We start from the raw sequence: 106,205 nt of genomic DNA, 5'->3' as shown, positions 1-106,205 counted from the left end.
AGGTGTGGAGATGGAGGAGGTAAAAGGGAGAAGGTGCTAAGAGGAGATGGACAGGCTGAGGAGCTGAGGTGTAATTTTGTTGGACCCCTGGTGCAGAGGAGTTAGAGGGCAGAGGTGCTGGGGCCTGAGGGGGGCAAAGAGAGGCAGGAGGCCTCTGAATGCAGAAGGGGAAGGGATGAGTGGGCCGTGAGCGAAGCGCTTGTTGGGGAGAAATGGGTTGGAGCCCTGCTGGCTGCACTTGGAGAGCACAGCACAGAGCTTGGCTGCTCTCTGGGGAAGTCCTGGGTTTTAAACCTGGAGTTATGCTGCAAGTAGCTTGGCACAGGGAACTTGGTTTTAGAGGACGGTGTTAATTACCCACTCAGTCATTTGTACACGCAGGGAACGGTGACTGAGCCTGCTTGCTTGGGTGAAGCTGTTCCCAGCAGCCTGCTACCGTTCCTGACTCAAGCCAGATGAGGCGCAGCACAGAAAATTTTCTCATTACACTTTGTACTCAAAAGTGCACAGATCCAAAAATACTTCAGCTCTTTTGAAGAAAACAAGTTGCTTAATGGTTACCTCCGTGCTGACTCAAGTGAAATGTGCTACGGTTGCGGCGTTGTCAGCTGTTGCTGGCTTGAAGCGCTGGTCCTTCAGGTGTTGGAGGAATTAGGTGGAAAAGGGTGGCAAGGGGGTGCCTGATCAGTTAGTGTTAGTGTTTGTGAAGGAAGGGCTAGATTCGGGGGATTCCTATAGTTTGCATAGGCTTGAAAACGAAATGTCCGTCTAGTTAGGACGCGTGTTGATGGCACGTTGCACAGCAGGCCCGATTTTGAGGGTTTAGTGGAGGACTGTTAGCGTTAGGTCAGAGGTTGGACTCGATGATCTTGAGGTCTCTTCCAACCTAGAAATTCTGTGATTCTGTGAAATAACCTGCTGCCACGCCACCAGCTGGAGTGAAGCGCGGCGTGAAGGACGGGCACCAAGGCAGCCCCCACACGGAGCCAGCCCCTCGCCATTACCGGGTTGACCTTGGGGACACCGGGGAGGGTGCCAGCAGCCCCCCAGCGGCCGAGGAGCGGCCCCAAAGCCACTGAGGGACGGGCGGCCCCCGCCGGGCGCCTCTCCCCCTCAGGCGGCCCCGGCTCCCCGGGGCGGAGCGCGGCTCTCGCCCCGCCTGGCCCGGCCCGGCCCGGCCCCGCCGCCGAGCGGCCGCAGGCTCCTTGCTGCCGCCTGCCCGCCTCCGCCATGGCTTTCGCCACCCGACGCTTCGTGCGAGCCGCCTCCTCCTCCTCCTCGTCCTCCGCCGCTGCTGCTGCTGCTGCCGCCGCCGCCGCCACGGCGGCCGCCAAGAAGCTGCTGGTCAAACATGTCACCGTCATCGGCGGCGGGCTCATGGGCGCCGGCATCGCCCAGGTGAGCGCGGCCGGGGCGGGAGCCGAGCGGCAGCGGGGGCGGCGCCGCCGCCATGACGGGGGGGGGGGGCGCCATGTTGGGGAGCTGATGGCCCCGCGGGGGTTCTCTCGGGGCTGGTCGAGAATCAAAGAATCATTAAGGTTGGGAAGGGTCTCCAGTGTCAGATGGTCCAAACGTCCCCTACCACCAGTGTCACCCGCTAACCGTGTCCCCAAGCACCACGTCCAGCCTTGCCTTGAGCACCCCCAGGGACGGGGACTCTGCCACCTCCCTGGGCAACCCGTCCCAGCGCCTGACTGCTCTTTCTGAGAGGAAATGTCTCCTAATTTTCCACCTAAACCTCCCCTGGCCATTCCCTCTGGTCCTATCAGTAGTTATCTGTGAGCAGAGGCCGACCCCCAGCTCCCCACCCCTTCCCTTCAGGCAGTTGCAGAGAGCAATGAGGTCTCCCCTGAGCCTCCCCTTCCCCAGCCCAAACCCCCCCAGCTCCCTCAGCCGCCCCTCACAGGATTTGTGCTCCAGGCACCTCACTAGCTTCATAGCCCTGCTCTGGACACGCTCCAGGGCCTGGAATCACTTGTCTGAATATACCACAGTTTGCAGTCAAACGATTTAATGCGATGCCTATTTCAGCATGTAGCATACAAGGCACACAGGCGACCTAGGGTGGGCAGCACACAGGTATCTTACCCTCAGGACGAGGATTTGGGGCTGCCAGTGAAGGGGCACACCTGAGCTGCTGTGTTAGCAGACTTCTGCAATCTTCGGTTTTATTGTTTCAGAGTAGAAAGCACTGCCGCGCCGCTGCTGTCCAGTTGCTCAACTTTAAAACTTTTCTCTTAAGCCACAGATCTTCAGGTCAGACAGGTAGGCAAGAGGAACTGAGGTTAACGTCCTAAATTATTTAGGATGGTTCTTATGACTGTGTGGGCTATTTATAAAACCAGGCAGTGTGTAATAAATATTTGGAAAATGTAGGGCTAAGAAAGAAGCTTCTTCTATCTTGCCAAGGGAGCGGATCAAGTGACATTATTACCAGTTATTTAAATACCGTATAGCAGCTAAAACGAACATTAGGCTGTCAGTCATCTATAGAGTTATGGAGCGGTTAATATTTAAATAGCACTTATTTTCCCAGTGTTTAATCTCTGGCCTTTGGCTTTCAAGTTCATCTTTAACCCGATTGCTTTGTGACTGAACAGTCTTGCCAGTGATTTAAGATTTAGTTATTTACCTCATTCACAGACAGAGCTTGTTGCCAAAGTACTGGGTGCTTCACAAACAGTAACTGGAGCATCCAGCATCCTCCAGGTTGGCACTGCTTTTCCCCAGGTGGAAGCCAGCAGGGAGTTGGAGTACACAAATAGCAATGTTCCTTTTTTTTTTTTCTTTTTTTTTTAATTAATGGATGACCTTCTCAGAAGTGAAGATTTTTCACATTCTTGGCAAATTGCAAATTTCTAGTAGGAGGCATACAGGGGCTGTGTGGTTTTTGGCTTTTTTTTTTTTTTTTTGTAAGGAATAAAGTAGTTGTTTATTAACTTGTCTGGTAGCAAACACCTTTCTGCACCTTGATACTAGAATTTGAGATTTCCACTGAAGGAATCTTCAAATAACAACTTTGGAGCAAGCTGTTAGCATGCTCAAGGAGCATGCACACTATGCAAAGGTTGTAATTCTGTAGAGTAAGTGCCTTAATATGCATATTCTGTTAGATTGCATGTTTTAGGGAGAAGTTTACCAAGAGAAACAGGTGTGGTATTTGGCAGTAACAGCAGTTGTAGTGTTCTACCAATGTTAAGGACCTAGGAGTGTTTTGCTGACCATCTGCCTCCGATTTATCAATCCAGAATTATCCCAAAGCAGAGATGATTGTGACAGAGCAAGGTCTCCTCTGCACCCTGGTAGTAAAGATTTTCCTCCTGCTTTGAACACTTCAGAAATCATCTTCCTTCTTTCTCATACAGTCAGGAGAAGCTAATCAGTGCATGGCTGAAAGCCAGGAAATTACAATTTCTCATTCAGCCACATGAACAGTGTGAGAGAAGCATTAACTGACTCCCCAGCACTGTTGTGTTTCATATGTAATATTCATAAAGACACTGGAGAGAAGAGTTTGTACAAGCGTGTGTTTGAATTGCAAGGCGATGATGTGATTTCTTGACATTTTTCTTCTTTCCTATAAACACACATATGTTAAGAATGAACTGGAAAAAGGGAGCTCTTAGCTTCTCTATGATTCTTTGCCAAGTGCTCAGTGATGTTCTGGTACAATTGTAAATGGATAATCGCTGAAGCATGTCTTATGAATGTGCTTGGTAATGAATTTTCTTCTGAAGAGTAGAGGACCTTGCTTTGCCGTTGCAAATGATAGCAGCAGATGAAATTAGAAGAAATGGAAGTCCAATCTTAATTTAAACATTTCTTATGATACAACTGATTTTATGAAATGGCCATAATGAAAATAATAAAAAAAAATGGATGAAGAAATGTCCAGCTGCAGGCTGACACCTTGTTAATTCTGCAGTGCTTCTGTCTGGAACCAGCCTGGCATTTCTTTATTTGCTGGATTTGTGAGGAATCTTGAATGAGAATAGTGCCACGCTTTTCTTCAGGTCTGTGTTTCTCATTTCAGCTAGCTTTGTTGGGGTAGGTCCTGTGGGCACAGGAGGTTCTTTAAACTCCAGGTGCGAGTTAGGTGTAAAGGGAAAGTTTGCAGAAGGTTAACTCCTAAGGTGTCACTCACAAAAAAGAAAAAAAAAAAAAGTGGAAACATGTTTCAATGTCTGTTATTTTCTGTAGTTATTATATTGCAACTTTGTTCAGGAGTTCTGAAAATGAAGATAGACTGTTGCTAGCTAACAAGAGAAATGTAAATTAATGAATAGCAAAGTAACAGATAATGGCAAGCTGGGTTTTAAGAGGCTGAGCCAGCGTTTGTACCGAGTACGTAGGAAGGAGAGTTTGCTAGCAGTTTGGATCTGCACAGAGCCCTGCTGGGGCAAAAGCCTCATTTCTGCTCCCAGTTCCACTGTCACCTTCCCGTTGTTCCAGGCACACGCTCATGGTCAAACAGCAGCGTTGTGTTACGTTACGCCCCAGGATCACAGGGCCAGCCATCCCTTACGGCACCTCTTCACCCTGCCAGCCTTCCACTTTTGGTCTCCACAGCCCTTTTTGCTTCAAAGATCCGAGGCTCACAGCTAAGCCGCTTCCTCTTTTCAAGACAGATTTCTTTCACTTGTCAGAGCTGCAGAATCCAGCTGCCTCCAAGTGCAGTTCTGCAGACAGCTCGGGGGAAAAAGGGATTTCTCTTTCCTTTTCTCTCAAGTTGAGTCCTTTCTCCCTTCTCCTCCACCCCAAATATTTGAGCATTTTAATGATTTTTTTTCTATTAAAGTGCATGATTCTTGATTCTAGGTCCTTTAGCAGTCTTTTGCCTAATTCTGGTCAGTTGTCTGCCCCAACCCACATCAGTCTGGTTGTTCATGATCTTGATGTTGAATCATATTTTAACTTTCAGATTGCAGCAGCCAGTGGTCACACGGTGGTGTTGGTAGACCAGTCAGATGAAATCCTTAAGAAGTCTACAAAGGGAATTGAAGAGAGCTTGAAGAGAGTGACAAAGAAGAAGTTTGCGGATAAGCCTGAGGTTGGCATCTTTTTATTTGTACCATTAGGAGAACCTAGGATAATAAAATTCCTGTACTGGAGTTCTGATGTTGTTTTGCAGTTATGCGTTACAGAGCATACTAATATGCTGGCTTAAAAAATAGATTTTTTTTTTCAGTACGATGAAGAGCTTGGATTTTCTTTTTGCAATTCAGGGAGGCTGAAAGATGGATGCCTTCCCTGATTTTTGTTCCTTCAGCCTCTAGATAAAGATTTAAATAGCTTGGTGACTTTTTGAAACAAATGTTAAATGCAAAATGGTGCCAAATAATTAATCCTGAGGTTTGGGGGGCTCAAAAATACATTACAGCGCTTATGTGGGTTTTCATGTAAAAAGAAATGAAATCATTGTTGCAAATTCTTGTGATGTTTCAGGCTGGTGCAGAATTTATTGAGAAGACCTTAAAGAACCTTACAACAAGCACAGATGCAGTAGCAGTGGTCCACAGCACGGATCTGGTGATAGAAGCCATCGTGGAGAACCAGGAAATTAAAAATGAACTCTTCAAGAGGCTGGATAAATTTGCTCCAGAGTATGTGTATTTCTTCTCTTTCGTTTTGAAACTTGCACCTTTTATTTTTTTTTTTCTCTTGCACCATTAATTCTGCATTTTCTTAGCTGTTTTTCTTAAAAACAGGAGGTTTTCTCCTTAGACTTACTCCAGACTGTCACATGTAACATGTACCTGCCAGGTACATGTTTTGCAAACACATTCAGGTACATTCATCTGCTTTATTTACTTGTTGCATTGCATTATTGGATGTGCTTCATGGTATGATTAGACAAGAGGAGGTTTGTCCATCTACTCAGCAAGTTCAAAGCCTGCTTTATCCAAGTCAGATCTAAATGCAAATGTGCAGCTGTAGCATAACCATATCCTGGTACAGATCGGGTATGGTTAACATGCATTCCCATAGTTAAATAGGGAATTGGAATGGTGAAATATTTGGTTTTAGTGTGCCTCGCACGAATAAATTTTCAGAAGTTTCAGCTTCTAAGCTGCAAGTCATAGCTTAAGCGAGATAAACTTGTATATTGCAAGGTTTTGGACATAGATCATTGTCAGTTATGATGTTTGCGGTAGCAGTTTCTGTCTTTTCTTACCACACGCTCAGTTACAGTCTGTGGAGCTTGCCTTGACCTATATTTGATAACTGTTCGAAGTTACTGTTCAATTCTATCCAAAACTCAAAATGCTGTTAAGCTGAGCATGCAGTCTCGGGAGCCTGATCCTTGTAACGGATGACTCAGAATCATGAGACCTTGACTGCTCACAGATTGAACTTCTAACTGGTGCAGCTGAATCTGGGGGTATTGGCTAAGAGGTCTTCCAGATTGTTTAACTAAGAGCTAAGCAGGCTGCAGCTTGAATATAATGTCAAGGGAGGAAAGATGTTATCATTAATTGACTTCAGCCTGGGGAGGTTTTCAGGCTGCCTCATACGGTTAGTGTTCAGAATTGCCTGGCGTTTCTGAGAATGATAAATGGTCGCAAGAAGCCTTGCATTGAGGACAGGGTAACTTGCTCTTAGCCGCAGTCTCACAGGCAAAGAAAATTAAGTAGCTGCCTTTGGCAATTACCAGGAAACCTCATCATGGTTAGGTTATCCTAATTTTGTGAAAACAGACCACTGGCTGCTTCTGTTAAAAGCAGAGAAAGACTCAGGCAACCGGTCTCTGTTTTTAACAGAGAAAGCTGATGAGCAAACTAGAGTGTACGAAATGGCAAACCATCTAGAACCAGCCAGCAAGGGAAACTTCGGAAAAGGCACAAGGAAAAGTAGGGACCCGGAGCCTCATGTAATACTACACGCATTTGGAACACTTGAGGCTGTTTTTGCTAAGACTGAGTGGTTTATACATAAAGCTGCCTTGAAACAACAAGTTTTGCATTACGGAGTGTTAAAGGTAGGGGTAGGTAAAGGTTCAGGTATGCTCCTTTGTGCTGCCTAAAGCGTGACTCTGCAGGGCTGGGAAAAATGCCATTAGACAATACAGAATCACAGAATTTCTAGGTTGGAAGAGACCTCAAGATCATCGAGTCCAACCTCTGACCTAAGACAAGAAGCCTTCCTTTTTAAGAGGACAATTGGAGATGGTGATAAAGATGTAGAGGTTGAAGAAAAGGGTAGTGAATGGTGAAGAATACCAGTTGCAGTATGGAAGGTTAGGTGAAAAGAAAGAAAAGCTAGTGAAACAGTGAAGCTTAGTAGCTGAGTGCTTAAACTACCGGCTATTAGATGCAAACGGTGGTTTGTAACTATTTTTTGGGAATATCCATGATTTGCCTATCATGTGGGTGTTGTGGGGAAAGGCAGAACCGTCTAGTTGGTGGGTTTTTGTGCTTGAATGGAGCAGGAGGCTTTACTTCCCCTGTGTGGCGCTGTGATGGGAGGGAAGGCTGTGCCTGTCAGCACAGGTGCCGTGCAGCCTTCGCTAGATCAGATGTTTCAAAATGCAGTAGAATTACTTCTTGAGCCACCTCACTGTTGCATCAGTTCAGCGTGGGTCTTGCAGCTGTAACAAAGGCAAGATTTGTTTAGAGAGAGCTCGAGGCCTGGGAGAAGTTTTAATTCTGTGGGGCCTGGGGCTTCGGTGGCACTTTGTGTTACAGGCAGTGAGTATGAAAGGCCAGCCTTCTGAGAAGGAAGGGCTTTTGCTAATGCAAATCTTCGGTCTTACCCTGATAACTTACCCAGTGAGCTGATAGCTGACTGAAATGTAAGGGGCTGTGTGTTACAGTTGATCAGACAAGATGATTAATCCTGGTTTTGAAACATAAACTGTACATATGCCTATTTCTTCGTTTATGTTGTATCCTGGGTTTCGTTTGTTTCCTCAGGTGCAACATTACATGCCCCTCTCACGTATTTGTTCTGTGATGACCTCTCCAATGAATATAAACCTGGTGACAGAACAAAGCCAAAGTATCTCATGAAAAAATAGCACACATTCTTTCCTCTTCCTTTTTTTTTTTTTTTTCTATGTAGGAACCATCATTCCTCTGAGAGGGAATCCATAAATGGAGGGGGATGAGAAAGCTGTTCTTTACTGAGACAGGTTTTATTTGGTGGTTGGGTGGAGAGCAAATTGCTCTTAAGTTTTCAGAGAAAATGCAATGAATGAGGAGAGGTTGGCAGCCCCAGAGGGCACTGAGAACTTGGGATATTCCTCACCTGGGTAACTGAGCAGGTAAAAAGGTAAAACAGTGAGGGCCATTGCTTGGTCTTAGGACATCAGTCTGAACGCATCCTGGTTTTTGTTCTTAGCAGCGCTTTGCAAAAGTGCAAAGTGTAGTATATATATGACACACCTCCAGGTGTGTTACCTCTCTCATATAGTAACTGTTGTATAGTTATCATCTTCAGAATGGGTGATAAAGCATTGCTACCCACTTCTGTTTTCCTTTTCCTCTGTTGAATCAGCCCTCGTGCTCCTGTTCTGAAAAAAGTCAGGCTATTTTTTTTTTTAAATAATACTTCTGCATTTTTCATGATCTTTGGGTCGTTTATACAATGCAGCACTTTCCAAGAAGGATGGTAATGATGTCAAAAGAATTTTGGAGTGTCTACTGTCCTAAGAACTCTTGCCTTCTATTAACCTCTGGCTGGTGGGAATGCCTATCAGCATCTCTTGGTTTAGGATCGGTCTTTAGAAATGGAAACTCAGCCGGGAACAGGCCAGTGTTTTGGGACAGGTCAGGGTGTTCAGAAGCAGTGCGTTATAAAAGTGCTGTGAAAGAGGTTTTTTCCCTGCTTAAAGAGCTGGACTGTAAAAGTAAGTTACCGAAACGGTGTGTTTCTGTTGTGTTTGACTTTGCTTTTAATTTGCTTTTAATTTCTTCCTATGGCCCACTAGATGGCACCAAGTGAAAGCACACTGCTGGCTGGAAAATCATCCTTGGGGCTTCACTCCTATCGCTGCTTTTAAAAGCCTTCAGACCGTGCTGTCACCTGAAACACAGATAATGTACTCTGTGTCACAGAGGCATCTCAGTTCTATTTTAACCTCAGTTTAAGTCAATTTGTTGGTCAGAGCAGAAAGTGTAAATAAAATGCCCCTGTACACAGCACCAATGTAATGCCTTTTTTTTTTTTTTAACCAAAGCTTTACATTGTGAGAGTTTATAGGATTTACCTGCAGAAGGGATGCTGAATTCAAACCTCTTGCTCTAAGACCATTATTCTGTGAGATGTAATTGTTACTGTTTTACACGTGGGTTTACGAAGCTTTTTTTAAATGATTATTTGAATTATTTCTATACAGTGACAGATTTTGGGGGAAGATAAGTGTCTGTTGGATTCATTGACCTTACAAGATCAAAATGATGAAGTGTGAAATACTGTTTTTACTACCCTAAGAACAATGGAAGGCCCATTTCATGGTGGGGGAAAAACAAAAGAATATTTATGAGAAATATAAGCAGGAATTCTCAGGATATTTGGTTTCCTTCTCCCTTAACAAGTTTTCAAAACTCAGAAAACATAAAAACAGAAAAAAAAAATTTTTTTTTCTGTTTTTTTTTTCTTTTTTTTTTTTTTTTTAAGTGTTTTCTTCTAATGCAGCTATAAGATGTCCCCATGACATAGACGTAACTTCTGAAAGCTGTGTTTGGAAGCTCAATTATATCTCAGTGAAATATAAGCAAACTACCAATCTAGATTAACATTTGACGAGTCCAGGAGGGTAACTTCTTGAAAGGTAGATTGAGGCAGTCCAGAATGGAAGGTAGGGTTTCAGTTCTAATTTTAGTTTTTGATTCTGTGGTTTGAAGAAAAAGCCATTTAAGTTTTCTGTGTGATGTCAATATGGCAGGGCTGCTGAGGCTCTGAGATGTCTCTGAAAAAAATCATCACAAATTGGAATTAGTAAATGTGTTTTATGTCTCTGACAAGATCTTTGAAATATGCCTTGAAAATTGTGTAATTTTGTGTAACCTTTGCAGTGTCCCTTCTTCTTTTTCTCATCACCTCTTTGCTCTGGTACAAAGTTTACTTACCGTGTCTGCCACTGATCATTATAAAAAAAAAAATTACTGTTTTTTTTGAGCTCCAAAATACATACTTGATATGTCATGTGATTGGCTTTCCATAGATGTGTAAAAAAAATTCTATTTGATTTTCAGGATTGCTGAAGGAATTACTTGGAATAGATTTGGGGCTGTAACAAAAATGTTCTGCTTAGAGAATCTTTCTTCTTTGACCTGACACAGTATTCAACATGCAATCTCGGGAGTCAGAAGCTCACACAACTCTTCCTCTGGTTATTCCTTCGTTGCTCTATTTATACCTCAGCAAAAGGAAGGTGATAATCTGCAGGGGTATTTTTAGGAGTTGTGTGGATGGCTAGCCAGTGGATGTCTGTTTCTGCGTGGTGCACCAGCCTCCTGCTGTCAGGAGGATAGCACAGCCCATGTGTTTTTTTTTTCCAGGCATACAATATTTGCAAGCAACACCTCGTCCCTGCAGATCACGCAGTTGGCCAACTCCACCACCAGGCAGGACCGATTCGGTGGCCTCCATTTCTTCAATCCCGTGCCGATGATGAAGCTCGTGGAGGTAAGGCTCTTACACCATCTTAATTACAACCACGTAGTAATCACAGCAGCGTGGTTGTTATCACTGGGAATTCAGTCTGGTGAAAGGGTCAGTGTGGGTTTGCAGCTCCTCTGATGCAGAACGAGCCATCTCTGGTGACGGTCTGTCAAGGGGCAGGTTGACCACGGAGGTTACTCCTGCCTCCAGGCTCCAAAGTTCCCTGGTGAGCTGCCAGCCGACGTGCCCTTTACAGTGACTGTTTCAGTCCCGCAGGCTAGCTGATTAATAAGAACTATTGGCAGCCGAAACAAAACCATCCAATGACTGACAGAGGGATTTGATTATTAACAGTCTGGGCTTGATAGGAGGTGATGTGCAGAGGAACTCGTACTGCCTTGTGACTTTTGAGACGCAAAGTAAGTTGTGTTTATTCAGTCTTCCAGATGATTTGTCTGGAAGGTTGAAGCTGCGTGTCTTAACATTAACATTAGAGGTCCTTAAAGGTTGGGAAATATGTGAAGAGCAGCCTTTACTAAGTCTTCAGAAGTTTTTCTAAGTATACTCTCCTTGGCTACATCTTGCACCTTCTAATAATATTGAATCACAGAATCACAGAATTTCTAGGTTGGAAGAGACCTCAAGATCATCAAGTCCAACCTCTAACCTAACACTAACAGTCCCCACTAAACCATATCCCTAAGCTCTACATCTAAACGTCTTTTAAAGACTTCCAGGGATGGAAATGCAGAGCAGAATAAGAAACAATCTGATATAAGGGTCTGAGTCTCCAAAGTAAAGACATCATTGCAGTACAACTGCCAGGGCTTTCTTCCTCTGCCTGTTCTCCTCCCACTCCCCCCCCAAAAAATAAGAAAAAAAAAAGAAAAAGGGCACCTTAAGGTGGCTGTGCAATAGCACAGGAGATGAGCTAAACTACAAAAGAATGTGCATGTCTGGAGATCGTGTGATTGTTACAGCTCATCTTGGTTGGCTACAGTTTACAAGACCTTAAGTGAAGATGAACGTTGTGTCTTGGCCAGCTTGCCACAAAATTTCACGTACTTCTTGCACTTAAATGCTGTAAATCTTTTTCCTCTGTCCCGTAAGTGATTAATTCTAGTAGTGCTTTGGTGACAAACACTCTGAATAAGTTGTGCCTTGCTTTGCAACTCCTGAATTTCACTTGTTTCACATTAAAATACATGCCATGCACTTCCTTGCTCTGTGTCTTTGACTGCATCCCCCCCAAAAAAAAAATGTTTGAACCTTTTAGCTGAAACGGACAAATGTGATTCAGAGTACAGTCATCTGGCAAGGACTCAACCACTTGCAAATTCCCTTTCCCGAACTTCTGTACCCATGTGAAATGTTTTAGTTTAATCTCTGTATTGTGATTAAATGGTCTGGGGAAATGTAAGGAGGAAAGGGAGAAATTTTATAGGTGGTGTCAGAGATGACAGAAATCTTAGCGTAGTTCCTTAGGCTGGCACGGGCTGTACTGGTTTCTGTACTAAGAACTACTTGTCTCCAGTAATTTATTTGTGAGGTTGAAATGTCCAGTGCCTTGTCTTGAGCCTAAAACGAATGATAGACTTTAGATATCTGAACTAAACTTCTGCGAGGTTTGAAAACTACTGAGGATTATCTATCAGTATTCATAAAAAAGACAAAACAGAGCAACCCCTTTATGACTGCTGTGGGCAACATTGTAATTGGTGTTTTTTTCACCAGATTTATGAATGCCCTTGCCCAAAGTCACTCCGCTTTGAAGGTCTTTAGAACACAAAAGCTGTGCTTATTATTAATTAATAAATAAATATGCTTTTTAAAGGGTTTGCTTTTGTTTCAGATCTGCTGCTCTAAATCAGGACTGGCATTGAAGAACACTGTATAACATCTTCTATGCAAAACAGTTGTTTCCATTTGAAATAAAGGGGTAAAAAATTAAGGGAATTGCCCTAACTGTAAAAGATATTACTGAAATTGTCAGGCATCTGTCATGGAAGCTGTCTTCCATACCTGTCACAACTCTGCAGTAGCTTTGCATCTTATCTGCGATTTCCATAGATTGTTGATCTTGTGCTCAGAAGAGCATAGCTATGAGAGGACTTCTTTCTCTAATAATTCAAAAGACTGGTGATAATGTTTAAAAACTCTCAAGTGTGTACTAAAAACTCGTTCTTGAAACTGTCACAGTCTTACATAAATATTTTGGAGATTTTTATCTAATAATGAAGTTAAAAAAACACTCTTTTTTCTGCCAAAAAATAAGCCTTCTCCTCAGTCCTAACAATGTTGTTTTTTTGTGTGTTGGCCTTATCATCAGTTATTAGGGTGTCTGGGGCATGGAAATCTGAGTGGCTTAAGATCGTATGAATAAAGAGGTCAGCATTAACCGCTTACACGTAGCAGCTTTCAGTTACCACCCATGAAGGCCAGTTTCAACACAAATATTGCAACCAGTTCAGCTTCTGCAAGTCATTCTGTGTGTGGTGGGGGGTAGGTCGCTAATAAAGAACAAATACAGTGTAATAAATAACACACTGCATCCCAACTCCAGGGGAGTCGAGAAAATACTACATGTGACAAAAGAAGAAGACTCATTTGTGAAGAAAATCAACATGGGAATATACTAAAAAGCTAAGAGGCAGTTGCATATCTGAAAGATTTTAAATTTTCTTTAGAATTACATGTCTGTCTCACGTTTACCATGGGCACAGAATAGATGTTTCATCGTTTATATCAGGTTTAATATGGTTTATTAATTTTATAATATGGTTTTCTAGAGTAGTGCCAGTGTGTTTCCCAAGACAGCAGAGACTACGTGGCTTTTAAAGCGGGTCTGTTATACTATTACCTCTACACAGGATTCTAAAAAGATAGACCTTTTTACCTATCTCAAGGAAACATAACTTGAGAACATGTAAAACACAATATACTTGTCTTTAAAATAGACTTCTGTGTCTGTTATATATATATCTACTACTTTTTTCTTTTTTTCAAAACAAATGTCATATGAATTTCTGTAAGTGTTCTGAAATTTGGTTTAATCATCTCTGTGTTGGGAAATTCTGCTCAGAAATGTGCTTATCTCTCCCTTCCTTCCTGTTTTCCAGGTCATCAAGACTCCAATGACTAGCCAAAAGACTTTTGAGTCACTTATGGACTTCAGCAAAGCGGTAGGAAAAAGTCCTGTCAGTTGTAAGGTGAGTACAGTTTGGATTGTACAACATCCAGAAAACTTGTTTTCCTTGAAAACTTAATATTAAGAAAGTGGTTTTCAGGAGGTTAGAAGAGCATTTCTGGAATTTCCAGGCAATTTTTTTTCCAGATTCACTTCCATATTAAAAACATTTTGACAAAGAAAATACCCACATTTACCACAAATTCCTCAAAGTATAGGGACTCTAGATATCTTCTGAAAAGCAGCAAAACTTACAAGGTCAGAGCATACCCCTCTGTTTTGCTTTTTCCAGTCCTGGGCTGAAAAGCTTGCACAGGAGCTTATCTTTAGCTATGTTAAAGGCAAGACTGCTACCTCTTGTACCGTGAAGCTGTTGGATGCGTCCTCCATGGTGTGTGCTCATCACAAGATTTTCTTAAGTCTGCAGTAACTACGCCCATATTAATCTTCATGGTTTCGCAGTTGTTTTTTTTTTTTCCAGAGGAACGCCCCGCGTCCTAAGCACACTTTTTCCAAATCCATTAAGCTGTGGTCTGGGAAGCTTTGTGCAAGCTATTGCCTAAAGTTTCACAACCCTCAGGAGACTTTTGGTCATAAAAAGAAGGGCCTGCGATCTGGTGGTTACCAGTAATTCAGCATCTGAATGCTGCACTCAGATTTTGGCTGTGCTGCTACATTGCTGTGTGGCCTTAGGTGACTTCTTTTTCCTGTTTCTGTCACAGTTTTCCAGGGTGGAATGTGGCAAATATACGATTCGATATTGTTGATAAATCAGCTTGGTTAGAGGGTAACGCAGAAATAATGGTCAGTCTCCATGTTTGATTTTTTTTTTCCTGTTTGCAGAAGAAATTGCAATTGTTTGCTTGAAATTCTCTGGTTTAAATACTGAGATGAAATGGAACAGATCAATAAAGACCTGAAACAGTTGTAGTAATATTTGAAATAATACTGTATTTGCAAAGCTCTTTCTCTTTTCTTTATATTTTTGACTTTGATTAAAGCTTGGTTTAGCAGTGAGCAGTGGGGGAGAGGTAGAACGTTGAGCCAGGAACTCCAGTAGTGAACAACACACACACAGAGAAACTCTTCATATCCTTCAGGAAATTGTGTCAGCAGAATTTTGCTAAAGAGAAGGCATTTTCCAATGGGTCACATTACATCGTTTTAAGATTGATGAGTTGGACTTGTAGTAGTCTTAATTGCTTTTAATCATGATGAATGTTTGTGTGCCATGCCTGGTTTGTGAAACTCATCTTTTGTGTTTGAATAGCGAGCAGATAAATCAGATGAAAATACAGTTCAGAGCACACCAGAAGTTGATGATTCAATAAGTGTCTTCATCCACTTGTTTAATTTATGTGTTGTCTGAGTGTAGTAGTTATGAATGTTTATTTAGAATCCCTTTTTGTTTCTTTTGTTATTTTTCATAGGACACTCCTGGCTTCATTGTAAACCGTCTCTTGGTGCCGTATATGATGGAAGCTGTTCGACTTTTTGAGAGAGGTACTTGCTGGGTTATTGACTTCAGGGGATGCTGGCATCATACTGTGCTGCGAAGTGTTAAATCCATTCAGAAAGGTGTTGTGATTCCCTTAAAACCTTCACGCCTTAAAGGCTGGAGGTGGGTCATGCACATCAGGCACGAACCAGTTTGTGTAGCTGGAAAGCACTTGTCTTCCCTTTGAAACGCCAGGGCATGCAGAGTGGGAAGTTACTGATTACCTGTATGGGAAACTCCTGCTGGTGGAAAATGTTTCTGGTTTGGAAAGGTGAGTGTGGTACCGCTGTAAAAATAGCCTCTGCCAGCTGAGCCGGAACCCTCTTCTCTGCAGCCCAAGAGGCCGTTATGAAAATTCCTAAAAATCCCATTGTGGGAGACCATTAGGAAAGTTCTTCTGAGGTTCCATACTGTGGGTTTCTACCTGAAAACACCAATATTCAGATAGAATAAGCAACAGTACTCAGTATCATACTACAGTACTGGCATACAAGTGATTTGGGCTCAACCTTTGCTCTGTAAAACCTCCTGCTCCTCTTCTAGGTCCTTTTTAAAGCATACCTTCCTTAGGACCTCCCATCTTAGTTTTGGTCTTTTTGACATTGATGCTGAGGGCAGGTGGAAGTAATCAGGAGTTCCTAAAGAGCCATACAACTTTGAAAGCATTGCTAATTGTTTTGAAAAGGAAACAAGCCAATAACGTGAGTGGTTAAAGAGGAAATTTTGAGTATAATTGCTTTTATTTCAAGTGTTCTGCTTGTAGCTGCGTGCTACTGAAAAATGTCATTTGAAACATTTTGTTTTTGAAAGCACCCCTTTTTACAGATGAAAGCATCGCATTATCAGGATTCCACCAAATATGCTTTAAATATTAAAAATCTGTTTTATAGCACACGGAAGGGATGGTTTGATCTCCAGAAACAAATATAAACCAGCACTGCTTGTTTATCTATCAACAGATGTACCTAATTACATCTCAAACAGAGAGAAGAGCAGATTTTAGTGACTGGAAAAACAAAGGCTTGAATGCAAAGGGACATTATTCTTTTAGAAAAAGTCACAGTTTTAAATAGTGCATGGGTATTGTAATGGGTGTAAAAGGGGCGCCTTTGGTGAGTGGCATCTGTCATTATGTATATTTCAGGAGATGAGGGAACTTTTAATTAAATGTAGAAGAAAACAGTCACTGAGATTGTGCGTTAAAATTGAGGGCTCTCTGCCTAGGCAAAACAGTATTTTGATTTCATCTTTATTCTGTTTGTGTTTTGTTCAACAGCATGATATTTCCAAACTTCTTAAAGTCCACTTATGAATTTTTAACTCTGAAGGCATTGATGTAAAAACCTGATTAATGTTTTGAAATGCCTGATGCTTGTCTTCTGATTCATACTTCTTACTGAATCGTGTTAAATTTTTATCACACCTTTTGCATTAATTCTTAGAGCAGACACTTGAACCAGATTGTCAGCCACAGTCGTAAGGAATTTGGGTCTCTTCCCTGGCAACCACAGGCACTGAAATACCATTTTATTGGTCAGTCCTTCATTCTTTACTTATGCAAAGTCTCTGTGGGTTAAGTGGGGAAGGACTTCCATACTTTTACACAGCCAAAATCCCTGTAGTGTATCAACAGTAATTTAAACAGAGGCGCGTTGGAAATATTAGCAAGTGATGGTCTGTATTGCCTGGTCTGTGCTGTCAGGTAGCAAAGTGCCAATTCTGACAAAGTGGATTTAATCTGTCGATAGGAGAAGTAAGTACACCTGCATCAGCTTCAAATGAGCTGAAGGCTTCTGTGTATTTGAATCTGGGGAACTTATCTTGGAATTAAGTAAGGCTAATTTCCCAGCTGCTCAAAAATAAAAAGTTTAAAAAAAATAAAGAAAGAAAAATAAAAGAGTTGTTAGCCTTAAAGAACAAAAAGAGATACATGACATGAGCCAGCAGTGTGCACTTGCAGCCCAGAAGGCCAGCTGTGGATGCCCCATACACAGAGGGGTCCAAGAGATCCCTTCTGACCCAAGCCATTCCATAATATAAAAAAAGTGTTACCTGTGGATGTGGCAGTAAGGGACATCACTTAGTGATGGGACTTGCTGGGTGAGTTTGATGGTTGGACTTGATCTCTTAAGGGTTTTTTCCAACCTAAATGATTCTATGATTTCGTACAAGACAATTTTATTCAAGTTGTTGCCTTTATGGGAAATTGCTGAAAAATCATTTCTAAGATTGTCTTATTCTGGGCGCATAAATTGCATTGGCTATGATCCTCTAAGATTCTGGATAGCCTGAACTGAGCATGGAGCATGCTTAAAAAAAACAACAACAGGTACCTGTTATCTTCATCTTTTCTTTTTTTTTTTTTTCCTTATAAGATCTGCAAAGAAGTACACTGCCTTTATCAAAAGACGTGGTAAAAATAAGCAGTAAAGGTGCATCTGCTTTCATGACAGTATAAACAAACATTCACAGCGAAAGAACAAGGTGAAGATTAACTGTGACAATTGAAAATCTGGATTCCTGTTTTTGTAGGCACAGACTGAAGTAGATGTTACAAATCATTTTGATTTTCTTTAATAATCTTGGAAATCAATAATCTTACTACAGCTGCGCAGTCTCTTCAGGTCATCGCTCCTCTCTGCCATCTCTGATAGCTATCCTCTGGTGAAAGTTGTTGAAATTGAGCACGTGAATCAGCTGCAGCCACTCCCCCCGTTCCTGCCTTGTCCACCTGCAGGAGAAGCAGGTGGGAATGGGCACCTCCAGGTGCACAAGGCTGGCGTCTCAACAGAAAGCTGCATTTGCTAAAGCATGAACTGATGCAGCACGATGGAGCGTGCTGCCTGCCAGCTCACCTGGCTGTATCCCTGACCTCAGGAGCTGCTGTCAAAAGCAGTCGTTGTGTCCAGTATTAGACCTTGCCTTCTGACTGCATTAGAGGAAGGGCAGCTCTGTCCTGTGCCAGATCCCAAAGGTGTTGCTGACACCACAAAATTGAAATTGAGCCCTCTCCTTACAACATTCAGCTGCCTCTAAAAGAAGCTCTTGATTCTTCATGACTGATTCTTCCTCTAGTCTTTCTGTTAGGTTGAGCACAGTAGCTGCGGTTCCACCAAAAACATGGTAATCTATATTGAAATGCAAGAGGAAGATGAGAAAATAGAAAGCAGGCCTGCAGGTTTTTTTTTTTTTTTTTTTTTTGTGTGTGTGTGTGTGAGGGATTTAACTTTGTATTCCAGCGTGTATTTTTGTGTATGCTGACTCCAGGTTTTGTGGTTCTGAAACGTGCAGAGATTTTTGTGAAGAGCTGCACCAGTGCGAAATAACACCCTGTTAATTATTTATAGGTGGTGCCAAGCAGATGCAGAATCCTCTCTGTTCATCAAACTGTCAATCTTTTCTCTAGGAGACGCATCAAAGGAAGATATTGATGTTGCTATGAAGCTCGGGGCTGGCTATCCCATGGGGCCATTTGAACTCCTGGACTACGTTGGGTTGGATACCAGTAAATACATTATAGATGGTACTGCATGCTTATTTTCTTTTTCTTTTTTGCCCTTTTTAGATAAATTGTAGATGAATGTTGTAAGGAAAATCTGATTCCTAATTAGCTTAAGCTGCATGTTTAAGCTAATTAGGAGTCATTATGGCCCAAGCCTTTTAACTGTAGAGGAGAAGGGGATGAGAATGCAGCTCAGCGTGCTACCTGAGCACAGCATTTGTACCGCACCCCAACTTATTGATGGGGACCTGACAGTGGTGGTTGTGCTTACTGCATCAAGTTCCTGTGGAAAATATTAATAATGTCAATGGGACTTTGTATAATTAAACAAGAGTCAGTGGGAAGAGTAACAGAGGTAAGATATTTTTATAAATAGCAACAAAAGCTGAGGCTCCCTACTGTTTTTTTGCCTGCCATGTTTTCATCCTCAGTTAATAGGGAACCAGTAAATAGTTTAAAGGGTGCAGGTGTCCCGTCTCCCTTTCACTTCAGTCAGTAAGTGGGTAAATGTCGGTATGACAGCAAAAGGAGGTGCAGTTGGTAACAGCTTGTTGATGGTCGTTGTCTTATTTTGAATGAGCAGCGTAAATTCTCTAGGCAAAATATCACTTTCAAAACCAGATCTTCAGTGAAGTCCCTTCTGCTTTTAGGCAGCACTGTTGGGCAGTGCTACTTTGTTCTAGCTGACCGTGCCTTTCACAGGTAGAAGTGAAACTTGGAAGTTCTTTCTCCTTGAATTTCTTTTCAGTCTAGCCTTTCTTTTATTTCCTTGTACTTCGCCTTTTGTTTTCTACTATTTTAAAAGTTCTCCTTAATGTTTTTGTAGGTATTAATAATCATCAGTTATGAAGATCAAGGGATTATAAAGTGTTCTGAGCAAACCACTCCTACGGAGTAACTGCTAGACTTGCATATAACTGACAAGGCCTGTGCTTTGGGAAGGGTGTACTGGAGGGTCCTGGAGAATCTAGAATAAGTTTCAAACCTTCTTCAGTTTGCTAAGCTCTTAATATTTGTCTAAAGAGATAGAGATCTCAGTTATCTTGACATGTAAACAGGAATATTTTTCATTCATCCTCTTCTTTTCTCCCACCAGGATGGCATGTGCTAGAGCCCAACAATCCTCTTTTTGCACCCAGCCCCCTTCTGGATAAACTGGTGGCAGAGAAGAAGCTGGGTAAGAAGACTGGAGAAGGATTCTACAAATACAAATGAACTCCAAACCTCGAGAGGTGTTAAACTATCTTTGTATTCAGCATTGCCAAACTACAGGTGAATTCTGTTTAGACCTTCCCAAGGACGGCACGAGCTGCGTTTAGAACATAACCCACCTCTGAAGAGTGATTGCACTAGTTACCTATTTCTCTGCTGAAAGCTTGATTTGGTAGATTATTTTTTCTTGTAATTCCGAAAAGCTTTATATGTACAGTGCCTTCATGCAGACGTTGATTTTTCAGGTGCAAGACAGAATGACAAGTGAATTTATGTATTCAAAGACGTTATATTAATGGGAAAAAAAATCCAAAAAATAACCACACTTTCTTAAAAATAAAATTTTCAACAATTCTTTATTGAACGCTGTGGCTTGCAGTTGATGTACGTGGTTGTAGCCCACTGGGTGGCAGTCTCTTTTCACTCTGGCAATGTAGTGGTGGAAAGGCAGCAAGCTGTTTCGTTAGGGTTTTCCTTAAGTGCAGTGCTAATCTGTAGGTATAAACAGTGCCTTGAACAGGCTTTTTGAATGTCGTATCGTTTAAAATAAAAATAAAATCCTGCAGTGGCAGGCTGTCACTTGCACCAAATGGTCCCAATGCCAGCGTTTAAAAGCAGAAATCATGATTTGTGTTGGGATTTTTTGGCATTTACAATTCCTGGTCAAGGGCCTCCTTTTGCTAGATGCTGTAGAAACATACCGAAGAGGTGGCTCCTATTCTGAATAGCTTAGTAAATAGAGTTGTTTTGTTCTGTTTAGGCTAGGAAGCTTGTGAAAGCTTCCGGATACTTTCTAGAGTCCTATAAATTGGCTTTACTTACTGGCACTTTATTTTAAGTGTCATTTTTCATGCACTACACTACTACTGTAGTTGAGTACTTTGGGGGATTGAAATTGGAGGCTGTGTTGTGTAAACAGATCGGTGTGGCAGCCACCTTCTGCTTTGCAGCTTTTTCCTTGGGGCTTAGCAAAGCCTGGATTTGTTCTTGGTAGGAGTGCTGGGAAGCGTGCCTTTTCTGTAGAGCCAGGTGGGCACGAAGGTTGGAGTTCCAGTTCAGCTGGGTCGTAGCCTTCTTTTACTCTGTCTTTTGGACCTGTAAACTGAGTGCATGTATGTATGATGATCTCCTGGGTGGGCAGTACATAGACTAGAACATGGGAGTTTATTTCTGCTCTCACCACTCAGCTCTTCCTGATTTTTTGTATTAATAGGGGAAAACCAGATTGTGGAAAAAAAATGAGGATAAAAAAAGAAGGAAACGGGTGTTTGGTTTCCCTCACGGCCTGCTTTTAAAACCTTTAGTCTTCCTTATCCTTTTTGTCAGCAGGCCTCACAGATTTAGAGCATTTGCCCCACTTCCATCAAAGCTTTGAGATGGATGCCTGGCACAGCTTGGGAGCAGCTTGACAGGCAACAGCTGAGGAGTCGGATGTGAGCCCAGCTACTGCAGCTGGGAAGATGGCTCCAGATTCAGCATCTGGGTCACGTCAGCTGCCAAACGTGCTCCATCTATGGTCATCCTTGCTGCTGGCACAGTTGGGGAGAAAATGGGAGCACAGCAAACTTTACAGAAAGGGCTGAAAGCGGAATCCTAGTTGGACTGGAGGAGAATGCTCTGCTTGAGGGACTTACGGAGTATAAAGTGCAAGAGGCAGCAGTAAAGTTGGATCCAAAGAGGAATTAAGCGTGGTTTAGAAGTTCAAATTTGGCTATGGTCTAAAAAATGAAATACTCTGCATTGATGGCACTGAGCACAGTACTACTTGTGCATGGGACAGCAGTGACAGATGCCTATTTGCTGAGTGCAGACGCCCTGAAGTCTTAAATCCGAGTCTGTTTGCAAAAATCATTGAGCCCCTTCTCTTGCTGTAGAAGACTACTTCTATTAGAAGACACAAATATCAACTTTCAGTATGGATGTGAATGTGGAATAGACATGTGGATGCCTGATGAGCTGGGTGGATCGCAGTAGAAATGATCACAGGTTGTTGCTTCCTCCATCCTCTGCTGGGGGGACTTGCAGAGAACATCACCTGGGTAAGAATTTAGTTGGGCAAACAGCACTGCCCAAGCATTTATTGTATGATAACTGTTTCCTGATATAGTTTAGCCCCCAGAAATGAGTAGCTGCCTTGAAGTGAGTCGCCCAGCTCTGTCCACGTGGGAGCTCTGTGAGCCGATGCCTCATTTTACACAGTAGGAAGAAGTGCTGACAGCAACTAGAGGAAACGACGTGGAAAGGTATCCTTTTTCCTTCCTAGACAAGTGGGATTTTTTCCCGGACCATCTGACCCAAGGGTTTTGGAGTGTCAATGCAAATGTCCTTCAGAAACGAGCTGTTACAAATGGCAGGCTGTTGACAGGCCTGGAGTTAACTCCAGCACCTAGCAGCGGATCTTCACCTCTGCCAGAGTCCGGAGTTCCAACAGTGAATCAGGCCTCTGCAAAACACGGGTAGTGGCTTGAAATCGAGATTCAGAGTTCTTGTTTTGTTTTCACTTATTTCTCAATGCCCTGTTTGGTTCTTCTCGCAATGTTTGTTCTGTGGTTAAGGCTCTTTTCCCACTTTCAGGTACCTCTGAAAGCTTGAGGTTTGTCAATCAACCTCTTCAGGAGCTATAAATTACTAGATGTTTATCAGGCTGGAGAAGAACAGGCAAAAATCTTTGCATGCAGCTAAGCGTAGAGATATAATTGTCAGGTTAAATCTGTACTTGCTGTTAGAATTAGAAGGGAATTTGAAAACTAAACGTTTTAAGTGCTCCTGCCCAGGAATTTTCAAAAGAGGGAGAGGGGCAGTAGTCTTCTTGCCCCTGTGGCTATGGTACAGGTGGCTTTACTTTTCTAACGAGTACCACAACAGCGACTCACAACTCAGTACTTTTATTCACTACAGTTTGCGACCACGTGAGCAATTATGAAATTGATCTGAATGATTCCTGTTTCTCTGTGCTTTTTGGAAGAGTTGAGAACAGCAACAAAAGCAGATGCTGTGAGTGCTTTTGAGAGCTAGATCTCTTCTGTTGTGTGTTCTTCTGTAGCTTTTCCTGTTGCTCATAGCCAGAGGGAAGTGGCATTTAGCCTTCTGCTGAATTTTGTTAGAGAAGGGTTAAGCGGAGGCACAATCTGGTAATTTAAAAAAATCATCAAAGATAATTTGTAGAAAGATCTCTGTTGATTTTGATGATATGCTCAAAAGTTCATGATAAAACTGAAATTCCCTTTTATGTACCATTTTCTTACCCACCATATTTCCCCATTTATAAATGCAGTGCTATGCAGAGTATGAAATTAAACGTACGTGTTCACAGAATCTCAGGACGGTATGTAATGAGGTCTGGGGTTGTTCCTGATATTATATTAATCAGATTTAGGTTTTTATGCCCACAGAGCAGCTTTGCACTTGTTCAGTTTCTGCTTCTGTTTTACTCCCTTAGAGTTTTTCTGTTTTATTTTCTGTAGATTGCAAGTAACTCACAGCAATGCATTCTTTGCACAGAAGCCAGCACCATAAAGCTGTGGAAGCAGGCTGGATTTTTTTTCTTTTTTGGTTGCTTCTAGGGTAGGAACAATACAAAGCCCCAAACCTAGTTATTAAAGGAGCCGTTTCTTTGGCCGTGCGGGTGCCTTTTTGCACAAGGCATCGAAATGAGGCATGATGCCAGGTTTTGTTTCCAGCCTTGGTCAGATGCTGTAGGTTGGCCAGGGCACAGGAGGATATTTTAGCATGAGGCTTTTGCTTGGCGGGCACTAAGGAACTTGTCGCTTACTTTGGCTGTTTCAGGCTGCCAGATAACAGGATTTTTTCCGAGCCTGTTGTTCACTGCTGCTTTGTTTGGTGCATCTCTGTCCTGCCTGGTAACAGCTTCTGCTATTCTGGTCCCGTTTTCCTGCCAGCAACCACTTCTAGGGTGGTTTTCTGTAAATGCACAAACCCTTACAGTATTTGCTAGTTAAAGAATGCAACATTTTTTGTCATTAGTAACCTAAACCCCCCATTTGGAGTCTTGGCTTCGGCAACAAAAATCTTGTGGATTAACCACTTTCACCAGCAAGAGGCTTTCTGATGAGCTGTGGGAAGATGTGTATGCTTGGCGGTAGGTCCCCAGTAAACAGCTGGAATTTGCATGTGGCGAATTAGCACCAAGTAAACCCCCCCTCTTTTTTTTTTTTTGCTTAATTATTCTTGCATCCTCAAATAAATCTATTAAATGTTTGTGCAACAGAAATTGGTAAAACCACACATTTACAATAAGTGGGTTCCTGATTGCGCGCAGACTGAGATTTGTCTGCTCTGCTGCTGGCAGGGTCTGTGCAAGTAACGTAAGGATCTGCGACCTGAGGAAGGGAGTGCTCTGCTCCCTGACTCCTCCTCCCCATGCAGCGATGCCCAGAGCTGGATTGAAGCACTCCAGCCACTGGAAACACTTGCTTCTACTCTGAATCTTCAACTACTTTACATTAATTTTGCGACCTGCTGTTTTGAATCCTACAAAGCCGCAAACATAAGCAGGTGTAAGATATACTGCACTTGTATTTCACAGGCCTTTCTAATCGTTGGTTTTCTCTAAAGAGCTTGTAAAAGGTAAAATGTTTCTGACACGTATTTCTCTGAAGATAACAGGAGGACTAATGGGTTCCTTTCAGCTGATGTTGCAGGTTTTTTGTCTTTGCAATTTAGGGTGAGATTTCTGAAAGCCTTTTGTGTCAGTTGGAAGCCCAGCGATGTTTTCGAGAATGTCTAAGCAGGTGAGGCATCCAGTTTCCAGTGATTTTTCTTTTGAGCACTGAAATGTCTCTCAGAACTTCAAGAAGTATTTATTTAAGAGTCTGATTTTGGGGGTCTTGGTTTTATTTAAATCTTGATCTTAATCCTCAAAAGAATGTGGAATCCTAGAACTGGCATGGATTTCTATGATGTTTGCCCACCCCACCCCTGCCCTAGTTGTTGAGAGAATGTAAAAGAAACCAGCAATTTTCAGCCTTTTCCTCCTCTGTTTGCTGCTTATCTACTTTCTTGAACAGTCAGTTACAGGAACAGAACTCCTCTCAGGCTTCTAATTAATAATTTCAGACAGTAGCAATCAGAACTTGCATCTAACAGTCAGAAAAAATGCTTCCTCCTGATTTCTTCACTTTCTTTTAAGCCAAAGAAACTCCTAATGGATTAAGTTCAGGATGCTATTATGAAGCATCAGAGGGAAAGCAGCGAAAGTTTAGCACACAAATAATGTTTTAAGTGCCTAAAAAAGTTTGTGTAGGTATTATTTGAAGAAAGAGTGTGGTAAAGTAAGCTACAAAGGGGTAGATGCTTCGCTGAGAGCTGATTTGCATGAGGCTGTTGGTTCTGAATCACAGTCTGGGTGCTTTTGGGGAAATGGCAGTGTCTGTGAAGAGAGATCTGTGATAAGCATTTAAACAGCTTACTTTAGGAGACAAGATACCGAAGTTAATTCCTTCAGCACTAGAGGTGAGGTTTTTTAAAGTGGTAAAAGTTCCTTTTAAAAATGAGAGATAATACGAGAATGGGGAAAAAGATGCTGTTACTTTCACAGAAGTGGTTTTCCTGATACCATCTCCTTTTTTTTTTATTATTATTTTTTTAAAACAAAAACATTAATTGGGACTGAGGAGGAAGTGTTTGTCTTTCTTAGAGACATTGCGTTTTATTTTTGGCTAAGGCTAAAAGCTATTGTTGCCTAAGTTGACACTGAACTGGCAAATCTATGAACTGAAGCCAGTATTGTTACTTGGATCTAAATTTGTAAGGAGGTTCAGTTGTCTTAAAATAAAAATTTGAATGTGTAATTTACCTCAAGACCGGTGTTACGCTCCACAAAATTATTTGACAGATTTGTAGCTGAAAAAAATTGTTCAGCTTATTGGCATGTGGCCTTTGAAGTAGCATGGTGGTGGAAGGGAAGAGTAACAGTAAGTAGTGAGAAACAGAGAATGACAGAATATCCTGAGTTGGAAGGGACCCAGAAGGATCATCAGGTCCAACTCCTGGCTCCACACAGGACCACCCCAAAATCAGACCCTGTGTCTGAGAGCTTTGTCCAAACACTTCTTGAACTCCATCAGGCTCAGTGCCGTGACCACATCCCTGGGGAGCCTGTCCCAGTGCCCGACCACCTCTGGGTGCAGCCCCTTTCCCTAACCCCCATCCTGACCCTCCCCTGTCGCAGCTCCATGCCGTCCCCTCGTGTCCTGTCACTGTCCCCAGAGAGCAGAGCTCAGCGCCTGCCCCTCTGCTCCCCTCGTGAGGGAGCTGCAGGCCGCCATGAGGCCTCCCCTCGGCCTGCTCTGCTTGGGGCTGAACAGACCACGTCACCTCAGCCGCTCCTCACACACCTTCCCTTCTAGGCCCTTCAACATCTTTGTAGCCTTCCTTTGGACACATTCTGGTAGTTTTACATCCTTCTTGCACTGTGGCACCCCAAACCTCACACAGTGCTGGAGGTGAGGCCACCCAGCACAGAGCAGAGCGGGTCAATCCCTCCCCTCACCCGGCTGGCAGCGCTGGGCAGAACCCCAGATCCCTCTCTGTGGGGCTGCTCTCCAGCCTCCTGTCCCCCAGTCTGTACATGAGGATGGGGTTGCCCTGTCCCGGGTGCAGAATTCATCACGGCCTCTCTGCAAGGTCTGTCTACCCTCAAGAGAGCCAACAGCTCCTCCCGATTTAGTGTTGTCCCCAAACTTGCTCAGCATACCTTCAAGTCCTGCATCCAAGTCATTTCTGAAAGCATTAATGAGAACTGGTCCTAAAATACATCAAATGATCATATAATAGACATGATCTTCACCTGCAGGTTCAGTGCTTTTTGGCAAAGGACAGAGGTTTTCTTCAGTGGCAGCTAACTTTTGTGCAGGGGAGGAAGCTATTCTGGAGATGCTGCTGGATCTGCTGGCGGGTACAGAAAGAGGTAACAAAATTTGAACTTTGACAGGGCAGCTGGAAATCTAACATGTGTTAAAGGATTTTAGATACCTTCAGCTAGAACTGATTTCAAGGTGTGAATTAACAAGGATGTCAGTCAGCCCCAACTGTGTACGGTCCAAAGACCTTTGTGGGTTTTCCTGTCCTGTTTAAGATTTGTCACATATATAAACTAGACAAATTAGCCAAATACTGGCAGTAGTGCCTACCAAAAATTGTATTAATACAGTAAAGGTGCAGGTGAAAACGTGCTGCCTGGTCCTTCATGTTCAGCAGTCATAGTAGGAACAGGTAGCAGTCACTGATGGTACATTTATCCCATTCTTCTTTTCTGCTGGATGTTATTTCTGCTTAGTTACAACCCGCAACCAAAGTATGTCTCTTCACACTTCCCTGGGTTCATGGAAGAGTAATGCTACAACAGAAAATGCATTAGGGGAAACACTGAAATCCACAGCCATAGTCTCACTCTGTTCTCTTACCATTCCCTGAGTTGCCACTGTTGCCTCTAAAAGTGAGGTAACTCCCAAACAAAAACAATGGCAGGTTAAGCTAGCAAGACAGCTGTTGAAGTTGGGTGATCTGAAGAATTCTTTGAATGCAGGGTGATTAATATAATATATTCCATGTTTATGTGTGTGGTAGCAGTTATAACTACCTCTTTAGTGCATCTCATTTATGATATTCTGTAATTCTTCCATCTGCAGTTAGTTATATATAATCATATCTGATCCTCACAACGTATCTGTGAGCTAAGGGAGTACCATTCCTAGAATGAATTTGAGGAACAGATATGCAAGGAGTTTTTTCTTAAACTGACTTGAAAATAAAATAGCATTTTTATCTATTCTGTCATCAAATGGTATTTATTTCCAAACTGGACTGGATGAAGATACAGAATAGGTGTTAGACCTGTGCTAGATTTGAAGTCCATCTCTTTATGCTCATAGGAAACAGAGCGTCAGGTCACTGGAAAGGAAAGACTGCTTCCCAGTGGAAGAAGCACTCAGCGGTGTGTTCTGTCAGCAGAGAAGTCCCCGTGAAGATAGGGCAGGAGCAGAGCAAAAGGTGAGAGAAAAGTAGGAGGATAGAGAAACCCTAGAGCAGGAGGGAAATGGAGTGGACCAGAAGAAAGAGAGAATCAAGTGCTTGGATATTGAGACATCTATTTGCCGTTCTATTTCAGTAAGTAATTTCAGCAAATTTACACTTAAAAAAAAAAAAATCACAGAGTAACTGCCTGAGAGTACCAGCACAGGCAGAATGAGAAAGCTTAGTGGTTAACTGAATGGTGTGAGTGGTGTTAGCTCTGAGTCATGCAGTTACACCAGGCTCACACAAATGGAAACTTTTAAGCCATATGTCAAAATGTGCCTTACAAAATCTGAACTTTCATACGGTGACTGCAAACACTGATTGTTGACTCTGCTGAGGGACCTTGGGTTAAGATGTTTTCACTACGAATTCTTTCAGGATATTGTGCTAAAAAGTTGGGTAGAGTTTGAGCTAGCAGGTTTCCTACAGGCCTGAAAAAAGCAGTGGGCAGTCTGTGATTCCTCAGGCGCGGTTTGTTTGCAAATACAATTACTACCTGTGTCATTTAGGATTGAGGGGGAGAGGAAGAAGTTACCCCTGGTGATTTTACTCATGGCAAAACAAATCAGGTGTCACAGGAGGAGAAAATAAGGAAACATATTTCATGGTAGCAAAAGAAGCAACTGGATTTTAAGAATTTTGTCCATCTCAGGCTTTGAAACTTTGTATGAATCAAGCATTGTAGCGACTGTCATGCTCTGGCGCATGCTGTGTCCTCGTTTGTTACCCAGCACCTCACCTTGGTATTCCAAAGCTGAGAGGGACGAACAAACCTGTCACTCGTTTGGGTATGGTGGGTTTCCTTGAAGCAGGACCAGCGAGTTTATCATATTGTGTTTTAGAGCATGTCGTTCACAGTAAGAAAACTCAGTATTCCAGGTCAGGTAAGCAGTGGCTGTTATCTCCTCCTCATTTCTGTGGCTCAGTGAAGTTACGGTTGCTGCAGGAGGAGCCAGAGAGAAGATGGCATCTAAAGCCCGTGGAGTCAAGGTAGGAGTATTTACCTGGGAGGATGGAGAGCAGAATTTTAGTTCTTTCTTTGACCTGGCTGAAAGCTGCTGCTTAAGAGGTTCACTTCCCAAATTTGTGGCAGATACATCTCCATTACCGGGGCTGCAGGCTCTTTCTTTCTAAGAATGATTTTTGTATCTGCGAGCAGACTCAGGCGTAAATTCGTACTTTGATGCAGAGACTCTCTTCCTGGCCTGTCACGTAGAGAAATGAGCGTGCACTTTCTAGCTTGCTGGCTTCCTCTCAGGATGTCTGCTTACAGTTTCCCTGTTAGAGCTGCTCTTCTTCTGGCCACCTCCCTCGTTAGCCCAGCAGTGCCACTGACCTGACCGAGGAGGGATGTGCTCAGAGCTGGCGGCCTGCTGCCGATCTGTTTGCGGAGCTGCTGCTTCCCCTCGTAATCTTCTTCTCGGCGCCGTGCAGTTGGCTGGAGGGGAGGCTGCCTGACCCCTCGCCCCCCCCTGTGAGTGCCAGGGAGCAAACTGCAATTACGTGATTAGAGGGGCTGCCGGGCACTTCCCCGTCCCCGCAGTGTCCCTTATTTTCTGCCTGTCTTGCTTTAGCGCAATTAGCTGCTGCGTGGATCAGAGGGGGAGGCATCAAAAACCAGGGGCTGCTTGCTTCAAAGCCTCGTGTGCTGCAGAGCTTTCGGAGGCGTGCAGATGGCTGATGCTCTGGATTCTGCTCTCGTACAGCCTCGAACAATCCTCCAGCTCCCAGACTCACTGAGATTCCCCTAACCAGCCATGTTAGCTAACTAACCTACTGCCTCTGCTATTTATTAGCACCAAGCAGGAGCTCTAACAGCAGATAATTCTCTAGAGCTGCAGAGTCCCCATAAGCCTACCTAGTGAATCTGTCACCACTTGCTGTGTAAGAAGCCGAAGTTAGCCCGGGGCATTGTTCTTTTATATAACAAAGGGGAAATGGCTCTGGTCCAGGTGATCCAGGAGCCCGAGGAGCCACCTCATCCGGTGGGGTTGGCCATAAATAATTCTGGCCCTGCTGCCCTCTTCTGGGTCTTTCCCCTTTGCTGTTTTCTTCAGTGAGGAGAGGAGGGGACGCGTGTTCCCCAGCTAGCAGGGCATCTTCTGTGTTTATATGCACAGAACCTGTAGCAGGACCTGTGCAGAGCTTTTTGGGGTGTGCCAGGCATGCAATGCATGGCACAGAGCATGCAGGGAGAGACTGGGCATATAGCCACCTCTACAGAAGCATTTGTACAGTTAGGTTGGCCATTTGACAGGAACGTTTAAATCCTTAAAGGTGATTTCTGTGCAAAACGAGTGGGTTTTGTCTCCGTAGGCACCCAAAAGAGAAATGGTGAATTGCTAAATTGCTCCTCAGGAACTCAGCTGTCGGGTTTGGGTCTCACCTGGAGTAACTTACTCAGTCCGTCATGGGTTTAGGCCTGGTTTTACTGCCAGTGTCACACCATCAGCACTGGGCTGTCTTTACCAGCTCCCGTGCCTTGTGGTGCAGTGCAGGGAGGGCTTAGGGCTGCTGGATTTTGGTACGGCGGGGCAGGAGCAGACCCTGACCCGAACCACAGAGGCTGTTCCAGGACAGCGGCATTGGCCTCTCGCAGGTGCTCTCAGGGCAGCATCTGAAGCCTTGTCTATCAGTTAACCTTTTCCACAGCTGCTCTTACGTGAAAGGTCTTTGATCTGTGAACGAGTCCAACACATGGCGCTTGCTCATTGCACGGGAACAGCAGAGGTGTTATTTTTAGCTCCCGAATTCTTTTTCCCCTTTGCTATTACTGCTGAAGGACCTCTCAACCCTGGGACAGGCAACCTGACTACGGAGTGTGCTTGGGATACCTTGCTACCTAAGGCTAATGCTTCTGTTGGAAACTCTTTTTTTTTCCCTAAAACGAATAAGTGGCTTTTTAAATAGCCTTAAAAAAAAAAAAAAAGTTCCAAACAATGAAAGTAGCTGTGTTTTCAAAGAGGACTGTTATCTTTGGAGCATGTCATCTACAGACCTCGCTGCAGTAATCCCTGATTTAAAACAATTCCTGCACTGAAGCGTTTGCTTTTCCCCCTTTATTTATGTATTTATTTATTTCTTTTCTAAAAGGTCACAAAAACAGCCCTCGAAACAAAACCCAAACAGGTTTCCAGCAAAAGCTGGGCTAACTGACAAGAATGGAAATAAAGCCAGGTCTTGCAAAACTCCAGCATGTAGCTGCTGCTCTTTGAGAGGGCTTTCCTCCTGCTGGCTGAAAGCATTCCTTTGCTGGGTCACTTTTTAGAATTTTTTTTTTTTAAGTAATCACCAGTTGCTAGAAATAAACATGGCAGGGACTGACAGGCTGGCCACATTCTTACAATTGTGTTTGTGTGCAGTGTGCGCTGGTTTGAAAGGAAGCTGTGATATAACATTTTTAAATATGAAATTTCTTCTTATGCAACCGAGTTTCAGGGTCAGCTGCAAGCAGCCTAAGCATAGAGCTTCCTTCGGGACTAAGGCACCTGTGCCACTTCTGGTGGCTTGAGCTTGACTCAAGCCAGTCCCACACCACACAAGGCTCAAGACACAAGGTATGCTCATTCAGTTTATAGTCCATAATGTCTTTTGCAGTGGTGCTCACAAGCCATTGGAATAATTTACCCATGGCTACAGTGGCTTTTTTTCCTTTTCCCCCACGTGAAGTCTTGTCGTAGAAGTCAGGCAGCTGTACCTGTTTGTCAGAGCTGTGAAACACCAGTCCCTGAACAAAAGGGGAAAGGTAGCAGTGCAGTTGCTGGTAGGGTTTGGGGCTGGACAGACTCAAACGCTTTCAGGTTTGGAGAGTGCAGAGGAGCTGCTTGCTCTCGCAGGAATGCCTTGTGGGCACCACCAGCAGCAGGCAGGCCGTGCTGCTGCTCTGGGTCTGGCAGCATGAAACCAGGCCCTCAGCAGCTGATCGTGCAGCTGGCTCCAGTCCCTGATTGCTGGAGAATTTATAGGGCCATAAGAAACGCAAGTGGAGGCTCCTGCTCCTTATGTGGGCATGGATGGCATCCAGAAGGAAGGGAATCGATCACGGGCTTAAAACCCATGAGATTTCAGTAGGAAACTGAACGTAGAGCTGGGCCAGTTCTATCTGAGAAGCATAAGGGAGCACTGGGCCTGCTGATTCCTCTCTCCTGGGATGAAAATAAAACATTTCTGCTCCCTTTAGGAAGAAAAAAGTTCCACATCTTCCAAATTGACTCGGCTTCAGGTGAGCAAGCAGCCAAACGCATTGCGTTTCCTCCAAGGGGCCCCTCAGCCAAATGCCTGCAGCCTTCGAGGTACCTGCACCTTTGGGGGCTCGCAGCTACTTTCTAGGGATTCAGCTCCCTCAAGTGTGAGTAGTTTTTGTTATTTTTTTCTGAAGCCAGACAATTGACTTTAGTTTTATTACAAAGCTTTTATTAAAAAACAAATGCTCAGCACATTAACTCAAACTGGAATGACAAAAAAAAAAAATAAAATTGGTTGACAGTATTTTTGGCAAAGGCTGTGCCTTACTATTTTAAAAAATGGGTACATCAATGCTCATTTCAACAACTGGCATAAAATCCCACTAACAGGCTAACAAAAACAGATACAAATACAGAACAATTGAAGTAATAATTCAAGTGCTGGGCTTTTTACAAGGAGAAGGGGAATGGGTGAGAAGGAGAACTCACTGCAGTCAGATTTGCTGGATGTATTGCTTATGTTTACAGAGTAGGTGATGCAAGACTGACGTGTCTACTGACCAGCTGACTGTTGTTACATTTATTTAGTTCTATATGACACCGTACTATATAGACTGAGAGGCCACTATTTGTTACAAATAGTTTAACAAAAAAGCCACCTTTTTTTTTTTCCATACAGGCTTTTCCTCTGGCAGGAAAAAAAAAAAAAAAGAAAAAAAAAAGAAAAAACCCTTTTATTTAAAAAGTAGTTCAGATTTTTGACACTTGTTTAAAAGCTCATACCTAGTAAAATATACACCAAGGAAATTACAAACTAAAAGTTAAAATATAAAAGCATTCAAGTTTCTTAAAAAAGCTAAAACCGAAATTGATCCTGTCGCACCGTTAAATAAAAAGAAGTTTTGAGTGTGTCGTCCTGGTCCAGGCAGACTCCGTTCCTCGACGTGCTGTATGGGGCAGCGGTGGTCTAGGTGACTCTGTTGGCTGAAGCAGGCAGAGCCAGCCATGCTACTTTGTTTGCTGACTCGACATGGACACAGATGAGACGAGGGCTTAAGAGTGCAAGGCAGAGGTGGAGTGGAGACAAAAGCTGCTCTGCTTGACCCAGGAGCTCGTTTGCTCGATTTCTATCGGGGCTGGACCTTGTGATAGTGAAGGATTTTGGCAGTGATTGTCTTTATGATTCAGTGTCTCTAGCAGTGACATCAGGGTGAATGACATCCTAGACAGACTCCTTGGGGGTGGTCTGTGTGGATGAAGGACACACCTAGGGTTTAACAAGCTTCCATCTCCAGCAGGGGTCCTGGTGTCGCCGCCTTTGCTTTGCAAGTTGAGAAAGCGTTTCTTTTCCCACCTACAGGGACGGGAGAGAGACAGAGACAGATATAAAGATGATTTGAAACCTGTGTTGTTTTTTTTTTTTTTTTTTTTTTTCTTTTTAAATTAAGCCATTCAAAGAAGCTGTCCTCTGGGAAATGTGGTGATGGGTCCCCGTAACTCTGACAGCAGGGAGTGGAAGACGGGCTTGCAATGGCTGAGTTAAGTGTGGTGCATCATTATTTGCTCTCACCTGAAGTTTGCAAGAATATTCATGGCTTTGTTTCACACTGGAGTGCTTTGGATTGTAAATAGATGTCCACAACAACTAAAAAGTGCTTTTAAAGCTACTTAGACCTTCAGCATATTACAGAAGTAATTCCTTTTCGTAGTGGATTTAAGTTGTCTATCTACACCATTTGACCCATCTACCTGATGCAAAATTAGACATCCTCGGGCTTTTTCACTGCAGCTATTAAGGTCAATTAAACCTCCAGCTCAGCGCCTCCAGCTCCGCACTGTGGAAACGCAGAAATGCTGTCTTCTGCAAGCAGCTGGGCAGAGGAATCTGGTAGGAGAGGTTTTTGTGATCACGGACCCTACCCCGCGACTGAGCAGGAGTCAGCCTGCTCTGGTACGGCCCCTCTTCCAGAAGCAGGGCTCTTCCCCCAGCTCACTGGGATCTCAGGAGGATTTATGTTCTTACAGCACGCGGAAAGGCCAACGGTGCAAGCCTACAGCTACTGAGCTTCCTCTCCCCAGGGGGAACAGCTCCTCAGGTGCCTTCACCAAACGCTGACCGGGCTGTAGCTGGGGCTGCTCCCCACCACTGCCCCACGAGTCGGGCTTTTTGCACAGCTGGACACTGGTCTCCAGTGCTGGGCTCAGGATTAGTGGAAGCCCCAAAACCCTATGCTAACCTCCAGGTACTGCTCAACTGCCCAACAAGCAGAGAGAGGCTTCGAGGAGCAGAGCTTGGAGGAATGACCGCGATCAGCAGGTGAATGCAATTTGGTGGTGAAGGTGAGAGAACTTTTCACCAGAGGAAACACAAACTATTGGACACAGCTACACTGTTGACACTTTGAATCCTGTAAAGCAAGACAGAACGAGTTTCTGAAGAAGCTGGCTTGTTTTGACCATAACTCAAACTCCTGTTACCCGAATTTCCCAACTGCATGCATCCTGTTAGGATGGTTGTAGTAGGTTGACTGCTTGAGCCTGTACGAGCCACGAGCAGAAATAACCAGCGAGTATTACAGCTGCAGTGCTTAAACAAGGGCCACTTGTAACCGAGTCCTGTCCCCTGCCCCCAACCCCTGCAGCTTCAGTGTAAGCCCTGCACCACGAAGCGCTCTGCCCGTGCTGCTGGAGCACAGGGGTTGCAGGGGCTGGTGTGCACAAGGCAGAAAGCCTCCGAGACTGATTTGGGACCGCTTGCTCTTGGGGAGCACGAGATCTGAGCGCCCACACTGCTCCCAACCGCTCCAAGGACACGCTCCCTGCCCCAGCCACCACCGTCCCCTGGCACATCACAAATGATTTTCACCTGCTGCCCGTAGCCACAAAAGGACATTTAAAGCCACTGCGGCCTCGCAGCTGAAAGTCCACTGGAAACGCAGCGGTTTCAACAGAGGTGGTCTGTATTGACTAATTCAGTTCCTATTTCCTCATAAAACCAGCCCAAGTCCCAACTAAAAAAAGCCTTCTTAGCTTCCTGCTTCTTTTTTTTTTTGGGAAAAAAAAAAAAAAGCCCAGTGCTCCGTAACACATGCGGATCAAAGCGCCACGAAGGGCTCTACCTTTCCAAGGAGCACGAAAAGAGAGGCCAAGAAAACAGCAGAGGAACACTGGGGAGAGCACCCTGCAGCTTTATATTTATTTTGTGCCTTTTCATCCTGGCTTTTCAAAGGTTTGGTCCAGGTTGCTCTTCCTGGGAAGGTTTTCCTCTCAGCCTTACATGAAAACATTCAGCTTCCTGTTGAGGAATGGCCTTGAGGCGCCAGGCCAGTAGTTCACAGCCGCCCGATACAAGCGCCGTGATTCAGAGCTACTCCCCATTAGCAGCCAGGAATGTCTCCTGCACCCAAGGAAATGAAATGCTCTTCTGTTGAGATGGTTCCCTGCCTCCTCCCCCCTTCCCCTACCAGCGAGCTGCCTTTGAAGTCAGGAGGTTAAAATAACCACCGCGGCCTTGCTCTGGCCCTCAGCTTTTTCGGACAGGGGCCAGAGCAGCGCTTGCAGCAGCTGCCTGCTCTCCACAAGCTCTCCCTGAAAGCGAGGCTGCAGATTCTGCTCTAATTCTGCGAGGGATCAGGCACAGCAAAGCCCCCCCCCCATATATATATTTTTTTCCAAGAGGATAGTGCAGCACAGAAAATTACACGGTGGCTGTCCCGAAACCAGCACCTAGAACCCAGCCTTTCCCCAGCCTCACGACTTGCTCCCGCTGCTGATAAACCCAATAATACCTAAAAAAAATAAGGCTGACGGTAGTGTTGCCTTACAGATATAAAACAGGTCAAATCAGGATTCTTTTCAAGAAACCACAGGCATGAGCGAAGGAGACTGAAGACTTCCCACATCTAAGGCTTCACTGGGGGGCTGTAGCTGAAGTCTGGCCAAGCAAGGCATGCCCTAGCAAAGCCCAATCCACAAGTGAAGTCGGCGCAATCAAAGACTGCAATTACAGCTCCCTGGCTGTGGTTAGGCTTCAAAGAAAGTGCTGCAAGTCACATTTTACATATGTGAAGTCTTGAGCCTGAGCCACAATAGGAGGCACTGTCTGTGCCATTTGCAGCGTGCATCTGACTGCAGGAGGAAAGGGGGAAAAAAAAAAAAAGGGGGAAAAAAAACTACCTCGAGTAAGGAACAGAAATAAAATTCAACAATAAGTCGGAGTAACAAGGGAAGCATTACTCCTGAAATGGTAAAACTGCACTTTAGGAATCTCCACCATAAAAATAAAGCCTTCGAAAAAGCCTGGGCTCTGTGGCTGAGGGCAAGGGCACTGGAGGGAGATCAAAATTCCTCCCCGCTCTTGGGAAGGCGACGGACCGGAGGGTGGGTCTGCGAGCGCCTCGTGCTACCCGTGCTTCTCCTGGAGCCCTTGGCTCATCTCTGTCCTGCTCCAACAAGGGAGAGGGGATTAGGCAGCCTCGTCCACGTCACGCTGATCAGGAGAGGTTATGGGGGAAGGCCGAGGGCCTGGGTCACTCCAGGAGTAAGGGCTGGGAAAGGGAATCTCTGACTCTTCACAGAAGGCAAGAGAAAGTTAAAAATGTAAGCCAGGCACTTCTTCTCTACACCTTCCCTCACCGCAGGTTGTTTATATTTATACAGTCGTAAAAAGATGCAAGATGACAGCAGTTACGTGTATTTAAAATAAAATAATAAATTTTAAAACAGGCACCGGTCTCCAGCCCTGGGTTTGAATCCAGCGCTTTAAACAACGGGGCCAACTCAGCGACCCGACGGCAGAAGCTGTCCTTTCTCTTTTGAAGTCCCAAACGAACACGTTCGACCTTTTGCCAGCGTTCATCCAATGCTCTGGAAAGGTGAGGACGCAAAACCAGGTGATGATTTACCAGCGAGGCTCCCTCTGGGCGCACAGAGGCTCTTTAGCAGCGGGGCTGAAGCCCGAGCGGAGCGATGCCGGCGCTGCCGTCTGCTCCTCTTCCTGCCCAGCTGTGCCACGGCGTGTGGGGTGAGCCCAAACCAGATCCCGGGATCGTGCTGGGCAAACACAAACACCCGCTCCGCAACCTTTGTTGTTTCTAAACAAAGAGCCACCTCCCAGCAAAACCCCGGCGGGCTCAGTAAGCCGATTTGCTGCAGGGTCCCGCAAGCTGTTCCGGGCACAGGGCTGGAGAGACCCTACAGGAGACAGCAACAAGCCCTCACTGCGAGAGCTGGAGCCCAGCATAGGAAACCTTTTAAGCTGCCTTTGTTGCCAAAGAAATTACTGAAAATTGCACCCTCAAACCGTAACAGATACCGCCGTGTTGGGGCTACGTCAGCGGGGAGAGGGGTTTTCCCCCAGCCGTGCTGCTGGGGGCTGTGAGCGGAGCCTCCAGCACCAAAAACACCCCCGAGCCTTGGGTGCAGGGTGGTGAGGAGCTGCTCACACCATCGCCACCCTCCTGCAGGGAGCCAGGGCAGGCCGGGAGCCGCGCTGGGAACGCCCCGGTGTTTTCGGGCTCCCACTTTGCTGAGCGCCAGCCGGCGGTGCCAAAGCAGGTGTGGCTCTTATCAAAAGCCCCCGGGGTGGGCAGCGTGAGCCTCGTGCCCCGCGCCGCGATCTGGAAGGCTGGAAGGCCCACGACATGTTTTTCCTGTTGGGGGGGAGGCTCCGTGTTTGTAATAAAAACCAGATTACCTCTAGACAGCGATCTCCAGCAGCTTCTTAAAGGAGAAAAATGTGCTAAGAGCGATCTGCAAGGGAAGAAAAAATAGGCTTGTGCCCCTTTATTGCCTACAGTAAATACTGGGAAGACCAAGACAAAGTCTCTCTGCTTTCTGAAATAATTCAATGAACCCGTCATGTCCCATTCCTCTTAAAAATAATGACAAAATCATAAGTGTTAAAGCACTAAGGAAGGGGACAGACGTTTAGCCAGGACTCCATGCCTGTGACTTACTTTATTTTTTTTTAATTTAAGAACAACAACAAAACTCCACGCCCTGTTTGTTTCATAGACTGAGAGATTGGCAGAGAGATCTGGCTGTTCCTGGGGGCACCGGGATTGCTGCTGCAGTTTTAACCTCCGGTAACAGAAAAAATGCGAGGGACCGGTAAAGGAGTAAGTGGAAATTTTCGAAAAGAAGTAACATACGTAAAGTTTTCTTTGTAGATCACCTTTTCTGCCACAATTAAACAAAAGCTAGTGTTTTTCCTGCGCTTGGAAAGATAGACTGAGTGTTTCCATCTGCTAATATATGGGTAGAGTCATTGAAATGAGTGATTTTCTGCACCTGAAGGTGAGAGGTGTAAGCAGAGCGTGTCCGAGAGCTCTTCCAACTCTCCTACCGTCGCACACCCATCGAGCAGCACTGGCAGTGTGGGAGCTCACAAACACCGCGTTTGTTTGATGCAATTTGGGCTTAAAGCTGGTGTTGTAGAAGATTGGCTCTACCTGCAGGGACTTTTGCAACATCCAAACCAGCGAGTCGTTGGTTTCGGCTTGTTTTTGGTTTTTGGTTTTGTCATCAGGATGGCTGGCTTTGCATTCATGTGCCAGAAGACCTCTGAAATTCAGTCACAACCTCTGAAAGCGACAGAAACTAAACAGTGCTGGTTTGCTGGGCGAGCTGTGACAGAACTGCCCTTACATGCAACACTGTTGGCCTTAGAGGACAGACTTCACCCAAGCTTGGGCTCCACAAACAAGTGGGAGGACTTGTGACAATGTCACAACCACAGGTCAGCCTCCCACTTTGAACTTTTTGCCACTACAAAAAGAAAACGCAACGCAGACATGAGATGAGCGCTGAAACGCTCAGGTTTTGTCCCAGTTTGGAGTGAAACCACACTCAGAAGTCTCACGGTTTTCCTTCTGAAACCGTTTGTTTCCACAGTTTCCTCATGACCTCCGAGTCCCCAGTCTGGTGCTAAGTTTACTAAACCCACCGACACACACAGCCCTCAGCCAGAAGAGAATGGTGCCGCGGCAGCCTGCTCCCTGTCCCCACCCTGTCCCACAGGAAGGGTGGCAGAACAATGCTGCTCCTTCTCTCTGGCCCAAACCTCCTGCTGCTAACACCTTAGAAGTGATCCGACGCCGCTTTTAATTTCTGCAGCAGCATCTACAGCTCAAGCATCACAGGTTGTAGGTGTCCTCCTGCCGAGTTACCGAGTTTTGTCCTTTGCCACTGAAGTCTGGAAGTGCTGCCTTCGTTGCTGACCTTCTCAAGCCCTTTGGTTGCCAAACCCAACATTTTGTAAACACCGGCAGTCTCCTTGTTTTGTCCCTCCCGTGCCTATGCTGACTGCCTGGCTCAGAGCGTTCTGCTTCTTATTTAGCAAACCTGTGCTCGGCCCCTACCTTGCCTTGCCCTTATGCCTCCCATAGTCGCTGACTGCACCCAAAATTGCTTCCGTGCCTCCTTCCCACCCGCACGTCGCGGGCTGGAACAGGGAAATGGGGATCTCCACATGCTCTGCTGCATCTCTCCCAGCAGGTGTCAGTGCCCTTCTGTACCTGCCGCCTAAACAGGAGCCGGCTTCCCTTCACGTTTGCTCCTTTGATGTTTTCCTTGATGTCGGAGAGCCCGACAGAATGCAGCTTCCCCATCTGCCGCCCCGAAGGCTCAGCGTTGGGTTAGGGCTGGCTGCAGGAGGGGGTCTGCGTGAGGGCTACACCCCTCCTCTGTGCAAGTTCCTGTGCCTGTCTGAAAAAGGTTGAGGCTAACTGAAGTCAGTGACTATTTGGATCACAGAAATACTTCAATCCATCAAATGCTCCTCATTTTTTACTTCATTTTTTACTCAGGCAGGAGAGGGAACGGGGAAACACGGGGCACAGAGGAAGTATTTCTCTTCAGTCAGGACACGTCCCTACACCACCGTCATCCCCTTTGCATCTCCTTTCTAGGACACTGGCCAGAAAGCCAGGGTCAGCTATGAGCGAGGTCATCAGCTGGTTCTTTTCCACCCACTTCATATTCTGCTTTCACAGCCTAACTCCATTTTCTGTCTAAGTAATGAGCAGAAGATAATCCAGGCACAGATTTCTTGTTGCAGCGCTATCCAAAGTTTCTTCTTCGCCGAATTTCCATCTAGGGGTTTTGAAACATTACAGATTATTCCTTGCTTAAAGTCAAGCAGTCTTAATGTGATCCCTTTAAGTGCTTCTGATTGTAAATCAGTATTAGTCAAGTTTCCTTAGTTTTGAAAACTCTGCTAATCTGGATGCTAATTGTCACGGAGTATTTGCAAGCCACAAATTCACTTCTCACAGGTTTTCAAATGTCTATAACACTTCTCTATCACTCTTTTTAGCCCTTGAAGACATGCCAAAACACAATGTTAAATTATGTAGCTTGTGAGGACTTCCCAATTGCTTCCTGCCGTATGTCAAACGATGTGCCTTTTGCAATTGCCACACGTAGCAAGGCACAAAAAGTTAACTATTTCCGTGTTGCGGAATGATCGGGGCACTTTTGGTAGCACCCTTCTACTACCTCAATGATTTAAAAATACTCGTGAGATGCTAAAATATTGTTTTTTCCTCCCAGAAGTCAAATCGGGTAGGAAATTAGTAATCACCACTTCGGTCATAGAACTGCTCCCATTTAGAAATCTTCAGGAAGAAGACTTTCTGAAAAAAAGTCTTTCTGAAAGGTATTCAACAGGCAGTCTTTGCGTTGTCCTTGATCTTAGCTCTCCTCATTTCCCCTTCCTCCTGGCTTTTTCCAAACCCATTTTTTGGCATTATCTGGTCTTGCACCGCTCTCAGTTGATTTCAAAGGAGAGAATAACAAACAGGAGTTACTTCTTCAGCAAATGCAAGCTAATTGAAGCACGGTGTTGGGCCATAGGAACCGAAGACAAAATCCCACCTGGAGGCCGTTCTGCAGCTCTTCAAGAGTATCCCTGGGTAATTTATCAAGGACTGGAGTAGCGGGTCACAGCATTCCTAAAACTAATATTAAAGTGTTTTTACAAATTGGCAGCTCAGCAGGCTGGAGGGCTTAGAGGAACTCAGCTACATTCTAAGCAGGGAAGCCATGAGGAGCGTCCTGGTGTGTACAGTGCTGGGAAGAGGAGCACCTTCATGCTACCGTCTTGATTTCACCGCTCAAATGAAGAGCAAGCCAAGAACCTGGCCAGAAGTCTGTCTTAAAGATCAGTTATGTTCTGAAGTGTTCATGGAGAAAGAAAAAAAAACACTTTCACAGTCTCTTAAATCATTTCTGTTTGCATGTCTCCATATCTCTTCCGTTACTTTCCTCTGAACATCCTACCACGCAACCCTCCCACCATTTCATCCTTCTCACTTACATCACCCTAATTACATCCCTGGCTGATCGCCTTTGTGCTGATCTCGAGATTCTTTCTTTGGTCTTGCCACCTACTCGTTTCTGATTCCTCTCAGATAACAGAATGCCTGTCTCCTTCCCAGACCTCCCACCCTCCTTCCCCCTCTGCCTCACACCAGCCATGCGAGCAGGGAAGCCAGTGTTTTCCTGTCTTCACGAGCTCACCGAAAGGCATTCCCAAACTTGTCATCTCCATCCAGTAAAGACTGCAACAGCTCTGCTGCGGGCCTGCTAAAATATTACGCTCGTGGGCAAAACATTCCTTGGAGTAGGCTTGCAAAGGGCAGGAGTCTTAACCTTCAGAAGTTTACTTTGAAGTCTGGCTGATTCGGGTTCCCTAAATCATCCAGTGCCTTTACTTCCAGCTAGGGCACATCTGTATGGCTCAGAGGAGAGCACTCACTCGGCACACAGCACCCGGTGAAGCTGCCGACGTGGGCCCACGTGGAGCCAGCAGCACACGTCCCCTTCAGAGGAAGGCGATGCCTCCCTTTCTCACCCTTCGTGGTATAAATTGCACGAGGACAGAGACGAGGATATTACAACAGTTTCCACACTGTTACGGACCTTAAGAGAAGGGGAGAAGGGATCTAGAGGTAGAAGAGAAAGAGAAAACCCACAGCTTCATCATCTATTTCAACTGATTCTCTGCTATGGGAAATGCAAACAGAAACTCCAACGAAAGCACTGGGGTGTAGGCAAGGCAGCCATCCTCGGAGCGTAACGCATCCAAGAGACCAAACATTCCCCAGCTTTTAACTGTCACATGAACCCTAATCGTACCCCATTCCTAATTGAGTTCTGTGCACTAACTTAGATATGCCAAAAGATATGCCAGAGCACAATGTTAAATCATGTAGCTCCTGTATCAGCCGCATGTTGTTTGCTGGTGCTGTGTTAACATCAAAGGGAAAAGTACGCACAGCAATCGTGGGCCTGGGCAGCGAAGTATCAGTTAGAAAAGTCAAGGTTAAAGCACTTGCCCTTTTTTGTTGCTTTATAGGTATAACACCTGGGACAGTCGCTGGAGCCACGCTTCACAGCTACATTTGTAGTATCACCTACAGAACTCAAATGCTGCAATCCACACCCCAAACCAGCACGAGTCTGGCATATCGCAAAGAGCAAGGCTGTCCACGTGCATTTTGCCTTTTCCCTTCTTTTCAGCTTTACAAAAGCAAACCAAAACAGCAAACTCTTAAACCTAGGCAAGTTCAGCTTAACTGGCCTGCTGGTTTAGGTAGAGGAGAGGCATGGGCCATGCTGGCCAGCTGACGACAAGGAGCAAACTCCACTTGGCTCCCTCCAGCTGCAAGTCGGAGCAGAGGGGACAGCCCAGAGGAGGTCGCTTCGCTGCCTACCGAGTGCCAAGGGGCTTGTGTGGCCGAACGAGTCAGGGGGAGAGGGGAGAAAGCAATGAGAAGGGAGGATCTGACAGCCTGGCGGGGTGGTGCTGCTGGGTGTGTGCGATAGCCGGTGTGGGTCCACCTCCTGGAGGTGGTGTGGAGAGAGAAAACACAGGCTGGAACTGCAACAAAGAAAACCCCACGCCGCACACAACACCACACCACCGTACAGCCGAGGGGAGCAACTCTGATACAGCTGAAATACAGTCCCGTTTTCTCAGCAGATGGTTTGTTAGTATACAGGTGAATAAACAATTTTTTTAACTAAAGTGTACCCCGCCAGCCAGTGTCGGCACATAAAATGTGCTCCAAAGCCAGCTTCTAGCCTGCTCTTTCTGAGCCGTGGCGTTTTGCTGGCTGGGAGGGCTTGCACTGCTTAACATAAACCCGTCCTTGTGCTTCACAGGCAGACTTGCAGCGAGTCAGTGAGGTATGGTCAGTTTGGAGGTATTAAGGTTAAGAAGTGAAATGGTGGACGCCTAGGAGATAGCCGGTATAAAAACCATCAGTAGTCAAAGCAACATTCACTTTGGGATATGAAACTTCTGCAATTTTTGCTAAATTCATATTATGGCATAAAATTTATAAGAAAGCTTAGCTTACAATTCAGTTTTATCAGGAAAGCTTTAGAGATGTTCTTACCATGCTTCAGATGTAGGCAGCTGTCATTCTGGGGCCTGTACCTGTAGAAAATTGTTTTCCTTTAACAAATTTCTGTTACAGAGTTTTTGCACATTCCAAGTAAGTCTGTTTGCTACAGCATTACATGGATTTTTATTTTTATTTTTTTTTTGTGGTTTTGGTTTTGGGTTTTAATCCTTATGGTTCTTATACCAGCCATTCGTGTTGGGGAAAACAGTGTTTCTTTTTATGTGTTTTAAAGGCAAAGAGGAGACCTCACTGATGCTTTTAGCCAGCCTACTGGCAGCTGTTAGTGTAGATGGAAACGTAAAATACGGTGCTAAAAACTAAAGTGGCTACAAAAAAGGTCAGTGTAAACTTTCCAGTGTCCAATGGTCCCACACAGCACTTGAGATGAAGTCTAAGGATGATACAACTGGCGGGGAAGAAAAGCAAAGGTAAAGCAGGAGAGTGAGCGCAGCAAGGCGTCAGTTCAGCCAAAGATGTTGATGCGGTCAGGAGAGTTATAGGGAGAGGGGTGAGGGAGAGGAAACAAGTCTTGTGTGCGTTTTTACAAGCTTGCATTCAGCGTGAAGTATCTTAAAACATCAGTCAGCAGCAAATTGTTAGAGCACAGCATGTAAAAATTAATAGCACAAGCCCTGGTTTCTGAAACACACCTGAAGTGAGTGCTAAGGAAGAGTCAGTCATGGCCTACCTGATGCTGATTCCTGCAACTTTTCTCTCTTCCTCTTCTTTTTCTTCCCCTGCAAAACAGGCAACTTTACCATCCCATTGCACACACACAACGTCTTTTATCCCTCCCTGCCTCACAACAGAGAAATGAAAGCCAGCTGGACACCGAGAAAGCGGTTAGGAAAAAAAAACCAACAAAAAACACATCTTTTTCGGAGCAGTTAAAGCCCTTTCTAACCCACTTCCAGCTCTTTCAGTGCTAACAAGGTTTGCCCTCAGCATCTATAGAGAACCATGCACATGAGCAATACAGATTTTTGTATCCAAATTGAAATACAATTTCTGGCAGTTCCTCAGCGAACGCTCGCAGCCACGAGCACCCGGAAGACTTCTCGAGCTTCATAACCCGATGACACAAACGTTGATATCCGAATTTATGGCTCTTACAAGAGCCCTTCACACATTGGGATACTGACGGCAGCAGCAGACAGGGTGTTGAAAGTACCTAGGACAACCACGGCTTGGCCCCAGGGTGCCAGCCAGCTAAAACTGTGCTGATAACGCCCGTGGCTGAGCAAAGGCCGCGTGGCCGTGCCTGGAGAGCTCTCAGTGCGGTGTGGTGCCCTTGGTGTGACCGAGGGGCTGGCCAGAAAGGGCCCTGGGGCAGCTGTCTGTGCTGGACACCACACTGGCACCAGCGTGGCAGCACGAGCTCGCCGTGCCAACCCACAGTCAGCCTCCTCCCGTGCCCCCTGCCGTGGGGAAGGCCCGAGCTCGGAAAGCAAAGGCTCGCTTTAGACCCACAATTTTCAGCAATTTTTATTCTCTGAGTCTGGCTGGCTTCAGCTGGAACATACTGATCTGAGATCCACCTGTGGGTACCAGAAGTGGAAGAAAAGAAGGAAAAAGCTGGGCTGAAACTAGCTTCTGGCAACACCACCACGGTATGGAAACACTGCTCTCATGCCTGTCACACACCTCTGAAGGACTTCTCTGGGTGTCAGTAATAAAAAACACAAAGTGCCCAGATATTGTCAGCAGTTTAACAACAACGCTAAACGTTTTCCTGGAACTTCTGCACTCCTGAGTAACGGGGCAAACCAAAGCAGAAGAATTAAAACCAAGCAGTAAATTTCTTAAAAGTCACTGTTTTGTCAGATCAGCTGCAGGAAACAGGGCCTCTCTAATTCACTTCCAACCCCAAAATATTGCAGCAATCCCTTCGCTAAATGCATAGTTTCATTTTTGATGGCCAGTTAGCAAAAATGAAGGAAAAAAAAGGACGACTTGGACCTGAAAAGGTTTCAGTGATAACCTGTGGTCTCCTATGACCGCCTTCTCAGCAGTGCTGTGCTCAGGAGGATCCTCTGGTGCAACACAGGGCTGGAGCACATCAAAGCTTCACAGGATGTTAGTGGGAAGCAGGTCTGAGAGAGAGGTCTCACGTGCCACCTGATGCAGGCAACGTCTTATCGAGGCATTTAGGAAACCACAGGTCTGCTGCTTGTGCTGTATGGCAGCAGGCTGTGGCAAAACACATCAGGTTCACGAAGTCAACACGTCTGAGTGTCACCAGGCAGTGCCCCAAGGTGAAGTAAGCTGCTGAAGGACACCTCTCCTGCTACTTTAAAAGCCAGCCACAACATGCAAGGCTGGTGCTGGTAAGCCTGAGCTAACACAGTCTGATTTTCCAGCAAGTTCACAATAACTGAAGACCCCTTACTTCCAGGGAACGCGCCTCCAAGGCCCTGCTTGTTCCCAGGTGTGTTTCAAGACAGCTCTGTTGACACCGTCTGGTTACTGGAAATAAACCCTACCTGCATAAGGTCACCACAGCCCATCTGCTAGGGAAGACGGCCGTGTAAAACAGGCAGCAACAGGCTAAAACAGGCTGCCAGGGCTTCCAGTAGTATTTGTGCTTACACAACCGGGCACGGATGTCAGCAAGACCAAGGCATTTGCTTCGGAGATGATCACATGGTTTCTGTGTCAACACCTCCCGTGCCAAAAATCTCCCTCGGAGACTCTGGCTTACAACAAAAAAATGTGTTTGAACTGAACGGGAGCTGTGCTGGGCTGGAAATGCTGAGTGCTTCTGCAGGCTCTGTTAACACCGCGTTCAGGCGCTCCCCAATCCTCAGTGTCCACGAGACACGACTCGAGAAATGCCACAGTCAGCCTAATGCAGATGGGAAACCGAGCCAGACGTGGCATGCACACTTCAAAACACAGTGAATAATGTTACACCTGATGGGGGACAGAAAGGTTTTGGGCTTCATTACCTAACATACAGCTACACCGACTGCTCGGAGCGAGCACGCTACTACAACTGTGCAGTGCAAGCTGTGCAACACGGGAATGGGGTTTGATATTTAATTATAAAATATGAGCCATTGTAAAAAAAAAATCTTAGCTAAATTTCTCAGCCTCGCCAAACTATAAAAGCAGAATCTATCATAAGGTTTATCCGTACACGTTTTGCAGGCTTTATTTCAGGGGTGGAGCATCCAGAATTACCTCCAACTGAAGTTCAGCTTCCACCACTACCCCGGGCTTTAGGTTCTCCTGCAAGGGAGGCACCCCTTTTATTTTTTGCTCAGGTCTATACAAGATTTCTGGAGAGCAGGTGATCAAATAGAAATAATGGAAAATTCACAGCTGTGCAGTAGGACATAAGCTTTCAGACAGTGCTGATGTCTGACTATGAAAAAGTTTCTGTGCTATTTATTTTCCCTCGAAAACTGTGACCTTCGTAAGATGCATCTCAACATCAACAAAATGTTAAATTTTCTGGATGTTTGAAGTACAAACAAATATAAGGCTTATGTTGTATATTTGTTCACCATCCCTCCTACCAGGTATTTCCACAAGCTAGAAGCAAAAAAAAAATAAAGAAAAAAAAACCTGTTAGGTGAAGGAACCTTCAACTGAGCGACTTACATAGTTGTCTCTTGCAGACCAGCCTGGATAAAGCTGCATGTGTAGCTGCCTTTCTTTACGAGCTAGTTCATAATATTTCGCTTGTTCTTCACGGGAGAGAGCGTGCCACTGCAAACAAAATAAACATCGCATTAGACCTGGAAATAACTCATACCTAGGCAACAGATGACATGAGCAAGTGTTTTTGTGACTTTGATTCAGTCCTCCATTGCAAAAATGAAATTCATTAGCAGTTACAAGCACCCGTGTTTATTAAACAACTTTCAGGCATTTGTCAGCTCTGTAACTGCCAAGTGCCTTGAGCAAGACAAAAATCATTTATGGAAACAGGGCTCACCATATAATCCGCTCACAGAACCGCGCTTTCCCAACATGACATAAAAAAAAAAGCTTAAAAAGAAGCACTCCAGCTCCTGACAAAACGGAATGGTTTGTGCTGCCTTTGAAGGGCGGAGAGCTGCCCACCACAGAAGGGATTGCTGTCTTGCTTTTGAGCAGCAGCTACACACAGGGTTGCAGTGCCAACACGGAGGGCTCTCAGGCTCCTGTTCCAAAATCCTGCTCTCTGGCAGGCTCCTGTTCCAAGATCAACCTCTACGTATCGAGCTCCAAGGCACCCGCCTTCTGAGTTCTTGTTGTAACAAAGGAAAAGAAAATGGCAACTGCAGAAAGTTTCTAAGGTACAAAACCCACAGCACTGCAGTCTTCCAAATTACAGGAGCTGACCTGGGTGGCCAAGGAAGGATAAATTTCCTGCTTTCTTTATCTCATTTAAACACCAAACGAAACCAAAGACGTGCAGAGATGAAAAGGCACCATCTACCTCGGTATCTAATAATTCTGTAGTTGGGGGAACATCTACTAGACCTGAACCAGGAAGAGAAAAGGAGTTTTATTTAGAATTGGGTCCACTGCTGCGGCTTTAGATGTGCCTTCTTGTTTGACCACGTGCACTGGGGGAGAGAGGGATGACGACGACAGGGGGGCCACGACAAAAGGAAGGAAGATGTTAGAAACACAGAACCATGAAATCAGTGAGAAGCTCATGCACGAATAATTCACAGAACTAGGCTTTCAGGTCAAATCACATCTGATTTAATACGTTGTTTTGTTACATGGTGGAAGATGTGAACTTGTCTGCCTCGACAAGTTGGATGTGTTAGTGAGCGCACAGCAGCTCCCAGCCTGTTTGCAGCTCTCGGGTTCCACGCACGCATTCCAGGACTGGAAGGTCCCGAGCATCCAAGGAATGAGCATTTTTCATTTGCAACAGCAAGTAAGCTGATAAAGGCAAAGTTACAACTGTGGACAAAAAAAATTCCACATGAGCAACTGAGGCAGCCAAATTTCAGTACAGCAAGAGGCAGGACAGGAAGGGTCAGGCCGCCTCAGTGACAGGTGGAACATTTCTGGTTCAGTGCAAATGGAGTGAGAAACCTTAAGAAAATACGATAAGGGGACGGCCCATTTCTCTGCAGACATTATTTGCTGCTAACAGGAGGACAGACGGAGAACAGCTGCCTTACCAGAAATATGAAGGTAAAAAATCTAAGAATTGAAAGTTATTTTTCCACTCAGAACTTTATTAGATTTTTTTTTTTTTTTTTTTTTTTTTACAAATGATATAGAGCTTTCCTGTAGCTGACACTTTCTGCCTCATTTTCTAGTGTCACCTGGACTCAGAGTTATAAAACTGGTCCTTGTGTGGCGGTGCCACTGGACTTGCATTTCTCGCTGGCTTCAGTGCCCGCATTTAAAACTCTCTGAGCTCGAAAAGAGCAAAACTGGGACTCCAAACCATGCAGAGAAAGCTCTGGATTAGAAGTTTTTTTTTTTTTTTCCTTAGAAGTTGGCATCCTTCCCTGCTGCAGACCTGGAAGGTCCCTAAGGCTGCCGGTTCCCTGAGAGGTGTTTTTATGCTTTGACCCTTGCTTGCTGGGTGTGAAGAAGCGATGATTTAAACCTAGAGCCCACGGAGGCACAAGGGTGGGTGGGAAGGAGAGGAAAAAGCTCTCCTTAGTTAAAGCAGAGGATTTCCAGCCTTGGGCTTCCGGATTAAGCGGTAGCATCAGAGAGCCCAGCAGCATGCAGAGCGTCAGCTCTCGGGAACAGAGGCTCCTGTTCCAAAGTGGCAGAGAGCATAGCAAATAGTGGCCAGGATGGCTGAACACAAAACGTTTGATAATAATTAATCTCCCTGCAATTATATGGGATAACTCATGCGTTGTTTGTACCACAGGAAAGAGGAACCTGAGGTACTTTTGCTTGGAAATAGAAGTCAGAGCAGTGGAAAAAGCATGGAGCAGAGCACTGATTCATTAGCAAAATGGAGTTAAACGAGCCACTGCCATCATTCAAGCCAAGAAAACAAGACTGATGTACTCAGCAACTAAGACGAATTACTGGGGGGGTGAGAATGTAAAACATGATCACAGAGACCTGCATGCAAGGACAGAAAAGCTGCAAGGTGTCCTTTAAGAGCAAGCAACAGGAACATCAGAGAGAAAGAAGAGGGCTAAAGGAACCGGGACAAGCAACAGGAGATTCCTGCACTGTTTGAGGGGGTAAAATAGGTCTTCAGACGAGAAGCAGCTAAAGTTGTGCACTGACTTCCCACGTAGAAGCACATTTTTTTCAGAGAGCTGTAGTGCTTCCTCATACTGACTTAGCCAGGAGTCAAAAATGGGGTTCACTGGGTAAGGGGATTGCAAGAATCCATACTCCACGTGCTACAAATATCATCCCTTTTTTAATTTGTGGGACAATCAAATTCAAAATGGGTACATATCTCTGCTGCATTCCCTGGAGGAACAATGCTGACAGTGAGCACGAGGTTTGTAACTGTGGGTTGGCCTGCGATTTTTGAGAGCATGGAAAGAAAAGAACATGCCTGCGATGCCACAGAACCAAACAACTCTCAGCAATTGAGAGGCTCTGGGATGTGTCTGGGATCACCAGTACTCAGCTGATTCCTTGAGAGGTACTCAAACCTTGACAGGTCCCTGAGCAAGCTGAGGTCACTGGACCCGCTTTGAGCAGGTGTTGGGCTGAACCACCTGCACAGGTCCCTGCCAGTCTACGTGATTTTACAATCAGACCCTGGTTGTATTCACTTCTCAGTTCCATCTCCGTTGACGTCCAGAGTTCATCTTTGACTGGATCTCAGCCTAAGGGAGGACATCGAGGGTGATTTGAATGCTCCTTCCACGTGTGGATGAGAATATTTCCTGCCTCAGGCGCTGACATGAACGGAACAGACGCCAGTTTGATGGGGAGGAAAAAAAAATCAAGACCTTGCTTTTATTTTTAGTCGCATGTTTTATCTTCTATAGCTAATTCGATAGTTGCACATTAGTTAGCACCTCAAGCAGAAAGTGAGCCATCACACCCACTAAAGGGAAACACACAAATTAGCAGCACACGTGAGCACACACACACACACACCCTTCTGTACATACCCTTCTGCCAAGAATCTGGTTGATAGCTGCGCTTTCTTTCAGAGTACACTCTGCTACAACGTTCGCTCTCATTTCTTTCATGTACAACATGAAAGCATTCAGAGGTTTCTTAATATGAGGTCTTTTTGGCTCTTGTTCTTTTCTCTGTTCGTGCTGAGGCTTCCTAAAACGTGGTGGGGGAAGGGGGAAGGAGGAAAGAAAAGCATCCATTTACCTTCAGCCTAAAAAAACCCCACCCAAATGAGAATTTCCAATCAGTGGTTACAGTGAAATAGCTCCTGAGGACGTGAATTTCAGTGGTTATGTCCCATCCCCTTTCACAGCTTTTCAGAGAACTGACTTAATGCAAGGTGTCTGGGTGATGGGCACATAACATTTGATCTGTGGCTCTGCTCCAGATTCATCCCTATCTCACCTATTCTCTTTCTGAATGGTTATCTGCAGTGCCCTGCTACAGGCAGGAGGATAGCCCCTCATCTACTTCTTTCTTGGGCCTTTTGCCTCCAAGCACTAAGCAGCAACGTTGCTTTCTACTGGTAGGTTTTGCAGCTAAGACTTTTTCCAGTAGAAGCTCATGAGTTCACCCTCAAGCAGCATCCTCGGGTAGACCGGTCCATGGTTATGTCGGAATTGAGATGTTTGCTGCTGATAGCTAAAAAGTGCTGGACTGGAATGAGCAAGGGCTTCATGTTTCATTACTCTTCTAAAAAGTCGCCCTTATCTCCTTTTTTAGTTACATAAGGGGTCAAAATTCAGAGAGGTCAACGAGAGGTATTTCTTTTTTTTTGTTCGTTTTAGACCTTGCCATGTCTTCAGACAGCATTAGTTCTCAAACATTTACTGAGAGGGGGCTCGGTGCGGAAAGGCAGACTCACACATGCATTAGCTCACTGTCGTTGTGCGGATGTTCTTGTTTTACTTGAGGTGTTACAATAGCTGGGTGAGGGATTCCAGTTGTGTGAGGGCCTGGAGGACCAGGAATCATGTGATGTGAAAACCTAAAAGAAAAAAAACAAAGGAAGGTCTATAACCCTACCGAAGGCAGGCATCAAACAAATATGACAGCAGCAGGACGCCCCAAGAAGGCAAATACCATGGAGCTTGCAAGGGAAAGGCAATTCTTCAAGAGTGCATGAAAAATATTTGGCTAAGATTCGTGCATTGTAGCCGGTTTTATTCAAGAAAAACAAAAATCGGTCAATGTTTTGGTTTTGAAGAAGTTATTTTATTACCTTTCAGGCAAATAGTTTTATCAATGCACAGGAGAAACATTTAGTGGTCGTACTGTTGCACTGACTAGCAATAGAAATACACATTTCTTAACCAAAAACTGTATTTCCACACCAAGATATAAACATTCTTAAAATATCCACCACCAGCCAATGCGAAGGAGGGAACTGCCATGCAGAAACAAATAAAATAAAAGAAGAAGTCTCTTCAAGAAGTCCCTGAGAGCTCTGTATGGAATCTCTTACTTTTCGAGGTACTTAAATGAAAAGATTTTAGCATCACCTAAGCTCACTATCTTCCCCTCAAATGCTTACACTAATTACGATGAAAAATTCCTGCATCTTGGAAGAAGGAATTAAAAAAAGAAAGACTTGCCCTAGGTAAAACTTCCTTCCATCTGTACGAGAAGGAAAATAGAAAACAAAACAGCACCACTAACTCCACCATCCCCCCCTGCTAACCCAGCTCATCCTCGAGGACAGCTGAGAGGGACCTTCGGGGTGCTGAGCGCTGCGAGCCCAGGTGCTCAGGAGATCCTGCACGCTTTGCTTTGAGCTGGTGGAATCCCCCAGTAACACCACCAGCAAGCTGAAGGTTTGCTGAATGAGCGCTGGTTAAGGAACTGCATTCAGCCTCTCCTTCTCCATTCCCTAGACCCTTTGGCCTGCTCCTCCACTCCATCAAAATAAAGCAAACACGAAGCCCTGTAACCAGCTGGGTGATTTAATTGTACAGAAAGCACGGTTTCTCTTCCCAGTCACCCTGCCAGGCACATGCTTGTCATTCCCCTGCAAAGAAGTGAAGGGATAGCGATAACCCAAAGGCACCCACGCAAACAGAGGCAAGAGGACCTACCACTTAGCAAGTGGCCTGTCTTAATTCCCCGTGCAAGAGGATGTGTCTTCTACAGATCACACACACACACAAAAAAAAACAAAAAAAAAAACAAGAACGGTACATTGCAACCTTGTGTACACCAAGCACAGGATGCAGAAGCTGTCTTTAGAGTGCAGAAGCAGAGGAGAGGAGTCTGGAGTGTGTCACGGCCAAGTCTCAGTTAGCATCGCTCGCTTGCACTTAGACATAAAGACAGTGCCTGAGTCACACACCAGTGCGGATACGCCGTGTTGGCATCCCTCGCCATTAGTGGCCTGGGGCTGTGAAATATCTACCTGCGAGCAAGTTTCTACATGGAGTGATACCTAAATGATTCGAGCCTAATTACCAGCAACTTGGAAATTAAAACTACAGAGCGCAGACGAGAGTGACAATCCACCTGGTTTCATACTCGTGTAAGTAAAAACAAAGTATGCATGTTAGCCGTTGCACCGAGGAAGGAACTAGTGACTCATTTCAGATGAAACAGATCAATTAGCTGCTGACAATTTGCCGGTGCTCCTAATTGCGATGCTTCAGAGACTGCCAAGAAAATGCTGAGTGAAACCAGTGTGGGATCCAGGCAAACTGTATATACACATATACGTTAAATAAAAAATGTACGCATAAAGTTTTAGCTGACTGAAAAGCAAGCAAAGGCAGACCAAGATGCAAGCAGAAGAGCAACTTGCCCTCTAGTGCCAGCAGTTACTCCCCAGTCAGTCATTCACCTCCTACACCTACCTGGACATGGAAGGGTCGACTGAGAGTGAGGATGGGTAGGGCTGCCTGAATCCACTCGAGATGGGATATACAGGCTGACCTTGCCTGAGGTCACAGAAGAAAGGAACCCATCAATCACATGATACGGTATTAAATAGTTACTCTAGAGCTGTAAGCACTTGATGGGAGCTCAGGGTGAAACAAAAATAGTAATAGGTAAAATTTTCGAGAGTTTGGCTGTATTCAAAGCTAACAAATGCTTGAGCACTTAGGAACTTCCTCCCTCGCTATTGAGAGATTCCCAAATCTAGGTTGCCACTGGGGAGGAAAGAAAAACAACCAGCCTTCCTCCTGTACAGCACACGTGCGTGTACACACACTCCCTCACCTAGATATAAATGCACTGAAATAAGATTTGGTTAACTAGCTCTTACAAAAGAGGCATTTTATTCCACTGTAGCTCAGTGCAAGAACACCACAGCGTGAATTACCAAGCTAGAAAACCTCTTGAACAGTTTTATTCAGTCTGTGAAGACTTAGGGCTCTCTTCATTTGTACCTTCTCCAGTGTGGAATGAGTGGCCAGCTTTTCTAAGAAACTCAAATTTTCTTTGATAAAAAAAAACACAAGCAAACAACAACCTAAAAGCCCACAACAACACAAGTATGTCTTAGTGCATCTTTACTTAAAAGTTCAACCTTTGCAAATTCAGCCCAAATACCTGAACCAGTCCAGCAAGGCCACCACACACATCAATTTGGTTCCAAGAATTACTTATTGAAGGGCAGAGCAGCTTTTCAGGGCTGGGGGAAAAAGGGAGAGTGGCTTTTGTAGGGTTCAGGATACCGGTTTCACACTTGGAGTAAATGATTGGCAACGAGTAATGCTTAAAGGGAAGAGGAACAAAAAAAAAAGAGGGAGGAGGAAGTCTCAGTAGCACTACCACACAGGAGGCTGCCTACATCCAGTTGTCAATGAGCAGCACCGAACACACTCCCAAACCTTGTAAAATCTCAGCTCATCTCTCCTCTTTCTCATGCTGGTTAAGCCTCCTTCCCAGTCCCCTCCCCGCCAGCCTCTGCATTGAGAAACCATTCAAAAGAAACGATTGACCACATCTGGAAAATGAATGCCAGGAACTGCCTGGTGGTGGTGGAGGTGGTGAGTCAGCCTAGCAGCAATGAGGGGGGAAGGGGGGGAAGTCAGATGCTTCCATATTTTAGCTTTGTATCTGATAATAATTTGCTACAAAAAGGCATGTGGCCCTTCCTGAAAGATTTGCCAGCAATGGAGCATTTCACCATCTTCTGGGCTCTACTTTCTCTCTGCCTGTTGTCATCTGGATTATGTTTTCCTCCCATACACAGACACATGAAAAAAATCTACATCTCTCGTTGTGTGGGCACAGATTAGTCAAGACACAGCTTCTAAAGCACCGAAACTGTTGCTGAGTTTACTTGCTCCCTGCTCTGACAGAACCGGGGGCTAGTACCTATCTACCCCTAGCAGACGTGAGGCACCTGGTCACATTCATTGCATTCTGAAAGTACCACGTTTCCTCCAAAAGGAAGACGACACCTTCAATGGCAGAGAAAGATCCTTCGAGTGCTAATGTTAGCAAGAAGAGCAAAATCTCCCAGTAACTGAGGCATCTCTCCATACAGAAACTGTAAAAAGCTGCAAAAGTTTGTTCTCCATTCTGGTGCAGTTTCAAGCCTTCCCCCCCCCCACACACTTCAAAGTTCTTTCTTACCTCCCCTCCCCTCAGTAATTGCAATTTTGTTTATTAAAAATTTACATTTAATTCCTTGAGAACTGTTTTGTGCTATCTTTCCAAATGCCAAGAGCCACAAATCTGAGCCATAAGAAATATATAGACTTCAAAGTGAAATCTACACACTTCAATTTCTGTACGCGTTCAAAAACCAGATTCAATTCATTTCAAAGATCAACATTTTTTGATCTTTTAAACTTAAATAACATAGTCATTTCTTACTGCAGCGACATTCTTATTTTGTCAATGCTGCGACTGATTCAACAACAGCGGAGGGTACAAACATGCACCTTGTCTGAAAAGAAGCTAAAAGATCTTACCAGCCGAGAGGTGGTGTTATCTGTCCAACCCCCCCTGGAGACAAGGGATAGAAGGTAGGGATATCAGGAGCTGGAGGATGTCTGGACATGCCTGTTAAAGAGTACAGAAGAATGAATGACTTTCCCCTCAAAATATTGCAAATGCGAGCTACAGTTCAGAGCTAACGCAGCCAGCACTATGATGGAATTAGTGCCCTGGAATTAACCACCTTTATGGCCAGTACTGAAGCAAAAGGCCACCCATGCCCCCTTCCAAATAATAAATACCTTGCGTACGGTGTTGTGATTCAAATGGAAACACAGGGGGGAAAGGTGCAATAAACATCTCAGTTAAGGACCTGCACAAGTTCAGATTTCCTGTCAGGTGCTTTAGGCAATACCATCCTCTAAGTGTTGTCACCAAACCCAACCGAATCCCAAGGAACTGCTCTAACACACAGCGCGAAGCAAGAGGAAAATAAAGCATTGCCAAAGAGGCAGCACAGCCCAGCTCTTAGATGAGGTAAATTGCTACTTGTATGTTCTCACTGGCTCCCTTATGGATTCACAGATTTTGGAAACTTGCTACCACAGAGGATCAGTGGTTAATTAAGAATCATTTTCAGGCCTGTAATGGTCACACTTGATATGATTCATTTGGCTTCCAATTGTCACTCCAGCTCCAACTAAGCTCTTCATCAAGTTGACTCCTGTGGGCTCCAAGGTCAATCTGTTTTGCATTGGTAGTGTTTCATGGAAAAATAAAGAGTCCCATCAGAAACGATCCATCAGCCCTCGTTCCCCAGAACACAGAGTCCTACAATTGTAAGAATCACCTCAAGATTAAAGCTAATCCCAGCCCCAAAGGGCCCCTGGTCTCCATTCTTCACCTCAAACTCGCTCCCCCAAGGGACGTGGAATTACAGTTGCAGAGGCCACAAAGACATCGGTTTATTTAAATGTGTTTGGGGAAGAGGAGGCTGAAGCAGAAGGAATTGTTAAGTCTACTTCACATGTTAAATCAGCTGCTTTAAAAGGGTATTAAATATTTATGTAGTGACACTCCAAAGGTCCAAGACTGAGTGCGCTACCTTGAGACTTGGTTTTATAGATTGACGCTACTGATTCCTCCCCACCCCACCCCACAGTTTGCATTTAAATCTTCTGAATTTAATTATAAGATTTGAGGAATATCTTTCGGGATTGTGCGGAGGAAAGGATGGAAAACGGGTGGCGGTACTGCTAACTCTGTCTCTTTTGGTGCCTCAGAAAAGCTCAGTTCTCAGACCTTGCACCACAGCCCGAGGATCGGATCTCTGGCCAGTTGTCTCTTCAGAGGCGGAAAAACAGCTGGCGGCTGACAGGAGAGAGAACATTTTGTGTATCCCAGGGTTTTTAACAGTGAGGGAAGGCTCTTTCAGTGCGGTTATAAAAGGGTGAAAAACAAGCCCGGCCTCTCCTCTCTGGTGACAGCTGATCCTCCCGGGGAGCCATGACACCACCTCACCCCTGCCAGGCCGAGCTGCGTGTGAGGAGCCGGCCTGTTCTGACCCACGGGGAGGCCAGCTTGTGCTCATGGGAGGGTTAAAAACAACATGAATTAAAGGGAAGGATGAGCTGACTGCCTGGAGGAAGGCGCTGGCCATGTGGCCATCCTGAGGTGCCCGGGGTGCGGGAGGGGATGCTGGGGGCAAGCCACCCTGGGACCCCTCGGCGCCTTCCTGCTGAAGGGTTTCGGAGGAGGAGGGCACCCCGGCGCTCCAGCCCCACGCTGGGAGGCGAGGACAGAAACAATGGTCGGAGGCATTTGGCAGAGGACCTGAGGGAAAATTTTCCCTTAGCAGCAACTGCACGGGCCACTTCACTGGGGCTGCTCTGACACGCTCGCGGCGCTGGAATGGGGAGCATGGGAAGACCACACACATCAAGGAGACCGTCACAGAAAAAAAAAAAAAAAAAAAAAAAAGAAGCCTCCAGCCCACATTGTCCGTCGGCATCTTCGCCAGACGCTGAGTGCAGGAGTCAGGAGCCCGCTCAGAAATATCAGAGCTCTGCGTGAGGGACGGGCTGCGCAGGGAAGAGACAGAAACGAGGCGGGGAGGGAGGACGGGCAGCAAACACAAACAAGGTGTCCTGGCTGGGTCTGCAGGAGATGAGGAGAAAAATAACTTGCCATCACGGAAAGCCAAAGCCTTCTGAGCTCAGGGCTGTGGCATTGGGATGTGCCCCGCCAGCCGCAGCTGGCTTTGGCAAGGGGTGCAAATCCCCACTCCAACACGCACGGCACCCCTGGGGCTTCAAGGAATGAGCAGAAATATCCTCCTCCTGGGCACTCGTGCAACGAAGGAAGACAAATGAGGACAAGGGGGCTGTGTTTGCTTCCGCTGCTCTGAAAAAAAATATATTCTACATGCACTTACAGGCCAGAGTAAATTAAAAAACAAGCAAACACCACATGGCCACAAGGCCATGGCATTCTCTGGATGTAGCCCATGTTATTATCGGCATAGCAAGGCCAATGTAAAAATAAAGCATTCAGGGAAAGTCAGAACTCAAAAAGTCTCTCTCCTTGGGTGATGGTGGCCAAACGCTGCTCCAAATAAACAGGACAATTCTGTGTGAGGACGCGTGTCCAGGTAAGGCAGAGCTTCACCAACTTTTCAGCCAGCTGTTGTGGGACACGTGCATGCAGAAGAAACCCTGCCAGGACCAGCCAAAACCCCTCATACCATCAACTACATCCTGACTACAGCGAACAGCTTCATCCGCCCTCTGTTCCCCTCCTTCCCTCCTTACCATCAGCTCTCCCACAGAGGCTTCTCCTTGGGCTGCTCACCCAAACCCATGTTGGATGGGGTCAGTCCTCCCCCTGCAGCCCCCGAACCACCACATCTCCCCTCAGCCCAGCCTTTCCAGCTCATTTATCTCAACCCAGCGCAAACAAAGGCAGCACCAAACCCCTGGGATAACCCAGAGGGAGCACTGGGTGCAAGTCCCAGGCTTGGTGCTTCCTCAGGAAGCCCAGCCTGCCCCCAGCAGCAAGGCAGCCCTAAGGACACCAGACGGGGATCTGGGCTTGTTTGTTTGTTTGTTGTTGGTTTTGAGAAGTCCCAGGGGCATGCAGAAAATGGACACCCGTGACTCGGACATGTAAAATGATGCTTTCTGCAGAAGGCAGCAGGTGCAAGAAGGTTAAAAAAAATAAGTCACGTTTGCAAAGCCTTAACTTGTGCAGGCGCTAGACTGTCCCCCTGTATTTTAGGGACTATGCTCCAGTTATGCCAACTACTGTGTGGAGGAATTCAGACAGAATTCAGAATATGAGAATTCAGCTTTGATTAAAAGGGAAACACAGCAGTACTTTGATAACCGCAGCACTGAAGTGCTCTTCCCTGGTTTTTGGGAAAGTGAGGGATGATTGCTGTTTCTGTGTCTGTGCGTTGCAAGCCTCAGGCACAACAGGGGGCGGTGAGGGCTGGCTGCTGCTTATTGAGATTTTAAAAGGCTCTGATGAGTAAAACAAGCCAGAATTATCACATTAGGAAGAGCACAAAGATTTAAAAAGCCAAGTTAAATACCAGCATCACGGCAGAACAGCTGTCTCTGGAAGCAGGCATGCACGGCCAGAGCTCTCCCCCCAAAATATGACAAGCAAAGCCATCAGCAGCATGGGGGGCACTGGGACGGGCTCACCTTGCTTGGAGCTGACGTCGGAGGGGATGTGAGACGGGTGTGACCCCGGGGAAAAGTGCTCATCGCTGTAGGTGATAAGAGGGGTGAGGGGGTGAACCGCATGAGAAGGCTGTACCACTGGCACCTTGTTGGACTGCAAGAGATGGGGAAAAAAATAGCATTAGTGAAATGTAGCTTCTGCATTTAAAAATTTAATAATAATAAAAACGCAATAACAAAATATGGTTTTAATATATTCATGTTACTGAAGGCAAAAGGTTTAAAGTGAAGATTTGTCACATCTCCGGCTCACGCAGCAACATCAGCTTTATCAACTATCAACTTTGCTCCTCCTCTCCATCACGTTGCTGCTTTTCTGCAGGACCGCAGCGCAGCAAAGACAAGTGCCCGACAAAGCTCGCTTGTGCATCGGGCTTTTCCCCTTGCAATTTTATAAACTCGGGTTGAAATCTCTCAGTCTGTGCAGCAGCTATCTACAAAGTCACCCTTAAGAGCCTGACTTCACATGTTGGCAGTGGCATTTTTGGAGGGGCCAGCTGGGAAGGAGACGCGGAGATGGCTGGGAGCTTTGCCATGTCACCCCAGGGAGGAATCAAAGTGCTGAAAACACCCAACAGGGTCCCGAAAGGGGTGCTGTCAAGCGATGTTCCCACAAACCACGCTCTTGAATGAAGGCTGCAAGGCAATGGGACTCGTCCATGCCAATGCAACACTTCCATGCTCACACTGCTTGAAACAAATGTCACTTTTCCCATGGTGGGAAGAACCGCAGCGACCATCCCAGCATGTAAGAGGCGCTCTGAGCTTCTACCCCACCACCCTGCACCCTGCCCTGAGGCAAAAATAATTATGCAACCAGCAGATTTTTAATAAAATAAAAAAGAAAAGGAGGAAAAAAAAAAGCAATAGGCCTTCAGACAAAAATGCTGATAAATCGCAGCAAGAACAGCCTGTCAAATGCCAGGAATTAAGAGAAGTAAAAAATCATTTAGGAACCCAATGAAATTAATTTTGAGTCTCACTATTCAAGCCTTGGCACAAATAGACATTACGACAATACTCCAAGTACAAATCAAGGATTTCTCTGGACTTCTAGAACCAGGAGGGCTATCAAATGGACAACTCAATTTATTGTTAAGGCTGGTGGGAGCAGAGGAAAAAGGAGCAAATGGGAACCAGTGCAGCGTTTTCTGCTTTCCTTGTTTTCAGAGCACCACCTTAAGGAACTTGCATTAGCAGGCAGTATCTTCTTAATGTCTGACCTATCCCTCCAGTCATATAGCTCAGAATCTGGTGCCATGAATTTTTGCTAAATTATGCTATCCTTGCTCTCCTCTTAATTTTACGGTTTTCAACACAGATTTGCTTTCCTGTGGGAAAGAGATAAGAACCTGAGGATTTTAATTTAAGCTTTGGCCTTGTCTTATATTTTGCAAGATGGAGAGAGAAAGCAGCACTAGTAGGTGTTTTAAAGCCAACAAGCATTAGGTCCATTTTTGTGACCAAATAATAAAAGCAATATGAATTCTCAAGAATATGTATGAGTTGAGTTGTAAAGGCGATAGCACAGGCTGCTATTCATCTTCCCAATCTGTATATATTCAACAAAAACAGATGCCAACAAATTTCAGATGATTTACAAATCAGGCCTCAGTCTTTAGCTACAAGACGCGCGGGCCAGCCCACCATTCAGCAATTACTTTATCAACAATAAACTGTACATTATGAATAAAGATCAAGGAATAGATGTATTTAGGTCACACACGCAGCTGCTAATCAGCATTAATTTCTCAAAATTCAGTAATTAACATTTTGTATTATACTGGATGCAATTGTCATGCACGCCTGTGGTATCAGGGCTGCTTGCTTTTAGAAATCATCCATTCCTACTTTCAGTCAGCCAATCCATGTACCCCCTCGCTCCTCAGCATCCTGCAGATTCGATTTTATTTTCTAATTCTCAGCACCTTATCCCCTAAGCCCATGGCAGTGGTTTTCAACGGGTGAAGGAACTGTGAGAAGTGAGGAGAAAAGCAAACCGCTTGTCAGCGGGCTTAAAATTAACATATAAACAGGGTGGATCTCCATTAACAGCATTTGGAGGTCCTTCTGCAGAGCCTGAACTGGCAAAATAAATTAATAACGACGATAATAATAATGATGATGATGATGATGATGATGATGATGATGATGATGATAATAGAGGTGCTCTGGCCTGTCTCACAGTGCTTTGGGCACCCACATCCACCGCCAGACACGGGCTTGGTGGTCAGGCTGAGCACCGTGTTCCCTGCTGGTCCCACCATGACAGTCACCGTGTGTGATGGCCAGAAAACACATGATTTCTCTTTCTGCAGTAAGATTTCTCTTACTGCAGTCCATCAAGTCATATTTTCTTTATCAATGGGCTTCCTCCTCCTCCCACAAGCATGCTGCCCATGCAACATGGGCTGTGTGCATTTGTTTCCCCAAATTCTCCCCAAATTTGTCTCTGAACACGGTACTTTAGGAAAGCTCAGGCTGTTTGTCAGGCCCAAAGCAGGGGCTGCTGACCTTGACCACACTGAGCTCCACACGAGGGGAACGTGGTCCCTCAGTCCCTGTCACATTGACAAGATATACATCTTATATAGGCGTGATGCACTGAGCACGCTTTTCCCTTAATACAATGCTAAAATCTCCTGCAAATCCCTATCAGACCCTACGCCTTCAATGAGAAAGGCGTATTACAGGATTACTTATTGTCCTACGTGAGGATCTTAAACTAACAGCTAGCAAAAAGCTTCGGCCTGCACCTGTAAGGTGTCCTATATGCAACAAGTGTGCAAAAACTATAAAAATCCCAAGCCAGCCATAGCAAAAATGCCTGTGGGTCAGCACTGGGCAGGCAGGCTGGAGCTGGAGGGGGGCATTTGTCCCAGAGAAAGACATTAAAGGGGCACGGAGCAGGGAGGTGGCCTTGTGAGCAGCAGGCTGCAGGGCCTGGGCCTGAGGCCTGTCATGGCTCCACACCACGAGGTCACACAAATGAAGAAATATTTTGTCCTCCAGCCAGATCCTGGAGCCAAAAGCTAAAAGCAACACCCAAAACAGTGCTCTGATTTCTCCCCCCCCCCCCCCTTTAAACATTTGTCTGCTTCTAGAAGAAATGCTACAGCCTCCTTACTTCTCTCCTGTCAATAAGTTGTACCTTGGGTACAAGCACTAGCAGACAGTCTTCTCAATCAAAACGAAAATAAACAGATTTACAAAACAAACCAGCAAACACCTTAAGGAAAGAGAAAACCAGACCTGTGTGGCCAAATGCAAGTGTTCCCTCTGTTCCTGAGGGGAAGAGTCGTTTTGGGAAGCATGGCTTCAAGTTTTTGACAGCAAATGTTAAATTGAGAGGGGAAAACACAACAGCAGACAGCTCCTCCAAATGTACACCACCAAAAAAACCCAACCCCGTCCACTACTGCTGTGGGTCTACCTCAAAAAAAAAAATAAAAAAAAAAGGACAAAGACCAATGACTTGTTGAAGGACTTCAGGATACCTTGGCCTGCAAAGATGAGGGAAATCTGTCCGTTCTTTAGCCTTTTTAACTCCTAGTTTAGAGGGCCCTGAAATCGTTCTTAGGCAGAAGGACTTGGCAAACGGAGGAGACCGACATTTCAGTTGCCATCTCAAAATAGCGATAGCATTTTAATGGCTAACCCAACTCTGGATTTATGCCTTTGATGACCAGCTGTTGCAATAGGAATGCAAGGGCCAGGAGAGCATAGTTTTGGAGCAATGTGAAAACCAGGCCTGTGTATGAAGGCCCGCTGTCACACAAGCTTTAGCACAGGGGGCTGGAGGTGGAAGGAGCGGTAAGTAAAGTAAGGTGTCTCGTTACCAGTAGATGAAACAGGTAATCAACTCTAACAATAATTGCAATTACAATTTTCTATCTTCCAGGGAGCCGTCATACCATCCCTTTCCATAGGCAGATCTGCAGAGGTGCACAACCTTATTTATAGCAAATGGTTTTTATGTATAAAGCCAACCTCCTTACAAGCTCTTGACGGCAGAGATCACTTTATGTTTAACTTTCAAAATCTTCTCCAATCGCTAGGCAGTGCAGCTGAGAAAATGACATAGCAGGTACGGAGGTGGTGGGTTTGAAGCCTTACTTTTGACCTCACCTTGAAAGCACGCCCACAGGGACCACCCCACTCACCAACTCAGAAACAGGGGTGCAGCAATATTTTGAATTATAAAAGACAAAAAGAGTCACATTCTTTGTACACTGCTTCCCAGCATGGCAGCACAGGGCTGTTTATGTTGCTGACCCTTCTTGTTTGGAAACGCCAGGGGTGACACCCATGGGACTTGCCACAGTAAGATGGCAAAGCCAAGCCCTGTGTCCCTTCTGACATCACATTTTGAAGCTTTGCAACTGGTAACACTTATTCAGAACAAAACTATCCTCAAAACTGCATGCTTCAGGGAGTAAACCGGTCGCTAGCAAAGAAGAAAACTGCACCCAGTCCCCCCTTCCCTCAAGCCCTTTGTTTCAGTGCATAGCCAGATAATTAAGTTGGATTCAGTGCTGGGAGCCAGGGAAGGGGAGAACAAGAAAATTACTGTAAGTCATTGTATGCTTCCCCCTTCCCTGGGACACCTTGTGCCAGTGGATGTGGAGATGCAGCAGCCCAGGAGACCCCCAGGAGTTCTGGAGAAGCCACCAGAGTGCAAAGGATGCACCCTTGAGATCCTTGCCAGAGCCTCACGTGGTTATTTGGGAGCAGCAGAAGTTTGTGCCCATTTTTGAGCCGCCAAGACCCCCTTCCTTTTCAGACAGCCTGGCAGCAGTGCTGCAATGCATGGGAGAGATGGGAGAGGCAGTTTCTCAGGTGCTCAGCCTCCTCTCTGAGAGCTCAAGCCATGTAGCAACAATGCCGGGCTCTTTTTTGGACCAGATCTTGCAACACTTCTTCCACAGGGTGTTAAGCCTGGCAACACAGACAGCGTACAGGGATGCCAGCAGAGGAAGGGCAAACTGCTCTGCTTGAAGCCTGAAGCATCAGTGCACAATAAAAACCCGAGTGCAGCAGCCAGGGGAGCACTGCACAGAAAAGAGTGAATGGGATTTGATAAAGCCTGGGATAAGCATCTATCTAGACGGATTACAAGGAGTAACTGGATTCAGGTTAATTGCGACGTTAGTGAGAAAACACTGTCCTAATGGCGGGTCTACCTTGTTCTTTTTGCAACTTTTTTTTTTTCTTTCCTTCCTTCAATCTTGGAAATTAATATAGCACAACTGTGACTGCTTTTTTTTTTTTTTTGCTGAAAAGTTGTAATAAACATTTGAGTTCCCTCAAGACAGCTTTAAAAACATGGCTGTTGAATCTCCGACAGAAACAGGCTTTATTTCAAGTGTTCATTAAGCACCGCCATTAAGCGAGTGATTAAAGCACACCCCGTATTAAAATAGCTTGATTAGAAATCCCCTGCTATCTGAGTTTTCTACTCTCTCGTGACTCCTTAATTTGTTTGTTCTCGCTTTCTCGGGAAGGCTGTCGGGAGACCCGAGATGCTGCGGCACCGCGCGGGGAGTCGGGCAGCTCTTTCAAGGCTGCTATCGGGGAGAGGACAAGCCCGCTGCTATTTACGTGCTGCCAGAGCACGTGTGTGCAGATTACATTTAATGTCACACAGCCCATTAGTTTTAGAAATACGCACTGATGACTGATAGGGCATTAAATCACCAGCAAAGCCGCACACCCGCACGGAAAGCCTTTTCTCTTAAAGTATTTTGCAATGTTTTATGTCGCTCTCCCAACACAGCACCGGGTCCTCCTGACGGCCATCAGTTCCTAGGAAATGCTCCACATTTTAACAGCTGGCGCTCATTTGAAGCTCCGTTTAAGTTGAAGGTCCTTTAACTTTGTCCGTCCTGAACGGTTCATCCAGCACTGGGAATACGCAGCTCTGTGGGGTTAAGCAAAGGCTCTTCTGCCCACGCAGCCTGCCGTTCCCTCACCATACACCAGCCACAAACGTGTTTTCCCCCTGTTTTTTCCCACCTGCCCGCAGCCCTTCCTGTTCCTGGGGGAACACAAGAGCCACGGTTTTCACAAGCCCGAGCTGGTGCCACGCTCCTGCAGAAGGGGATGTGCTTTGGTCCAACACTCAGCCCAGGGAGTTTCCAAACCAAGCCTGGGAACTGTTCAGGCAAACGAGAGGCCATCGGGTGGATAAATACCGAAATGTGGTACAGGAGCGAGCAGCCTGAGGGCATCCCCTGAAGGCCGGTGCTCCTGCGTGTGCCTGGTGCTCCGGCGTGTTCCTGTTTGGGCCGCCGCCGTGCGTCACAGGATGAGGCGACTCTTCCTCGTCGGCCTCCTCGCGTCCCACAGGATGCAGGCCGAGGATCCTGGGGCGAACCCAGAAAGCCCCATCCCGTGCAGCGGCGGTGCCTGGCAGCGTGATGAAAGCACTTAAAATAGGACCGCTCCCAAGTATATATCTACGTGGTGTCCGTGCCACACTGCCTGCTCGCTGTCACGTGCCATAACAGAGGCCAGCTGGGAGCAAGAAGGCTGAAAACTGTCAGCTTCTCGCTGAGCAGGGATTTTTTGAGGAGATGTTCTTGGTTCAGGGAACACACACGGTTTTGGTTCAGATGTTCAAGTTCAGCACACATGCACGGGGAGCACACCTTAGCTCTGTCCCATCAAGGCAAGGACTCCAGCCCCAAATGCTGCCATGGGGAAAGCTTTGCCTGGCACCAAAGTCATGGGAAGGGCCATCCGTGCACTGTCCAGGAGTTTTGAGCCATGGAGTTAAGAGCCTGGGGGCTGGCAGCACGCGGTGGGATTAACACAGAGGTCACCCAGCACACGTAGGGCAGCCAGCAGGGCGTAGAGCAAGCACTTGAGGGGTCGCTTCCTCGAAATCCAAGGCTCCCAGGCACTGCTGACCCCGCATACCCACTGGAAAAAGTTTTCGAGTAACTTCTCTGAGTCCAGCTAAACCGTATTAGCAGATTTATCCAATAACATGCAAATTCGGGTTTTAATGAAAAGTCTTAAGTCACAGCTCTAAGTGATTTGGACTTTTCTGCTAATGGCATCTGCTAATGACCAAAGATTTAATGCACCAAGTCTTAGCATACATCAGTGCAAACAATATAACCATTTAGCGGAGGTAAAAAGTCATCTCATTAGACATCCATCACTGGATGTGGGCAAGATGGTCCGAAGGCTTAAAATAAAATATTCATTTTTCAACTCAGAAAAAAAAAAATCCCTAAAAACGTACAAATGATTAGGCCAAAAGCAGCAGTCTGCTAAAGCTTTGCCGGGATTGAAAATGCAAACTGCAACATATATCTGGAGGTAAAACGCATTTGCAAGTACTTAATTTCTGCAGCACTGTTCCACAGAAGGCAAAACCAATTTTAATAGGAATTAAAGCAATAGGGCCCTCCAGAAACAGGATGTCTCTTAGACAGGTTATTTGAACCATCCGTAGAAGGTCATAACAGGAATTATTTCTCCGCCACATTGTGCAAGATGACTTCAGTACAAACAAAAGTGATGAAAAGCTGCTAGCTTAATGTCATGGATCAGCCCCATGAGGGGTTGTAACAGTCGTGAGACACAAAATCACGCCCCGAAATGACACTTACATGTAGCTAAAGGTACAGCTGTCACAGCACACAGCTCAGCACAAGCAGAGAGTGAACTGGGCTCAAAGAAGCCGGGCTTCAAACACTTTTTCTGGCCCACACCGCGGATGCCAGCATCCCCAGCTGCCCAATCTCACTGTCTCAGAAGACGTAAAAAAGGAGGTGGCTCAGGTCAGGGAGCTGTCAAAATTAAACCTCACACTCGTGCCCCTCCTACGGACCAGGCACGGATGCTCAGCACCAGGTACCAGACCCAGAGCATCACGAGGAGCCAACAAGGGAGTCTTTTGGGGATGCTCCTGCATCGGCTTTGGTGCTAGGTCAGTCTCTGAGAGCTGCCCTGTGCCTGCCAAAACGCAGCCTCATCATGCAGGGGGTACCCAAAATGTGACTTTCCCACCAGTGGTGGCACCAGATCTGCTCTGGCTTTGTTCCAGCCTCTGCGCTCGCCCCAGGAAGGTGCCAGAGGGCTTAAATAAAACGCTGTCGGTATGCACGGCGCACGTGATGCCCTTTAAATCCTGCGTGGGATATTCCTGCCTGCTGCTAGACTTGATTTTTCTTTTTTTTTTTTTTTTTAATTCAAGAGCTGCCCTTTAAAATCACTCTTAAAAGAAAAAACAACACCCAGCCCACAGCCTGAGTTTTGTGCAGCAGGCACCTCCGTCCTCGTAAAAAGCCTGGACTGCGCTTTATAACGTGGGTAAAAGCCTAAACATCATAAAAAGAGAGCCTGAAGTGCCGGAGCCCCTGGTAAATCACCCCTCCAGATGGTCCTGGGGCTGCACGCAGCGCCCTGCCCGTGGCACGGGGTCGCCCTGCAGTCACACCTCAACCCAACCAAACCCCAAACCAGTTATGCCTTCCTTGGGTCAAGAGGCACTTCTGAACTTCTCCAGCGCCCCGTCATTAGGGCCGGCTTGATTTTCCAGGCAATTACCGCTCCCCTGCACAATTACCTCCTCCCACAGCACGGCAGAGGTGTGGGCAATTTCTGACCACAGCCACGCTCCTCCTCGGCGCTTCTCGGCGCAGAAACAGGCCCCAGGAGAGCAACGAATTGCCAGTCTAGCAAAGCAACGAGACAACAGCGCTGGAAGGCGCCGCGGATGGCTTCTCGGGTGCGGGAAATTTGGCAACTCACCGTGTGCATCACTTGGGCTCGAGCTGGGAGCCGACGCTGCGAGAGGGGCAGCTCCGTCAGAGGTGCGCCCTGCTCTCAGCATCGAGCTGCCTGGCGCTCAGCGAGAGGAAGGAAACGCTGCCTCCCCCACGAGACAAAAAAACAAAACAGAACGTCAAGACAAAAAAAGACAAAAAAAAAAAAAAGCACCCTCTCCTCTTCAGAAAACCAAGGCCAGGTGTTGGGTGCTCTCGCCATCAAGCTGGCTAATCTGGAGGCCGGCTCGTTTAGGGAGATAAAGGATTTGGGGAGGTGCCGTGGGTTGGGGGAGCGCTGGCTGAGCGTGGCTCCTGCAGGAATGCCTGACCTTTCCCGGGGCTTTGATCATGCTGGCTCGCGGCGTGAGATAACGAGCCCTCTGCAGAATCCGGAGGTAATAAAAAAAAAAGGCAGCTTTGAGGCCTCGTGTTTTGGCAGTGAAACGCTTACCTGTGCTGCCAGATCCCCCCTGCCCTGCCGGGGAACCACTGGGGGAATTTGGGCCAGAGGCTTGGGCTCCGTTTCCCCTCGTTGTGGAGGCACGCACGGAGAGGCTCTGAAATACTCAGAGCCACAGAGGCACGGCCTCCAATTAATCCGCAATTAAGCTGCAGGTAGGATAATGGGAGGAGAAAGCGTGTACCTGACACAAACCAAACTGTAAAACCAAGAGCAGAAGGGGATGAAGCTTTTTTTTCCCCCTCCCGTTCCCCCCGAGTGCCTAACCTGTACTGAAAGGACTGTTTTTGCTGATTTTTTTTTTGGTTTTAATAATTTTGAAGGAGGGGGGGGGGTGTCTTTCTCCGAGCAGCCCAGGACGGGCGACTGGAAGGAGGCAGCGAGGTGCAGGGGCAGCAAAGCATGAAACACCTGGGCTGAGTCGGCGGGCGCTAATTAGCCGAGTCTCCAGCACTTCCCCTAATGAACCGCATCCACCCGGCTGCTTTGGGCCCGGGGAGGTTCTCCTGGCCCTGGGGGTGGCCGTGGCGGGGTCCCTGCAGCCACCCCACGCAGGTTCCCCCAGCTGCGGCCAAACCCAGCCCGAGCTGGCCACGTTTCTCCCCGCTGGGGGGGAAAAGGCGGCGTGCTCGGCGGTGCCGCCTTCCTCGCGGGGCTTGGCTATGTAGATTTCAGATGCAAATTTGACTTTAGGGCAGGCTTTATGGTATTAGGAGTCTCTTTTTTAGCCTCCTGAAATTTCATATGTATACACGCTGGAGCTCTCTCATCTCTCTTAATTGGGTTTTGTGGAATTTCGAGGCCCGGGGGCCAAGGGGAGGGGGGGGAGGGCTGCTGATTAAAGCAGCCGTGGATGCAGCGGCGTGGCACGATGGCAGGAGCCAGGCTCCGTTCCCCCGAGCTGCCTTCCCGCAGCCACCCGGCAATTTGGAGGAGCCCCTTCTTCTGCCTTGGCACCCCACGAGGAGGGGCAGGGTGCCCCAAAAAGCAGGGCGCAGCGAGCTCCCCTCCCTCCCCGCGTTTGGCCCAGCTGCACACGCGAGGATCCAGCCCAGGAGCTGGCTGGCTGGAGCTAAATCCAGAGCTTCACACACCCATGATAAATGCAGTCTAGTTTCATTTTTAACCCACAGGAGGGTGTGGAGGGAGAAGACATCAAAGCATGGACACAGGCTACCCTGGCATTCGGGGCGTGCAATTTTATCTTCCCCTCATTTCCCTCCTCTCCAAGCCAGCTGCTGCAACTATCAGGATGCTTGCCCTCCGGCCGGCGCGCTGGAAAACTGGCTTGCAAGGCAGTCATTAATCTCTCCCCGTTTACCCAGCTGGCATGGGAGCTCGCTGAGACGGGAGAGCCGGCTCCGTGCCCTCCCCACCAGCAGCTCCCGCAGCCTCCCGTGTGGCCACCGGCGAGGGGACACCCGGGGGGACACGGCTGGGTGCCACCAGGCGCCCTAAGGACATCTCCGAGGCGTGGTGTGCATCTTCAGGGGAGGATGCAGGGATGGCTGAGCACCTCCGCCAAAACGAAAATAACTTCTTCAGAGAAAGCTTTTTCGGTGCGCCCGTGTGGTGATTCACGCCGAAGCTGTCACATCCTCCTGGCAGCCGTGCTCAGCTGCTGCTTTGCTTCGGCGGCGCCCCGAAGGTGCCCACCTCGCCCCGCGTTTGATCTGGCGCTCGGGCCACCAGTTCTCCCGGGGAGAAGAACCACGCAGGCGAGTTTTTGATCTCCCTTAAAAGCAGGGCTTATCTCCCTTTCTGTTTGTTTTCTGTTTCGGGGGGAGTGGGGCAGCTGTCTGATGGGAGTGCCACCCACCGCATCTTATCTCAGCACCCACTGCAAGCCACCGGGGGAACCGAAATAGTAGCACCTTCCTCTCGAGCAGCCGCGGGGGTGTTCGGCTCGGGAAACGAGGGGTCCTTCGTTAAGGCTGTGGAGATAACAGGCAGGATGGCCCAGGAAGCCTCCACGGTACAACCAGGTTGAGCATCCACATGAAATACAGGGCACAGCACGGACCACGCCTGGAGATCCCAGACATGGACAGGCAGCCCGTGCCCCAGCCAGCTCCCTGTCGACCCAAACTGACCCAAACTGACCCAAATCGCTCCCCTTGAGCCCCTGTCCCCCGCTGTGGGTGAGACGTGCACAGGGAAGGGCAAGACCCCAGCGAGGTCGTGAGAAAGCGCGACTTCCACCGCCTCCGAGTGCCGCCAGCGCCTCCAGCTGCTCGCCCCCTTCCTGGCTCTCTGCAGCCGCTTTCCGGCCCGCGGGACGAGGCGCCGGGTCGCGAGAACAGCCCTACCAAATCCTAAAGCCCTTGGGGGGACGTGGCCTGAACGGGATCAGCACCAAGCCAGCCTTCGCCCACACGGACGACCCCGTCCCCCCGGCCACCCTCAGCCCCACCTTGCTGGGGGCAGAGGCCTCCGAGGGCCGTGTTCCCACGAGCTTTCAGAAAAAAATAGAATAAAAAAATTAAAAAGCTACGAGCGGGCAGAGGAAGGAGCTCTTAGCGAGCCAGGGAGGAGGCAGCAGTCAGCTGTCGCACCGCCTGTTTCGCGGCAGCCCCACGCGAGCTTTCCGTCCCCGGCACATCCTTCCTGGCCAGGGAAGGGCACGAGCCCTCAGGAAGCCGAGCGGCGGCTGCAGCTCCTCTCCTCTCCTCTCCTCTCCTCTCCTCTCCTCTCCTCCTGGCTTCTCCTGGCTCCTCCTGGCTTCTCCTGCAGGGTTTTGCCCCCGGAGTCCTGCAGGGCTCGCAGTGAGGCACCTGCTTTAAATGGGGTGCCCGAAATAGAGCCTGGGTAGGCACTATATTTAGTGGGAGGCAGAGGGAAGGGCCTCGGGATGTCCCGCCTGCAGGGGTGAAGGTGGTTTTGTTGGGAGCAGGGGAAGGCAGGCTGCGGGGGGTGGCATCCAGCAGGAGCCCCCCCCGGGGTGGCCAGGCAGGGCCGGGGTGTCCCACCTCCGGGAGGAGCCGAGCTTCTAATTAAGAGCAACCGGCTCCGCTTAATTGAGCCCAATTCACCTGTGACATGAAGAGCCACAATCCCATCAACAATAATGGGACTGCATCGGCTTACACCAGTAATGACTTCGGCTCAGCGGCATAATAAAGCTAATTCGAGACTTCTCCAGGTCCAGCTGCTCGGGCTGCCGGGAGGAGAGCAGAAGACACCCAAAAAGCATCGCCACGTGGTTGGGGGGGGACAGCAGGGTGCCACCAGAGCTGCTCCGGGCTGGCAGACATGCAAATCAGCAGCTGCACAACCCCATCCTTGCTGCTCCGTCCCCTGTGGGGCCGGGGACAGCGGGGCCTTTGGGGTGGCACGTCTACAGAGGGCTGGGGAAGGAGAGGCGCAACCCCATGCGCCTCCGCTCCCTCCTCTGTGTCCATTCAACACAAAAAACAAACAAAACACGCCGCGAGGTCAGCCGAGGCACTTTCTGCTTCAGCTTCGGTTGTTCAAGGCCCATGCTTGGCAGAAAGCCTCCCGGCTCATCCTGCTTCACACCAAAGTATTTTGGAGCTCGCGCCTGGCACCCTTCAGGAAGGAAGCAGCGGAGATCAGAAGGCACCAGGTGCCCTCTTACAGAAGTTATTTTACAGTGACCTCCTGCCGGCTCCTGCAAAACCCAAAATATTTCTTCAGAGAGGCCGGGGGCTGCTGCTGAGGAGATGTCACCTCCAGGTGGGATGAGAGGAACCCTGTATGCAGCAGGGCAGCTCCAGCCCCAGCTCGACCCCGCGGCCAGCAGCCCTGGGGAGAGCAACCAAAAATTGCGCCTTTAAGGTGCCGTCCGCCCAGGGATGAATGGCAATAGTTATCACGCTGCAGTTTTTTTGTTTTGCGGTGGCGGTTTTTCTTTTTCCTTTGAAGGCTGAGCATTTCTCCTGAGCAGGGTTACCGACGGTGACTTCCAGCTCCCCGAAACGCGAGACCGAAGGTGCCGTTTTGTTCGCACCGTGGGGCACGTCCCCCACACCCTATCTGGCAGTCACATCTCCGCTCATTAACCCTTTTCCTGTTCAGCTTGCAATCCCATAAACATCTTTGTAGCGGCTGATGTCTTTGTTGACAAGAGAAAAGGGTGATTTATGTTTTTCTCAGAGCAGGGAAGGCAGCGGTTAGGCAGCCCGAAGTGAGAAGAACCAGCACCAGGCTGCCTGAAATCCCCTCCTCAGACCTCAGCGACGAGCAACACCCAGCGCCAGCACCCTCGCCCTGCTTTATGCTCACCTGCAGATCCCCAACCTTTTGCTTAGGGACACCACACGTCCCTTTCTGCTCTGTAGTCCCAGCCGTGGACGTGGTGGGCACCAGCTAAACTTCACCTCCTCTCCAAACCAGGAGGAGTTCAGGGGCGCACCGTGGCCGCGGGGCGCAGTGCTCGCTTCCTTGCAGGCTCTGGCTTAAGAGAAGTGCTTGATTGAGTCAAGACAGCTAGCCGGCATCAAAAATGTCACGAATCGGCTGCCAAAAAGCATAAATCACATTGTTCCCGATTTTTTTTTTTTCTACATTAAAAACATTCCTGTGCCATCTACATTTATAGGGAGGCAGAGGAAGGGGAGGGGGATGCATCACCAGAGGGAAATGGCTTTGCTGTTTTTTTTTTTTGATGTTGTTGTTGGTTTTTTTTTTTTTTTTGGAGATTGTGCATCTTCCACCAAACATTTGAAGAGAAGTCTCAGTGTGCATTTGTAACGACGAGGGATTACCCGAGCCCTTAATTCCCTGCTGCCATCTCACACGTGTGCGAGACGCTGCCTAGCCCCGGTGCCATCGAACTGAAGGGCACCAAGGAGGCATGAGGAGGGTGGGGAGAGCAGCCCTTACAGCAGGCAAGGCTCCAGGCGGTCCTGGACCAGAGTGGATCCAGTCTGAAAAGAATTGGCACCCCTAAAAGTTTTTGATGAGACAAAAATTCATTGATGTTGGCTCGCGCCGGGCCCGCTTCAGCTCTGCACTTGTCCTCTGTGTTTCCTTGGCATATCCGTTCCTTTCCTCTACCTGCTTTCGCATAACTTTATTTTTCTCTTTTATCTTGAGCTAACTGCACCCAGGGACTGGAGGGATTGATTTTTTGTTTTGACTTATTGTTTGAAGATCTGTAACTCAAAGCAGCTTCTTGCGCCTCTGATGTCTAAGCCTGAGCTGTATAAAAGGTGAAGCTCGTCCTGTGTACCACACCGAGCAGGGATCCCATTTTATAATCAGTCATCTGTGTTTTATTTTGCCTTTTTGGGAGGAAAACTATTTTAAGACTTTATAGGCAATAACACTTTAAATAAATATCCTCGTGGCTGACACTACGCACGCAGGTTTCTCCTTCTCTTTTTCAAGCCCGCGCGCTCTCGCTCCCTGCTCGGGGCGGGGAGGTGGGGGGGGGGGAAAGAAAGCAAGTTCCTAATTAAAGGAGGCCATTATACATCAGAAGATGTTTTGAGCATCACGTCACACCCCCGGCAGCCTACTACAGCCAAAACGTTACCATGCAAATCGAAAGGCGCTCCCGCTCGGGGACACGCTTCCACAGGGCCAAGCTGATCCCCACCGAGAGGGGACGGGCGCATCCACAGCAAGCCGCCCGTGCTCCTGTTTGCTCCCTTTGCCCCCCCTGGAGCCAAAACCAGGGTTTTTTCTCCTCTTCCTGGGAAATTCTCAGCCCCGAGCGCCGTCAGGCTGCGTCCCACGAGCTGCTCATTAGGACGCGGCGCCCGGGTTTCTCACGCCGAGGTTGCGCTGTCTGGCGGGGAGCTGCCGGCCGCGGCACGCAGCGCCGTTGTTTACGATAGCCCGTCGCCTCTGTTCCCTCGAGTTGCCCAGCTTGCTGAAATATGGTTACATATGCAAACATTATCTCCCAATTGTAACCTCATTTTCTGCTCTGCTGGACAGCGTGACCAGCATTTGTCATCCCGCCGCCCCCGCCCGCCGCCCCGCTCGCACGTCCCTAATTGTCACCGAGATGCGGCGTGTCAGCGGGACGCCGGCGTCCGCTGCTCCCCATCTCCACGCAGTCACTCAGGTAACAAACCCATAATCTCGTCCTGTTTTCATGATGGTTGAATTACACATAATTGTTCCTGCACACTGATTGATTTCTGCCTGAATAGAGACCTCTGCCTTTTTTCAATGCGAGCGAGTGGCAGCCAAGTCTCTCCATCGAGGAGGAGGCAGCAGCCTTTGAAGAGATCAAAGCCAAGGCCGCGAGCAGTTGTGCGCCCTGGGAATATGGAAAGCCTTTATGCTCTCAACCCCATTTCCAACATCATGTTGGATTGCAGCTGCATTACATTCTGCCAGCATTCTTAATGCTTTTAGTATTGACTCTGACATCACCGATAGCTGTTTTAAAGTAACAAAAGCTGAGGGATGACTTATTTTCACAACTCCGTAATTGGAACATGCAAAGTTAGGGGAAGGCAGCATTTGTTTTCAATCTGAAATACAAAAGAAAGCACAGAAAATTATATAAGTTTCCCAAAATTAAAAACACGTTTTTCATATGGAAAGAACAGAGGGGGCATTTTTATAGCCTAGACCACACAAAATGAACTGATTATGCACATGCTTTTTCAGGCCTGAAGGCTGGAGTAAAAATATGATTGGGTAAGCGAGTCAAATTGGGGAAAAATATTGTGACTCACGGTGCGTTTAGTGACTTTTAGCACCTGATGCAAGGCAAAATAATACAGATGCCTTGGGTGTTGCCTCCCCTCTGCAGCAAACTGACAGTGGCTCGCTTATCCTGAACCAGACCCAGCACGTGGCGAGGGAACATTAAATCCCCATTAGTTATCTGAAAGATAACCGGTGATCTAAAAGCATAAAGCACCGCAAAGCTGCCGCTCAGATTCCCTCTCCCCCAGCCACACGGACGGCCGTGGTGCTGCCCTAAAATTTGGCTTTGCCACAGCACCACTCCGGGGGGTGTCAGATGCTCCCACCCTCCTCCCTTCTCCTCCTCTGGCTTCAGGAGCGAACACAAAGGCAAACCTCCACCAAGAGAGGCGGCCCTGGGCTTTGACTAAACGCCTGCCTACGCTGTCCCAAGAAAATCTTTCCAGGGAAGTCTTAAAAGTAAGCGCTGGGAAGGAGACGGCGCGGGGAGGGCAGAGCCAGGGCCATGCCACAGCCCTGGTCCGGGCGCTGACCGCTCCGAGCACCGCTGCTGCTTCAACAAACATTTTTATTCATTCAAAACCACTGAGCAGAGGCTTTTGAGAGCAGTAATTCTGAAATATGCTCGCTGCCACTACGGCGTGCAGAGCGGCGAGGAGCGAAGAATGTGCAAATAAAGCAAAAGCTGTAAAGAATTAAACATTATAAGCTGTAAAGAATTAGACATTATGAGCACCCATGTATTAGCAATAAAAATAATTTCCTCCTAGCTGTAGCATTTTCCTTCTGCCGTTCTGGTGCTCCTTCTCTCCCTGTAGTCATTAAAACCCCGCTCAGAGACAACTGCACAGGATCTGCCCTCCCTCCCCGCGGACACAGCGCCAATGTCCTTGTCATTTCAGGGCTGGGAAACTGCCTCGGTTTTACTTTGGCTCTTCCTTAGCGTGCACACAGCCGTGCTGAGGCTCAAACTGGTGCCAACTGCAGCACGCAATCGCTCTACCAAGATGCCTGATTTCTTAACAGCATCAAGAAGTCTTTTCAACATTAAGCCAAGGTGTCCTTTTTTTTTTTCTTTTTTTTTTTTTTTCCATTTTGTCCCCAACTCTTCCCCCACCCCCAGAAAATTTACTGCTTCCTCTGCGCTCCTGTTTTCTTAAATTGAGCCTCCTTCTTTGCGGCTCCAGCACCAGCTCCGCGGCCTGGAGGGATCCTCATCAAGCGGTGCTGAGGAAGGAGAGCCGGAGCAGCCAGCTGCTGGGCTGGTGGCACAGCCATCTCCACGTCCCATGGGGAGCCCCAGGTCTTGGCACGTGAACGCCAGCCCCCAGCAACCCAGCGGGCAACACGCACAGCATCGCAAAGGTCTCCGAAACAGTGCCGGGGAGTCACGGCCGTACGATGCTGCAACCCTACCTTTCAGCATCAAGCCATTATTGTGACGAGAAAGTATTTTTCTCTGTAATTACTGCTTATTTTCCCTTCCAGGGACATTTTTTCTTCATTTACAGAGGATCCACTTGATCCCTGTGCTTGAAAGCTTGCTCCTTTCTTGCAGCTGGAACTGAAGAGACCCTCCCCAGCCCAGGAGAGGCTTCCAGCCAGCTTTCTGTATGGCACGGCTGGCCCCCTGACCCCAGGAGCTGGAGCTGGAGGAGCCCAGGATGGATGGCAGTTTTGGGGAGCTGTGCTCATTCCCTGGCCCATTTATGCTGGATTTTGGAGAAAGGGGCAAGCGGTCTGCCCCCTGCCATTGGAGTAGTGATGGCAAACATAAAAGAGGGGGAAGACGCTGGTGCTGCTGAGGTGGTGGGCAGGGAGAAGGGGAAAAAAGCCAAGTGTGCTTTTTGCCAAAAAGTTTCCAAGGTAATTTTTTAAGTCCCTCCTTTCTTTTTTTTTTCTGAAAAACTTTATCAGGATTCTCTGGTCCTTAGCGGAAAGGCTGGCTATGAAACAGCCACGCCAGTGCTGCCAGGAACTTTCTTATCTGTATTGCCTGTAATCAGATGGAGATGTTGGGAAATCCTCTTAGCACCCCCTCCACACACATGCCAGGTTTTACGTTCTCAGAACTCTGTTTCGCTGTCGTAGGGAAAAAAAATAAAATAAAAAGGCAAAAAAAAAATAAAATAAAATCACAAACCCACAAAACCATATCTTTATAAAGGAGCTGTCTTCCAGGTGGGTTCCTGAAGGATGCTCAGGAAGCATGGATTTTGTTCCCGCCTCTGCCATTACCTTCCAAACAAACACTGCTTGTTGCTTGTCGGGCTTCCTGCTTGCAGCCCCATCCTCTTGGCTCATAGCCCTGCTTTTGGGTGGGGGGAGGCGAGACAGTGCCCCTCGGGCAGGGTGCCAGACACCTTCCCGGCATCTGCCCACAGCCACTGCCCCGCAGCCCTTTCCATGGGTCACGTCCTCGCGCTCAACTCGGTGCTGAGTAATTATACCCAGAATTTACCTATTTCATGCTTAATTGCACAAGCAAAAACTTTTGCTCCACCCCCAGAACAGCCATAGCCTAACAACATGCATTGCTACAGGCAGCTGCCGCAGCCCTGGCTTTGCCCCCTAGGCTCAAATCCCAGCCAGCACCTCAGCCAGACGAGCCCTCTGGTGAGAAATCAGCCGGCACTGAAATTGAGACCCAGCGCAGGTGACACAGGACAGATCAAAGTCAGCCCACAGCAAGCGTCTGCGTTAAGGGCTTTGTGGCTGGGAAGTGCTGCCTCCAGAGCAGGACTGAACCTGGAAAAATGCTTTGTCCGGAAGATATCAGCCAGAAACGTTCATTTAGCAGAGCAGGGCATTTTTTTGGACAGCGACCAAAAAAACTCTTTAACAAACAGGACATATTTACCTGCTGCGGCGCAGCTGGAGCTGGAAGACAAGTTCCACAAAACCCCTCTGCAATCGCTCTCCCTTAAAAAGCCTGCCCGCTTCCCAAACACAAGAGTCATCAAACCAGCTTCGGCTAAGCCAGATTTGCTGATGCAATATTTCTGATTCCGCCCCATTAGCCTGTAATATTCTCATTTATATAAACCTCTAAAAAAAAAAAAAATAAAAAAAAAGGAAAATTTTAAAGTTTCAAAGAAAGAGGGAAAGCTTTCTGCACAGGCTGCTTTGGGAAGGCCCTTTCATTCAAGAAATCTTTGAACAAAACAGCATTTTGACCACCTTTCCTAGACTGTCTGAATATTTCCTTATTACAAAGTATGAAGTCATCTGTTACAGGTCACTTTGATAAGAAGCCTAGTAGCTGCCAGTTTAAAAAAAACGTGTTAGTAACAGCGCTGTCAAACTGTTGGGGGAGCTGCCTAATAACTGGCTTTTTTTTTTTTTTTCCCCCAGTTCTCCTATTCTGAGTTTTCTTTCTGAAGATTTACATCTCAAACAGGATCTCTGAGCTACTAGCTTAGAAATATTCCTAAAATAACAGAGAGAAGAAAAAAGCCACAACGAAAAGTCACAACAAAATCAGAAAATTCCACACACTCAAAAGCTATTTTTTTCTTCACATTTCTTTCTTTTTTTCCCCCCTAGAGATCCATCACAGCTTGCTCTTCTCCCTGTACCATGGGTACTTAAGACATGGAGTAATTTGTGAGAGAGAGTGGACTTAGAAACATTTTTTTTTAAACCCAACATGCTCAGTTCAAATTTACTTTGCAGGAGGGAGACTGGCAGTGAGGAGCACACACAAATGTAACTCAGTGCTGCAGTGTCAGAGGGCAGCAAAACCAAAAGGAGCACTTCACAGACTAAGTTTTTCAATTGCTAATGTTTTTCACAATGTATTTTAGTGTGTGCAATGTATGGTTTATTTCCTTTTTGCACTGTTGGTGAAGTAATGTAGGGCTGAACACGGTTAAGTGTTCAAAACCTTTTCAAAACCTACATGAAGTTGAAAGTTTCCAAGACATTATTCCACGAAGCCCAGTGCAATGAAAGCTCTGCAAGCACCAGCTTGGTTCAGCCACTCTTCCTTTCCTTGTCAATCCCAAGCATCCCAAATGTGCCCTGGGTGTGCTGCAGTCCTGCTTCACCTCATCTTTTGTGTTTCAGGACACAGAAATGGCACCGGCGGCCTGGGGAGAGGGCAGGGAGGCGGGAGGGAGGCAGGCCGCAGCGAGGCCTGCCACCACATTGCCATGCTGTCACCGCCCACTTTGAAAAGTGTTGATGCTTTTAATTTTGTGCCCTATATTGCATTTTTATGGTAGATGAGTGTAAGATTTGGAGGGAAGGCAGAAAGATCAAGGCACGAAGATAGGCCGAGACTGTGGAGAGCAAACAAACAATCACAAAGAAAAATCTCGGAGGCGGTTTTGAAACTTGGGACTGGCATTGTTAAACGTTCTTGTCGGAGACATGGGCAGTGGGATCAAGTTTGCTGATGACACCAAGCTGTGTGATGTGGTCAACGCACTGGAGGGAAAGGATGGCAGCCAGAGGGACCTGGGCAGGCTCGAGAGGTGGGCCTGTGTGAATGAACCTCATGAGGTTCAACAAGGGCAAGGGCAAGGCCCTGCAGCTGGGCTGGAGCAATCCCAAGCACAAGTACAGGCTGGGTAGAGAATGGATTGAGAGCAGCCATGAGAAGGATCTGGAGGTGTTGGTTGATGAGAAAGCCAACCATGTCCTGGGCTGCATCAAAAGCAGCATGGCCAGCAGGAGATTCTCCTCCTCTACTCTGCTCTTGTGAGACCCCACCTGGAGTACCAGGTTCAGATCTGGGACCCCCAGCACAAGAAGGACATGGACCTGTTGGAACAAGTCCAGAGGAGGGCTATGAGGATGATCAGAGGGCTGGAGCACCTCGCCTATGAATGAAGGCTGAGGGAGTTGGAGTTGCTCAGCCTGGAGAAGAGAAGGCTCCAGGGCCTGCAGTACCTCAATGTACTGGTGGTACTAAATGTCAATGGTGGCTTTTCAGTACCTAAAAGGGGCCTACAGGAAAGCTGGGGAGGGACTGTTTGTCAAGTAGTATAGTGATAGGACAAGGGGTAATGGTTTTAAACTAAAATTAGATTTAGATGAGATATTAGGAAGAAATTATGAGGGTGGTGAGGTTGCCCAGAGAAGCTGTGGCTGCCCCATCCCTGGAGGTGTTCAAGGCCAGGTTGGATGGGGCTTTGGGCAACCAGCTCTAGTAGAAGGTATCTCTGCCCATGGCAGGGGGATTGAAATTAGATAATCTTTAAGGTCCCTTCCAACCCAGGCCATTCTATGATCCTGTGACTCTATGAAATATAGAAAGAGGCAGAAAATAGTAGAAACAGAGCTTCATAGCATAGCTAGGTGACTGAAAAAAAAAGTTACTTCTGAGCAGGTAGTGTCACTGTGAGCACAAACTCTAGACTGAAAACACACAGACTACAGGGACAGCTTGTTAGATTTCATCACTCTCCACCTCTGAGCCAACAAAATTGCCCCAAAAAAGCCCCATGCCCCTTTCCCTGTTTGTGTCTCCTTCTGGATGCACCTGACCAGTGAGACCATTTCCAGACATTTCTCCAGACAACCACTGTGCCCTCCCATTCAGAGTTCTGCTCAGGTCAGCTAAGAGGGAAGCTGAGCTGCCATCAGTATCAATGGGATTTCGGCACAAGGACTTTGAATTCTGCTATACCTCATGCACGGTGCTGTCCCTGCAGGGTTTGTCATGGTTCCCAAGGGTCACAATTGCAAGCTTCAAGTACATACAGTGCCCAGCACCAGGCTGGATGTGCAGCTGTCTGCTTCGATTCACTTTAAAGCTTTCCTCCTCAGAAAGCAAGCAGAAAAACAAATTGTCTAACAAATAGACTTCTTTTGTTCTTTGCCAAGGCAGCATGACTGGAGTTCCCTTGCAAACAGGAGCACACACACACATACTCACTCCAAGTGCCAGTGCTTTCAGAAGGTGCTGCATGACAAAAGCATGCACAAAATCAGGCTCCTAAGGGCCGTTGGTACATTACATTATTGGGACATTACAGTACATTGGTGCTGCCTGCCAGCTTGCGTGGCATGGTGGAAAGGAAGGAGCCGAACTGCAGAGAGTGCTCGGGCAAGCAGGTGCATTTGGGATTTTGCCCAGCAGCACCTGGCCAAAGTGATGCTCTGTCCCTAAGTGTTACCACTGGTGTCAATAGTGCGCCTACTTCTCCTGTTAAACTGCCCATATTATGAATATTCGATCAAAGCCTCGTAACTTTACTCTTGTAATGCTTGCTGACTAAGGTCCTCCTATTGATTTTATGCCCCAATCTCACCAACACTCACAGCCACTCAAAGAAAACAGACGAACGTCGAGTCGAACCTTTCAGCTCCACAAAAATGCTCTTTTGCATGAGGGATTTGGTAACTTTGAAGATCACAGACAAAGATACTCGAGGTCCTTCCTCATCACCTCAAGTGCCAGCTGGCAACATCACCAGCACAGGCCAGGGGACTCCTGGCGTGGTTCAGACTGTGTCTCTTCCCCCTTACGAGGACAGTCCCTGGCCGATCAGTTGGCGCGCAAGTTAACTCCCTCCCATACTTTTCGTTCAGCCCCAAAGATTCAATGAATACGTTTTTATTTAAGTGCTCAATCACTTTCTTGCTGACAGGACAGATTCCTTTGAAGTGGGAAACCCAAACTAAATAAACACATCCACAAGATCCAAGTCTTAAAATAGAAGCCGTTGGCTTGCTAGATTAAGTTATTCTGAATGCAATTTTCTTAAGTGAATCCAATGCTTAGGAAGGGCCGGAGTGACAGAGATGCTAATCCCCGGCTGCCAGGACAGGGACAGCATGCAAAGCAGCTGTGCTGCCTTCCCCAGGGGCCTACGAAATGGGACTAAACCCAACGGGGAGGTGGGAAGGGTCTTCACACCCCACGTGCCACCCCCAGCTCGGCGATAGCTGCCCCCCAGCCAAGACAGGGCCGCCTGGAAGGTCCCAGCGCATCGTGCTGTGCATGGGGCAGCAGCTGGGGATTTGACACACCTCGGGCTGCAAATTGTTCAGTATTCCTTCCGCAGCATATTCTTGCACATATGTCTCTTTCTGAGAGATACGGACACTGTTTTCTGTCTCAAAAAAAAAAAAAAAAAAGAAAAAAAGGAAGGCGCATGCCTCTAATAGGACTTCAGAAATATTACAGCAGCAGTAAAATGCTTTTGTGTGGGTTATTTCCTTCCCGTATCGGGAGAGCTTTCCCTAACCATAAACAGAAGTTCAGCACTCTGGAGGAGCCAGGCCGGCAGCACCCAGCTCTTCAGTGCCTGCAGCCACGCAGCACTGCAAGGATCTGGAGAAAGTCTTTTCCTCTTCTAATTCCTGAACCTGTAGAGCTTCAGGCCTTCTTGAGCCCTATCCTGTCTGGCACTCGAAGCCCATAACAAGCTGTTCTTATTAACACCTTTTTCTGGACAGGGATTAAGTTGGAGAAGAGGTGGCACAGCACCAAAACAAGAAGAATGACATTTTGCTTGTACACCACCTGAAAATGAAAGCAGCAGCCCCACCTTTTACGGGTTACCTTGAATGCGCTCCTAGATATACAGAGAAATGAGATTTAGGGCACGTACATACACATGTTGATACACCAAAGCTCCAGCTTTGATTATTTGCAGTGGGTGGGGTTTTTGGTCACGCCTCAGCTGAAGTCACACACACGCGAAACCCACCTCTGGACCAAGCCACAAGGGGAATATTTTCTTTCCCCTTTCCCCATTCACAGTTAGCTAGATTTACCAACAGCACCACCCTGAAGGGGAGAAGGCAGCGAAAGCAGAAAGGTCGTTTTCTTCACCAGCATGTGCTGAAAGGCCACGGACATAGATACAAAAGCACACAGATGGATGGACACAAGCATGTGTATGCACGAGGACTCTGCCTGGGTCATCGACGAGACCAGGCTCTGAACAAAAGCCCACCCAGAGGCACCACAGAAACTTCTGCCCCCCTTTCCCAAAAGGAGAATTTGCAATCCCTGCAATGCCTGCCATTGCAGCAAGGTACCAAGGGGGACGGGAAGACAGCATTACCAAAAACCACGTTCGTAGCCTTCTGCAGCTCCGCCAGGCACTGTTTTCCAGGCTGGATACGCTAGCACTAACACCCCAGTACATTCTTCTGAAGGTCCCCAAAACCTTCCACAAGCCAGTGTTTCCTGAGGGACAGCACGATGCAGCTGGGGAATCTCCTGTCCTTGCTACCTGCACATTTCTCCTGGGATGTCCTCTTCAGGACAGGGGCCACCTCCGTGCTCATCACCATGCAGACACACACCAGGAACACCCAAAATTTGGGCAGGGAGGGGGGCCCCGTGCATAAGTGTTGCTCTTTGCGTTCGAACCCTTCTAGCAGAATTCCTCTTCACTGTCAAACGGATGTGCTGTGCTTTGCAAGTCACTGTAAGGTGTTTATAGATTGTATCCTCCAACCTATTTAACACCTCCAGCTGCTAACATACACACAGTTTAGCCACAAAGTAATAAACCCAAGAACAGAGGAGAAGGGACAAAAGGGAGGTTGCAGAAATCCTGCACCTTCCAGCACAAAGTTTAATTCACTGGGAAAGAGGGGAGGGGGGGGGCAACAAAGACAAAACAATTTTCTGTGTGATTTTAAGAAACAGCCATGGCTCCTTTGCCTCCACATTCCCATCACACAGATGAGAAAGGTTTGCTGCCCCAAAACTAACGAAAACGTACGAGCAACCCACAGATGCTAGAAAACAAACAGCTGTCTCCGTCTCCCATCTTCAGCACGCCGGTGATGTTGAGAAACCACCGAAAGATATCTCGAGCAGACAGGATGCACATTCACCAGGTGTTACTGCGGTTTTGGCGTCATCACGTGCCCCCTCTCCTGCAGCTACCCAAACGCACTGCTTCGCCTCTCCACTCACCCAGCTAGAAGTGATTTTAGCTGATAAGGGTAGGTACTGCTGCAGCCGGCTTGTGCGTGAACTTGCAGCTAACTCTCCTGCAAATCCCACTTGAAAAGGGCAAAGCAGTTGCCAGTAAAATGAAAACAAAAAGACATACCAATACAGAAAGGAGGTGGAGAAGGGAAAGTGAGACCGCTCTGACCACGGTGGATTGATCAAAATTTGAAATCCTCCTCATCTACCCTCTTCCCTCCAAAAGCTGCCCAGAAATTACACCTCAGTTTTCTTCTTGTAAGGTTTATTAGGCATAGCATGTCTGACGAGTGTACTAAGTACAATTAAAATTGTACTTTTAGTTTTACACAGCAAGACTGCAAAGCCTTTCCCTGTTCTTTATGAAAAAGGACGTTTTTTTCTCTGCACACATTGGTCAAAGTAACTTTTTCCCATCCCAGCAAAGCTGGCCCACCACCTTGGTTACAGGTCTGGCTCAAGCAGGGCAGCACGAAGCCTGATGAGCAAACGACCACTTGCTCCTTCCTCCTCCTGGCTCACGCTCCCAGCGAACCAGCACAGATCCACCCGCGCAGCCACCATTTCCTGGGGGATGCATTTTTTTTTTTCCCCACCCCTTCGCCAACCCTGGAAAGGACACGGGGGTGTCCCAGAGGGGTGGGAAAAAAAAAATAAAGAAAATTCAGGGCCCCGGGGCTGCTTTTTCATCCTGCCCCACACCTCCAGGCCACAGATGCAGCGAGCAAGCGGCGGCTTTGTCATGCAAATGGCAGGGCGCAGGTACACCGCGGGGGACCCCTGCCCCGGCCCCCAGCAAAGGATGCCCCGCTGAGGTGGGACTGGGGGCGCTGGGGGGAAAGGCAGAGCGTGGAGACCCCAGTTTGGACGTGACGCCCGTCAAGAGCCAGCTGTCAGCTCCGGGACCGGCGGAGATTAGAGTTCAATTAAACAAAAAATATTATTTAATAACTCAAGCGTGTAGGCTTGCGGTTAAACTGAAGGCGCTCCAGACTTATGTCAACATTGCAGCGCTCCCCGAGCGCTGTTTTATGGAGCTGGTGGTGCTGCTCCGACATGTACGAGCAGTGCCGGGCTGAATTAGCCCCTTAGATGCCAGGCAGGAGCCTTTAAAGCAGGGAGCAGATGCGTGCCCCCCTTCCCTCCCATGTACCCCTCTATGTGGGCTCCCCCAGTACCTGAGCTACCCGAGCAGGGTGCATCTGCAAGAAGCTGATGCTCGTCTGAAAACCGATGGCAGAGCAGTAAGAAGGAGCAGCCCTGCTACACGCATACATGCAGAAAATCCTAAGTGAATAATTAAACCAGATTTTGTGGCCCCGAGCCTCGCGCCAGGTTCTTTCTTGGGAGCATAGCGGGGGAACGAGGCCTTCGGCTTCCCCTGTCTCTGCGGGGATGGGTCTGGGGCTCGGTGCCCCCTCCCAGCGCTGCATCCTTTCCCCCTCAGAGCTGAAGTTTTCCACGGAGCAGAGCTTACAACAGCGAGTATCAGCAGTCACGGGCACTGCACAGGGGGGCTGGCAGCGCTGCAGCTTGTCCTAAACGAGCGCAGGCCCCTGAGCAGCAAGGCCCGCGCAAGCACCGTCTGGTGTAAAAGCAGAGCTGTGGCAAGCAGGCCGTGGCGCACGGCTCTGCATCTTTCCGACATGTCACGACAGCAGAAGTGGGAATTTCGGACTGCCAGGCTGCTCGGTCCTTCCCGAGCCCGACACCCGGTATTTCACCACCCTTCGCTACCATTAAATCGCCGACACTAATTAGGCCCCGTCTTTTTGCTTTTGAAGTCAAAAGCCATGGCCTTGAAGAACAAATCAAGAACACAGGGGACCAAAATAATGCCAGTCGTTTGACAAAAGGCTGCCAAATAAAAAACTGAGAGCCGGTAAGGAGGAAAACTGCTTTATCCCGAGGAAATAGCAGCATCCAACTTCTCGTACCGCAGCACAACTGCAGCGACATCCCCTCAGCAGGATGCCTCCGAGCAAATGTGTTTCCCACTCCGCTCTCACTCTGCTAATACGGTTGCCACAGCTCGTTTTAATATCGTCTCCCCGTCACCTCTCTCTCTGCACACCCAGAGGAATTTACTGCCCCAAATTAATTAGGAATGCCTTAAAGTCCATCCGTCCAGGTACATCTTCAGCAACGAAATCAGAGGGTCCGGCCTGGAGGGATCAGTGCCCACCACAACGTAACGGGAAGCCGTGGACACGAATCCCTACAGCACTGTTTCGTTTCACAGCGTGTGGAGGAACTCGCCCCGCGTGTGCCAGAGCACGGCTCCCAGGGATGCATGAAGCCTTTGCAGGGTGCAGCCGACGGCAGGAATAAATGTCAGTCAGCACGGACCAGTGCCGTATCTGACGGCGGAAGGAAAAAAAGAACCAAGCCTTTTCATCTCCCTGACAAGCAACTCGAGCGGCTCTGCTCCCAGCCCTCGCTGCTCCTTGCCGAACAAAGAGTTAAAGCCAGAAAATTCACATCTGTCCTAGTGACTACAAAGACGGCATTTACATCATTCCGCCATACATTATCCTACAGTCGTAAACCAGGGCTCCCCCCCCCGGCCCCCGGCCCTGTTCAAAGGCTGTGCTTAATCGCCGATTGCAGCTTTTTCCAGCGGGCTCACGACCGACACCGCCACGAGCTCTGAAACCCCGCTGGCTGCAGGCTCCGGGCACCAGAGGCTCAGCCTTCACCTGGGCTGAAGCTACCCAAAAACACGCTGCGGGACGAGCAGGAGGAAAGCCCGCTCGCCAAAACCCGTCTTGGGAAGGGATCACTCACTGTTCTGGGGATGGGTGGCGACAGAGATCCATTAGGCATGTACGGGTCGTTATTCATATTTGGCATCATGATATACCCAGAATAACCAGAGTAGGATGGTCCCTTGCTGTATAAGCCACTGTCTGGATGTTTTCCTGTGGAAGAGGAAACAACGATTACATGATTCCCCGCACATGCAGTTCTTGTAAGTCAGAGCACTTGAACAGGTACCATTCGTGGAAATGCTCTGCGTGCAAACGCTTCCTCGCTTATGGCAATTACTTCGAGCAGGAAGTAGTCTGCAGCAATTCACAGAAACATTTTTTGGGGAAGAAGAGTTCATCCTTACAGGGCTGCGTGCATTCAGCGAGGAGTTTACACTCAGTATACGACAAACCCTCGGAGTAACCCATTCATTTTGCCAAGCCCCCAGTCGGAGAGGCAGAGACATCAGCAGGGACATGACATTTCTCAAGTAGCAGCCTTCCCCCATTTTACACCTCCCTCTAGGATTTGTGGATTCAGAAGTATTGTCAGGATGGGTTTTCAACATCATTGTTAGGAAAGGGAGGAACGGGGCAGTGATAACTAGATGTAATTGTTTCCTTCTCTTGCCGAGACGCTGTGTGCAGCAAACAATTCATGCTGGCCGTGCTAACCGGGAACAATTAGAGGGCAAGGGCCGGCTTCTAAGGAGACCCCCGGTGAATTATTTTTGGGGGGAGAGTCGGGGGGAAGCTGTGTAACAGGCATGGCACTCTAGTTGAGGGGGAAGCCGAGTGAGGAAGGTGATTTTGTACGAAAATAAAGAATTTGGCCCCAGGCCCTGCAAAGGGATGGGCACTGGAGGGGGCGAACAGGTCTCCCACTCGACGGTCGTTGGCAGTGGCACCACTTGCAGGTGAGCTTTTAGGAGGCTGCGAGGCGGAAGGGAAGGCTGTGCAGAGCTGATCTCCTCCCCCTAACTGCCCAAATGCCAGCAGCGTGGGCATTACTGCTCGGAGGCTCTTTAACGACCAGTTTTGTGGCAGATCACCGCAGAGTCCCGGGAAGCAGCAGGACCGAACGGTGCCCGTCCCTACATGGCATTTATCATCTGGCTTAGCTCACGATCGTAAGCATTTCATTTTAAACACAGCCTTCCGTCCTTCGCAGCACTCATTCTTTGTACACGTGTCCAGCTTCCTAAGCGGTATTTGACAAACTTTGTTATTTCCTCCGTCCTCCTCGACCCAAATTAACTGGCCGGTACATTAAAAATGGCAAGAGGTCTGTTCGTGTTCAGATTTGAAGAGGGGCTTTAAGGGACAGACTTTGGCTAAGGGGAAGAGAGCACACAGTTTCTGAACACAACTCGGCCGCACCGTCTGAGTGGGGAGATAGATGTGTTTAAGCTGATATCCTAAAAATAGTTATTTCTTCAGCGAGGATCCATTTGGCCTACTTATCAGTTTCTAGACAACTGCAGAACCATTTGGTCACTCGAGATAAACGTGCCGTACATCCATCTCCTTTCCAAACGTGCTTTGAAAGCGCCCCGGCGTCCCCCTTCCCCAAAAGATACTAAATTTACGCCTCCCCAGAGAAAGCAAATTCCAGTCCGCGGGGGCTCGGGCCAATACATCCCGACGGGACCGTGCGGTTCTCACCTTCCTCGGGGTGCTCTCTGCCTTTGTCATGGTAGGAATCCTGCGCCTGAGTTTGCCTGGAAACCTGAGCACGGGGAATCCACCGCCGGAGAGGAAGAAGGAAAAGAAGAAAAGTCATTGTGTGGATGCTCACGTATCGGCCACGGGGCTTACATCTTCTTGGGGACAGAAGAAAGTTAGGGCAAGAGATAAGCATCTTTGTTTTTCCTCCTAAGCCCTTTGGAAGGCAACTGCACCGGGATCATCGTTTGGATAAGGGATTGTTTTACGACAACTGCGTGGCTGTGCGAAGCCACAGAGCCACAGCGCCCGGCACTTAACGAAAGGGGCTTATTTCTGGAAAACACACCCAGCTTCGGCGGGCGAAACCCCCTCGCTACATGGGAGTTACCAAAAATAACAGGGAGAATCGGGCTGCCAGGTCTTTAGGAAAAAAAAAAAAAAAAAGGAAAAGGAAAAGAAGGAAGAGATTAAAAAAAGAAGAAAAAAGAAGGAATGAATAGAAGAAATGAATAGAAGGAATGAATAAAGAAATGAAAGAAGAAATGAGAGAAGAAATGAAAGGAGAAATGAAAGGAGAAATAAAAGAAGAAATGAAAGAAGAAATAAAAGAAGAAATGAAAGGAGAAATAAAAGAAGAAATGAAAGAAGAAATGAAAAAGAAGAAATGAAAAAGAAGGAATACAAAAGAAGGAAAAAGAAGAAATGAAAGAAGAAGGGGTGAAAGAAGAAGGAATGAAGAAAGAAGGAATGAAAAAAGAAAAAATGAGAGAAAAAAATAAATGGCAAAATAAAAAGCCAACAACCACAAACGGGTCCCCGGCTCGCCCCACGTTGTTTTAGCGTCGGGAATTTCTTCCCAAGCAGTTTTGGGGCAAATCCCTCGCAGAGTTTGCGGCTGCCCCCGCCGCTGCTGCCGGGCTCGTTTCGGGGTGCCCCGGGTGCCGTCGGGGGGCTCGGGGGCACCTCCTGGCCCCGGGCGGGACCGGGAGCGGCGGTGAGGGGCCGGGGCTGTTTTTTTCTAGGGGGAAAAAGGGGCAAAAAGGGGGCAGCTCCGTCCCTCCCTGCCTCCCTCTTCCCCGCACCTCGTGCCCGTTGGCGCCGGGGGCGATCTCGGACTCGTTGACCAGCGAGGACTTGATGTCGGCCAGGTCGCCCTCCTCCTCGGGGTGGCTGATCTCGGCGAAGATCTTCTCCTTCTGGGGGTCCCCCTCGTCCTTGAAGGGGATCATCTCGTCGGTGGCGCACAGCTCCGGGTCCCCCCCGCCGCCCCCGGCCCCCGGCAGCTGCGGCATCCTCCCGGCAGCGCGGCGTCTGCTGCGGCCGCCGGCCCGCCGCGGGAAGGGGAGCGGGAGGAGCAGCGGGGGGAGGAGGCGAAGGAGGAGGAGGAGGAGGAGGAGGAGGAGGAGGGAAGAAGGAGAAAAAAAAAAAAAGCCCCGGCAAGCCCTCGGGGTGGCGGCTTTCGCCAGCCGGAGCCCCCCCGCCCGCCCCCTCGGGGCCGAGCGAGCCCCGCTCCCTCCCGGTCCTGACCCCCGGGGAAGAAGGTGGGGGGGGGGGGGGGCTCGCCCTGGTTTTAATGAGGCCCCAAACCCTCAGGGTCCTCCCCAAAACCCCCCCTCCGAGCCCTCGGCTCCCTCTGAGGGGTCGCGGAGGGGAGCGGAGCCGGCCCGAGCCGTGCCCACGCCCGAAGTTTGCGGCCACCCGGGTTAAAATGGCTCGAGGGGGGGACACAAAAAAGGAGGGGGGGTGACAAAAAGCGAGGCGGGGGCACCCCCCAGGGCTTTGTCCGGCGGCTCCCGGCTCGGCACGGCTCGGCTCGGCCCGGGAAGGGGGGAGAAAGGGAGGGGAAAACGGGGGGGAAAAGGAAAAAAGCGGCCGCCCCCCCCCCGCCGCCCTCCCCCGCTGCCTCCGCCGTCGGGGCGGGGATGAAAGGAGCCGCCGGGGGGGCACCGGGATCTGGGGGGCGAGAGGGGGGGCAGCGTTTTGGGGAGCCGTGGGGGGGTGTCCGTGTGTGTCCCCCCCCCCTCCCCAACTCTCCTCCCCGTGCCGTCCCTTCGGAAGTCGCGCTGCCCCGTTAGCTCCGCGGTGGGACAGGGTAGGGACGCGTTAAAAACAGAAAAAAAACCCACAACGCTAATAATTTAAAAAATATAGGGATTTGTCCCAAAATGTAAGGAAACGCAAGCGAGCAAATCCGTGCATTTCGCTGCAAACCACTGCCCGTGATTTCGGCGTCGGGGCGCTCCGCTTCGCCCCCCGCCCGCCTCCCACCAAATCGGCCCAGCAGGGCTGCGGGGAGCCTGGGGGGGCCTGTCCCTTTTTGCCCCCCCCTCCGCTTTGGGGACACTCGGAAATGTCCCACCACGCCGTTTTTTTTGGGTGCAAAAGCCGCGTTTCCCACGAGCGAGCGGTTAAAAACCGGCTGCGGAATAGGGAGCCGCAAGCCCCGGGACGGGGAGGAGGTAGTGGGAAACCTGGGGGGGGGAAAAACGGGGGGGTCAGGACTTGTCCAGCCCGGCAAACCGAAAATAAAGAGTGGAGAAAGGGAAAAGGGGGACGTGGAAAGCCCAAAAAGGGCCGTGGGGAGGCGGCAAGCGGGGAGCAAGCGGCACCTCGGGGATGCTGCGGTTCGGACCGGAGCCGGGCAGCCCCCCCCCAGGACCCCCCCCCCCAGGCACCCCCATCCCGGGCTTTGGGGCCGGTCCCGGAGCAGGTTTCGGGCTTCGCAGGAGGAGAAGGGGGCGGCGGGGGTGGAGACCGGCAAGATTTATGTCAAGGGGATAAACTCAGGAAACCTCAGCTCAGCTCCGACGCCAGATTTCACTGGAGACGAGGCAGAGCTGGCGGCTGCCGGGGGGGTTTTGGGGGGGGGGGGCGGCCGCCTGCTCTCGGTGCACTTCGGGCATCTCTTGGGGCGGCGGGGTGGCTTTGGGGTTTGGATTTTTTATATTATTATTATATTTTTTTTTTCTTCCCGTTTTGGGCGTTTTAGCTCGATTTGGTTATTTTCGCCGGTTTAGTGATATTGTTTTTTTTTTTTTTTAATTATTATTATTATTTTTAATTATTTTTTTAAATTATTTTTTTTATTTCAGCCCCGACCCGAGGGGTCGAGGATGGAAATTGGGGAGGTCGGGGAACCGACGGGGACGAGACCCCCGATGCCAACCCCGGAGCGGGCTCGGGGGAAGAGTTAGGGTTAGGGGAGGGGGGGCGCACGGGCTCCCCAAATCCCAAATCCCCCCCCATGGTGCCCCAAGGCCAGCCAGGAGAGGAGAGGGGGGGGGACCCCTTTTGCGTGCGAAGCCGCCGGCGCCCGGTATATAGGGGAGGGCGGGAGCGGGGCGGGGCGGCGGAGCCTTTGATGTCCCGCCGGCGGCCCCTTTCATCCCCCCCCCCGAGCCCCCCCCGGGCCCTTTGTGCGACTAAATTTGGCAGGAGCATGGAGGCGCGCCAGGGCGCCCACGTGTGCGCCGAGCTCCCAGCTGAGCCGGCCGAGGGTTTTCTTCCGGGTAAGGAGACAGCAAGGGGAGATCAAAGAGTTTGGGGAGCTGGAGCCGAAACGTGCGTGGAAACGAAGGGGGAGGGTGGGAGGGGGGGGGGGGGGGTTGGGGAAGGAAAGCAAAAAAAAAAAAAAAAAAAAGTAATAATAATAATTAAAGGAATGATAATAAAAAAAAAAAAGAAAACGCAGCCCGGAGACGCGTGGGGGGAGAAAAGGGGAGGGAAGGGGGGAGCGCTGCGCACATGGTGGGGGGGGGGGGAGCGCAGGGATTAAAAAAAAAAAAAAAAAAAAAAGCAAAACAAAACGTTTATTTCTGCAAATGTACGTTTGGAGTTCTTCTCTAAAAAAAAAAAAAAAATAAGCCTTTTGTTTCAAAGCGGAGCCGAGCGGCTCCGCCTGCAGCTGCCGCCCGACGGCGCGTCCCTGCGGCCGGGGCTGAGCCCCCCCATCGGGGGGCTGCGCCCCCTCCGTGCCCTCCCCGGCGGGGCGAGGAGAGGCAGGAAGCCCCCCCCCTGTTCCTCAGGGCGCTGGGGGGCTTTGGAGGGAGGTTTTCCAGGGAAACACCACCCCCCCTGCATGCCCCCCCCCCCCTCCCTCCGGGCCCCAACGCTGGCAGCTTCACCTTTGGGGTGCGGGTTTTGGGGAGGTGAAGCAGAGGGATGCTGCCCAGCGGGGGGGACGGTGCTGTGCTTTCCCCAGATCCGTGTTTTGGGGAGAGGAAGAGACAGCAGGGGATTAATCCGTGCCGAAACTGGGTGATCCCGACTCTTTGAGGGATGCGGATGCGGCTTCAGGACTGTAACAAAGGGCATCCCATCCCGTCCCATCCCATCCCATCCCATCCCATCCCATCCCATCCCATCCCATCCCATCCCATCCCATCCCATCCCGGCTGCGTGCCTGGCAGCTGCAGCAAGGAATCACCGCGCTGCTCACCGAAAGCTACTTTGAAAGAGATCGCGTGTAATAGGTATTAGGATATTAGGAGTGTGTATGTGATTTATTATTTTTTTTTGCTTTTTAATTTACACATCCAGCTTTCCGGTTCTGGGATGCCATTAATGTTCTTAGCCCGGAATTACCTCGTTTAAAGAGCCGGGTTTTCTTCGCCCGCGCGGCAACACGGGCTTTATGAGATTTGAATGGGCAAATCCCAGCGGCGTGCTTTTTGCTGTAAGAACTTTTGTTTAGACGAAGGCGCTGGTGGCTCAGCTCTCCTGAATGCCTCAGGTTATCTTATTCTGAGATTAAACGGCTGGCGGTTCAGGGGCTGCTTTCTTCCGCGCGGCGCAGCGCGGAAGAAAGAGAGAGAGAGAGAGGGGGAAGCGGCACGGCTTCATCCCAGGAATGGTGACACGAAGCAGCGTGCGAAGTCACCCCTCGCATCGCGCCCTGCCACTGCAGGGCTGTTTCCGATGACTCATCAGATGGGATAATCCGCAGCGTGCGGATGAAAGGGAAGGCAGGGCTGGGAGGCACGGCGCCGAGCGCCCGACGCGCTGCGTGTGCCGGGTGGTGGAGGGACGGTGAGAGCCGGGACGAGCACAGCAGCTCGCTGCCCCCCAGCTGGGATGTTGAGGCCGGGGTTTTTAAAAGGACCCAAAGGGAGCGTGGTCCCGCATCCCCAAGGGTGCCTTCGGAAACCCAAACTTTAGGAGTTGTGTTGGATGCGGCACTTAGGAGAGATGCCAGCCGAAGGAAAGACTTTCAATGGCAGAAAGGCACTTTTGCCCATTTACATCAACATCTCCTCCTTGCTCAGAGGCAGAAATTCTGATCCCAAATAAATAAAAGCTATTTGTGGCCCAGACGTGGCAATTTTCCCCGTCCTGGAGAGGCAGGGTGCCATGGCCAGGGGGTGATATCCAGAGGCCCCTCCAGCGAGGTCGGCACCTCCAGCTCCTGGGGCCCTGACCAGGAACCTTGGTGAACACCTCACTCTGTGGCTTCTTGCTTGCAGCAGGGAAAAGCCACGGAAGGGCTTTTGCTGGTGGTTTTGTGCACACATCCTTGGGAGCCCGAGGCTGAAAAGGTTTCTTCCTACCGGTGCTCGCTGGCACGGCGCATAATTAGTATTTATGGTCCCAGAAGGACGTGAGGCGCTTTGTGGAGAAGTTATCCTTCTGCAAAAGCCCTCGGCCTGGCTGTAGCTAGGCCTACTTTGGAGCTCAACATAACCCGATTTATGTATCCCACCAAACACAGAATTAAGACACAGAGCTGACCGCACCAGCAGGTTTTGTTTTTATTATTTTTTTTAATTTTTTTTTTCCTGGTGTCGGAAGCACTGCCCTGTGCTCCCCAGGCACTCGGAGGGAGCACCTTGTGGACCCTGCCTGACTTTTAGGCCACAGGATTCCTGCGTGCCCGGCTGCCCGTGGCCAGCAGAAGCCTGGTGGCTCCAGAGAAGGTCCCCGGGGATCGGTGGGAGGGCGGCGGATCCACGGGCAGCTCTCCAGCGGCAGCTGCGCACCGGCGGCGCGGGCGTGTGGGAGGCTGCTCCCGGGCTGGTGAGACAGTTCAGCAATGCGGTGAATGTGCTCCCCGCGTGCGTGACTCCTCTTTGATTTTTTTTTCTTTTTTTTTTTTTGCTTTTTCCAACGCCCTGACCTCTGCCTGACCGTGTCCTCCGCGCACACGCAGCTGGATGGGGAAGGAGAGGAGCAGGGAAATGCTGCCCCGTGGGAAGCGTGGGGAGCTGGCAGGGAGGCGGCGAGTTTCCCTGCGTGCTGGGGAGGCTGCTTGGAGCTGGGATTTGGTGTTGAGAGCCGGCTCTCGCCGCCCGGAGAGGCAGCAGAGGTCGGTTTGCCTGGCTGAGGTGCTGAACGGCGGCGGGTGAAGGGCAGCCGGCCCTGCAGGGTTTGCTAGGCCAGTGACAGAGAAACGCAGCGAGGAGTTTGCAGGAGCCTGTGGTGCAGTCAGAGAGGAGTTTTCAGGAGCCTGTGGTGCTGTCAAGAGCCTTCTTATCTCAGTGCCATAGCCCCACGGTTCAGGCTCTGGTAGCAGTCCGTGGATGTGCACCTCCATGGGGACGGGGGCGCAGAGGGCCACGTCCAGCTCCTGCAGGCTGCTGCCTCCGTGGGCAGTTTCAGTCGAATATTTCGGAAACTCCACCAAAGGCTCGAGGGAATGAAGGGCTGGACGTGGGCAAAAGCCACGTGCAGTTTCTCTTGAGCCCAGCCAGAGCTGCTTGGGATAAGCCCTGTGTGAGGGGTGAGGCCTGGCTGCTCGTATCCCAGCAGAAGGCCCTGCTTTCCCTCATGCCTTTGCTTTTCCTCCTCTCCTCCACGCTCCCGGCCGAAAGCAAGAGCAGCAGGAGCAGTCTTTCCTCCCCAGCCAGCAAGGGTTTTCAACAAAATAAGACGCTCCAGCTAACAATGCTCTCCTTGGCTGAGAGACCCTAATAACTTCTCCTAATTTCACTACCTTTTCACGCGACGTGTAATTAAATTATGAAGCGCCTTGCCATAGGATGTTATGGAGGCCTGAATTAGAAATGGATTCTGAAAAGGATTAGGCAAATTCATTTTGGCTACGAAACGCGACCGTTTGGATACAACCTCCAGCTTAAAAAGTCCCTAAACCTCCAACCGCAGGAAGCCCGTCCCGGCACAGGGAACGTAACGCAGCGGAGGAAAGCGGCCTGGAAAAACCAAAAGAGCGGAAACCGACCCAAACACTTGCTGTGACGTGAAAGTCAGATGTCTGCAATCTGATCCAACTTAAAATGAGCTTTAATATATTAATCAGGAGGAGAGGATCACCTTTTTTTTTTTTTTTTTTTTTTTTCCTTCCGAATTTGAATTTACAGCATGCCGTCAGTCGCTAGCCTCAAGCTATAACCAAGATTAATACCAGCTGATGTGTGCATGCCACTACCACGTTGATAATGAAATAAAACTTTCCCTGGTTTATTTGCTTCTCCCTCGAGGAATGCAGTCTTTCAGACCTCTCTCTCAGCCGAGACTACTTTTAATAACATTTATTTATGTTTGCCGGCCATGAAGCATCTAAATAGTGTTTCATAAAAAAAATGATCTTTATATAAGAAAGATCAGAAGGTGTTGCACGGTATTTATATTTCTCTAAAGAGGGTAACACTGGCATGCAGACAAGTTGTGGCTCACTATTATATGTTAACAAAAGATTATCCGTGAAACGTTGACCACAAAAAAACAATATTCAATAACCATAAAAATTAGCTTTTAGTGGCATTTAATTTAATTTTCGGTGCAGTATTCTGACTTGCAGTAAACCTTTCTGTTTTCCCTCGAACTCAGGCAAACACCTTGTTGTGCTGAGCTGGCTTCTTTTTGTCTAACAAACCCGGCATTTGGCCCCGATACGGGCATAGCATTCACCAGATTATTTTGCATTAGAGCAGCGTTATCTTTAGCGAGAGCAATTAAAACACAGGGGCTGCAGGCCAAAGTGCTAGAGCTGTGTAAGGATAGCAGAAGTCGTAGATTAAGCTATATATTAATTACTGGGTTCCCTACCGGGAGCTGTGAACGGTTAATTCTTTAATTTTATGTCCCGTTTTTAAGGTAGTTCGTGGTCCTCTAAAACCTGACACGTCAGGAGGTTTTGTGCATGGATGTTGAAACGGTGCTTTGGGAGCTGTTATGGATGCATTGGGAAATATCCTCTGGCAGACCAGAGAGGTGGATCCACAGAAAAGGTGTAAAGAAAGGTGTCTTTCCCTCCATGCCTGGTGTAGTGGGGCCACGGCCCTTCTGCCTGCGAAGCCATGTGCAACAGCAGGATGGGCTGAAACTTGCCCCCAGGTCCCTTACTGTCCCATAGTCTTATTTTTATGGGACTTGGACATGACACCAGCAAAGAAGACAACGATATTGACCAAGACCTGCAAGTGTTTAATGCCAATTGTTCCACAGCAAAGCAGGGAAAACACTGCCAAAGGAGGCCGGTTGCTAATTGCTCATCTCAAGGCCTCCAACACAAGGGACAATGAAAGGATTTTCAGGCACATACTTCCAGCAGCCTTGGCAGCAGTTGCTTAAAATTAATCCTTGCTTGTGGTTTCGGAGACTTGGGTCTTGGAACTGGCCCACGGTGCCCTCTGTGTTTGCACAGCGAGGAGCACAGTGGGACGCCGATCCCGGTGTGTTGCGTGGTGGGGCTATACAATTACCCATCCTTACTTAACTTAGGAGGGTTTCTGTGCGTGGTCCATCACTGGTTTAGTAACGGTGAGTGAATCTGGCCATTCAGACACGTTGATATAACGGGAAGGTTTAACTGGCAGGAATTTTGCAGGAATACTCATCTATTTCACTTACACACACACGAAAACTATAAGGACAGCTCTCTAAGTCTGTAGGGCTCCTTGACGTAAGTGCCTTCTGAAGCCCCGAAGCCCTTCATCCTTCAAACAGCGTAAGATCTGGCTCCAGCACCTCCACCAGCCGTGCTGGTAGCACCAGCAGGAAAGCTGCAAGTCATTGGGAGATCAAAATAAGGCAACTGGCAGTGAGGCGTTATGTAGAGGCATGTGAAACCCTCCGTGCACCGTGGTATTGACCAGCCTCACTTTTGGGGTGGTGGTAGGCATCTCCCCGATGCACGGGAAGCTCTGCCCCGTTTCTATACTGCTAGCAAGTTTGGAAACCTTTTGATAGGGGAGCTGGCCAAATGTGCCCTCTCATCATGCTCACGTGCTTTCTTGTGTGTTGTAACCTAAAAATATTGTTTCAGCCAGATTTTGGAGCAAGATTTATTTTTAGTTTCTCTTAAGGCAATTTGGAGCCAGAAATGAACAAAAAAAAAAGACTCCAAACCCCAAATGAAATGGCACCACTGAACAAAGGGGCTCTTGTTTGTAAACTCCCATTTTAAGGGCTTGTTGCACATTCTACTGGAACAGTTTTTCATCTTTCACTTACGCAGTCCAATTTTTTAAACACAAACCTATTCAAGAGTCAAGTACTTTCTGCTGCCTTTTTTTTGAGCGTCTTTTCAGTGCCATGTCTCGGTTTCCCAGAAGGCTGAACATGCTTCTCTCGCATGTATTGATCCTCTTAGATAATGTCTCCAAAGAGAAAAATAAAACAGTGTTTCGGTTCGCAGGGGAGCAAAGTTAAAGAGGCTGAGCCAAATCTGTCCTGTAATCTGTCAGCTGCAGAGCCTTCATCGCTTAATGATCCTCACCTCATGTTTCTGCCACTTGCAGCACAAGAACAGGACTCTGATTCAGAAAAAAAAACCCCAACAACCCAGAAACAACAACAAAAAAGTCCCTCTCCCCCCTCAGTCTCCCTTTGAATCTAGTCATGGTCTAGCCAGGAGAAATTTTTGCTCTGCCCTTCTACCTTAATATTTCTGTCTCCATCGCTTGGCCGTTCTCTGCCGCCAAAGCTAAGTGTTTGCTGAATTAAATAAACCATGCAGCGTTGACAGAGCTTGTGAATGCTGCCATTGTCACGAGAATCCTTTCGCCGATCCGACCCCAAATCCTATTGCCAACTTTGTTCTTACTGGTGCGGTAGCAAGCAAACATGAATCGATTGTGCTTGCGAGGGTAAGGAGGCATTCTCCAAAAAGTACAGGCTGCTTACAGGCTGGTTTTGTCACCGAGCAGCAAAGCTTCAGGTACGTTACATTTGGTCTGGTTTGGAAGCAGTCCTGTCTGTCTGGGAAGGTTTTGAAGTTGGTAAATGCTCAGTGAATTAGCAACACATTAGAGAAAAGCTTTTCATCCTACAGCTAAAAAAAAAAAAAACACACCACCACCACCACCAAAAAAAAAGCTAGTTGGTTTCAGTTGCAAGTTAGTTAAAAATCTTGCGTTTAATGGATTCCCAGTGTTTGCATAATGCAACAGGGGATGGTGCAAGGAAATTGATTGTTCTTATCTGTGCCATCTGGAGGAACTGTAGGGCTGATCCAGTGGAAAGTCACGAAATGAAAAATGACAGCTATTTCTGACACGATGCTTTGTAAGGACCTTAAGAGGAGAGGTCTGAACCCTCATCACAAAACCGTAATAAATGTCCCCTGTAATTTTTCGTGCCTTAAATGCCCACGCCTTGTTATGTAGTCCAGAACCAGATGACCTTTGTGCCCTGCTGAGTTCACGTAACACCATCGGGGCTACAGGTCTTGTATGAGGTCTACAAAGAGATGCGCCCACCTTAGACTCCAGTTGCCGTTTGTAAAACTACCCAAGAACATCCTGTCTCACACATCAGGCTGTTATTTCCTCTAACACCTTGTCTTTCTTTTTGAGCCTGCTGAACAGTGGCAGCAGCAGCAGAGACCTTCTGAGGGGCTGTGACTTGGAGCTGATGGCTCGGACCCACGAGTGTCGCTGGCTTCAGGTTTTTGGTTTCTCGGTGAAGGTAATCGTGTGTGACAGTACAACCCTTTCTGGCAATGCTTTCCTTCCTGCTTTGCTCTCCTTTCTGACAGCGCAGTGCCCCCAAACTGAACAGGGTTGCTCAGGGTGACTCACGTCGTCTCCAGACCTGGTGTTGCACTCAAGAGTGTCTCACACGAGAACCACGCTCTTACCCAGTGGTTTAGGTGAGTCACACACGGCCCAGCTCATGGCAGGAGGTGAAAAGCTCCTTTCCTTGTCTTCTTGAGGTGACACAACGCCAGGGCAGACTCACTGCTTGGTTCCCCGTGGTCTCTTGCAAGCTCTCAGCCTGCTGCACTCACCTCTGGGGCAAGGTGCCCTGGCTTTATCGATGCTTTGGTGTCCATGGAGGGTGTACGGTGCCTGGTTTCTCCAAAAACGGGCCCTTTCTGTGAGCTTTCTTGGAAATCAGGGAAACTATGTTCTTCCTCCTTAAGGTACAAGGAGAAAGGTGTCTTGCTTTGTGCTTTCAGAGTCACAAGCAGGAGCTCCAGGCAATCCAGGCTTGCTCGATTGCGGGCTCCCAGCCTCGCCATGGCAGTGGCCGGCAGAGGCCAGGCTGCTGCCTGCCTCTTGCTACACCAAGAGAAGCTGGTGCAAGCCAACAGGATAATTCATGTCCACCGGAATTCGGGCTGTAGCTCAGAAGTGACGCTTCAAAAGCCCCAGAATAATTATTTCACCTGGAGTTGGAATTTTTTCTCCAGGCTCGACTTACAGTTTATAAATATGTGAGATAGGAGATTGGTAATTCAGTTTATAGTTTGTATGAACCCTGAAGCTTATGTCAATGCTGTTATCTATTATAGAAATGCAAACATGCTCTTTGATGTGTTATTCTCAGTGACTTGGGAGGATAAAGACGGAATACTCTATGGGCATTTGTAAAAGAAATTCAGAAATTGCAAGTCTACTAGGACCTAATAACATATTTTCATTATTTTTTTTTCCTCTTTTGCAATATGCTTGATTACAATAACTTAAAAACAAGGAAAATATTGCGTCTGTCTAGGCTCCTGCTGTAGGATAGCTCAAACCTGTTTCCCTGCCATACTGAACCCCCTTTTTTGAGCATGCCAAAGGCTTCTCGTATGGTAATGGCAAGGAAATTTGGTGCCACATAGCTATGTTTTGGTCTGTTGGGCAGATTTTCTTGCTATAGGAGCACCTCCTGCTGGCTCAGCACAGCACTGCTCTTGGACTTGTTTCTCAGATTTGGGAATAACAAGGAAGCCAAGGGAGGTTTCTTGAGAGAAAGAGAAATAATCTGAGTGGGACCAGCTCTGGTGCTGCGCGTTGTGCTAGAGATGGCTCTGGCGATGGACGCTCCCCAGTCTGCTACAGACACATATGTACACAACCCATAACGGCACATTGGTACTCCCCTAGCTCCGTTCAAGAGGGTCTTAAGAGTTTCCATTTGTGCTTTTCCACAGTGAACCGGCCCAACGCAGATGAAGACCACAGAATGGGTGGCAGCAAAATTGCAACATCAGGGGTGCGAAACAGCAAGAAGACATCGTGCTAGTCCCTGGTAGCTTCCACTAGTCAATGAAAAATCAATCCAAATGTTCTTTCTACCCAAAATGCCATTTTTATTAAAAATGTGAATGTTTAGCGGGTTTGTGAACTTTTCAGTGACTTTCATTTGAACATAAGAAAGCAAAATATGAATATGTCCTGTTTGACTCCTGCTACAACAAGGAGCTTCAGTGTTTCGTTTCCAAACAATTTTTTCTTGAAGGTTTGTTTTTATTTTTTTAGGAAGCAGTTAAAAAGTCATTTCAAAAAATAAAAGAAGAAAAAGTATAAATGATATTTTAAGCTTAATCTAAATAAGCTATCCTGACCAGAGTGCTTTTTTTTTTGTTTTTTTTTTTTTTTTTTTTCTTCTTGGAAGACTAAAACAATTGAAAATGCTTGCTGTCATTCAGCCACACAACAAAAATAACTTGGAAATATCAATGTTTCCCCTCAAATGAGAACACTGCCAGCGCTGGCATGTTCCCTTTGGTGATCAAAGCTCTTGGGATGGATGGAGATGACATAAAGAAAACCTGGTTTGTTAGTTTAAATGTAGTGGGTGGGGAGAATGAGCGAGCAGAGCGTCTCAGGGAGTAGGACTCAAACAGAAAAGGAGCAGTAAAGATCTGCTCATCGACGCCTGTTACAAGTAGTAAATATTAGCACTGTGGCAACACTTAAAGGCTCCTCTTATTTATTGCTATTCCAGTACAGTATGTAAGGAAGCCAACGAGATAGGCACCCGACAACAAACCTAATAAAACACAGTCCTTGCCCCCCTACAGCAGTTAAACTTTTCACTTAAAAAGGGACAACCCAGGGTTTATTACCAAAATATTTTCCTTCTTTATTGTCCCAGTTTAAAATTTTGACACGCCCTAATGAAAACACAGCGTGCCACCACAATGCCACGCTGTACTGTGCTGTCATTTCTTTTATGGCTGTGCTTCGGCGTATGTCCAGAGGCTCCTCTGTTGGCTCAGTGTCCCCTTTGTCTGGCTTGCTGCTCTTGGGGAGGGTGCCCCTGGGGTTATCGCTGCGCTAGCAAATGGTCCAGCTTCAGCCCAGGCAAATGCTCAGCCGGGACACCTCGCTCAGTCCTAGCTGCCTGCCCGTGTTGCACTCAATGTGCAGGAAGAAAAATCTAGAAACTGATTTGGAAGTGTTTTAGGAGGCGGTTTCAAACTTCTCTGAGGCTACTTTGGTAAATCTTGCTGCGTGTAAAGCCAGGCTCCTTTTATCTCATGGGGACGGAAGGGCTGGAGAAAATTATAACTAAGACATTTTTAAGATTTAGAAAAAAAAATGACCCAACCTCGCATAGTCAGGATATCAGAATATTACCTTTTAAGGCTGTGCTTTTCAAAAGAGCTTATGGGAGTGTGGCACCCGGACCGAGTCCTACCCCCACTGAAATGCATATTAATTTCCTGTCAACTTTCATGTGGGGGATCAAAACTCTCAGCTCTCACCGAATTTCCCCGGGAGTTTGGTGACTGTTGCAAAAATCCCAGCTCAAACCTCCTAGCTGTCACTCTCATTTCAGGGAGAATTGGGTGCCTATTGCGAAAATCCCAGGCTGAGCAGCCTGATAACTCCTGGCTTTCGGGGCACTGTGCATCTTACCAGAAAGCCGGCAGGAATTTCTGCTTTCCTGCATGGAGGGTTTGGATGTTTGGGCCTTGGCTATATCCCTCAAGCTGGACTCGGGATTACCCGTCGGAGGTTTGGGGTGAGTTTACTTTGTTTAGGTATCGAGGAGAATCTACATCTGGGTGAGAGAAAGCAACATCTGATCCGGCCACAGAGAGCCACTTCTATGAGATCGGTGCTGGATGGAAGTTGCCCCCAAATTTGCGACAACAAGCAGCTCTTGTGAGATGGACGAATGGGTGGAGGTGACCGGGTCAGTCACAAACCTACATTCCCACTCCCTTCCGTGCCAGTGTTACACGGTGCCTTCCTCTTTCCCAGACCAAAAGCAACGTGTGCGTCGTTTCGTCCTAAATTTGCTGCGAGCGGATCTGTGCGGTGGCTTTGCAAGTCGGTGCAGAGCACAAGCAACTGCAGCCAGTGGGATGCTGCAGGGGCAGAAGTAGTCACCGGTACAAATCTAATTACAAGATTAAGGCTACCGTGTGGGTGTGTGCTCGCACATGTGTCGGGGGGGTGCGCGCCCCGCCGCGTGGGCGCGTGCAGATGGACGGCAATAAGGAGAGCGACAGCAGTAATGAGTTACTCGCCGAATAAACAAATCTGCTTCAGAGCAACAGCTCCGGATCTGGGATCTCGAGCTGGTTTTTATTTAGAAGAAATAATATTTGTGTATCGAACAAATAAAACAGCCCCGCTTGCCACCGCTCTCGGAGCATTGGTAATTACATGGATTTCTGGTCAGCCCTGTCATAGTTACTCCACTAAGTTGATTAACCTATATAATGAGAACAGGACTGTGACCAACACTGACCCCACATCAAAGGATGGTAGTGCTGCTGTGTGCTGACCTGAATTTTAATTGTTCGCTAGGTTTTGTAATTAAACCACAGATGTGTTAAAGAAGAGATTAGGCATTTTAGCTGGCAGTGCATGCATTTTCCCAGATGTGTCAATTGTGTATACTATAAAACGTCAGATGCCCGCCTCAATACGCAAATATCTAACGACATGCTGCTTCACACATACCTAAAGCCTCTTCTTTTTTTTTGTAACTCGATGTCTTAAAATTTAATTTATATGCTGAAACTTTTCTCTATACATTGCTGTGTGCCACCAAGGCTCTCGCATAAAGGTATATAAATAAATCAACAATGAATAAATTGGGACTTCAAGTGCCTGTGAAGCTCCCATAGGCTTATACACTCGGTCCTCAGAGTCCAAAAACGCTGCCGCAGACAGATGTTTTTCCCTTCTTCAGGATCATCAGAGTGGTACATCTGTTGCTTCAGCCAGTGGCTATGCCAGACTCAAGAGAAAACACGCTGCTCCTTAAACGAAGACAACTATTAGAAATAAATTAGAACATCCAGAAAGCTTTCCGTGCCTCCCTTTGGCTGCAGCACGCTCCTCTGGAAGCCCTCGTCACATGAAAGAGCGGAACTGCGCTGCCCCGTTCCTCGCATCCCCTCCCTCTGCCTTTTTGCTGGAGAGGAGCACATGTGTCGAGCACTTCTGAGCCTTCCAGCACATGCTGCCATCCACCTCACGCTCCCGTCCCCTTTGCAAGGAGGAGTGCAGCGTCTTTGCTGGCACAGCTCCCCAGCCTGCCGCGACCAGGCAGATGAGACGGAGCGAGAACCAAGCGGGTTGATCCAGAGTTGGGTGGGTTGCGCTGGAAGGGAACAAAGTGGGACAGGGAGCTGTGCTTCATTCATAACGTTTTGTCTGAGGCATATGGGAAGAATTAGGAGCTGCGTTTTCATCTCGACGAGCTGGGGCTTGGGAGTGTGGACGGAGATTTATGCAAGAGTGTAAATTTGGTCTGAAACTATTTTGCTTTACTTTGCTCGTACTTCTTCCTGTGATTTAGTCTTCCTGTGATCCACCAGCAATGGGTGTCATGAGGACTCACAAAAAGTTATTGACTCTGTGGGTTTCGTTTTGAACAGAGAAATGACTGCAGAGCGAGCAAAACCCAGATTTCTTTCATATGAGAAGACTATTGTGTATGCAGAATAATGAGGGAAAGGTGACAAAATGTGGCAGGTTTAGTGCAGAGCAATCTCTGAGGTACCGACTGCTTCACACCTTAGGTAGCCAGCGTTCTTTGAACATGGACAATTTGCAGTTGTCTACTGATAACTGGGAAAAAAATAAAATACTTTTGTATGTGGCTGTGTAACACAGGGATGTTGAGATAGTCCCAGTATTTATTTAGTTTTGAAAACTGCAGGCTACAGGGGTATCTGTTTGGCACTTGAACAGCATCCTGTCCACATTGAGCTTAATGTTACGTTCACAACTTACTACCCAGAGACAGTCTGTGCTCTGTGTTTCTTTCCCATGGGCTGCCCAGGAATCCCAAAAGCATATCTGGGAAGATTTTCCTTTTAATGGGGGAATTGTTTGTTCAGCCAAGTAGTTGAGTTCACCAGCTGGGTGCATTTTGTTTCTTTGCCGTGTGCTCCAGTTCTGCTTGACTCTTGGAGCCCAAGAGGCAAACTCAACATCACCTGGGCATGAACTTCTCTGCCTCTGCCCCACCTCAGGACACTGCCATCTATTTTGGTTGGTCCTGCCATGAGGGTAATTGCCATGTACTAGAGTTTGAAGAGCATTGCTATATATAGTAATAAAATTGGCATGCTGGCTTTTTTCTACCATTTTGCAGTAGTTGCTCACTCATTTAAGCATGTGACCAGCCTTGAAAAAACAGTGAGTACTCCTAAATGCTGGCTGTTGGGCACTATTAAGAATGATGCCTTTATTACCAGGCTGCAATACACACAGGAACTTAGTTTTCTTTATCCAGAAGCACCCTCACCTTTAGAGACTCACCTTTACAGAAAAGAGTGCATCTGCAGTAGATGCCGCATCTACCCTTCTTGAATGCATTTGCAAGGATAGAGCGTTAAGTAATATAGCTGCTAGCTAAAGAAAATAATATAGCCCCACCAGAAATATTGATATGCGTATGCTTTACAAGTGTTGTACACACCTGCAAAAGCTGCTTTTAGATGGTAAATATGACTTCAAATTTTCCTCCTGTGTCTTAAGCTTGTGATGACAGAAGCCCATGCAGTGCATAGTGATGCCTCCAAACTCAAGTATGTAACTATGCTAACAAAACAAAAATACCTGTTTTCTAGAAATCTCAAGCTCCGTGAAATAGATTTAAGGCTCTTAAATTGAGACAGCAGTATTCAAATAAAGTTAAATGGGGTATCCCAAGGTTGAAATCCTCATGTAAGAATTAATAGGGAAGAAAAGTCATAAACAAATTACTAAAATATAATTTAAAGGTAAATATGTTAATTTAAAATAACTTTCCATACTCATTTGAAAGATGTAATTTTGAGAGAGAATAACCAGTTTAAAATTAATATAATTTATTAACAATTAAAAATTATAACACAAGCAGAGGGAGGTTGGAGGTGAAATATTGAGTTTCCTTTGATAGGTAGAGTAATTATGAAGTATGCTTTTGAAGTTCAAGAAGAGAGCCTTAGGACACAACATTTTTTAAAGTAAAAATTGGCTTGCACTCTGTTCAAGTGATTTATTTTGCACTAAGAAATGGGTGTGAGACATGATGTGATTTAAAAT

At 47.6% G+C, this 106,205-nt stretch overlaps 2 protein-coding genes and 1 long non-coding RNA gene across 6 annotated transcripts; 2 read left to right on the top strand and 1 right to left on the bottom strand.

The window, feature by feature from the left end:
- The first annotated feature begins 1,155 nt into the window (after window positions 1-1,155).
- HADH (hydroxyacyl-CoA dehydrogenase) lies at window positions 1,156-20,363 on the top strand. The gene is made up of 8 exons (XM_027456624.3): window positions 1,156-1,398; window positions 4,922-5,050; window positions 5,446-5,603; window positions 10,503-10,629; window positions 13,725-13,814; window positions 15,223-15,295; window positions 18,697-18,813; window positions 19,889-20,363. The coding sequence occupies exons 1-8, from the start codon at window positions 1,231-1,233 to the stop codon at window positions 20,005-20,007; spliced, it is 981 nt and encodes a 326-aa protein (XP_027312425.3). The 5' UTR covers window positions 1,156-1,230; the 3' UTR covers window positions 20,008-20,363.
- A 12,069-nt stretch (window positions 20,364-32,432) lies between these two features.
- Window positions 32,433-89,949, bottom strand: LEF1 (lymphoid enhancer binding factor 1). 4 transcript variants are annotated; one of them, XM_027456619.3, is made up of 12 exons: window positions 89,619-89,949; window positions 88,534-88,597; window positions 86,906-87,039; window positions 59,299-59,431; window positions 55,627-55,717; window positions 53,554-53,637; window positions 51,579-51,701; window positions 50,704-50,866; window positions 47,246-47,353; window positions 44,328-44,376; window positions 43,631-43,671; window positions 32,433-33,579 (listed from the first exon to the last, which is right to left on the bottom strand). In XM_027456619.3, the coding sequence occupies exons 1-11, from the start codon at window positions 89,826-89,828 to the stop codon at window positions 43,637-43,639; spliced, it is 1,194 nt and encodes a 397-aa protein (XP_027312420.1). In that variant the 5' UTR covers window positions 89,829-89,949; the 3' UTR covers window positions 32,433-33,579; window positions 43,631-43,636. The 4 variants fall into 4 exon arrangements, with proteins under 4 accessions (XP_027312420.1, XP_027312419.1, XP_027312422.1 ...); XM_027456618.3 differs by lacking the exon at window positions 43,631-43,671 and having other exon boundaries at window positions 89,619-89,948; XM_027456621.3 differs by lacking the exon at window positions 53,554-53,637 and having other exon boundaries at window positions 89,619-89,945.
- A 1,970-nt stretch (window positions 89,950-91,919) lies between these two features.
- LOC113843603 (uncharacterized) lies at window positions 91,920-101,036 on the top strand. Its single transcript, XR_005265686.2, has 3 exons — window positions 91,920-92,045; window positions 99,288-99,399; window positions 100,856-101,036. It is a non-coding gene; the product is annotated as an uncharacterized lncRNA (long non-coding RNA).
- The last annotated feature ends 5,169 nt before the right edge of the window (window positions 101,037-106,205 follow it).

The sequence above is a fragment of the Anas platyrhynchos genome, chromosome 4 (assembly GCF_047663525.1).
Source record: "Anas platyrhynchos isolate ZD024472 breed Pekin duck chromosome 4, IASCAAS_PekinDuck_T2T, whole genome shotgun sequence".
Lineage (NCBI taxonomy): Eukaryota > Metazoa > Chordata > Aves > Anseriformes > Anatidae > Anas > Anas platyrhynchos.
Note: the sequence above shows the minus strand (reverse complement) of the source record. Positions and strands in the feature narration are given on the sequence as shown.

Coding starts and splice junctions, on each gene's coding strand:
- LEF1 (XM_027456618.3), bottom strand. CDS start 89,828: ATGCCGCAGCTGCCGGGGGCCGGGGGCGGCGGGGGGGACCCGGAGCTG. Junction 88,598..89,618: donor CCGGCGCCAACGGGCACGAG/GTGCGGGGAAGA, acceptor CCCCGTGCTCAG/GTTTCCAGGCAAACTCAGGC. Junction 59,432..86,905: donor CGCCACCCATCCCCAGAACA/GTGAGTGATCCC, acceptor CATCTCTTGCAG/TCCAACAAGGTGCCAGTGGT.
- HADH (XM_027456624.3), top strand. CDS start 1,231: ATGGCTTTCGCCACCCGACGCTTCGTGCGAGCCGCCTCCTCCTCCTCC. Junction 1,399..4,921: donor TGGGCGCCGGCATCGCCCAG/GTGAGCGCGGCC, acceptor TTTAACTTTCAG/ATTGCAGCAGCCAGTGGTCA. Junction 10,630..13,724: donor CGATGATGAAGCTCGTGGAG/GTAAGGCTCTTA, acceptor CCTGTTTTCCAG/GTCATCAAGACTCCAATGAC.